General features: G+C 36.4%; 1 protein-coding gene and 1 pseudogene across 6 annotated transcripts; one reads left to right on the plus strand and one right to left on the minus strand.

The window, feature by feature from the left end:
• Positions 1 to 732: 732 nt before the first annotated feature.
• Positions 733 to 114,304, minus strand: SEPTIN7 (septin 7). Of its 6 annotated transcripts, none has more exons than XM_053218228.1 (14): positions 114,040 to 114,084; positions 81,378 to 81,480; positions 50,616 to 50,722; positions 38,383 to 38,483; positions 37,424 to 37,558; positions 31,804 to 31,921; positions 26,362 to 26,454; positions 24,938 to 25,034; positions 23,509 to 23,560; positions 17,771 to 17,896; positions 10,386 to 10,406; positions 7,422 to 7,557; positions 2,877 to 3,016; positions 733 to 1,856 (listed from the first exon to the last, which is right to left on the minus strand). In XM_053218228.1, the coding sequence occupies exons 1-14, from the start codon at positions 114,067 to 114,069 to the stop codon at positions 1,817 to 1,819; spliced, it is 1,299 nt and encodes a 432-aa protein (XP_053074203.1). In that variant the 5' UTR covers positions 114,070 to 114,084; the 3' UTR covers positions 733 to 1,816. The 6 variants fall into 6 exon arrangements, with proteins under 6 accessions (XP_053074203.1, XP_053074207.1, XP_053074204.1 ...); XM_053218232.1 differs by lacking the exon at positions 114,040 to 114,084 and adding an exon at positions 82,778 to 82,796; XM_053218229.1 differs by lacking the exon at positions 114,040 to 114,084 and adding an exon at positions 82,235 to 82,279.
• LOC128314746 (peptidyl-prolyl cis-trans isomerase A-like) lies at positions 51,930 to 52,458 on the plus strand (annotated as a pseudogene).
• Positions 114,305 to 144,179: the final 29,875 nt, after the last annotated feature.

The following is a 144,179-nucleotide window of genomic DNA, read 5'->3' on the forward strand; positions in this document are numbered from 1 at the left end:
AACCTGGAGCCTGTTTCAGATTCTGTACCTCCCTCTCTCTCTGCCCCTCCCCTGTTCGTGCTCGCTTGCTCTCTCTCTCAAAAATAAACATAAAAAAAAAAAAAAAAAGTAACCCTGGGGTGAATTTACATATAAACTGAATATACTATAACATAAATAATCTTCCTAATATATGTTTTACATTTTAGATCTATTTTTTTTTGAAAAGCAATAAGGATCTTTTTAAGCATACGGACTTATTTAAATCCTTCAGCCTGTGAAACCAAAAATATTGGCTCGTAAGAATTAGCAGTTACTTCCTTCTGCTTGGATCATTAATTTTTAAAAGTAACAAACATGGTGCAACTTTTTAAGGTAATGAACTGGGTTGCATTAATTATATTTAATATACCATAAAGCATTATGTTAAAATCTACATCATTGATCTTTAAATTGCACCACCTTGTTTCCAGTTACAAAATTTCAGTTTCCAGGGACTTGAGAGTTCATCTAATGTGAATGAGTTGGGATTTGTTCTCAGAGGTATAAACATTAATGAGAGTAATGAGTAAAGATAACTGTACATCTCATAAATTAGAAAAGCAATACATTAACCATATTCTAAATGAAATAAACATACAATAGAAAAGATGAATTACAATTGTGGAGGAGACAAATTCAAGTTGAAGTTTCTTCCCAAACATATTCTATTCTTGTATATCAACTGTAGAATATTTAAGAGCCCACACTCTCTTACATCACAACATTGTTTATTATGTGAATTTTTTACAATACAAACAAAAAAAATACAGAAATGCAATATATGAATACAGCTAAATGCAGAATGGTGACTTTTTTTTTCTTTTCAGGAGGCCATGATTCCCATTTCTAGTAAAATAAAGAGACTGCACATAGGTAGAAACAGGTTGGTCGTTAGCTTCACAATTTTGCCTAGAAATGATCTATAAATGCAATATTCCCCTGCTACTTACCATAAAGTGTAAAAAGGGAATTAAAGGAAAGTTTCCTTGTTGGTTCCTACCATATGAAAGATGCTATATTCTATTTTAGCAGGGCCAATATATGGAAAATACCTAAATAAAATGTTATTACAAAAATGAAGCAGTAATGAGATTCTGGCTAAAGAGGGTACTAAATGAGGATAACATATATTTAAAGAATCCAAAACAAACAAATAAACAAAAAAAGGTTGTTATAAAAAAGCTCTAGGTGCATTGTAAGCATATAGGATTTTTTTTCCATGTGTATTTTTAAACAATGGAAGTGTCAAAAAATAGGGTCAACTGTGTTAGACTAAATTACATTATTGTATATGCTGCACTGAATGGAACCTCTGTATTATAATTATCATAGAGAAGCATAGTTTGCATCATATTATGGCAATTTATCCTCAATGAAAACCTTCCAGAGTCCTTTTATTTTGGAATATCTTGTAAACAGTCAAACCACCAGAACATGATTGTACAACAGTAAAATGTTTTCTTGCATTAAATTGAAGACATCTGTTTGATAAAAAAAGAAAGAAAGAAAGAAAGAAAGAAAGAAAGAAAGAAAGAAAGAAAGAAAGAAAGAGAACAAGAAAAGAAAATGTAGGAAAGGTACTTAGAGCTGTTAGTTTCTAAGTACACAACACCCTAGACAATTCAAGGCATCTTAATCTCCATCAAGAACAAAAAAATAATAATAATTTTTGTCATGCTGTTAAATCCATCATTAAGGATAAAACTGGTGCAAATTGGTCAAACGGATCCAACAAACACTGATGTCCAAGCTGGCATATTGGCAACTAATACGTAACTGGTGGTCAATAGAGGGTTTAAAAGATCTTCCCTTTCTTCTTGTTCTTTTCCAAGGTTCTAAATGATTCAAGGAAAATAATCAAAATGAGTGGCCATGTTATAAACATTAAAGATAACATAAGATGGTAGCAATGGCTAACCCAATTACAACTGTTAGATGTTCAAACACTACTTTTTTTTAGCTTAAAAAATTATCAGATTTAGAAGTGAATGATGACAATACAAATCTGTAACAGACAATCAAATTTTGACCAAATTTCAGGATAAACACTAAAAATAGGACAGAAATCCAGTTTTAATGTAGGAGAACAATTCTTCCCAAATAAGAGTGCAAACTGAAAAAGATCAACTGACATCAAAGAGGGCACCTTCTCTTCTACTGCTATTTGCATTCTCAATTACATTTGCTTTTACAAATAGATTTTCCTTTTCACTGGGGAAAAAATTAAAAGAAGGAAAGCATTATAGAACAAATGTCTAACCCTGAAAATATTTAGCAGTGAGGGTAAATTGTAGAATTCTTATAGGGATATAACTTTTCAGTTTTAAATGGGACTAACAAGGAAAAGAACAAAACCAAGGTACAAATATTACTAAGTTTTATGTAAATTAAGAACAAGTAATTGATCAGTTGTATTTGGAATTACATATCCAGTATTTTACCTTCAGAACTTAATCCTAAAGAAATAACACAATTAAAACATAGCCCTAAATTGTATAAAAGATTTTTGCAGCAGTGTTTTCTATGCTTGCTGATGATCGAACACAACTATTATGTCCAACAATTGAGGGGAGGAGGTAAGAAATTGATTATGGTGAGTCAAGTGGGGAGAATGTGATGAAGCTACCAAGTTATAATTATGAAGACAGTTAAGTAATGGAAAATGCTTGTAATGAAAAGAAATACTGTTAGAGTAGACAGATTGCATCCATGTAAAAATATTCACCCATGAAAATAATTGTGGTTGTGTGATAATGGGTAATATCTTTTAAAATGTTAATATTGTTAAAATAAACAAGACAATAATTCCTTGAAACATTAATATACACATTTCTTGGGAATCTGATATTAATTACCTGGAAGAGTTCTGTTGTTCTAAAATACGTTGTTGGGCTTCCCAGTTTGCTTTCTCATCTTCAAACTGACGACGTTTTTCCTCTAATTCTTTGTGCTGTGCTTCCAAGTTCTTTTTCATTTGCTCATGGCGCCTTTGGAGCTAAATCAAAGCACGATATATAAAATAAAACTATTTAAGAAATCAGGAACAGAAGTAGGTTTCACCCAGGCATTCTAATGTTAAAATTATGAGCACTGAGTTCTTGTGCTATAAATTCAGAGTACCACCTGGAAAGCACTGTCTAGGTTTTCTTCTCCTATAGGAGGCCAGTGACCCAAGAGAATAATCTTGGGAAATAGGAAAAAAAAGTACAAAAAGTTTACAGTTGTGTTGCACTTTACAATGGACATATCCTATCTTATAACCTCATTTTTCATTATTCATAAGTATGTAGAAGCAAGGCAAATAAGACATCACTGTCCCCATTGTATAAATGAGTAAACAGCTGCAGAGTTTAAGTCCTTGGCCAAAATCATTAGCCAGAAAAATAGAAGAATGAGGATTTGAACTGCCTCCTAATTCTAAGCTCAGAAAGCTGAGACAAGTGGAATGAAAGCAGGTATACATAAAGACTTAAATTTAGAGCTCCAAGATCATAGGAAGCTCCCCCAATTCTTATAAAGCAATGGTTTCTCAAATACTAATTTTCATATAAATCACCAGGAGTGCTCTGTTAAAAAATATTGAACCCTGGACCTCACCAAAACATACTGAATTAGAATCTTTCAGTGTTAAGATTAGAAATCTGCATTTTCAACAAGCCCCAGAGATTCCAATGCAGGTGGTTTTCCTACATTGAAAATCAATGCTTTATAAGAATGCTGACTAAGTAGAAACACTCACGCAAAGTAACTGCAGAAACAGAGAGCTCACCTAATGGATCACTAAACAATGTCAGTTATGCACTAGTCAGTCTATTTCTGAAGAAAATAGTCATTAATAAAAAAAAAATCAGATTAAATCTAAATACACTTAATACCCCAAAAATATTCAAAATCTTCAGATGTCTAGGAATCATGTTCTACTAATGATCATATTACATCAGTGAGTTAACATCTTGAATTTGGATTATAATGAAATTTTGCATATAATTTATTTTCTCAATTATTCTGTAAACCCACAGAGAGGGACTTCAAATTTACTCCTACTGCAAATATTTCATGCAATTCCTAAAAAATAAAACCATCTAAGATAAATTTAAGCCAACATGAGTCAAATATGCTATGATCATCTTCCTGATCATAGCAAACAAGGTACTAAGAAAATATCAGAAAATAGAAATGCAGGAAAATGCCTTTAGTTATAGAAAAAATGCAAGCGAATCAGAAACACACAATTCACAATAGTTACCTCTGAGAAGGAGAAAGGGTGCTACCATAGGCACACAAGGGCCTCAAATGAACTAATGAAGTCTTAAGCTGGGTAGTTAAGTTCACGGGTGTTCATGATTTTTGATGTCTAAATTTCTATTGTATGTAAGTATCTTCTGTGTTAGTTGCATGTAGGTTAAGAAGTACAGGTTACAATCCCTCTCAAGAAACCCTTGGGGTTATATGTCTTCCAAACTTCTGAATACTTCAGACCTTAGAATGGCAACACTACTTAGAAATATATACATACTACATTTGCAAAACACATCCTGGGTTGTCTAGGGTAGCACCTATAATCAAACACATTACTATTTTTATGCAGTAAATTTTATAAATATTCACATCAAGTGGAATAAAACTATTAGTTCTATGTCTGGTTTTGCAGTTTTCAGAGCTTGTCAGGATTTAAGATTTGAAACTATGGATACATGACTGTGGATTTATCTAGTGAATAAGAGCAAAATTAAAGAATTAAGTGAGTTCAAATAATGGCTTACAACTATACATGCAGCACTGGCCAAGTTAATTTATCCTTCCTCTCATGAAAATAAAAGGAAGATGGACAATAGTATCTACTCCATAGGGTTATGGTGTGGATTTAATGACATAACACAAGAAGGGTGCTTAGTAGTGCGCCTGATGCACTGTGCTGCTGGACATTAGCAGCTATGCCTAAACAAACACTTTTAGCACTAATGAACTTGAAAAAAAAAAAAACCTATTAAGGTTAAATAGGTTCCTTCACCCATATATTTATATACTTAACATGGCTTACAGTATTAGGGGAAACTTGGCCAGGTTTCTTTACAGGTTCTTTCATGCTAAGAAAGATTTCAGACTTCAAAGAGCAGTTAAGTTTTTCAAAACTGTTTTCACCATTTACGGAAATCATAAAAACTCTTTAAAGGTTCTTTGGCTACAGTTTCATAATTATTTCTTATAACATTTACTCTTAGGAGGAAGCTCTAAAATATGTCTATAGTAAATGTACATTCAACTACTTTTAGATTTTCAAAGAAATCTTAAGTTTGGAGGTAATGCAGACTCTTGATTATTCCTGTTTTTATTCCCCTTCTGTTATGGACTTTTCCAGATTATTCACTAATTAACGAAAGGGTACAAACTCTTAGATTTAATTTAATCTCCAAAACGTCATCTTAATAACAGGTGCCAGGGCTGCTATTCCTGCAGTCTTCTGAGAACTCAAACAAGAAGGAACTATTCTGTATCTCTGCTGAATTAAGCCTATAACAAATATAACAACAGTCACAGTTGCTTTTTTTTTTTTTAAGTTTGTTTATTTATTTTGAGAGACGGGGGGAGAGAGGGAGAGGGAGAGGGAGAGGGAGAGAGAGAGAGAGAGAGAGAGAGAGAGAATCCCAAGCAGGCTCCATGCTCAGAGCAGAGGTCAACCCGGAGTTTGATCTCATGACACTGAGACCATGACCTGAGACAAAATCAAGAGTTGGATACTTAACCAGGTGCCCCTGTCTTGTTTTGTTTTGTTTTTAAGTAAGAAATTACATGTAAAGCCCAGTAATTTAAGATAACTTTAATGTGGAATAAAAACATTTCTTTAAAATTTTTCAGTATTTTACTCACTCCATGCATTCTATTTAGTGCATTAAAATACTTTGTTAGATATTTAGTCAAAGAGGGTTTCAGTATTTTATGCAGTAATTACAAAGGCAATGAGATCAACCATAAGGATGTAACAGAATAGATCTGAATCCCCTTTGAATTTATTTAGATACAAATATTATTAGTGGAGCCACATATAAACATAGGGATCTCACTGAATTTTAACATTAAAGGTCACTTAAAAAAATATTTCATGTTAATATCTATCACACCAACTACTTACTTGATAGAGTCTCATGTTAGTGCTTTTCCCCTCCATCTTTCACTTCTTGAAGGAAATGTAAGGGAATGTCTTCAAGGTCTTTTTGATTAATAAAAACTAAATGCATGCCTCAACATCTATAGAGGGATTCCAAGGTAAATAAGCTTGTTGGGATGCTTTGTCACTACTCTACCAATTTTGTAACACTAGCAATTACTCTGACACTATATTACAAATAAGCCCATTTCATTGACAGGAATATCACATTCCTTCATTTTCTCTCCTTTGGCTGTTTGTTTTATCCTGGCATGCCCTTAGTTCAGTTACGGTTCTCTCTCTCTTTTTCTCTCTCTCATTCATATGCAAGTAACTCTGGTGGTTGATGATGATGATGATGATGATGAGGATGATGATGATTATTCTAATACTAGTTTTTATTCTTACATCCACCCAAAACTCTGATCTTTACTTTTCTTACACTGAATATAAGGAATAGCTTATAATTCCACTTCTCATAATTTGCTCATTAAAACTCGTAATTCATTATAATTATTCTATTATGTCTTCCTACCAAGTATATGTGTTCAAATACTAACATATCAAAACATACGTTATTATAGACAAAGTACTTGCTTTTATTTCTCCATTTTATTACACTAGGGCAGTGACCCTAAATTTTTTTTAATGTTATTTATTTTTGAGAGGGAGAGTAAGTGACGACAGTGGGGGAGGGGCAGAGAGAGAGAGAGAGAGAGAGAGAGAGAGAGAGAGACACAGAATCTGAAGCAGGCTCCAGGCTCCGAGCTGTCAGCACAGAGCCTGATGTGGGGCTCGAACCCACGAACCTTGAGATCATGACCTGAGCCGAAGTTGGACGCTTAACCGACTGAGCCACCCAGGCGCACCAAGCTTCTTTATATTTTTAATTTAATATTTATTTTCTTTTTGAGAGAGAGAGAGAGAGAGAGAGAGAGAGAGAGAGAGCAAGAGTGAGCAAGCACAAGTGGGGGAGGGGCAGAGAGAGAGGGAGAGACAGAATCCAAAACAGGCTCCAGGCTCCGAGCTGTCAGCACAGAGCCCAACGTGGGGCTCGAACGCACGAATCTTGAGATCATGACCTAGGCCGAAGTTGGATGCTCAACTGACTGAGCCACTCAGGCGCCACATTAGGGCATTATATTAAATTTTTAAAAATATGTGTAGAGAGGTTTTATTATCTAGACTATTGAAGACCTTTGTTATTTTAAAAAGAAATACTGTGTCCGTAACAGGGGACAACGTTAGGCTCTACCTCAGCTTCCGAATCCTTCAGTTTTTGAACTTTTTCTTTGACCTTCATCTCAAACACCTGCTCCATCTCCATCTCCATCTTCTTCATCTTAGCTACATGCTCCCTTCTTTCTTCTTCCATTTGTGCAAGAGGGCTCCTGTTGTGAACATTAAGGATAATCATCAGAAGTCTGAAAATGAGAAGTATGATACAAAACTCTGACACGGTGATGAAAACAAATGAGATGCTGTCATCACTAAATTGTTTTTTGAAAATAAGCTTGAAAATGATTTTTCAATTATTCTGAACACCATCTTAGATGACACAGATCGCAGATTTGAAGTTTTGTGTATAAATGCATTAAAAATTCTTTAGAAGCTTCAAAAGTTGTATTTCTAATCTAGAATTTCCTTCCAGTTTTATATTTAAACTGGAATCTCTAGTGCACAATTATTATGAAAAGAGACATGAATAACAAACTGTTAGCAGGAGGTTTCTCTAAAGCTAGCTAGTGCATACCAATCTAAAGATGACACATAAAATAAACTGTAGAAGGAAAATGGAAAGGAAACATTCCTAAATTATACTCACAGCATGGAAAATAAGAAAATTATTTAATTTTGTACTTTAAACAAAATTTTATTTTTTGTATTTTTTATTTTTTTACATTTTATTTATTTTTGAGAGAGAGAGAGAGAGACAGAGACAGAGCACAAGCAGGAGAGAGGCAGAGAGAGAGGGAGACACAGAATCTGAAGCAGGCTCCAGGCTCTGTGCTGTCAGCACAGAGCCTGACGCGGGGCTTGAACTCAAGAACCATGAGATCATGACCTGAGCCGAAGTCAGACACTTAACTGACTGAGCCATCCAGGCACCCCTCAACAAAATTTTAATGCGAAAAAAGGAACTGAGCTAATGAAGTTAATATACATAGCCTATTTGTAGTTCTAAAAATTTCTAAGTGTTATAATCTCTTCTTCTAAGACAATCACTGACATTATAATTGTAAGTTAATTAACACCAATTCAGACTTATTTTAGTAACTGAATTGACATGCTGGAAATGACTACTAGTCAATACCTAGAACATTTTTCATTTCTAGGCCATTTATGGTAATTTCACTGATTATGAAAATTCATTCTACCTATTTTAGTGTCTAAAGTTTCTGTCTTACTTTAAAAGATGTACTGGTGATAAAAAAACACATACACATGAGAAAGAATCAGAAGCAAATAAATATCCTAGTAATTTTTTTTTGAAATGCCAGAAAACAGACACAAGCATAGTTGAATGGAAGTATTTCAGTCTGCTAACATTAAGGTCCACAGGCTCAATTCTCTACACAATTTTGTTCAAAATTTTCATGTTGGAAAATACTGCAGATGAGCTTTATATAATGGCTAGCATACTTACAGACACAAGGGAACATAAAATTATCAGTAACTTACTATAGTCCCAGGGAGGAAAGAAACATGTACTCTGTGGCTTTGAGGATCTCTGAAAACTATTCAATACACTAGAACAACCTAAAGAGGCAGGCCTTCTTCTGACTTTGTTGATAAAACTTGTTTACTTTGCCTCCACATAAACAGGCTTTGACCACTGAATTGTGTATTTAAATTGGTGAATTTTATGTCAGTAAAACAGTTTAAAAAATTAAATCATGGCTTATAAACAAAAACAAAATCAGGCCTTGGATTTCACCCATAACCTCTAGGGTTAGTCACTTTAATCCTGATGTGAGACACTCTGATTATGGTAGATTTCTCTCCTAATGAGGCTGAGTATTTTTCCAGTACTCCTCTTCCCCCTATCAAGGAGAAGGACAAAAGAGCCTGATGGAATATATTCAACAAGAGCAACAGGTCAGAACACTGGCTATGGATTTTTCTTAGCAAAAAGGGAGGACAAAGCCATGAAGCACTGCTATGATCAAGATGATCTGTTTTTGCAATTAGTGTAATCTAGAATAAAATGCTAACTGAAGGATAGTTCTTCACCAAAAGTAAACTTACAAACCTGCAGTATATTTTAGCAATTAAACAATTAATCAGAAGTTCTGAAAATGAAACTAAACCGAACATTAACTTAGAACAAAAACCTGCATTCAAAAAGTGAGGTCAAGTGAACAAAATTGTTAAAAAATTTTTTAATGTTTATTTTTGAGAGCGATAGAGAGCGTGAGCGCATGAGTAGGGAAAGGGCAGAGAGAGTGGGGACAGAGGATCCAAGGTGGGCTCTGCACTGTCAGCACAGAGACTGATGCAGGGCTCAAACCCATAAGCCTTGAGAGAACATCCTGAGCCGTAATCAGACGCTTAACCGCCCGAGCCTCTGAAATAAATTTTTAAATGTAAATATCATTATTTCATTAAAAGTTAAGGCCCTCCTTGATAATATAGTTCTCATATGTATAGCAGGTGTTTTGGTACAGGGGCTTCCAATCTCTTGAGCAGAGTGGCAATGAATCCCCTGAAATGACACACTAAACGTGTGTCCATGCAAGCATTTTTCCAGTGAGGGGGTCCAAAGCTTTTGTTAGATTTTGAGTCTATAAACCTCACTTATTCCATATCCCAGAACATTTTTAGCCTCTAGAAGAGAAATAATCTAATAACTATTTTTTTAATTGACAGGTTTAACTGAATATGTATGTTTAAGCAACTGAGACTATCCAACAATATTGGCGTAATCTGAAAACATAGTTCAAAACTGTATAGTAAATAAATTAGAAACTCAGACTGATTTTAAAATTAAATATATATTCTTCCTTATAATAAAGTGCTCATTTAATTTTATCCTTGGGAGGAAAAAAGCAATTCATGGTATAATTTGCACATGAAAAGGTTACCAGCTAACCAAAAGTAACCACTGTTATTTTGATTTTTATTTAGATAACTCTAGGGGGAAAGACTATATTTTGAAGTTTTCTTTTAAATTCTAAATTTATTAAAAACCTTTACATCTTAAAAGAAAAAAACTTACATGCCTTCAACTGTGTCATATCTAAAAGAACAAAAAACGGAGACTTAAAACACTTAGAGTAAACCACACTAAAAGCAACAATTAAAGGCAAATTCAGAGACGTCACAATTAAGTATAAAGTATGTGCCCTAAAACAAAAGTTTATGGCAAAATTTGTTAAAGCTAGTTAATTTCTTTCCCAAAATTCTGTTAATTACTATACCAAATCATTATGAAAATAAGCATGCTGTGCAATTATCTTGACAGCCCGCTCAAATTTTTAAACCTATTTAAATATATGTACTTCCAAAAAAGGAAATATTTACAATATTCGTATCTGAGATACTTTAAGTTTTTCAGCCTTGTAAAAATACTTGACTTCTGATCAAATGAACTGATATTCCAGTATTATAAAAAAATGGTTATACATATCTAAAATAAATTTTTTAAGCCTCTCATCAGTAAAAATGATCTTTCAAATCTTAAATTAGCACCACATTTGTAGTCATCTTTATGAAAGTGATATTTAGGAAACTGTAATACAATATTGTGCTTACAATGTAGGAAACACAGGAAGAAGGATCACTTTTTTTCATCACATTATTTTTTTCCAAATAAAACTTTTTAACTAGAGGATCAGAAAAACCATTTAAATTGTATCATAGCCTAACTGCTTTAAAAAAAAATTTTTTTTTTAATGTTTATTTATTTTTGAGAGAGAAAGACACAGGGTGCCAGTGGAGGAGGGGCAGAGAGAGAGGGAGACACAGAATCCGAAGCAGGCTCCAGGCTCTGAGCTGTCAGCACAGAGCCCCACGTGGAGCTCGAATCACAAACCCTGAGATCATAACCTGAGCCAAAGTTGGATGGTTAACTGACTGAGCCACCCAGGCGCCCCAGCCTAACTGCTTTTTAATGGGAAATTGTTCTTTACACACATAGACATGCTAAAGCTTATTCACTTAAACTTGTCAGAGAAATTTAAAGGGACTCAGCCAAAGAAATGAAAGGGCCAGGTAAAAGTTTTTTAAAAAGGGAAAAAAAAAAAAAGTCTATAACATAACCTGAGTATCATGCTAAATCTCCAAAGATATAACACAGCTCCTCCTAGGGATCTCTTTAAAGGTTTATGGTTCCTGAAAGCCACCAGATGATTCACCCCTTCATGTGACCAACGAAAAATGACAGCAAGGACCACACAAGGCTGATCTAATAAGGTTTTACTGTGGTGGTGTTACATGACCCACATTTTGAGTGTAAGAGAAAACAAACACATTTCATTTAAATTATGTGTGGTCTTTCCTGAAGAACACATTAAACAAATACATTCACATACTTTTGCATCAATGGTTAGTAGGCCACTGTGGAAACAGACATGTAGCAATTTTCATACAAAAATTTTCAAAGGAATTCCATTTACATGGATTTCAAAGAGCAATAAAAATTTCCAAAATTTTTGGGAAACAATAGTTACCAACATTTTATTTTGCCAAGTGAGAGCATTATAACCAAATGTAAACAAAACAATATTCTACTACTATTATATTTTCATGAAAGGACGTCTGAACAAAGGGTAAAGGATACAACTGAATAAATTTAAGTCTTTGGAAAAAATTTGGGAAACTTCAGAAAACTGTCTTTATTTCTCTTTCAATGAAAACTCTGTCATGTACTAAGGGCGCTCTAAAAATCAGCCTTTGAAAATATGTATTTTTGGTCCTTTCTAGGAATTTGGTCATCCATAAAGTTTTCCCAAGCTTACAGATGGAGAAGGCTACAGAAAACAGAAAAATACTGTATGGGAAAGAGGAACAGGGTATGCCCAACTTGAAGCAAGGTATCAATCAATGATAGACAACAGTTCATGAGAGCTACCAATCAAATGTGGTTTTAAGTAAAACATACAAAAGAAGATCAAGGAAGGAATAACTTTAAGAAGCACGTTTAGCAAAAACAAAACAAAACAAAACAAATAAAACCTTCCTCTTACTGGGGATCACCTTTCTTTCTTTAAGAGATCTGCCATCTGGATATGGCTAATTCTTCTCTCTTTTCTTTTACAACCCCTTGTTCAATCTTCTTTGATCTGGAACTTGACCTCCTTCTCTGTTCCTTCAAATTGCCTACCACCCTCCACTCTCCAGTCAGGGGTGAACAAGATACACTCGCCCTGAGGATTTAAGAAGTACTTAAAATAAATGACTTGGTATTTTCTTTGCCAGATACAGGCAATACCTGAATAGCTGCTAGGAATAGTTCCACTTTTCCAGACTTTGACCTTGAGACAAAATAGCATTTGATGAGATAAACTCAGCTACTTTTCAGATTTTAACCACATAATCTAAATCTTGGTTTCTTCCCAGTTTTACTGAGACATAATTGACATATAATACTGTATAAATTTAAGATGTACAATGTGATATTTAAATCTTATTTTACATCCTTCCAAAATATAATCATTCTAGGACCACTAACCTAACAAAAAGGCATATTTTCAGCTACACAAACCAAATATTTGACCACTGTTTAGTACACTCTACAGTCCATCCAAAACTGCCTCAGAAAATTAAATATGAGATTATTTTACTACTAAATCTTAGAAAGATAGCTTTTATTCTAAAACTAAAGTGTGATTAGCACTTTGTAGAGTATACATTGCCATAGAAAGGTCAATATAATTATTAAAAAATCTTTGTTTTTGAGAGAGCACACATGCACACATAAATGGGGGAAGAGCAGAGAGGGGGGGGAACAGAAGATCAGAAGCCGGCTCTGCGCTGACAGCACAGAGCCCAATGCAGTGCTCAAACTCACAAACCATGAGATCGTGACCTGAGCCAGACGCTTAACCGACTGAGCCACCCAGGCACCCCTATAACTAAATTTTTAATAGATTTGTACATGTATAAATATTTTATGAGGGCAGTGGAAAATACACAGGTCCATTAGCAATCAGCAGATAAATAAATGACCTTATTATCAATTTTATTTCTTTCTCAAATTGCCTGCAGATGCTATTTACAGACTATGCAAAGTGATAAAATGACAGCTCTCTGTTTTTAAGAACCAAAGAGATTGTCCAGTTCAATGGTCTTTAAACTAGGTTCTCCGTTTATATGAAGTCTTCCAAAGGTTACTTGAGCCTCTGCAGTTTTAAGAGAATCAATTTCCAGATCCTCAACTTCCATAAAGTCTTGCCTAAAGTGATCTGCCTGAAAATTTCCAAATTACAAATTTTCAAGTTACCGATAGCTCACTTTACAGAAGACCTATTCCCTCTTAACCAGCCCTTAAGCTGAAGTACACTGTCCTAGGTATATCTGGAGGTGTAAAACCCTCCAGGTGACAAGAGAAGTCTTCTTCAGTGATTAATCAAAGTACTATAACAAAATTCCATACAGTGTATCTCCCAGTATTAAGCATGCTTCGAACAAGCTAACTGTGATGTTAGCTGTTAGTAATGCAATATTTGGGTCCATGCTGGGATGCTGAGTTCAGATACATAATGGAGGGAGGTGGTTAGAAAAGTGGCAATTTTTGTTTAATTACTCTGACTCTTCCACTCCAAACTCCCCACAACCTCAACCTCTCCCTGCCAGTATTATCAAAGGATGCACTGCTATGGAGGGAAGAGTCCCTTGAAAGCAATACAACTAGAACATCACTAAGAAGCCTAAACTCACATTTGCTTATATCACATTTAAAATTTTTAATGTTTTATTTTATTTTTCAGAGAGAGAGAGAGAGAGAGAGAGAGCGAGCAGGCGAGCAGGGAAGGGGCAGAGAGAGAGAGAGGGAGATACAGAATCCGAAGCAGGCTCCAGGCTCTGAGCTGTCAGCATGGAGCCCAATGTGGGGCTCGAACCCACAAACTGTGAGATCATGAGCTAAGTCCAAGTTGGATGCTTGACTGAGCCACTCAGGCACCCCTACATCACATATTTAAATATTAGCCATTCTTTTCAGTTCCTCATGAATCAGTCCTTAGTTTTTAGCACGTTAATATTAGCTAAAGCACAAGTTGCTGATACTGATTTAAACAACAAAAACATTCAGCTGCAATGATTTCTGAAATTGTTAACATTTTCAAGATAATAGAAGATACAACCAATAGATAAAACATCCAAGTGACTTCTTTCAGATTCAGTATATTACTCAATAAAGTAGTAAAAACCCAATGTAATAAACCATATCAATATCTATTCTAATCATGCCATTCCCCAACTGGTTCAATCTTTAAAGATATTTTTCTACTTACTATTAACATAAAATAGTGTACTAACTCCTCAGGCAATTTGCTTTTTAGCAGTACAGATATTTTTATTACTTTCAGAGACAAAGTTTGGACATGATTCATCTCATTAAGAAACACATTTCCAACAGAATTCTACTTTTTATGTTTTTGCCTCAGTTATATAGTTTAACTCAAGTAATCCACACTAGAATTCTACTTCTGCAAAAGAATTTTTAACAACACTGTAAGGTTCACTATTTTTCTCTGAATTGCCTTACCTGAATCCAACAGCAGAAATATCACAATACCACTATTTTAAAAGCCTTCTATTAGAAATGTGAAAACAATTCCTTATTTCTAGGACATGAACAAATGTTTAAAAGAAAAAAAGTCACACATTAACTGCATACATTTAATGAATAACATGTACTGATAGCACATTCCCCTTTCACATATAAAATTATCGGTGGCTTTAATTACACATCGTTTTCTTTTAAACAATTAAAAAGTCCCTAAGTTAGTAAGATGCATTTAAAACGGATTAGAATTTTATGAACAATATTTACTATGATGGAGCCTTATGTTTTTGTGCTAAATAAAGTTGTCGGATACAAATGTTGCTAAAAACAAGCAGATTAGAAGTCTTTTTCTTACTCACTAAACCTTATCTCAAATAGAATTTTGTATTTTAAATGTAAACAAATTGTTGAAATATTAACCAAATCAATTTTTAAAACAGCAGTAGTAAACTGTTTTACAAAGCATACATGACTAATCACCTGTATCAGAACCATCTAGGTCGCTTATTAAAAATATAAACTCTCTTGGGGCGCCTGGGTGGCTCAGTCGGTTAAGCGGCCGACTTCGGCTCAGGTCATGATCTTGCGGTCCGGTCCGTGAGTTCAAGCCCCGCGTCGGGCTCTGTGCTGACCGCTCAGAGCCTGGAGCCTGTTTCAGATTCTGTGTCTCCCTCTCTCTGACCCTCCCCCATTCATGCTCTGTCTCTCTCTGTCTCAAAAAAAATAAATAAATGTTAAAAAATATATATATATAAACTCTCAAGTCCATCCCACATCTACTGAATCAGAATCTCTTGCCAATTTTTAAACCTAGAAATTTACCTTTTTAACAAGGACATCCTTAAAACCAGAAAACACAGGAATTGATCAGTAAAGTTCCTCAAATATAAGCATGTTAATAGCCTAAAAAGAAATTCTACTTCAAAGGGTCTATGACCCCAACATCATTAGCAAAATATAGAAGGAAATAAACATGAAGTAAGATCTAAGATCAGTTGTAAAAGAGAACTGTTTGTGTCTGCCAGTGACTAATAATGCTTTGTTTGCTTTCTTCTGGAATTTAGGGCCATTGTGGAGACATAACTAAAAAAGAAAAAAGGAGCATTTTCTTTTCCATTTTAAGGAATGCTGACCACTATAAAACATAGTACTATACTGCCACTTTGCTAACTTGCCTTTTTCATTACTGATACAGATGATCCTTCAGGATCATCCTCTAATGGTAGACAATACCTGCTACAAATGTATACACAATGTTAAAATGGTTTTCATAATCCTTACGATGCTCATCAGTCCCAAATAAAGGAAAAATGGGGCACAGATACTGTTAGCAAGAACTCCACCAGCTAACTCCCAGGCCTCCTCACACACCTCTTTTCCCACCCCATCATAAACCACCACAGCTTGAGATACGGACTAGCTCAGCAGGGTGACACCACACACCCGGCAGTCACTCACACTACTCTAATAAGCAAGAGAAGAAATCCAGACTCAAGCTGATTTACTCCCTGGAAATACCGAATAGGAATGGAGAAGGTAACCAAGACTACATTCATCTAAATATCCCTTTTGTTTGGTCCTGTCCCTTGTTTCTACACAATGTTAGTGAAAACTCTGCTACCAAAATGGTTTATTTAAAAAGACAAAGGGTAGAAGCTCTATATTTAGTCTCCATAAAGAGACTATAGAATGTGTATCTTAAAAGTAAAATCAGTTAAGAGATCTTGGTAGTAACTGTTCCCTGCCCTAAAAAAAGCATATTTGCAGATACACGTGCCCCTACGTTTATAGCAGCATTATTTACAATAGCCAAGATATGGAAGCAGCTCAGGTGTGCATCCATAGATGAATGGATAAAGAAGATATGGTGTGTACACACACACACACACACACACACACACAGGAATATTATTCAGCCATTAAAAAAAATAAAGAATGAACTTTTGCCCTTTGCAACAACATGGATGGTGCTAGAGAGTATAATGCTAAGTGAACTAAGTCAGAGAAAGACAAATACCATAGGATTTCACTCACATGTGGAATTTAAGAAACAAAACAAAAAAGGGGCACCTGGTGGCTCAGTTAACCGTCCAACTTCAGCTCAGGTCATGACCTCACAATTCATGAGTTTGAGCCCCACATCAGGTTCTGTGCTGACAGCATGGAACCTGGAGCTTGCTTTGGATTCTATGTCTCTCTCTCTCTCTCTCTGCCCTTCCCCTGCCCCCTGGAAAACAGATAACGTTAAAAAAAAAAAAAAGAAAACCAAACAAATGAGCAAACAGAAAAAGAGAGAGAGATTGAGAGAGGGAGAGACAAACCAAGAAACAAACTCTTAACTGCAGAGAACAAACTGAGGGTTACCAGAGGCGGGGGGGGGGTGAGTGGAGGGATGGGTTAAATAGGTGATGGGGATCAAGGAGAATACTTGTCGTGATGAGCACTGGGTGATGTAGGGAATTGTGAATCACTATATTGTACACCTGACATGAATATAACACTGCATGTTAGCAGACTGGAATTAAGACAAACTCTTAAAAAAAGTATTTGCAGAAGGAGCCATTTGATTTCTAATTGAGGTTCTATTAAACATGTGGTATATGGATTATAAGTACAATGGCAAATGACCAAAAGAGAATGCATGGCTCTTTCACTTAAGGAGCAAGGTAATAAAATACTTCCTGTGAAAATTAAGTAGTAAAATACAAAACTGCCAAAACAAAGTTTAACAACAATAAATTTCTGCTATTGTGCGTAAAGACCATTAATCCCGATTTTCTAATGAGTAGCCAAGAACTTGACGAAAATGAAAACAATATGATTATTTACTTACATAAATGAAACCTTTTCTGGAGGAAACAAGGTACACTTACTTGGTAAGCTGCCCTTTATTCTTGTTATTATCAACTCCATTATAAGTCACAGCTGCCAGTTTTCTGCTTCGGTAGTTCTCATAGTGTACGTTATTAGTGACATCTTTCAAGTCCTGCATGTGTGTTCTGTCATAAATAATCAACATATCAACAGTTTGCTTCTATGAAGAAAGCCTTGATATACATTCAAAATTTTCCAAAACAAAAATTTCTAGACCTAAAATAAGCAAAAAGACTATTCTTAAGGAAGAACATTCACCCATCTTCATTTACACTCAAGGCAGAGCAAGATACAATATGCTAAACCTGAAACCAATGGAAATTTAGGTTCCAAATGAAAGTTTAAGAGTTCTAAATCTCCTCAAAGTATGACATTTCTACAGAAGAATATTTACCCTTATAGTATATGTCTTATTTTATTAGAGGAAGATTAGCTCCTGCCAAAGCTCATAAAACGTAAGAGAAATTGGTTTTCTTTTAGCAATATTATTAAGATTTGAGCTTTTACCGAGGTAATATATATGGATACTTTAGGTCACATATCAAGTTGGATTCAAACCAAGGAAAATAATTTAGAGCATATTCCTATTTCTTCAAACTGTTCAGTGAATGTGATATTTTGGTTAAATGAATTTTGCTCATAGCATTTCTATTATACATAAAATCAATACACATATGAGATGAATTATACAATACAGGAGACAGTTTCATCATTCCTTAATGATTTTAGACACTACAGACACTCTGAGCTGCTCTATGGTTCCCTTTACCTGACCTGGTGTAGCAATACTCTGATTCATCAGAGTCTCCCTTTTCTCATCATCCATTCCTATCTCTGCCATACTCCATCTTTCATGCCCACCACTTTGCCAAATCTCCTTTCCGGGAAACAAACATAAAGGTGCACCGTATTTTTATTCTCCTGCTATCCAGAAAACATGTACTTTCCCTTTATGAACGGAAGGTGATTTTCAATTACCCCGACTCATCTTCTACTAATGGACATTTCCATGCAATCTCTGATAGTTTAATTCATCCTAAGGGGTACTTCTCGGTTTTCCTCAATTCTCATTTTCTTTATGCTCTTTTCCTTGTTGAATTTATCCTCTTCATGGCCACTACCCCTTTCCATGTCAGTCAAGTCAGGTAGCTGTTTATTCCTAGAATATCCAGCAGTTGAGATGGAATAGCTCATGCTAATTTGTCATGGACTCTTCAAACTTAAGAATCCTACTGCTTTGAAAGCTCTTCCCAGCCTTGAAGTTGAGTGACTCTAACCCCTAACAATTTTCTCCTTGGTGGTCAGTCATTTTTTGGTACCAGTATATGTTATGGATAACACCACACAACCTTTTCAACTTTACTATATGCTGCCCTTTGTAAGAAATATTTTTGCCATCACTTCTTGTACTCTTGAGACAAATAGCATATAACAGGCGGTTTTAAAAAATTGGTAACTAAGTATTAAAGCTGAGGTAAGATAAATACTGTTGATTTTCTGGAACAAATTACTGTTACCAGTTTCTCTGAGTAGAGAATAATAAAAACAAATAACTGTACCAATATAAAAATACTTGTTGTATTTTAAATATAGATTACCTCATTATGGAATCACTGAAAAATCACCACAGGACCTGAGGTGGAGCACTTAGTAGTTGAAATACAAGATGTGTAAAATAAAAATAAGGTGAATTTATTAACTGTTTAAGCAAGCTATTTCTGTTAATGTCATCTAACATTTTAGATAATGAAAGATTTTTCCCTTTCCCTAAAATAACCTTCTTTATCATACCTAGTTCAGATTTTTTTTCAGGATATAATGGTCTCTGTTTCCACCTATTTAAATATGCTTCACTTTATTTTTATCTTTTTTGAGAGAGAGAGAGAGAGAGAGAATGAGAATCTTAAGCAGACCCCATGCGCCATCCCATGTCCCTGGGATCATGACTTGAGCTGAAATCGAGAGTTGGACACTCAACTGACTAAGTCACCTAGGTGCTCCCACTTTACTTTTTAAGATTCAACTCATTCCTCCACTCTTCAAATCAATAATTAGCAATAAGTTTTCTCCAGTTTCAGGAACTTAATCATCTTTTCCATTTCTCACTGCTGGTATCATGGCCTTCTTTTCTCTCCTTTTGTTTTCTTTCTCTATTTAATTTCTGCACTGTCCATCACCACACTCTGAAAATATCCATTATCAAGTTTGTCTCCTTTCCATTGCCTTCTTTGGTTTGCCTACAACAACAGCCAGTTCTCTTAATTAGCAAAATGACACTTCTTTGAACTTGGGTCTTTCTTAGAAGCAACCACTATTCCTAACTTTAACCTGCAAGATTGCAATTACTTGGAATTTATAGACCTCTGGAATACTGGTGGTGATGAGATTTCCTTGCTTTAAGTACCCATTAAATATCTACTAGGTGCCTTACAAGACATGAGCTACATTAAATAAAAATCTTTCTCACCTCTACTACAGACCTACAAGAAAAAGTAATAAACCAAAATATTCTTAAGCGTCTCATTTTCAAACTATAATACTCTCCTTTTCAAGGATGTTTTACACATTTAAATGTAAAAACTGCAAATGAAAAATTGTGATAAAAAGTAAAGTAAAGCCATCTAGCATAAGTAAACATTTATGCTTTAGGAAGAAAAACAAATGTGCTGCAGCATATTGAACAAATAAATGAGCTTCTCATTAAGTAAAATCACCTAACCATCTACCTCAAGGAGCTGAAATCAACATCTTCGCCACACTCAATGATAAAAATATTAAACAGGACCACTCCCAATCTTACAAATAAGCATCAGTGAATGACTATATTTATTCTAATCGATGTTAAGACATCTATTTCTATGAATCCTTTTGTATCTGACCCACTCCATGAAATATACACTTACTCTAAATTCTTTTAATCCATCTAAGTAATCATTTTACAACACATACCTGCTTTATATTATGTAACTTCAGAATTTTTTATATTTTCATACTTGTATGACTGTCTTGCAGCTTTCCTATGCTCAATCTTCTTGCAGGAATGGTCCGTTTGTTCTGCAATACTTTTATCCTAGTGAGTCCCACTCACCAGCTGCCAGGCTATGTACCTTCAAATGTTCAAAGTCTGGCTTCCAGCTCAGTAACTAGCCTTCCCCTCTACAGTATTTTAGTTTTGCAGTCAATTATTGATTGCATATTTAAAAATACACAAGATGGGCTCCTGGATGGCTCAGTTGGTTAAGCATCCGACTTCGGCTCAGGTCATGACCTCACAGTTTGTGGGTTCGAATCCCACATCGGGCTCTGTGCTGACAGCTCAGAGCCTGGAGCCTGCTTCAGATTCCGTTCTCCATCTCTCTCTCTGCCTCTCCCCCGCTCATGCTCTGTCTCTCAAAAATAAATAAACATTTAAAAAAAATACACAAGACCGGAGCACCTGAGTGGCTCAGTCGGTTAAGCATCCAACTTCGGCTCTGGTCATGATCTTACGGTTCGTGAGATCAAGCCCGGCCCTGGGCTCTGTGCGGACAGCTCGGAGCCCAGAGCCTGCTTCACATTCTGTGTCTCCCTCTCTTTCTGCCCCTCCCCTGCTCTCCCTCTGTCTCTCTCTCTCTCAAAAATAAATAAATATCAAAAGAATTTTTAAAAATAATAAGATAAATAAAAATAAAAATACACAAGACAAAGTTATAGAATACCACTGTGTCAAGCACGGGGCAAGCTGCAGAGATTTAAAATTGGGGGAAAGAATAAGATCAGAGAGAATGGACTGGCAATTAATATTTATAAAAATTCCTGGGGTGTTTGGAGGCTCAGTTGGTTAAGAGACTGACTCTTGATGATTTTGGCCCAGGTCATGTCACACAGTTCGTGAGATCAAGCCCCACAGCGGGATCCACACTGACAGCATGGAGCCTGCTTAGAATCCTCTCTCCCTCTCTCTCTGCCCCTCCCCTGCTCATGTATGCTTGCATGTGCTCTCTCTCAAAATAAGTAAATAAACTTAAAAAAATTCCCTACATATATACTGTCATAAGCAATTATATTATTAATTCTTTTGAAGTCACACCTTAAGAAAGGAAGAGAAAGGACATAGTTCATGATAGAAACTGAAACGGTATATTCTCAAAAGTGAGACAGATGGGCCCCCTCTCACATGCCTCTGTTCTTCTCCCACTGTGTGAGGCCTGGCAACCCCAACAATTGAATCACCCCTATCCTCCACTTCCTACCTAAAGCACCTGGTCATAAGCTCCTTTAAGAAAGACTAACTACATAGCAATCTCTTTGATCTCCAAATTCACTGTGATATTTAGTATACTTCTGGAGGTAGCAGTTTGACTCACTTAAACTTCCCTCCTGACTTGTAAGAATAACTTTACTGTTCCATGACTTCCAATGACCAACAATATGCAAGTTAATACTTCTAAATAGATAAGGATACTCCTGTGCATTAGGAAACTGCATGATAGTATGAAAATAAATAAACCTCAACTTTAGATGGCCATCCAAAACTGGAGGCTGAAAAGAGTATGTGGTGAGGGCCTGGAGAAGTAAGCACGATGGGGGTGCAGAGAAGTGGGGAAAGGGTGTGAGGTGGCAAGAGGAAAGAATTGATCTCAACATGAAAACACTGAGGTTTCTTTTGATGCCCTTTCTGTCTCTTGCCCACTAATGTCTCTGCTTCTATTCAACTTTTTCTTCATGGTTTCAAGTCCCAGTCTTTTTTTTTTTTTTTTAATTTTTTTTAATGTTTATTTATTTTTGAGACAGAGAGAGACAGAGCATGAATGGGGGAGGGTCAGAGAGAGAGAGACACAGAATCCGAAACAGGCTCCAGGCTCTGAGCAGTCAGCACAGAGCCCGACACGGGGCTCGAACTCACGGACCGCGAGATCGTGACCTGAGCCGAAGTCGGCCTCTTAACCGACTGAGCCACCCAGGCGCCCCATCAAGTCCCAGTCTTCTAATCAGGATTAGTTCAATGTCCTGCTCTCATAGGCTTTCCTTCTCTTTCATCAGCTGCACAAGGTACAATTTAGGAGTAATGTTTTCTCGCCTGGGAGGAAGATCAGTTCTGTTCACTGTGTCCTAGTACCAAAAACACCCCACTCACCAGGCTGGATACCGTTTAACATTCAAAATCTAGTTTTTAACTCAAAGCCTAGCCTTCCCTTCCAGGTATCCCAAGCTTTTCACATAAAAGAGCAAAAGCCTTTTCCTTTCCATCTTCGATCTCAACAAGAAGTATAACAAAAAAAGAGACTCATTTTCCCACATATTGCTAGTGACACAGCTTATTTTGTATTTTTGCCAACAGCTTTAAAACCTGGCAAAATAATCCAAGTTGTCTCCAAGCAGTGCTTACTTGAGTGCTAGAATGAAGATACCAATTTAAGTTAGCTATATTTTAAAAAACCAAAATAAAATAGGGGTGCCTGGGTGGCTCAGTCGGTTAAGCGTCCAACTTCAGCTCAGGTCATGATCTCGCAGTTCACGAGTTTGAACCCCGTGTAGGGCTCTGTGCTGACAGCTCAGACCCTGAAGCCTGCTTCAGATTCTGTATCTCCTTCTCTCTCTACCCTTCCCCCAGTTGCATGCCATCTCTCTCTCCAAAATAAATAAAAAACATTTAAAAAAATAATAAACAAATCAGCTATACCTATAGAAGACAAAAATAAATCTGTATTTTGAGAAAGAAAAGAACTTACATAATTTAATCATTGCTCAAACTTACCTTATCAACATATTTCTTAGAATTGTAAAATCACAATGTTCACCATTTTCAACTATATAAAAAAAAGAAACAACACACTAAGCCCAGTATTTTCAAAGGAAATTTCACAAAATGCTGGAGGTAACAATGAGAGAATATGCAACATTTCATTAATTTTTCATTACTTTTCTTTAGATCAATTTTTCATTCAAGTTTTAACACTATAACATAGTACTTAATTTAAGGGCATGCCAGACAAGTGTAGTCTAATAGTATTTAGTGTAGTTTAATCTTAAATGATAAAATATACAAACCTAGTAAATGAGCTCTACAGAAAAAAAAATTTTGAAATTTTGAAAGGGGACATCATGTATTCATTTGTAAACAGAATATATTTGTTCTATAATAAAATGTGTTTTAAAAGTTTAGTATTAGGGTGAGGGGGAATGACTTTAGTAGCCAAAATAAAAATGTGAGTCAATAACTTTAAGGTTCTTTATTTTAAAGAACTGTATCACTAATAATAACATTCTGGTGGTAAAGGGGGGACTAAAACTAGAGAAATAAATTCTTTAGCACACACTTCTAAGGACTGTATAAGTTCTAAAGCCTCAGCTCAGCAACTGAAAGTTACCTGAGGATGACACAGAGGTGGGAACAAGTATAGCCTCACTGATAGGGAAAGCTGCTAAGGACAATAACTTAGAACAAGAACCAAAAAATTACAGAATTTTTCAAACTAATACTAACAAGTATAAAAATAATCATGACTCAATCTTAGTTCCAAGTTACTATAACACAGAAGACTAGATATTAGGTTAAACCAATATAACAAACACAAATCTGGGGAAACAGGTCTATTGCCAAGAAGACTTCTGAAATTTGATGCTATAAACTAAGATTTTGTTGGTATTTAAAACTCTCTGCAAAATTAGTAGAGTATCTCTTAACAAATAATTTTTTTTTATCCTAAAAATGTGATGCCCAAAAAAAGTTGATTTTTATCCCGAGAAAGAATATTATGAATGTTTTCATTCAGTTTAAAGTGAAAAATTGTTCTCAATCATTCCTGAAGGTCCCAGACCCATCTGAGACTCAGATAAAAGTGAGTCCTTTTCTCTGAAACTGTTTTCAAACAGTAAAGAATTCTTACACTTTAAGTATGTTTTCAAACAAGAAAACAGGAGTAGAGTTAATGATGGGATGGAGGTGGGAGAGTGGGGCACTGATGAGTGACTTGGAGAGTATCACAATTAGGATTTAGCGCATGCTTGCCTGACCTGAGAATGTACAAAGTCTGAGAAACTAGAATGTACTTATGAGCAAATGAGGCTAAATGAAACTGAATTCAGAACTATCTTTGAAAATCTAGAATATATCAATGTGAAATACAAATATTTGATCACACTGTTAAATCTTATAGAAAGTCATTCATTGAAGAAAACCTTACCTTCAGCAACACCCCAAGGATACTGCCTTCCTCTGACCCTTTTGCCATTAACTTCAATGATAGTATTACTACCTACCACAGCAAGAGGTAAACGGTCCTATAAAACAAAGTATTCTTGTTCAAATGTATCTCTGTAGTCCTCACAAATTTAAGAATAAAGAAGTTTATATTATTCAACACATTACCAAAAAAAAAAAATTACCTTGACAGTTTCTGTATTCACTTTTATAAGGCATTCGATTACTATTCAGTAAACTGTCATTACATGGATTCTCACCAATATAAACAATTAATAAAATTATATTTTCTCTGAAAATTTAAAAATCCTAAGGCATATATACTCCACTCATCAAATTATGTTAAAAAGTCATCCCCCAAAGAAGCTGTCCCATATTGAAAAAAATTCAAAGGAAATAAAAAATGTATTAGCAGTTAGAGGGGAAACATGAGGCTTGTAACTAGCATGCTCATCTATCACAAACCAACTCTAACAGCCCTGGAAGCACGGAATATTATACATGTTAAACTCTACCTTTGAAAGTCCAGATCTGGGGTTCTGGATTTGTATTTATCCACACTTAACTCAGAGTACAATCTTTCAAAATTCTTGTACCTTCCAAAAATATTTAACAATATATAAAATATATGACTACTTTATAAAACCTCAGAAACTCTTCATTGGTCAGGTACATGTATTTCATTATTCCAAGGTAATTATTTGCTTATATAATGCCATTAATTAATACATCACTTTTAGGTCTAGACTAGTACTTAGGAAATGACTATAAATTAAAAATACAGGGGCACCTGAGTGGCCCAGTCAGGTAAGCATCTGACTTCAGTTCAGGTCATGATCTCACGATTTGTGAGTTCAAGCCCCACATCGGACTTGGTGCTGATAGCTCAGAGCCTGGAGCCTGCTTCAGATTCTGTGTTTCCCTCTTCTCTCTGCCCCTCCTCTGCTCAAGCTCTTTCCCTCTCAAAAATAAATAAATAGACATTTAAAAATAAATAAATAAATAAAAATACAGAAAATTATGTTGGTATAGGTTTTGGTTGTTTTTTATAAAAGACAAAAAAAACCCCCATATTTTTGTCTGGCTCTTAAACAAAGACTATACAAAAACAGTGCTTAGGAACAAGTCCTCTCCATTCTCATTACATATTTTTTAAGGAGGAAAATTACACAATATAAAACCAGTTAACTGAAAACTGAAGACAGATTATAAAACAGAGATTATGCTATTCATCTCTCTATTCAACAAAGTTAGTTAATTGCAAAGTTGAATTCAAGACTGAATAATCTCCCTATTCATTTTGTAAGCCAGCTACTTAAGAACACTGATTTTTTTTATCTTTTCAGTGAATATTTCAGTGGCTTTAAGGCCTGAAACATTTTAGTATATGTATGTGAATAAACCTACCTTTATCTTTTTAACAAGCTTATTTTCTTCTTCATCATCTGTTTCTGGAAATTCATATATTTTAATTTTATGTTCTTGGATTTCTTTCATTATCTAAAATGAGCAAAAGAACACCACACATAATTAGTACATTAGCTTTATTTGTATTATATTCTTTTAAAATTCCTGATTCTTCAGCTCTAATTCCTTTACTATTTTTCAATGATGCAAAACTATAATCTAAAATCAAAGTACTATACTGATCTTTTTAAAAAAACTATTAAGTTCATATATAAACACCATTCTCCAAAATCCAATTACTTAATAAGCTAATGGTTATAATACCAAAAGAGATCTAAAAATGATTTAAGATTCCAGAAAGGGCTTTCTCTAGTTGATTTCTATATAATGGTTTTACATCATTTACTCACAATGACTGAGATTCTTTCTCTAAATAGAACTCTCACCAACTATTTTATTCAGATGAATCAACATAACTTAAACTCACCTAAAATTTTAGTAAAATTAGTAAGTGAAACTAAGTACAGCACTGGCTCCAGGAGAAAAAATTTGCACACTGATCAGAAAATATCCTCGCGTGTACATTTGTGTACACAAAATCAAGGAGCAACAGATATAAAATGAAGCAAGCACACAATGAGAAAACATGCCCCACAAGCTAAGAAGCCAGCAAGTTAATAAAGAGAATGCAAAGACAACTTATTAACATCAGAAATGACCTACTTCAAACTAAATTATCTTTTCCCACATCACTCCAAATTTTAAACAAATCACAGATAACCAAATAATGTTCAACTACCTACCCTATTCAAACTCATAATAAACTGATGGTCAATATACCTAGAACTAGGTCCTTGCCTTTACTGGTATTTCAGTACTACTATCACTTGTAGGGATGCCCAGCAGCATAAAGGCACTCTAAACAAAATGTGTTACATGGTTACTAAAGTAGGTAGAGGCAAAATGCCACAGAGAAAAACATGAGAATAAATGAAGTGTCAAATACATGGCTAGGAGAAAAAACGAAATTCTAGGGGCCAGTTCTAAGAGCAGTGGTTCTTGGAGTGCCTGGGTGGCTCAGTCAGTTAAGTGACCGACTCTTGATTTCAGCTCAGGTCATTATCTCACAGTTGTAAGATCAAGCTCCACATCGGGCTCTGTGTTAGGTGCAGAGTCTACTTAAGAGTCTCACTCATAGTCTCTTTCTCTCTCCCCCTGTCCCTCCCCTGCTTGCTTGTTCTTTCTCTCTCTCAAAAAAAGCAGTGGTTACATATTAAAGATCCCAAATCTCCACCTTAATTTACAAAAATAATTGGTAAAGATACAGTCCAATAACTCATTCTTTTTTTTACATTTTTTAATGTTTATTAATTTTTGAGAAAGAGAAACAGAGCATGAAAGGGGGATGAGCAGAGAGAGAAGGAGACACAGAATCTGAAGCAGGATCCAGGCTTTGAGCTGTCAGCACAGAGCCCAACTTGGGGCCTGAACCCACAAACCGTGAGATCATGACCTGAGCTGAAGTCCAGACACTTAACTGACTGAGCCACTCAGGTGCCACTCCAATAACTCACTCTAAAAAAGTTCTCCATAAACTCCAAGAGAGTGTGTGGTCCCACAACCATTTTCTGGGATAATCTGACACCAGCCACAGAATGGCAAGACCCTCCCCAAGAGGATCTGTGCAGGTCGATGCCAGGCAAATCTCTAGGATTTGAATTTTGAAACCAAGCCTTGCACCTGAGATAAAACACAGGAGTGCTGTGCTGCCTGGCAGGCAGGTGGCTTAGACTCAAAACAGGATGAAGGCAGGGATCTGACAGAAGCTGGGGAAACAGTAAGGATGACCGTTTGCTCTTCTGTGAGGGCTTCCTAAGGAGTGGCAGGTGTGAGATTCCCAGCCCTAGGGACGGAGAGTGGGGCAACACCATTCTCCACCACACCCCCCCATCAACACTGACCAACTTCATTGAGAAAAACAGCCGCTTACACCAAACCCAGTTCCCCTGTGCCCTGGATGGCAACTCTACCATGGCAAATCCGCCTGAGAGTCAATGCAGCAGGCCGCTCCCCCAAAAGACCAGCACAAAACCCATGCATGCACCAAATCTACTGATCATAGAATACTGCAAAGCTTCAGCTCTAGGGGAAATAGGATATAGTTTCCTTTTTTGGTGGGGGATCTTTTCATAATACAGCCATTACTCTCAGACCAGGAATACAACAGGCTTTCCTAACAACCACACAAAAAGAAACAGTGACCTAGACAAAATGACAAGATGGAGGAACTCACCCCAGAAGAAAGAGGAAAAAGTCCCAGCCAGAGACTCAATCAATAAAGATACAAGTAAGATGACTGAACCAGAATTTAAAACAATAATCATAAGTATACTAGCTGGACTCGAGAAAAGCATAGAAGATACTAGAGAATCCCTTACTACACAGATAAAAGAACTAAAAACTAGTCAGGCTAAAATAAAAAATGCTATAACTGAGATGCAAAACTAAATGCATGCAATTGATGAGGATGGACGAAAAGGGAGAACAAATCCGTGATATGTAAGATAAAATTATAGAAAATAATGAAGCTGAAAAGGGAAAGGTATTAAATCATGAAGGCAGACTTAGGGAACTCAGTGACTCCTTACAGTGCAATATTATTAACATCACAGAAGTCCCAGAAGAAGAGAAAGAAAAGGGGGTATAAGGTTTATTTGAGCAAATTATAGCTGAAAACTTCCCTAATCTGGGAAAGGACAAAGACATCAAAACCCAAGAAACACAGAGAACTCCCATTAAATTCAACAAAAGATGTGTCATAGTCATCAAGATGTGTCATAGTCAAATTAACAAAATACACAAAGAATCCTGAAGGCAGCAAGGGGCAAAAAAAAAGTGCTTATCCTACAAGGGAAGACAGATCAAGTTCACAGCAGATCTGTCCACAGGAACTTGGCAGGCTAGAAGGAAATGGCATGATATATTCAACGTGCTGAATGGGAAAAATATGCAACCAAGAATACTTTATCCAGCAAGGCTGTCATTCATAATAGAAGGAGAGATAAAGAGTTTCCCAGAAAAAACTAAAGCAGTTTATGACCACTAAACCAGCCCTGCAGGAAATATTAAAGGGGACTCTTTGGGGGGGGGCCGGGAGGGGGGAGACCAAAAGCAACAATGGCTAGAAAGGAATAGAGAACATCACCAGAAACACCAACTTTATAGGTAACACAATGGCACTACTTTCAGATCTATCAATAATCACTCTGAATGTAAATGGACCACATGATTCAATCAAAAGACATCCGGTATCAGAATTGATTAAAAAAACAAAAACAAACACAAGACCCATCTATATGCTGCCTACAAGAGACTCCTTCTAGACCTAAAGACACCTGCAGAAGGAAAGTGAAGGGATGAAGAACCATCTATCACGCTGATGCCAAAAGAAAGCCAGAATAGGCATACTTTATAACAGGTAAACTAGATTTTAAACTAAAGACTGTAACAAGAGATGAGGAAGGGCATTATATCATAATTAAGGGGTCTATCCATCAAGAAGATCTAACAATTATAAATATGCATGTCCCCAACTTGGGAGCACCCAAACATATAAATCAATTAATAACAAATGTAAAGGAACTCATTGATAATAACAACAGTAGGGGACTTGACCAGCCCACTTACAACAATGGACAGATCATCTAAGCAGAAAACCAACAAGGAAACAATGGCTTTGAATGACACACTGCAACTGATGGACTTAACAGATATATTCAGAACATTTCATCCTAAAGCAGTAGATTATACATTCTTTTTGAGTACACATGGAACTTTCTCTAGAACCGATCACATACTGAGTCACAAATCAGCCCTCGACAAGTACAAAAAGACTGAGATCATACCATCCGTGGTTTCAGACCACAATGCTATAGAACTTAAAGTTACCCACCGCCAAAAAAAAAAAAAAAAAAAAAAAAAAATTGGAAAGACCACAAATACACAGAGGTTAGAGAACATCCTACTAAAGAACAAATGGGTTAACCAGGAAACTAAAGAAGAAATTAAAAAAAAATACATGGAAGCAAAAGAAAATGAAAACCCAATAGTACAAATCCTTTGGGATGCAGCAAGGGTGGTCCTAAGAGGGAAGTATATTGTAATCCAGGTCTACCTCAAAAAAACAAGAAAAGCCTCAAATACACAACATAATCTTACATCTAAAGGAGCCAGAAATGGAACAGCAAATAAAGTCTAAAGCCAGCAGAAGAAAGGAAATAATAAAGATCAGAGCAGAAATAAATGATAGAAAAACAAACAAACAAACAAACTGAAAACAATAGAACAGATCAATAAAACTAAGAGTTGTTTCTTTGAAAGAATTAGTAAAATTGATAAAACCCTAGCCAGACTTATCAAAAAGAGAAAAAAACCCAAATAAATAAAATCACAAATAAAAGAGGAGAGATCACAACCAACAATTAGTATTTGAACTTAGAAAAAAGCACATTAAAAAATAAAAATGGTAGTGAATAAATGTAAAGTAAATAAACATATACTTCTAGTAGAAATACCAAATATAATAAAAATGAACTAAAACATTCCCAGAGTGTACAGATTTAGCACAACTTCAAAGCAAATCTCAACAGATTTTTGTTTTTGTAGCAGGTTGCAAGGTATTCTAAACTTCATATAGAAAAAAGTGAAAAAACAAAGGGGACTTTAAAGAAAGAGATAATAACTCTATGACCTATTTTTAAGTATTATACAAAGTAGCTGCAGTTTAAAAAATATAGCTTGGCTTAAAATAAAAAATAGGCTACTGGTATAGGAGCAGAGTTCCAGAAATTCACCCTATATTTCATAAAATGTTATAATAAACCAAACACACTAAGGAAAAAGTAAACCCCTGCTTTACACAGTGTTCATCCCTTCTGGAAAATTAAATTAAAAGTTAAAGAAATGATTAAGTGCCACTTAATTCCAAAAAAGCTTTAAAAACAACAACATTGGTAAGGCACTGAAACAAATATACCTATTATGAAAAAAAAAAATCTGTTTTATTGGGGGGAAAGCACCATGACAAAATGGGGGGAAAAAAGAACTATAAAGTAATCATACCCTTTCAAAAAGTAATCCTCTTCCTGGAAATTTAGTCTAAAAAAATAATCCTAAAGGGTGTGGAGCAGAGTGGTGGAGGAGGCTGTAACAGAAACACCTAAAATATTTAAGTCGACAAAGGATAAGGGCACTGTGATAATGGATAATAGCTTTGAGGAGAAAACTAAGGCAAGAAATTTTAAATAGTTACTTTTAATACAGTATAAATATATAATAAAGTAGCAAGACGAATACATTGTAACACATTATACTGAAAATACAAAAACTGCAAATTACATGAATGGTATGAGAAATTCAAGAGTTCAAGCTTCTTTTGCTCACCTGTTTTTTAAACTGTTGGCACTCCTCTGGAGTGAGTGTGTCTGCTTTGGCAATAAGTGGAATGATGTTCACTTTTTCATGCAAACGCTTCATAAACTCAATGTCCAATGGTTTAAGTCTGAAAGACACAATATTTAATATGACTGAATTATCAATTTGTGAGAAGAGATCATTCACATCCCCAGTGCTAAATTAAATACACTGGAACGACTTTACTTATCAGAAACACTCTCTGATGATGTACTGGGCCAGCAACAATTAGGCCAGGTAGAACAGGACCTCACTAAGCACTGAAGTGGTTAAGAAGGCTTTGACTCCTGCCCTTGAATACGATGGTCATAGGGTTTGGGCTCTACAGAGGAATTAGGAAAACCAGAAATGCTCCTAACAGGTTTTCCTAAAATAGCCTCTATACATACTACTCAAAATTTGGGAAATCGGTTTTTTCAATAAAAAGGATTGTCCTTTTTGAGTCCCATATTCCATTGTTGCTTCCAACTTTATTTCTCAGATAAAAGGCTCAAAAGGGAATCATCTTCATCATCCCTTTTTACCCACTGCAATCTGGCTGCTGCCTCCACTTGGCTGTTATACTTCCAAGAAGGTCACGAAATAGGGCACCTGGATGGCTCAGTCAGTTAAGCATCTGACTTCAGCCCAGGTCTGATCTCACCATTCCTGAGTTCGAGTCCCCCAATGGGCTCTGTGCTGACAGCTCAGAGCCTGGAGCCTCCTGCAGATTCTGTGTTTCCTGCTCTGACCCTCCCCTACTCACACTCTGTCTCTCTCTCTCAAAAATGAATAAACATTTAAAAACTAATAAAAAAAAAAGGGGGGGTCATGAAATACTTTCATGCTGCTAATATAATTAGCATCAATAACTCCTAAATATTGTGGTGTTTACTATTATTTTTTAAATTTACCCATTATGCAGCATGTGACATTACCCTCTCACAAGCTACTCCCTAAGGGTACTTTTAAGGATCTTCTCTGTAAGCTAGTCTCTTAAGTGTTGTATTCCTCAGAATACCCTACTAGGTCCTCTTCTCTCTTTACATTCTGTATGCTTATCATCAACCACAGTGACTTCTAACATCTTCTATAGATCTCAAATCTTCACACCCAGCCCCGATCTCACTTGTATGATCCAGTTTGTATTTACCCAGTGGAAATACCACCTGGACACCCCATTGAGGCTCCTCGAAATCAAAAGCTCATCTGAACCCCCCAATTTTCTCTCCTCTTCTGTGCAATTTTTGAGAATGGTACTACAATCCATCCAATTACTCCTGGCTGAAATCCAGGATTCCTCCCTCCTCTAATTCTCACTCCCAAAGATTCCACAAGATCTGCTGAACAAATAAATATATAACTTTGGGTCAGGCCATGAAGACCTTTGGTATGGGCTACTATTAGAATACATCCGGTTTCCCTCCAAACCATGCACACTGCAGTCAGAAAGGTCTTTCTAAACTCCAAATCTGAATGAGTCATTTCTCTGACTGAAAACCTTACTAAAGGCCAGATTCCTTGGCTAGCATGGCCTACAAGGCCTGTGAAGACATAGCCTCTCAGGCTGTTCTCATCGCTTAGCATCTGGTAGCATCTTTTGCCACCTCCTGCTTGTAATTCTCCTTTTTGAACTACCCATGATTTCTTGAAAGAACCATACTTTGATCACTGGTCATTGGCTACTGCCTCTGACTGAAACACTCTCCATTCCCATCCCCTTTCTACTTGGCTTGCCTAATCCCTATTCCTATAGGTCCTTTAGGACTTGGCTTACAATTCTCATTTCCTCTGGGAATTCATCTCCAACCTAACACCTAGTCATCTTCTAAGTGATCACAACACTTAATTTGCCAATTACGTATATTTGTTTTCCCCATCTTCTCATTAGAAGATCCTTAAGAGCAAGACCTTTGTCTCATTCATCTGTATCTCCAACACCCAGTACAGTGTCACTTGAGAAGCTGTCCAAATATCTGTTGACCAAAAAAGTAAGTTCCTGTGATTTTCTTTATGTTTTCAAATAACTCTAAATGAAAACCCAAGAAATTCCTCACATCTAGACTACAGATTAAAAATTAATATTCCATAAAAATAAATGAAGATGATGGGAGTATTCTGCTTAGAAATATCATTCTAAATTGGTATTCCTTAACCTATAAACCATGACAAAAATTGAATAAAGATCTAGTTTCATTATGAATTTTACTAACATTATAAAGAGAAAGTCCTTGTTAGAGTTCTCTTAGAGTACTATAGTTACATGTAGGTCACGTGTGTGTGTGTGTGCGTGTGTTTATAAATATATAAAGTTGGGAGGAACAGGGGCCCAGAGACTAAAGAGGTATTCCTTTTTACTAACAAGTAATAAACGATACTATACCTCTTTGTGGTAGTGACACTGACTGACAGAAAGACAGGGCTATGAAGCAGGAAGGCAGATACGGAGAAGACAACTACCTTCTATTCTAATTCTCCTTATCCTGAATCCTTTGAAATGTGATACTGGCATTCAGAGAATAGGGAACACTACAGAAAAGAGACTGTCGCTGGAATAACACTGTATTATCTATAAATAGCACTCTTATTCACAAAGGCTAACTGAAAGAACCTATTTCAACTCCAAAAAATCTTAAATTTTGCTTCTTTTCATCAGTCATAACACACAACACTAAATATAAAAGCCATGGCCCAATCAATCAATCTCAGATCTATAAATTTTTACGGTTCACTTTCCAGATTCTACTCATAACAAATTTAAATTATCGTGAATACCACCTCATTAAACCAGAAACAAAAGAATTCAGTTACTCTGAAATTTTAATACATCTTAAGAGCGTTTAATACAAAATATTAAAATCAAAATCTAAGTTAACAAGGCTTTACACTTAACAGTAAAACAGCACTTGCTGAATATTTATAATCTCAACTTTTAAAGAGAAAGACACTAAAAAACAACCATGACAAGGAAATTGGTAAAGTTAACTTCTTAAATATAAAACCAGGCCGAAGAACATTTAAATCAGTTTAAAAATTAAACTTTAGAAAAAAAAGGTAAAATCTTTATAAAAGCCCCGATAAAACCCTTCTGCCCTTTTAAATTAGAATACAAATTTCAGAAGCTTACAAAATGTCAACAGCAGAAAACATTTAGTTCACATGTAGATTACATTCTGGTTGAAATTTTTCCTCTGTCCGTTTAGTTTTACTTCAGGTCATCTTTTCCAAGAAATTTAGTTTTTAAATGTTGTTTTTAAACAATGCAAAGTCCTTTATAGAATTTCTAGAAGATAAACCCATATTAGAGGGGGAAAACTATTGAACCTCAAAGCCTATAGCAAAATAAATAAAATGACTACAGGGCAAATGACAAATATTTAATATACACATACATATATTTCTTAGGGAAAAAAAACCTTCCATATAAAACTCACTGAATGAAACTGACTTTTTTAAGTGGCAATCAATATTCAAAAGGGTAAAAATACCATTTTAAAATTCAAGTTCCAAGTCAGTTTTTAAACTTAATAGCAACTACCAGTCGTTTAGTGACGATACTTGGTGGGGTGAGGTGGGGAACACTGAAAATACAATGTTGGACCGATTTATAATTACTCCACAACAGGACCTCTCCAAAAAGAACTACCCAGATAAGACAGAAAGGCCCTGATTCATCTCTCAGACTGCCTACAATTTTAGTCTGTAGTGAGCAGATCAGGAATTCTCTACATAAAATTCAGTTTTATTCTTTAACTTAATACACAGTAGCACCTACCAATGGGCAAAACTTTGTTCCATGTCTAAAAATAGTTAAGATGAGAAACTATTCAAAAGCACATTTTTACACCTAGAAAATAAAAGTTTTGAACTCCCATCCCTTGTGACAAATATGAAATGGCCCAAAGCTACCACACATTGTTTGAATCATTAAAAAAAAAAAAAAAATTTTTTTAATCTCATTTCCCATGCAATTTTAAGAAATGTACTTTCCCCCAGAGATAGAAGGAATGTGGTTTCATGAGAATTACTAAATCTTGGAGAGAGTCCAAAAGATCTAAAATAATAAAACTGGATATAAACTGACAAATTTCTACTGACTAAACTGCAGATTAAAAAAATGACAATAAATAAATAAAAGTTAAGATTTTACTCTGTTGTCTTCTAGGAAAAAGCCCTAGCAAGTTAACTAGAATGAATAAAAAATAAATTAATTAATACATATATCAGGAAGAAGTTAGCAAGTACTCAAGAAAAGCTATACAGGGTGTTAGTTTTTACAAAATTTTTTTGAACGCTCATTTATTTTTGAGAGACAGAGACACACAGTGTGAACAGGGGAGGGGTTAGAGAGAGAGGGAGACACAGAATCTGAAGCAGGCTCCAGACTCTGAGCTATAGCACAGAGCCCAATGGGGGCTTGAACTGACAAACCGCGAGATCATGACCTGAGCCGAAGCTGGATGTTCAACTGACTGAACCACCCAGGTGCCCGTGTGTTATGTTTTTGAGATTTTTTTTTTAAGCCTTTTAAGTTGGTGAATCAATTTTATACAATATGTAAACCTCAAAGAACACTATAGAAGAATATTAGAAATAAAAAAAAGAAACATTTGTCACTATAATCTGACAGTGCAAAAATGGTAAACTACATGATTCAGACTTGTTGCTCAACGTGATAATGGGCATTATTAACCTTTCTAGGAAAAAGATCGAGAAAGAAGCAGAAAAGGGAAGAGAAAGGTACTCTCATGAAGCAACTGGTTTATACGACTGTAACCTGGGTGTTAGATGATGTAATCCTATTTAGTCTGATGCTGTATAATATCCCAGTTCCTTCTGGTAGAGAGATAGTGGCTCTGATCATCAGGTGGCTGAGCTATACAGAGTCATCTATCTAAAGAAAAAGATTGAAGAAGAGTAATTACAAACATCTGCAGTTGACAGTGACATATATATCTACTCAGATGACAGAGGAAGTACAAACAATAAAAAAAGGAATACAAGCTAGCCATATTAACAAAAATAATCAGATCAGATGAATATAAGACACTTACACCTTAACTCCTAATAAGTAGAAGAGTAGCACTGATGATATGAAATTTAAACAATATGATTGTGATAGCTAAGGTGAAACACAAGCCAAAGAAATTTAGCGAAGAAAGAAATGGCACACTAAGAACTTTGGTACTTAACCTTTCTTGTAACCTTTTCTATCAGATTCATAGTAAAAACATCTTTGCATCTTTGAAGTTTCTTAAAATTTGTGTAAGCTAATTTTTATAGCTGTTTCCCCTTATTTGGTAGTTCAATTTGTGGTAGAGTGGTCAAAAGGAAGCTAAATTAGCCACATTGAAACATTAAACCATGATGGAAACACTGCTCCTTATGAACAGGTTAAAAAAAAAAAAAAAAAAAGCCTACACATGAAGGTTACTATTAACTTATCTAGGACTTACAACGTGTTTTTTATAAGCCATTTTTGTATAGAATTTGGGATTTTACAACTGATATATTTAAATGTACTCCACAGAGATATGGATAACTAAAATATATCCCCAAAGTTCAGTCATAATAAACAACAGCAGATTATCAGAAGTATCAAGGTACTGACCCATGTCCTGAAGGAGCAATGAAGTATAAACAACACTGCACCCTGTTATCAGGCATCTGACGTCTGTTCACTCGAGATTCTGCATTTAGGTAGTCCTCAAATTTACTATCAATGTAGTCAATAACAGGCTGCCAGCTATAAAAAGCAGATAAATAAAATAATTAAGTTGCAATTCTACATATGAATGTACAACTGAGGACTGCTACAGTAATCAATATTTTTAAATAGGCAAAACCAATCAAACCAGTTGAAGATATCTCAAATTATTCTACATATACTGATTCAAAAACAAGTAGTTATCACCTTGGATAAATCTTGATTCATTATTTCTGAACTTTCCAAATGGAAAAAAATTAATTATTTAGCATCAAAACACAACCAAATTATGTTATCTGCATTAAGTACAGAGGTTTTTATTTCAAATTAAAAGATTAAGTTATACAAAAACTTCATGATGAACTTATTTGTTTTAAAAGTTAACAGAAATTTACTTCAAAAACAAAGAAAAATATTGTTTATAATATACTATTTCTAAATAGAATGCCATGGATGTTTTCTTAACTTATGACTTATGGAGAAATGGAACATTTAAAATCAGATTTAAATTAGGATGGGCTAGAAAATAATATATACAATAAGTGGATAAAATTATAGAAGAAAATGAAGTTTTAACTTCCTTGTAATGAGAATTCTTGTATCCATGTTGCTTTAGAATTTGTCTTCAAAATAATTCTATGATAGGTATTACCTCCATTTTATAGAAAAGGAAATCAGTTCAAAGAAATTAAGTAACATTGTCAAGTAAGTGGCAAAGTTGGTGTAAGAACTCAAGTCATATCACTAGAAAGTTCAGTGACCTCTGCTAAGATGAGAAGTTTAAAAATCTTAAGCAGAAAAGGTCTAACCACCGATACCCAAAATGCAATCAATATAAAGCAGTGATGATAAACCCTTCTTACCAATTACTATTATCCACTGCATCTCCAAATCCTGGCGTATCAACTATTGTGAGCAGCAACTGAACACCACCTTCTTTGATTAAAACTTTGGACTGTTCCACCTGTAAGAATTATTGGCACAGATATTAATACCATATATTACACCTGTGGTTTCCTACAAGGTAAGAAGCAGGGAGATGAGCATTAATCAAAACCAACTGGGAAATTTTCTGCAAACTAAATCTACCCACATTTTCTTTAAAATCAATTATTGTGGATATGAGAAATCCTGGTTACTTGAAAGAAAGGCACATATGTAAGTAGTGGGTTTATGGCTTATAGTTGACATAAAGTAGGAAAATGGGAACTGATAAAATAGTAATAGTCACTAAAGCCATACAATGCCTATATGATCTAATGTGTGTCTAGCAACACAAATAAACAATATGCTTAAATGATTCAGTAATTCATAGAAATCAAATGCAATTAACCAAACAAGTACATCTAATCTACCATTTACAGTAAATGCTTTTCTGAACTATTTCCATCTAGTTTGGTCCAAACCAATTACTCAAGTGAACTTATTACATTCCCAAACCTTTGTCAGTATGGCCATAATTATTTACACTTGTGTTTATGTTATGGCTAAGATCCAACTCTCTTCTCAAATGTTATATTTCACATTTATACCAAAGTGATCAGCAAAGGTCCAGGCACTGAAAAAAAACAAAAAATCCTACCACCTCTGATTAAAATCTTTGGTTCTCTTTACAATTTGTAAGAATGTTCTATTTGAGAAAGGGTATTAGACTTGAACAATAACAACAATTCCTCCTACAATCTAAGATTTTCTGTAACCCCAAACTCTGCATCAGAACATGTAAGTCATTCATCTTGGGCATATGGTGCTGCTAGATAAAGTAAACATGGATTTAAACAGAAAAGGGGAATAATGACCCCAGAAAAACACAGGCTTTCATCTGATGCATACTTTTATTATTTTTTTAAATTTAATTTTATTTACCTTTTTAGAGAGAGAGCATGCACATACACAAGTGGGGGAGAGGGGGAGCGAAGGGGGGAGAGAGAGAGAGAGTAAGAGAGAGACAGAGAAAGAGAGAATCTTAAGCAGGTTCCAAGCTCAGCACAGAGACCAACATAGAGCTCGATCCCACAGCCCTGAGATGATGAACTGAGCCCAAATCAAGAGTCAGACGCTCAACTGACTGAGCCACCCAGGCACCCCTCAATGTACATTTACATCAATGGCTTACTAGGACTAGAGGCTCTAGGTACGTTGGTAGGCTAATTTAAGAGGGAAGAATTAGATTCAAACTTTAAATATTAATTGCCATAAGACGGTATGAATTAAGTACTTCTAGACTTAAGGAAAAAATGTAATCATCAATATGTGAAAAGCAACTTCAACTATTTATGTCTGCTAACAGAGTATGGAAAGGAAAATTTCTAATTTCTAGGTAGAAAAAGTTGGGTGTACCTTTCAGGCTTACAGAAATGATGTCTTTCCATTCCCTTTTGACATGTTCTTACAGAGGCTGGCTGAGGTATGAAGAGACCAAGGAACTGAGACTAAGACTACTGAGTAGGAAAGTCTGTAGCAGCACTGTCCAATAGAACCTTCTGAGATGATGCAAATGTTCTGTACCCTCACTGTCCAATACATTAGATGCTTGCCCATGTGGCTACTTAGCCCTTGAAACATGACTAGAGCAACTGAGGAGCTGAATGTTTATTTAATTTGAATTAGCTTAAATAGCCACATGTAGCTTAGTGACACTGGATTGGACAGTGCAGGTCGATAGCAATCAAGTTATTTTGTTAAAAAAAAATCATGTAAAAAAAACTGTTAACACTGAAAACACTGCCTGAGATTTGGATATGCATGTCTATGGAGGGACTTCTAATCTTTTAGACAAATAAAAGGCAAAGGTCTTATCTTTTATACCAATGCTCTTTACTAAACTGCTTTAATCCTTGTAGAACTATTGGTGAAAATTTTGAACATCCCAAATGTATTTATTTATCTACCAAATATATACAATTGGAAATCTGTTAATAAGTATTAACAGTATTAATTCTCTCTAGATTAAAAAAGTAAACATCAATAAATAGGGTTCTTAATGCTGTCTGACCATTTTCAGTACCAACAATGGATGTGCATTGCATAGGAGACCACTGTTTCATACCACATAGCTAAGATAATACCAGTAGTCTGATACCAGGTTACTCTTATGAGGAAGGCAAAATGAGGAAATAATCAGACTCATCAGTGTTAGATTATCAAAACTAAAAAAAAAAAAAAAAAAAAAAAAAAAAAAAAAAGAGATGTGTTATGTGGCTTACAAAGTTCATATCTTATAAAAATAAAAAATGGTTGTCCTCTAGTTAAAGGACAATCTAGTTATTTGTCATTATATAAATTTTTTTTTAAAGGACAATCTGGTCAAATGCAACATCTTGATATATCTTGAATTGGCTTCCCTCTCCGTCATAAAAATAGGCTATTCATTAATGGTCACTGAAGCAGAACTACCCAAAGTAATCATACTACCCTTTACTTAATAATTCTTTTAAATGACATAGTACTATATATTAGAAATTGATGCAGGATGTAATTGTTCTACATGAATCATCGCCCCAATTTTACCCCAAACCACTTTTGGTTCCCTTGTTACTAAGCAAAGGCCATTTCTATCTTCAGTAATAGGTTGTATACTAATCACACACCATACCAGCTTATATTTTAAGACCGTTGTTTCCTTTTTATTTTTATAATCAGTTTAACAACTTAATTGTTTATGGACGTAAGAAAAATTAAGATCTGTACTTTAAAGAGTCTGTTTATAAAAGCCACTTTTCTGGCCTATGAAATTCTTTGTATCCATACATGGTCAAATACAAAGAAGGCAACACATGGAAGAGATCCAGAAAACATAACTGTAAACTAGTGCCATTCACAGGATCTGACTGTATCCTATCATCTGGTTTTGCAAGTATCCTCGTGGGATCCATGGAAAACAAATTAGTTCAAGTTCAGGAATTTCAAACTTTTCTTAAGAAATCTATTCCAAATGGCCATTTTCCCATGCACTTTACTTAAGCAGGTCACATAAGCATATTTTATGGCATCACTCAAAAGTTCTCTAACATTAAATGCATAATTTAATGCTGAAGGAATGAATCAAGGGCATTTTCAATTATGTTTCTTTCTGAAAAATAAAACTAAAGCCCACTATATTGTTTATGTATAATTAATTTACTGAGGCCTCTTTTGGACTCCTAACTCCCAGAAATGTAAGGCACTCTTTTTTCTAATATTGTTCAGTTTTCCAATCTGAGGGGAAAAAAACAACAACAACAAACTCAAACCTTCAGTGTTTCCATAGCTTCATTTCTTTCATTTTTAAAAGACTGTTAAATAACTGAAGTTTTCTGACCAATGTTTAAGAGCTATTTGTTAAGGTAAATAAAAAGTGTTACTCAATTAACTGTATTAAATTTCAAGGTGAGGGTTAAAATTTTGTCAGGAGTTACCTCTATACCTAAACTTGCTCAGGAGGTGGCATTACAGCCAAAGCTCTGCAGAGACGTGGAACAAGAGACTTAAACAGCCTGAGATACTCCACTTACTCAAACACAAACACTACCTACTCTATTTAATGGCTGAGAAGATAAGTATCATCTTAGATACTTCATTATGTTCTACAAGGAACTAAGAGGCAATGACCAATAGTAGAATAGTTATGCCTAAAGACTACTTCTCATCAAGACCCAAACCTAGTTTATTAATAAAGTTGATCCAAAGATTCGAATTCTGCCTGCTACACTAAATCACTACACCTCAATCCCCTGCACCTCCTTAAATTGAGATCTTAAATGTCTTGTCCTTTTCATTTTCTATTAGCAACCCCCCTCCTAAACCCTTTATTTCTTTTTCTTTTCCAGCCCAGATATCTTTGTTACACAAAATTTATGAACTTCAATTTGACAGGAATTTCCCTGCTATCCAATGATGCTTTTATGTGCTCACTAGTCCCATGCCTCTTTCATTTCCCAGAATGGCTCTTCTCTAGCTCTACGTTACTATCTCTCCAACCACGCTCAGCAAAGTACCTCATCTCTAGATGAAGACAAGAGCATCCTCAATTTGTTTGATGCAACAGTCTTTCCTTCTGTTCCGATGAACAGATCCCTTTCTTCCTGAGGCTTATTTCTCAATATATACCAGGGATGTGATCACTCCATTTCAGAGTCATGTTGACAACCATTTAGACTATTTCCAGTTTATTTTCAACCTCTCATCTCTTAGGGATTGATTCTCCATTGGATATAAACATTCTCAGGTCTTTTTTGGAAATAAAAACCAAACAACTCTCTCAGTACCCTACACTCAACCTCCAGGTATTCCCTCTTGTCCTTTTCTTCACAGCCATCCCATCTTCACGACCTCATTTACTATCCCTTTTCAATCCACTGCCATCTTGCCCTCCATTCCTACTACTTCACTAAAATCTACCTTGCCAAGGTAACCTCTATAACACATTACAGCAGCAATAGTCTCACTAAATCATGTGACTGTGAGATCGTTAAGAAATTTGATTGTGTCCATCATCACTGTAGCCCCCAAACCTGGAGTAAGATATTCAAATGTCTGTCCCGTGAATACTTTAAAAAACTATCAATACTGGACCAACACCAACAAGAGAGTTTCCTAATTGGGCTTTATATAAATGTCTCAAGGAGTCTATAAAATGTTATCCTAGGGATAGGATAGGATTCATTGCTTTCACCTGTTTTCACCTCTAAAATTTTTGTAGCCATTTAATTTGCAATAGTGATTTTTAGGACTTTCCAAACCAAGAAAAACAAGGGTTTTTTAAGTTTATTTGAGAGACAGTGTATGCACACACACTTGAGTGGGTTGAGGGGAGAGAGACAGAATGAGAATGAATGAATCCCAACCAGGCTCCACACTGTCAGCACAGAGCCCATGGGGCTTGATCTCACAAATCGCAAGATCAGGACCTGAGCTGAAATTAAGAGTCAGATGCTTAACTGACTGAGCCACCCAGGCACCCCAAGAAAAAAGTTTTAATTTTCTTAATGTTTATTTTTGAGAGAGAGAGAGAGAGAGAGAGAGAGAGAGAGAGAGAGAGAGAGATTGATTGCGAGCAGGGGAGGAGCAGAGAAAGAGGGAGACACAGAATCTGAGGCAGTCTCCAGGCTCTGAGCTGTCAGCCCAGAGCCCGATGTGGAGCTCAAACTCACAAACCACAAGATCATGACCTGAGTGGAAGTAGCCACTTAACTGAATGAGCCACCCAGGCACCCCCCGCCCCAAGAAAAAAATTTTAAAGGGGACCAATATAAGGTTGCCAACTAAGAACTTAAAAAAAAAAAAAAAAAAACACTCTCATTTCACAAAAGAAACTAGAACTGATTTAGTCCCAGAATAAAGGGCAGTTTTTCCCTTGGAGATAGCTGGCAACCTTTCAACTGACTTGACATATGATCCAAAAATTTTCAAATATAACAATATTATAAAAGTTACTACTGTACATGCATCACTGTATGTAATATTTTTCTTAAAACTTTGTTAATCTAAGGACCTATATTTGAGATTGGAACATGAAGTGGAACAAGCGTTCAATTTTTTCTATCACTTCATTTTAATCAGTCTATTAACAAAAAAATATATGAATAAAAACAGAAAATATGGTACTATTTCATTCAATGTGAAATATTCTGAAAGAACTAAGGATAAACAGTACCCTCTCTAAAATCTTCCCAGAAATACAGGATGAATTCAGTCTGTTATCAGGCTAGAAAGACTACAGAGCACTCATTCTCAAAGCGTAGTATCCTGACTGGCAGCTGCATAGTCTGGAAAATTAGAAATATGAATTCTCTGAGTCCTGCCTCAAACCCACTAAAGAGCAAACTCTGGGGAGAGGGACTCAGTAAGCTGTTTTAGCAAGTCTTCCAGTGATGGACTCTCAAGTCTGGAAACCACTGGTATAAAGAACTCTGGAACTAGAGTGTTGGCTCACATTTGGAGCTGCAGAGCCAGAGTCCTGAGGCTCACGACAGCACACTGGGAATCAATCCCAAAGGACTTCTATTTAATACTGAAAACTTCATTCAAATCAGAACCTTTGATACAGAGGAAGCTCAGAACCATCTCTCTGTCCAATGTAGACAGCTTCTCCTTCATTCCAAGACTGCAAATGTGAAGGAATTTCTTATTAATGATACAAGTCTCTTATAAGTAAAAAATACTCAGGGAGGAGATTATGAGATCACGGTCTTTATTAAAATTTCACTCCCTATTTGGCTACATCACAGGATTTTTCTTTTTGTCTTTTTTTTTTTTTTGACAGTTGGAAGTGGTCCAGACAGCTTTCAGGTCAGGGAAATTGTAGACATTTGTTTTTTGAAACTCATGATTTTATGTTTCTCCTGGTCTTAAATGTCTGGGCTGAGATGTAATACTTCTGACCAGTCTCCAATGAAAGAATTTATGAGCTTCCAAAGGAGATTATCTGCTACATTTTTGGACTTGGTGAAGAGTCATTCAACTGTAAAAGAAAACTATATTCTATTTTCTAAATCCACTGAATGACTCAGAACATGTTATGTTCTCTCTCCTGGGTAAGTGAAGAAAAGAGTTTAGAGGATCTTGAACTTGTTTCCAGTATATCAAGGAATACTTCCATGGTGCAGTCAGGAAAGGGTACTTCTCTGGGATTCTAGTGAGAATCCATCTAGTTCTCAGATGTTATAGGTCTTACTTTTGGTAAAAAGGAAATTCAATAGTAGTACACAGGACTTTGTTTTAAAAATCTTACTATAGATACTCTCAAGCCTTGATTACTCTTTTGTTTTCAGAGAGAGACAGAGAGAGAGTTGGGAAGATGTTCACAATAGAAGAGAACACTTTCAAAATGTTACCTTAAGAGAAGGTAAAGTGAGTTTAAACAGAATTATTTTGGAGACAGGCAAATGTAAAAAGAATTCTAACAAAGCGCCTCTCGCACTGTCTTTAACAGATGCTGGCCTGAGAGAAATTATCCTGAATGTATGAAATATAAGGGACAATTATCTAGATAAGAAACTCCTCCAAATCAAAGAGAAAAGAGGAAATTTTAAGATGGTCAAAACACTTCAATGAAATCTGAACAGTTAATAAGTACAGAAGACATGTTCAATCTTATATGAAAGCAAATTAACTGAAACAATAAAATACCTTTATATTAATATGCACAGACACACAACAGAAATGAGTCCCTAGGTCCACTAAAACAATGTACAAAAATATTCATATTGGTAAAAACAAAACAAAAAAAAAGAAAGAAAACCCAAATGCTTACCTACAATAGAATATAATCTGAGATATATCGATACAATGGTACATTATACAACAATGAAAACTACAGTACACAACATGGACAAATACCACAGATATAGTCTTCAGTGAAAAAAATCAGACACAAAAGAGTATAGCGTCTAAATGAAATTCAAGAACAGGCAAAATTAATCTATGGAAACAGAAGTCAGAAAGCTATTTATATTTGGGGTTTGGTGTAATACTGAGAGGCACAAGGAAGTCTTCTGGGGTGCTAGAAATGTACTGTAATATCTTAATCTAGGTGGTAATTACCTGGATATATGGATACATATACAAAAGTTCATCAAGCTTTAAGTTAAAATTTATGCCTTTTTGTGTAAAGCCACATATTAATTTAGTAATTTTTTAAAATTCTGCTCAAGAAAAAAATGAAAATAACCAACAAAACTTTAAAAAAAAATTGTCAAATTGGGGCGCCTGGGTGGGTCAGTTGGTTAAGCGTCTGCCTTCGGCTCGGGTCATGATCTCCTGGTTTGTGAGTTCGGGCCAGCGTCGGGCTCTGTGCAGATAGCTCAGAACCTGGAGCCTGTTTTGGATTCTGTGTCTCCCCCTCTCTCTGCCTCTCCTCCGCTCGCACTCTGTCTCTCTCTGTCTCTCTCTCTCAAAGATAAATATTGAAAAAATTTTTTAAAAAACAATAAAATAATTGTCAAATTAAAAACTTCAAAAATTCTCAAATTTAAAATTATTTCACTTTTTCTAAATAGTGATTTATAAAACATCATGAACCAAGAAGAAAAGATTAACAAAACTTCAAAGATCCTGAAGTTCAAAATATCCCAACTAAACACTAAGTCATATACATTTTTTAAATTGTTTGTTCAATCATTCATTAATACTGGATGCAGTTTTCAGATGCAGTTCTAAGAAATGAGTTTACAGTGAATAAGATGAAGTTGCTACCTTCACAGAACTTAATACATTTAGAGCCAAGGTAGGGCCCGGAAGGAGTTTATAGGGTGGCCAGACAAGGCCTCACTGAAAAAGCAGCATTTATGCAGAGAATTGATGAAAGTTAGGGAGCAAGCCATCAGGAAATCTCAGGGAAGAACACTGAAGGCAGAGAAACAAGATGTGGAAGAGCCCTGAGGTAGAAAGTAGGATTGGCCTGTTCAAAGAACAGCAAGGATGTTGGTTTAGTCAGAGCAGAGTAAGCCAAAAGTGGAAAAGTGTGGGAAATAGGTTACAGAGAGGGGTGAGGGCAAATCTTATAAGGTCCTCTAGATACTGTAAGGACTCCAGCCTTGCTCTGAGATGGAAAGCCACCGAAGAGTTTTGAACAGAGGTTCAAAAGGATCTGATTTACATTGTAAGAGAAGATTCTTACTGTTTTGTTAAAAAGATTGGGGCAGTGGCCGACGATCGCAGTCAGAGAAGTGAATTAGGCTGTTATATCTAGGAAGAGAAATGATGGAGCCTGGATAGGAGTGGTACTAGGAAAGTGGTAGGATTGTGGATATATTGTGAAAGCAGAAGTAACAGAATTTATTGATGGACTGCATACGGAAGTAGAGAGTAAAAAGGAGTTAAGGATGGCTCCAAGTTTTTTGGTCTAAGCAACTGGTTTAGGGTAGACCATACCACATAGTCCGTCAGTATTTTTGATAAACTTGCTGATTTGTTTGGCAAATTTATTTTTGGCATAAGAACTTTTAGGGGAGAGATTTTGCTGAACTGACTGAGAACCAATTCTTAATATGAATCTTATTCCCCAGAGCTACTTTTTATCTTTTGGTATTATATTCTTTTCTGAAAGGCATTTTTTAAAAAAATTATAAAAGCATGCTCACTGCATAAAACTGAGAAGATATAATAAAAAGGAAAAAGAAAAAACATTCAGTCTTACAATAAGGAGAATCACTGATGACAGTTTGACAATGAATCCTATTTAATATCCATTTTGCAATACGTGGACCATTACAGAATAAGCACAGTCATAACTACATCACAAGCAATTTCTCACTATTTGAGCAAATAGTTCACTACAGAGTATGACAAGCTAGATTTCTTTCTATGTGTCGAATTTCTGAGATTGTAAATGCTGATACTTTCATCTGTTCAGACACTGGCAAAAATCACTGCATTGTATGAATCAAGCAAGCTAAAATAGTGTTCTTCTCTATTAAACAAAATAAAATAAAACATGGTAAGGCACAAAATTTTCATGAGTTGATTGGCTTCGATCAACCACCCACCAGTAGTTTATTGGAATTTCAAGCCTAAAATTTAAAGGGAAGTCAATACCCTCCAGCGTCCAGACTGCAAATTCAAACCTTACAAGTAACAGCAAACATTATGGTGTACCATTTGAGATTTAAAACGTAAAAAACAAAAATCCCTTCTCTTAAGTATCCCTTACCAGTTAGCATCAGATCAATCAGCCTTATAGCTTATAGAGGCATTTTCTGTTATTTTAACTACTTTCATATATTAATAATTATGATGAAGAGAGGACTTCACTGATCAAATCATTTTTTTGAGAGACAGAACACACATGTGAGCAGGGGAAGGGCAGAGAGAGAGGAACAGAGAGAATCTAAAGCAAGCTCCAGTCTCAGCACAGGGTCTAATGCGGGGCTCGATCCCACAATCCTGGGACCATGACCTGAGCCGAAATCACGAGTTGGATGCTCAACCGACTGAGCCACCCCCAGGTGCCCCTCTGACCAAATAATTTTGTCTAAATTGCCTAATTGGGAAAGCTATTTCCTTATGTAAGATTTTTAGAGAAAAAGGTGAAAAAATAAAAAACAAACAAAAAACCACCTGACAATTTGCTGGATGAAACGTTATTAAAAAGGGAGATGCAGTAAAGGAAAGCTAACTGACCTGTTAAGAACTGGTTAACCTATGAAACCAGCATGTACTAAGTATCAGTAGTATAGGGACAGCATAGCTTGATAGGATACATACTAAACCAGACTGTTTAGATTTGTATCCTAGTTCTGTCACTCTAACTACGTGATCTCGGGGATATGGCCATATCCATACCTAAATTTCCACATTTATATAATGGGGGTAATACTACTACTTACCTCTTAAAGTCATTGTAAGAATTAAATAAGTTAATGTACCTAAACTGCCTGGAATAGAACCTGGAAGATGTTAATGACTTACTAATGTGAACCTGGCATTACACAACACGCCAGAACTACAAAGAGGATTCAGAAAATTTCCTCACCAGCAGGAATTACCAAAAACACTACTGGCAGGTACGTGAGCATTAAGATCCAACATATTTTAGACTAAATATTCTTGAACTTAGGAATCTACACTGAGGGGCTCCTTTAACATTTCTACATACACAGTTTCTTTATCTCGAGTTTAAACACCTAAATTAAAAGTTTCTCTTCTTGCTTAGGGTTGAAATGGCCAACACTGATCATCAAATAAATAAACAATTTAGTGTCAAGTTTTCAGAACACATTTTTGTAAGCAATGTGAAATTTCAAGCTCTAGGAAGGATACAGAAAAAAAATCTTGAAACAGAGAAAAACTGTAAAAAAAAAAAAAAAGAAAAGAAACAGAAGATTCACTTCACAGAATTACTTCTTAGGGATCTAATTACTAAACTGCATCTTATAGTATGATATACATGAGTTTCTATCCAGAAATTCTAGGCTGTCCTTCCACCTTATGCATTAGGCCAATCACTACCAATCCTTCAAATCCAGCCCCAGCCTTAATAAAGCCTGCTCCAGCCAGAATTGTTCACTCCTTTCCTCTTTGCTTATGTGTTATGTATTACTACTGCCATCAATCCACCAACAATTTCTTCACTCAATAGTTTAGAGGAGTGCTGTCCAACAAAAATGTAATGTGAGCCGTGTAAGTAACTTAAAACTTTCAGGAGCCATTTTAAAAATAACAAGTGAAATTAATGTACTTTAATATAACCAAAATATTATCATTGCAAAATGTAAACAATTATTAATGGGATCCTTTATATTCTTTTTTACATACTAAACTGTCAAAACCTGGGATGTATTTTATATTGCATAACATCTCCATTTGGACTATCTACATTTTAAGAGCTCAACAAGCACATGTGGCTACTGGCTACTGTACTGAACAGTACAGATCTGGAGCCTAGATTATTCTATTATATGAAGTGTGGTCTATGGGTCAGCAGTATCAGCATCACCTAAGATTTTGTCAGAAATGCAAAATCTCAGTCCACCTCAAACCTACTAACACAGGGACTAAATTTAACAAGCTCCCCAAGGTGACCTGAATTAAAGGCACATTAAAGACTGTGAAGTACGACATAACAAATTGCTACTGCCATTCATTTATCATGTGGTACTATGCCACTAATACAGAACACAATATTAAATAATAATGGCTTCTCCACAAATCATGTTTTCTCTACACTGTCCAACAGAACATTATGCAATAGTGGAAATACACCTATATTTCCCAAAATGGTAACCACTTGCCACATATGTCTATTGAGTACTTGAAATGTGGCTGGTGTAACTAAGAAACTGAATTTTAAATTTTAATTAATTTTATTCAAACTCAAAATAACTAAATATGGCAAGTAGCTACCATGTTGGACAGCATAACTCTAGGGTGTTATTTACTACATCCCAGTATAATCTCTAGGAGACTCCTAGGGACAAATTTAGAAGGTCTAATCAAGACAATTTCTCTAATTACCTGTGCTTGCTCTCTCTCCTTTTAACCAACCATCATATTTACCACTTTATATCGGCTGAGACAAATATAAAACCTATCTCTAGGGAAGCATAATAAAAGTTATAGCATGTGTTTTGAGTGTGTTACTATTACTCCAGCTTATCATCAATTATAGCATACATACCTGTACAGTCTTTTTTATTCTATGAGATGGACCTGGATACTCTGGAGAATATAAATCTGTGAGGAATAATGAGTTGATTAATGTTGACTTCCCCAGTCCAGATTCACCTAAAAGAAATGGTGGGGAGGAAATATGTTAAATTCAGTCACTTTATCAACCTTAAATATTCAACCAATACTATAATCAAACTTGCTTTAAGCAAGCAGTTCTTGGTGGAACAAAGAAGTAACGTTAGAAAACATACTATAAAGACTCCCAATTAGAATAAGTTCTTTGTCTTCATTTTGTTCTCTATCAAAGTAGACTAAAGTTTCCAACAATTCTTTTTAGATCTGTAATTCTACAATCTGTGTTCTTTAAAAGTAATTTATCTAATACAATATTCTCCACTTTTAACAGTAACATATTCCTAGACACCAAAAGCTAGTCATGAAAGAAACATTCAAGTTGGATTATATATTGCTGCTTCAGTACAATAAAGCATAAAAGAAGTTAGGTGTAAACATTTATTAAGTCAATAATTAATTAATGACCCAAAAATAAATCATACACCTATAAAAAGTAGAAATCTGTTAATGAAAAGAAAACTTAATCACAATGTATCTTAACATAAAGGGACCCACAAAAAGTATTTCCAACTTATTCACTCATATATCAATCAGCCTAAGTGTAAGGGGTACCTTTCCGTAAACCATATTCCAAAAACATCCTAGGTAATGACTTTTTTATAGTACTTCTGATTGAGGTAGGAGGCAGGAATGGAGGAAGGTAGGACACAACTTCCACTAAGATTGACATATGCTCCTTTGTCCATGTCAAGTTTGGTATAACACACCAAATATATAGTTAATTTTTACGAAAATATAAATAACTTCAAGATATACATAATACAAGGTTAAATAAATTAAAAATAATACTATAATTATCCATGAATACAGCACAAGTTAAAGAATCTAGCAGTTAGCTTAATAGGCATCTTTAGCCTAAATAACTGATGTCAAAATATTAACCTTACTATTTCTGTCTAGGTTGATAGTTTTATAATGACTCTCAAGAAAGGTAAGATTCATTCTGGTTGTTGGGGCTTACAACAATGAGGGGATGTCATATGAATGAAGGGATGTCATTTTTTTCTAGATGTAAAAATTACAGAAATTTCTAAGACGAAGGAAAAAAAATTGTAGGTTCTTCATAACCGCTTCTTTCTTAACTCATATACTGAATAAAGGAGTAAAGACTCGAATAAAACCCAAGCACATGAGGAAAATTGGAAATATCTAGGCCTTGTAGACACTGCTGCCCTAGAGCTACCTGAATTGCCCAGCGATGGTCAACTCCACTGTGTTCTCTGACATTGCGATGGACAGCGAACCCTTGGGCTGCCATCTCTTTCGAGCTGCTTGCAGATAAAGTACCAAAGACAGCAGAGAACTTACATGCTTTGAGCACTGGAGAGAAAGGATTTGGTTATAAAGGTCCCTGCTTTCACAGGATTATTCTAGGATGTATGTGCCAGGATGGTGACTTTCTATGCCATAATGGCACTGGTGGCAAGTCCATCCAGGGGGAGAAATTTGATGATGAAAATTTCACCTTGAAGCACATGGGTCCTGGCATCTTATCCATGGCAAGTGCTAGACCCAATGCAAACGCTTCCCAGTTTTTCATCTGCACTGCCAATACTGAGTGGTTGGATGGCAAGCATGCTGGATGGCAAGTGGTTGGATGGCAAGCCTTTGGCAAGGTGAAAGAGGATATGAATGTTGTGGAAGCCATGAAACCCTTTGGGTCCACGAATGACAAGACCAGCAAGATCACCACTGCTGACTATGGACAAATCTAATAAACTTATGTTTTATTAAGAATATATATTCTTAATATATATATACACACACACACACATATATATATACACACACATATATATATATACACACACACACACACATATATGTATATATATATATATATATAAAACACTTCTTATTTAGAAGCATAAATGAGAAATGAGTACTTGTATAAATATTTTGGGATGTTAAATGTAAAAGTACACTATATTAAAAAATTAACACTGTACTGACTAAAACTATGTTTAGACTTTATTTATTTATTTATTTATTTATTTTGTTTGTTTGTTTGTTTGGTGGTAAGGGGTAGAGGAACAAGAGGAAGTAGGACAAAATGAAAGTAAAGATGAAGGGGGCAAAAAGCCTGAAAGGCAACACATCAAAATGTTAATAGTGGTTGCAGTTAAGATTTTTTTCTTAGCTTTCTACATTTCTCTGTGCTTTAAATTTCCTTCACTAACTTTATTTTACTTTTATAATTTAAAAAGCATTCTTGACTGGCATCAGCAAAACGACTAAGAAGTTCCAAACCCTCACAGAAACTGGATTAATTAATCCTACAGGAGCTCTGGAAAAAGTCAAAGATTTACGGCAACCAAGCAAATAAATGCCCAGTCGATACAATGCCATGAATAGTAAAGTTCATGTCATTTTCATTTGTTATTGCTTTTTTATCTATATGGTACGTCTGGGTCTCAAGGAGATAGCACAGTTCGACATCCTTCCCTCAAACCAGAAGGCATAGAACCAACTTTACTTAAAACATTCTAACCTCTCTAGGGTCTGCCAGAGGGTCTGGTCCCTGTCTTATCTAATTGCAATTTTAGGTGGAAGAAGCACTGGACTCCAATGCTGAAAGTTGAAAGGGGACTACAAACCCATGGGTACCTAGAGCAGAAAATTATGGGTGTACAGATAGACTACTTAAGGCCCTGAGGATCTGCTAGAGTGAGACACTTTGGACAATTAAGAAGTTAAAAGCAGCCATGTACACAGAGGGAATTGAGAAACCACAAATAGATCCAGGCCAAACTTTAAGTGAAAGCTGATCTCTAGGCTCAGAACATGCCCAGCTAATCATCAGATGAATGCCCTGACATATAGCCAGTCTGCAAAGACTGGGAAGGTGACTGTTTCTCCAAATGCACATTTTCAACAACAAAAATCACAAGGCATGCAAAGAAGAAGAAAAAACAAAGCCCAGAGAAAGGAACAAAACAAATTCCCAGGAACCATGCCCGAAGCAGCACAAATATTGGCTTTACTTAGATGAGGACTTTAAAAATCAAGAAATTGTAAAAAGGAACCGAACAAAAATTCTGGAGCTGAAAGATACAATAATTGAATTGAGAAATTCACTAATGAGGTTCCATAGCAGAATTAAGCAGGCTGAAGAAAGAATCTGAAAACTTAAAGACAGGACAAATAAAATGACTGAGTCTAAGGAAAAGAAAGAAAAAAGAAGTAAACACAGCTTAAAGGATTCATGGGACACGATCTATGGACCAGTCATGGGAGTTTCAGGAAAAAGAACGAGGGGTGCCAGGGTGGCTCTCTTGGTTAAGCATCTGACTTCAGCTGAGGTCATGATCTCACAGTTCTTGAGTTTGAACCCTGCATCAGGATCTGTCAGTGCAGAGCGTGCTTCGGATCCTCTCTCCCCCACCTCTCTCTCTGACCCTCCCCTGCTTATGCTCTCTCTTTCTCTCAAAAATAAACATTAAAAAAAGAATGAGAAAAGATCAGAGATAATGGAGGGGAAAAAAAAACAAAAATTTTTCCAAATTTGATGAAAGGCATAAAACTACAAATCCAAGAATCTCAACAAACGCATAGCAGGATAAGCACATGATGACCAACGCTGAGACAAACTGATGAAAGCCAAAGACAGAGAATCCTAAAAACAGCAAGAGAGAAGCAACATAACACATAGAAGGAATCCCCAGTAAGATTTTAGCCAATTTCTCAGTAGAAAACTTGAAGGCCTGATGGCAGTGTGATAATACAACTGTCAATTGAGAATTCTGTATCTGGCAAAACTGTGCTTAGAAACTGAAGAGGGGCACACCTGGGTGGCTCAGTTGGTTGAGCAACCAACTTCAGCTTAGGTCATGATCTTGCAGTTTGTGAGTTCAAGCCCCGTGTCAGGCTCTGTGCTGACAGCTCAGAGCCTGGAGCCTGCTTCGGATTCTATGTCTCCCCCTCTCTCTACCCCTCCCCTGCTCACGCTCTGTGTCTCTCTGTCTCTCAATAATAAAGGTTAAAAAAAAATAAATAAAAAAAGAAATTGAAGTAGAAATTAAAATATTCCCAGATAAACAAAAACTAAGGAAATTCATTAATTTCACACTCTACAAGAAATGCAGAAGGGAGTCCTTCAGGTAAAAAGGAAAGGACCCTAGACAGTAACTCAGAGCCAAATGAAGATATAAAAATCTCCAGTAAAGGTAAATGCATGATCAAATATACAAACCAGTATTAATCATAATTTTGGTTTGTAATTCCATTTCATTTTATGTAACATTTAAGAGACAAATGAATAAAAAATAATTGTAAATCTATGGTAATGAGTACACAATGTTTAAAGACATAGTTTGTGACATCAATAATAAAGAGTGGGAGAAGGGCTATCTATGAGTAGTTTAAGTATACAAATAAAATTAAGTTGGTATAAATTCAAATTAAATTATTATAACAGGATGCTATATATAATCTCTATAGCCACAAGGGAAATATCTATAGAATATACAAAAAAAACAAAAAAACAAAAAAAAGGAAATGAGAAAGAATTTATGTGGCACTACAAAAAAATACACTGAACACAAAAGAAGGTAGTAAATGAGGAAATGAATATACAAAAGCTGTAAGACAGAAAAAAAACAATAAAATGACAAAAGTTCAGTTCTTCATTATCAGTAGTTACTTAACAAGTGGATTAAACTCTCCAAAGGCATACTGCCAAAACTGCTTAAAAAACATGATTGAACAATATGCTACCTGTAAGATACACACATGCACAGGTGAAAGTAAAAGTTTAATAAATATATTCTGTGTAAGCAGTAACCAAAAAGTGAGGTGACTATACTCATATCAGACAAAACAGACTTAAGTCAAAAAATGTTACAAAAAGAAAAGATATTATACATTGATAAAAAGGTAAACTCACAAAGTCAACATTAGAATTATAAACATATATACACCAAACACCAAAATATATGAAGCAAACACTGACAAAATTGAAAGGGAAAACAGTTTACAATACTAGTTGGAGACTTCAATACTTCACTTTCAGTAATGGATAGAAGGACCAGACAGGGGTGCCTGGGTGGCTCAGACAGTTAAGGGTCCAACTTTGGCCTAGCTTATGATCTCACAGTTCGTGGGTTCGAGCTCCATGTCAGGCTCTGTGCTGACAGCTCGGAGCCTGGAACCTGCTTTGGATTCTGTGTCTCCCTCTCTCTGTCCTTCCCCTCCTCCTCTGTCTCTCTCTCTCTCTCAAAAATAAACATAAAGGAAAAAAAAAAAAAAGGACCAGACAGAAGATAAACAAATAAACAGAGGATTTGAGCAATGCTGTAAAACAAACGGACCTGAAAAACAGAGAAAACATCACACCCAACATCAGAACACACATTTTCCTCAAGTGCACATGAAACATGCTCCAAGACTGAACATAAAACCAAACAAGTCTTAATACATTTAAAAAGACTACACTCATACAAAGTATCTTTGCCCATCACAATGGAATGAAACTAGAAATCAAAAACGGAAGGAAAATGGAAAAATTAACAAATAGGTGAAAATTAAACAACACTCAAATTAATGGATCATAATAGAAATCACAAGGGAAATTAGAAAATACTATGAAACAAAAGAAAATGAAAACAACATACCAAAACTTAAGATACAGAAAAAATCAGTGCTAAGGAGAATTTATAACTGTAAACACACAAAAATAGATTTGAAATTAACAGTCAAATACATCAAATCAAATAAATAATAGAAATACAGAGAAAACTCAACAAACCCAAAAGTTGGTTCTTGGTAAAGATCAACAAAATTAACAAAGCTTTAGCTGGACTGATTGAAAATAAAGGAAAGACAACGCAAGTTACCAAAATCAGAAAAGGAAGTGTGGTTTACAAAATAAAAAGGATTATAAGAATACTATGGGGTGCCTGGGTGGCTCAGTCGGTTGAGCATCTGATTTCGGCTCAGGTCATGATCTCATGGTTCATAGGTTTGAGCCCCGCATTGGGCTCTGTGCTGACAGCTCAGAGCCTGGAGTCTGCTTAGCATTCTGTGTCTCCCTCTCTCTCTGCCCCTCCTCTGCTCATGCTCTTTCTCTCTCACAAAAATAAACATGTAAAAAAATTAAAAAAAAAAAAAAAAAAGAATACTATGAACAACTGTATGCCAAAAAACTAGATAACCTAGATGAAATACACAGATTAGAAATATACAACCAAGACTAACTCATAAAGAAACAGAAAATCTGAACAGACCTATAACCAGTAAACTGAATCAGTAATCAAAAACCTCCCTCAAAAAGAAAAGCCCTTACACCAAATGGCATCATTAGTGAACCCTACAACACGTTTACATCAGAAGTAACATCAATCATCCTCACACTCTCCCAAAAAACTGAAGAGAGAACATTTACAAACTCATTCTATTTGGCCAGCATTACCCTGATACCAAAGCTGGACAAACACACAAGACATTGGATTTGGCAATGATTTTTTGAACCTTTCCTTGAATCAAGACATGCAACAAAAGAAAAACAAACTGACCATCAAAATTTAAACCTCTGTGCATCAAAGGGAACTATCAGATAAGCCATAGGAGATATTTGCATATCATAAGTGTGATAAGGGATTAATATTCCCAGTACATAAAACTCCCACAATTCAAAAACAAAAAAAAATCCAATTTTAAAATGGGCAACGGTCTTGACTAGACATTTCTCCAAAGACAATATACTAAAGGCCAATAAACACATTAAGAGATGCTCAACATTACTAGTCATCAGGGAAATGGAAATCAAAACCACAATCGTATCATTTCACGTCCATTACAATGGCTATTAACAAAAAACAAAAGAAAAACAAAAACAACACAAAAAAAACAGAAAAAAAGTATTAGTGAGGATGTACAAATTGAAGCCCTAAGGCATTCTGGTGAGAATGCTAAATGGCACAGCCAATGTGGAAAATGGTATGATAATCCATCAAAAATTTAAACATATGATTACCATATGACCCAACAATTCTACTTCTATTATATATCCAGAATAACTGAAAGCAGAGAACTGAACATTTGTACACCAATGTGCACCGTTAATTATTCACAATAATCAAAAAGTGGAAACCCCAATGTCCATCAATGGATAAGTGGATAAACAAAGTATATATATGTATACAATGAAATATTATTTGCCCTTAAAAAGGAATGAAATTCTGATATATACTACAACACGGATAAACATTGAACACATCATAGTAAGAGAAATCGGTGAGACACAAATGGATAACTATTTTATGACTCCACTTACATGAGGTACCTAGAACAGTCAAATTCATAGAGACAGAAAGTAGAATAGTGGTTAGTGGGGACTAGGAAGAATGAAGTTATTATTTAATGCATGTGGAGTTTCAGTTTGGGCTGACGAAAAAGTTCTAGAGATCAACAGTCGTTGGTGATAGCTGCGCAACAGTGTGAAAGAACTTAATGCCACTAACAGTAGCATGGGGTCAATGGCATGAGTTAATAATTGTTGAAGTTCCACTTCCATGTTTCGAGTTTTTAATATTAAGAGTAATACATGCATGTGTACATATATGTATGTGTTAGGTATACACATATGTGTATATATACTTTTTAATCTATTTTATAGTTCAACTATTACATTTTAATATTTATTTTTGATAGAGAGAGTCAAGTGGGGGAAGGGGCAGAGAGAGGGGGAGACACACAATCAAAGCAGGCTCCAGGCCAGAGCCCAACACAGGGCTCAAACTCAAGACCTGCGAGATCATGACCTGAGCCAAAGTCGGATGCTTAACCTACTGAGTCACCCAGGCGCCCCTCAACTATTACATTAAAAAAAAATTTTTTTTAATGTTTTTATTTATTTTTGAGACAGAGAGAGAGAGAGCATGAGCAGGGGAGGGGCAGAGAATGAGGGAGACACAGAATCTGAAGCAGGCTCCAGGCTCTGAGCTGTCAGCACATAGCTTGACGCAGGGCTTGAACTCACGGACAGTAAGATCATGACCTGAGCTGAAGTCGGACGCTTAACCGACTGAGCCACCCAGGCGCACCTCAACTATTACATTTTAAATGCTCCTAATGTTTGTATAAATTCAACAATAAAAAGTAAATGTAGTTTCTCCTTAAATATCTTCCAAATAATTCCTGCAATTCTCAAAATAACCTGTTATCAGTTCAATGTGTATTTTCCATGCTTTCTCTTTCACATGGGTAAACATGAATGTATATATATGAATGGGTTAAATACACAGATAAAAAATGACTCATTACATGCATATTATACTGTAATTTCCTTTAAAAAATTTTTTTTAATGTTTATTTATTTTTGAAGGAAACAGAGACAGACCGAGAGTGGGGGGTGGGGGCTAGACAGAGACAAACACAGAATCTGAAGCAGGCTCCAGGTTCTGAGCTTTCAGAACAGAGCCCGACGCGGGGCTCACTCACGAGCTATGAGATCATGACCCAAGCTGAAGTCTAATGCTTAACTGACTGAGCCACCCAGGCGCCCCTGTAATTTCCTTTTTAAAAATGTCACGTATCATGGCCATCCTTTTCAATCAAAACATGTTGAGCTACTTTAACTTAGTAAGTGTCCAATACTCCACACTATAGCCATAATTTATTCATCCCTTCCTTTTAATGCACATGCAAGATCGTTTTTTTTGTTCCTATAAATAATGCTATAAAAATAAGTATCTATATATATCTTTAAGTACTGTTAACTTGCAAATTATATCTTTGTATACTGCTATTTCTATTTGTCACATAAACTCCCAGAAATTAGATTTTGGATTCAAAGAATATGTACATTTTCAATTCTGATAAACAGGATACTTTCTCCAAAAAGTTGTACCAGTTAAAGCTGAAGAAAACTCCTAAGATTCATGAAGAATTGCATGATACTGTGTATGAGGATCCTTTGAGTGCACTAAATTTAAATTATGAACACAGAGGAAAAAAGTTATAAAGATGATTGAAAAAAAAATTGGGGGACATGTTTTAGAAAAAGAGAAAGAATGCAGGATAAACATAAAGAAGAAAGAGCATTCTCAAATGCAGGGCATCAAAGATTCTGGCAATATTGTTGTGTCCAGTACCTAGAAATGTAAAAATATGAAAGCCTACGAAAGAGTAAGAATAAGTCCTCTGATCCTTAGAAAAAAATGGGGTGGGTTTTTTTTTTAATATATAGTAAATGAGTTAATATATCTCAATTTCCCCCATTCAGTTTACATTATCTTTCCTTAAGGCAGTCTTCTTTATTGTACTTGCCAAACAACTTTTTGAGATAGTTATTTACCATTGAGGAAAACGACCTCAGAGATATTAAGTGACTTGCCTAAGATAATGAAACATTTGGGTATTATGACTTAGACTAAAGTTCACCCAACCTTTCTTCCAAGTTCCCCCACAGTAATAATGCTGGCTTAAGTATCTGGGGAAAGAAATCTATCTATAAACAGATATTCACAGAAAAGTGGTTTTAATTCCAAATATTTTTACCTAGTGATTAAGGTACAGAAGTTCCCCAGGGTTTAAATTAAGATAAACTTCAAAAAACTTTAGAAATATACAGGTTAAAAAAAATCCTAAATTTTCCACTTAATGGATGTGCATGCAACATTTACCCCCGTAGGCAATCTCTTGGCTCAGTATGCTTATCAGCCAAATGAAGAGAACACTACTTATTGAGAATAAGGACTAAAAGAAATACAAATAAGCATCTAGTATACATTTTTTCATACAGTAATACTCAGGTTTTAAATTCAGAAAACTTCCCATCAAAGTCCAAATCGAGGTTTTATCCCTCTTCTTCACAAACATGATTTGTCAATGAAACTAATTCCCTCAGAAATGGCTACTTTAAAATATATGATCACACACCAAAAAAATCAAATTTGAAATTGTTTCATTAATACCAAGTGAAACCAACTTTTAAGTTTCTATAATTGTTAACATTTCTATTTTAGGCTGCTTACTTCCCACGTGGATCTTTATTACCATAATTACCTTGGAAAGGAATTTGATCAATTTCCTCAGCTAAGTTTAAGAAGAAGGTGGGTGTAAATTTCATATTTGGTAATTATATGGTCATAGCTGATTTAATACCCATAAGTTTCTTTCCTCTTTTACCATCACAAGGAAAAAACTTGAATGATACAGTAATTAAATTCGTATCTCTTATTATTTACAGGCTTGCCTTCAACCCTTCAACAAATGCTCACAGGAAGTTATTTCATAGTTGGTAAATAAAATATACAATGAAAATACATAATAAAGTTGAGTATGTATTTGATTCTAGAGAAGTTAGGCTCACGATTTTCCTATTAAAGGGCAAGACTAGTTGCTTTTTGTTTTTTGAGCAATTCTCGTTTTGGGAACAATGATCAAGATTGCTCCCTTAATTCTAAATAGTATGTATCTTACACTACTATAAAACTTCAACATATTGTCTGTTTTTTTTGTACTCAAAAAAATCAGAAAATACCTAACTATACTTTCACTTATGATTTTTCCCTCAGTGAATTTTTTTCTCTATCTTCATTGAAAACTCTCATCACTGACTACATGAAGTAGTCGTAGCTTGTATACCCTAAAACTAAAACTTAGCTTTGGTCAATTATCGGGCAGGAGGTAACTTCCATCCATTCCTAGACAACTCATATTGAAATTAAACCTCAATTCTTATGTCGTATCCCTGAAGGCTGGTTATAATATCAAAAGACAGGTAAACATTTCAGGAAACTTTACCAAGAGTTACAGAGTAAACAATATAGAGTATCACTTGGTCAAGGAAAAGATTTTCAGAATCCAGTTCAACACTGTTCAGATATAACTGGTGTTTCTCTAGCTCTCATCTCCACATTTATGCTTGTAGTTGCTTCTAAGTTGTTTAGACTTGTTTCCAAGCTGTTCTAAAAAAAATTATTTTTAAAAAACTGCTCAATTTCTTCAATTCTGACATACACATTTCCCTCATCGACATTTCTAAAAAGGAACAACTCTCATAGTCAAAATGTTTATTTCCTGTCCTATTTATTTTTTCAGCATCTTTTTTTTTTTAAATCATTTCATTTTTTCCTCATGATAAGTGTACTCTTTAATCCACATCCCTTATTTCCCCCATCCCCTCATCCGCCTCCCCTCTGGTAATCATAAATTTGTTCTTTACAGTTAATAGTCTATTTCTTGATTTATCTTTTTTTTTTTTACCTTTGCTCATTTGTTTTGCTTCTTAAATTCCACGTGAATAAGACCATATGGTATTTGTCTTTATCTGACTTATTTCACTTAGCATTATACGTTCTGGTTTTAGCCATGTTGTTGCAAATGTCAAGGTTTCATTCTTTTTTATGGCTGAATAATATTCCAGAGTGTGTGTGACACACATGGATAAAGAAGTGTGCTGTGTATATGTGTGTATAGATCTGTGTGTATACACACACATACACACATATACATTTACATATACAGATAAAGATGTGTGTGTGTGTGTGTGTGCATACATACACAACACACTTCTTTATCCATTCATCTACAATCCATGGCAATTATAAGTAACGCTGCTGTAAATGTAGGGGTGCACATATCTCTTTGAATTTGTGTTTTCATATTTTTTAGGTAAATACCCAATGTACAATTACTGGACTGTAGGGTAGTCCTATTTTTAACTTTCTGAGGAACCTCCACACTGTCTTCCACAGTGGCATCACCAGTGTGCATTCCCACCAACAGCGCATGAGGATTCCTTTTTCTCCACATCCTCACCAACAGTTGTTGTTTCTTGTGTGTCTGAGTTTAGCCATTCTGACAAGTGTGGTGATATCTCACTGTGGCTTTGATTTGTATTTCCCTGATGATGACGCTGAGCATCTTTTCATGTGTCTACTGGCCATGTGGATGTCCTCTTTGGAGAAATGTCTGTTCATGTCTTCTGCTCATTTTTAATCACATTACTTTTTTGGGTATTGAGTTCTATTAGTTCTTTATATATTTTGGGTACTAACCCTTTACTGAATATGTCATTTGCAAATATCTTCTCCCATGCAGCAGGCTGCCTTTTAATTTTGTTGACTATTTCCTTCACTCTACAGGAACTTTTTATTTGCATATAGTTTATTTTTGTTTTTGTTTCCCTTGCTTCAGGAGACACGTCTAGAAAAATATTGCTACAACCGATGTAAGAGATTACTGCCCACGATCCCTTCAAGGATTTTTATGGTTTCAGGTCTCACGTTTAGGTCTTTAATCCATTTTGAGTATATTTTTGTATATGCTGAAAGAAAGTAGTCCAGTTTCATTCTTTTGCCATCTAGCTGTCCAGTTTTCCCAACATCATTTATTGAAAAGACTTTTTCCCATTGTATACTGATTCCTCCACTGTCAAAGATTAATTAACCAAATAATTGGAGGTTTATTCCTGGATTTTCTGTTCTATTTCACTGATCTATGTGTCTTTTTTATTATAGTACCATCCTGTTTTAATTACTACCACTTTGAAATAGAGCTTGTAATCTGGAATTGTGATACCTCCAGTTTTTTTTCTTTTTCAAGACTGCTTTCGCTATTCAAGGTCTTATGGGGTTTCATACAAATTTTAGGATTTTTTGTTCTAATTCTATAAAAAATGCTGATATTCTGATAAGGACTGCATTAAATCTGTATATTGTTTTGGGCAGTATAGAAATTTTAACAATATTTCTTCTACCAGCTCATGAGCATGGAATATCTTTCAATTTCTTTGCGATGTCTTAAATTTCTTTCATCAGTGTTTGAGTTTCCAGAGTACAGGTTTTTTCACCTCTTTGGTTAAGTTTATTCCTAGAGAGGCGCCTGGGTGGCTCAGTCGGTAAGTGTCCAAATTCAGCTCAGGTCATGATCTCACGGTTCGTGAGTTCAAGTCCCGCAATCGGGCTCTGTGCTGACAGCTCAGAGCCTGGAGCCTGTTTCCAATTCTGTGTCTCCCTCTCTCTCTGCCCCTCTCCTGTTCATGCTCTCTCTCTCTCAAAAATAAACGAACATTAAAAAAAATTTTTTAAAGAATTCGGTATTAGGTAATGTGTTCAACAGAGAATGAGAGAACCAGATGAAGGAGTGTAAAGGTTGGTGGGGTAGCTGAGAGAGGTATGAGAACCTAAAGGGGAATACAGGAGAGAACCCAATACTGTGAAAAAGGAAGACTAAATGTTAGGTATGGAGGCCTTAATCCCTACAACTTCGTAAAGAAAGGAGGCAATGCTCTCACTGGTGATCTAGAAGGGAACCTCAGACATGTGTTGTGTGTTGTGGACCCAGGCTTTCTTTCCCTCATACTAGTATTTTCTACTTTCAAATCTTTCTAAAACAAACATGTATTTTTTCCTCATTGTGAATAACCAAAAAGCATACTGTAAAATAGGTAAAATTACAGAGAAACAAAATTCTAACAAGTTAAATTTGAGTCACCTAAAAATGAGGTATGTTACCATTTTGCTCTCAGATGTTTAAACATCCTCATCATGCACAAGGTCACAATAATTCACAAGTAGGGTCCCATGTAGACAAGAAATCCATAACCATTTGACTAACAATGATTTCTTCCAATAATAATTTTTCTTTTACTTGCCCTGATAGACTTTAAGATCATATTGAAAACTGAAAACAATGTCAAATTCTGAATATATAATATCCTCAGAGAGCAATGTGAAATATTACATACTGCTTTGCATGAAATACAATTCTATAAATATTATTAATCACCTACTATGTACCAGGCACAAGGGATTAAAAGGGCAAAATAAGACAGAACTCCAAATCTCACTGAATTTACAGACTAGCAGGGAAGACAAACAAGTAAGTAAACGCTATGAGCTCTATATTTAGGTACGTTTAGGATGGTAGAAAACACAGAAGAGTGACTTCTAAATCCGATGAGAGTTAAAGAAGGTTTCCAGAAAGAGGTGACAACAAAGCTGGATCTTGAAGGATAAATAAAACCTAGCAAAATAAAGGTACAGAAACAGAAGAAATCATAGAAAACAGAAGTTTGAGTCAATGCACTTTATCTGGGTAAAACACCTGTTTGGGCTTCAGCCCTACAGGCACTAAATCAGTCTCCAGGGCTAAGGCTTGGGAGCCACAAGTGATTCTGCTTTGCTGCCAGTGGTAGAGAACCACTGGCCTGCATACTGAGAGAGGAAGGCTTAAAAAAGGGGGGGGGGGGGGGGGGATTTAGGAGGAGGGAAGGGAAAAGTGAGAAGGAAAACTCTTAAGATAACTTTCAGAATTTTGGACAACTAGCAAAAGCATATTATAGTGGTTATTAGTGCAGCATTTAACTTCAGGCTTTCCGGATGAGAACCTTACCTTTATAGCATGATTACAGTGAGCGAGCAAGATATTTGAATTATTTTCTCTCATCTCAACTTAACATAATACATGAACTGTGAGAAATAAACTAGGTAAGACGTGTGAAACCTAAGCACAGTTGTACCAGTGTACACAGTAAGTACTCAATAAAAAGTACTTTTTCTCTGATATCATTTAATGAGATTAAAAATACAGGAAAATGTGAGAAGAAACAGGATGAATTAAGATAAGGACATTCTGAATTTAAGACCCGTTTCAAATTAAAAGTCAAAGATTTTACAAGAATACAGAATTAGAAGAATTAAAAGTCACTTAACAGCTTCAAATTACATCTTAAGGGTTTTAAAAGCCAACTTTAAAAGATGGGTATAAATCTTTAAAAGGCATGGATGACTTTAGAAAAATAGACCCAAATTTATATACAAGTACTATTTTCCCTAAAGTGAGGAGAATTTGAATTTGAGACAGTTTTGAACATGGCTCCAGAGTCTGAGTCATGTGGTAGGTAGTAGCTTCTTGGAATGTTCTCTATGGGTAGTGCACTCCTCTTGTTCTTCACTTGTTCCTCCTAGCTGACATGTAAAGACGCTCAGAGCTGAATTAACCACCTTAGACTAATGAAGTATCTTGGGAAGAGAGAACATGCCAGCGAAGCAACAAACAAGGAAGTACCTAGGAACTGAGAACTTAAAGCGGAGCTATCACTTCAGTCTATTCAACTCTGGATTTTAAAATAGAGGCAGAAAAAATTTCTATCTTGTTCATACACTGGTATTTTAAAGTTCCATGATTTATAGTCAAATTTAATCCAAATAACAATATTAACAAGATAAGCAAATATAACAACGAAAACCTAAAAGTCTCATTTCAGTAAGACAAAGAATTAAAAACACAAACTAGACAATATTAAAAAATACATTTTATGAATATTAATGCAACAAATAACATGTCACCAAAATATATATTATCATATATTAATCCAAGGAGACAACTGGGAATTCAGTGTTAAGTTTTTGCTGTGTTTCCTTAGATTGTACTAACTGTATCTCTCATTTAAAAACTTCGATTTATTTGAAAGTTTCATATGAAGACAAGAATAAAAACAGCAACAAAACTTTTAAAAAATGCATAAGGCATAACTTAGAAACAACGAGTTAACAGAATTTCCACAGTGAAAGACTAATACACCACTCAGATACCAACAAACCAAGTGGTTTAAAAAATGGAAATGATCTGAATTAATACGCTTGATTCTCAAAAATAAATATAAAATTCCTACCCAGAGAATGAACATATTTCCCAGTTACCAACAGATTACTGACACAATCTGATCACATATTTGGCTACAAAGAAAATCAATCAATACTGAAAAATACAGAAATCTACAACATATTCTCTGACTACAATTCTGTTAATAGATATTAACAACAAAAGAATAACACAATCCGCCTGCCCATATAGATACAACATACTATCTTTCCTCAACTTCTCTTATCTGAAAAACCTCTCAAATACAAACAAAATGAGTACTACATATGAAAACCTAAGAGCTATGACTAAAGTGGTGTTCAGAGAAAAACTTGTGCTTAAATACGCCTGAAGAAAACAGATTAACCTTCAGAGTGGCTCTTGGTGAAACTGTAAACCAGTATAGCTTTTCTGACAAATACATACCATGGAATACAATACCACTTAATTCCAAAGAATGAGGTAGCTCCTTATGTACTGACACAGATGTATGTATTAAGTGATTGGGAAAAAACATTCACAGAACAGCACATATAGTATAGTATGGTATCATTTATATAAAAAAAATCTACATGGGAATCATTGACATACATGAAATTATAGAATAATGCCAGAAGACCTGTAACAACTGAATCATGTCACTAGAAAAGGGAATGGTACCAAAGGAGAAAGAAAAAGGAACTTCACTTTCTTATTAAATGTCTTTAGAATTTACAATTTTTAGAAAATATAGAACTTTTCTTTTTTGAGGAGGAATAGACATGTGATACATATGAGAATGGAGTACAAGGGTAAGGTTGGCAACAAAAGGACTCTACAGGGTCCTAGCATCAAAATAAATAAAAAGGGATGTTGAATGTAGTGAAGCGATGTCTGAGTTTGGACATTAAATTATTAATTCCTACTTACATTTAGTACAGCAATATTTACTTCCATGCCAAGATGTCAGATATCCTATAATCACAAGACAAATTATAACAGCCTTGTCCAAATATTCTCAAGGGTGACTTAGAACTACAATCAATCCTTGGGGCACCTGGCTGACTCAGTTGGTGAAGTGCATGACTCTTGATTTTGGGGTTGTGGGTCCTAGCCCCCCCGCTGGTATAGAGATTATTTAAAAATAAAATCTTAAAAAACAAAAACAAAAAAACTCTAATCAAATCTTGCTCATTGTGCTTTACTAAACGGAAAGCAGTAGTATCACCAATGCAAAATAATAGAGAGCTATAATTCGTCCCATCAACTCACTCTAACATAGAATTAGTGGAAACGACCTCAATCAAATTTATCACTTTATTTAGGAAACATTTAAGAATAACACAATTCAAAATTCTACATCCTATTTTAGGAAAGCAAATTATTCAATAAAATATAAACAGAATGCCTATCTGCAACATTTTATATTTCTTCATATTTTATATTTTTTCTTTAGATGTATAAAATGTGTTAACATTTTTTATTTATTTATAACTAATATCTTAGATCTGTTAAGTGATCCAAATTAACAACTATTTTATATTTGTTTGACTTTGAAATGCACCATATATATGTTCTGGAACAAAGTCATTATCTTTCCCTCATTTTACTGAACTTTAAAAACAAGTAACTGGATTTAAATTTTTTTCTGTCCTTGTTAAAACAAAACACTGCAATACTTACCATTAAAGATACTTACCATTAAATACTTTAAGAAAATTCTAAAATAAGAATAACTAACTAGAGTTCGTAATATTGTACCCATACTTTAACATCAGACACAGGTTAAAGTAACCTCTGTCCTCTTTGAAGTCTAGCCCATGAAAGCCATGCATATTCCATCATCATTCCAGAATATTCCACTTAAAGCCTAAGAATAAGACATTCATGAAATGTCTGTTCACAGGGTTTTGAAGAAAGTCACATCAATAATTATAATAGTTAAGGTCAGGTTCCCTTAGGTCCTTGTGATTATAAAGACCCTCAGAAGTCCTACAATAAAAGAGATGGTTTATCTTTGTTTTACTCAGCAGCTCCTCAACCTTGCAGCCTTAGATTGTTTCCCTCAACCTCCTAAAATATCTATTAACATCTAATACATGAACCATACTTTGAGATATTATACTGTGTAGTTCCTTGGTAAATTATTTTTCCTTAATCATAATATAATAATATAAATAATAGTATCGAGTTAGTTATAGTTAAGTAGAGCATACATAGTTTAAACCTTGAGGATTTTTCAATTGTATATAGCACATAAACATTAAGCAAAGATGCTCCTTAGTTTTATCAGTTAGAGGCTTGGAAAACACACTTCATTACACAAACTGTGTAATGAACACACATAATGTGGTTTTATTATCAACACCAATTTGCTAAATTACGAAGAGTCTCAGAACATTAGAACTGAAATAGTCCTTACAGATACAAATCAAACCATTTTAAACATTAGAAAATTAAGCCAAAGAGAAATTACCTGACTAATGCTAAGAGCGCAGTTAAGTGGCAGAGGAAGAACCAGAACATCTCTGTTGCAATCCCCAGCCCTGGGACTCTGTTCTTCATGTCAATCTGCTTCTAAAAGAACTCTCTGAGATTCTCCATGGGACTCTCCCACTGGGGAGTTGCTTTCAAACTTATTTTACCATAGTTCACAGAAAACAAACAGACAAGCTTCCTCCAAACACACATTTTACATCAAAACCCAGTACACAGATCCACACAAGCATGTTTATCTGTATTTACAAATGTGTGTGCATATAAATTTAAAAGTTTCATGAAACAATATCTGTGTTAAGCAAAACGCACTCTACTTTCAAATCATTCCTATTTTTCATTTTTTAAAAAGGACTCACTAAATTGATGTTATAATCTAATTTGAAAAAACCTGTCAAGGAGGATTCAAAGCTTCATTCAGACTAGAATAATCTCATTCTCAACATCCTATAGCTTATCCATCCCAACAGCTATTTTTTGACGTACTATTACAACTGACAGAAAACACAGATATAAATAATTTCATTTTATGATTATTTATTGAACAACTGCTAAATTTTAGAACTCGGGACATCTTTACCCTCAAAAATTTAATTGTGTTGAGAAATAAGTTATAGCTAAACAAAAAGTACAGCGGGTATACATAAGGAACACTTGGGTATAGCTTGAAGAATCAAGGAAGACTTCACAGAGCAAGCAACATTTCACTGAGACATGCACAGGTATTAACCAAGCAAACCAGTGAACATCTAAATAATGCTTAGATTTGGAGTGGCTTTTTAAAAAGGTGGAATCTCCAACCTCTGGTTTAGCATTTGGACAAAGAGAAAAGAAAGTATAGGAGGATAAATAAGTTTAGGAGTAAGGAGGATAAAATTATTATTAGAGAAATAAAGCACATCTACTAAAAGCAAACACGCAACTGAATACAGTTTTAACCGCAAAGGACACTATTTAAAAAAAAAACAAAAAACCAAAGAGCCTACACAGACTATTTCACAAGTATCAAGGTTTGTTTTTTTTTTTCCCCTTAAAAAACTGAAACTGGAAGTTACAGGCAATAAATTATAGGCAGAGATTTATTAAAGGTGAGGACATGGAATGCCACTGAGCAAACACATAAAGAAAGAGCCTTTATTCCCTCACATTAAAGGATTGGCTAACATTTTGTTAAAATAAAATGGCTATGGCATTATCATTTTTGACTCCCTGCTCTGACAGGCTTCATTAACTGAACAAGTACACTTGCTGTCAGATAAGAGGGATTTATTATTTTGCATCTTGCTGTAATAAACAAACATCTGGATCCTAACTCCTCTGTCACCAGGAGCTTAATGACATAGACCATGTCTTACTCATCTCTAGATTTTCAGGGACTAGCATAGCACCTGGTACTTTGTAGGTGGTAATTAAATTGTACTGAATAAATGAATGGGGAATGCAAAAATCTAAAGTATGGTAGGAGAGGTAAGACATGCAAACAAATAAGCATAATACAAGGTAGAATTTGATCAAGACCATGAATGAGCTATCCAAGAATGATAAAATTTCAGAGAACTGAGAATCTCAGCAGCCTAGAAAAGAGATCACATTTCAATGAGGCTTTGAAAGATGGAGTAACATTTCAACTATCTGTAATATTTGTGAGTATAAGAAGACACTTTTATCATCTTGCAGCAGGGGCACCTGAGTGGCTTAGTCGGTTAGGTGTCCAACTTTGGCTCAGGTCATGATCTCACGGTCCGTGAGTTCGAGCCCCGCGTCGGGCTCTGTGCTGACAGCTCAGAGCCTGGAATCTGTTTCAGATTCTGTGTCTCCCTCTCTCTCTCTGGCCCTCCCCCGTTCATGCTCTGTCTCAAAAATAAATAAATGTTAATAAATAAATAAATAAATATCATCTTGCAGCAACAGTGTGGGAAAGAAAGCAAAGTCCTTTTAAAATAAGATCTGTAACTTCTTTCAGAATGTCTAACTGTGCTGGAATTTAAACAAGGGGCTGTAAACATGTGTAGGGGCTTTTCTATCTTATTCAGTGCTTGCCTACTCTCGATTATCCTGGGGTTTCAAATATTCAAATATAGTATGTGATCTCCATCAATATAATAAAATAATTTTATTAAGGTGTTTTAATAAAATTTATTTACTAGCACAGTACCTGACATTTCAAAAAATCTCAAATGTTATATCATTAAGATATAGGTGTTAATTTCAGCTGCGGTGGAGACGAGCCAGTGTCAAACTGTATGTAGTTCTTAACCAAAAGGTACCAGTGTTATTTAAGGAGCTATTTCAAAACAGATGACTACACTCTACCCCAGAACTAAAGTCCAGAATATCCAGGTAACTATTTCCACATAGATTTTGGAGATGCTTCCCACAATGACTTCAAAGGTAGATGAAATTTAAAAACTCTAGTAGGTAGACGATGATATAGGGCAAAATGCCAGATTCACCAACATTTAAAGATGGTCAATGAAAAGGATGTTAAACAACCAGATAAATCAGGAGGCAGTATCACAAAAAAAAAAAAAAAAAAAAATGAGAAAGAACTGCAAGGAAAAAGTGGTAAACAATACCAAATAAGAGGTTTAAAAAAGAGGACCCACGGACAATGAGAAACACTCTTACTGACCTTTAATAAAAACAATTTTTATTAAAAAAAGAAACCAAATGGAGAGGAGTCAAGTCATAGACAGGAAATTAATAAGTACAGATTTATTCTTACTTTACATCTGGCTGAAAAATAAAGAGAAGATATCACCCCTAAGAAAAGTAAAATTATGTTATGAAGGGAGGGTGCTATTCTTAGTTTTGCTTTTTAATATGCTTATCTCTGAAGATTTGATCTATCAAGAACAGTCTAGACTACACTAGATACTGATTATTTCCAAGATATTCCATTATTATGTGATCTGGGATTTGCTTAAGACTATTTCGTCTCCTCAAAATGAGGCACATGATAATCTTAAAATGCAAGCTAAACAGGTTCCCTAAGACCTAGCTCTACAATTATCCAAACAAGGTTTACTTATTTTAATTATAGTAACTGACCACCAGCTCTAAAAGCTAAGTAATAATTCTGCTATGTAGCTAATAGCAAACATTCCAACAAGCCACTCAATAATTACCTCGTTCACAGAGTCAAAAAACTTACACTTGCTATGTGTCTAAAATAAAGGTGGGAGGCCTTAAGGAGGATGTTTATAATATTTCTTGCTATATTCAGAGATTAAAGTATCCTTTACACAGTCAAATGGTTATCCACCTTTTTTTTTTTAATCTCCATATTACAAAAAAATCTAAATGGCCTACTTGGAATTTTTTTTCATGATTATTTCAAAAATAGATTACCACATATTTTTTGGTTAAAATATATTGTCTTTACTCAGGCTAGGGTCTGTAACCTTTCCCAGATTATACATCAAGCTTCTAGGAGTTCTGCTAAACTGAAAAAGAGCTGAAATTGACAGCGTTTATAAGCTCTCTCTGCTTGTTCCTCCAAATTCACATTATTACCTAAAATTCTAATGATCACTCAATAATACATTCCCTCTTAAAAATCAAGTACTCTTGGGACACCTGAGTGGCTCAGTCAGTTAAGCATTTGACTTCTGGTTTCAGCTCAGGTCATGATCTCATGGTCTGTGAGTTCGAGCTCCACATCAGCCTCTGCACTGACAGTGCAGAGCCCGCTTGACATTCCCTCTCCCCCTCCCTCTCTCTCTCTGTCCCTCCCCTACTCACTCTCTGTCTCTCTCTCAAAAATAAATAAACTAAAAAAAACTGCTATTAGTCCTTTATATCTTGGAGGGAAAATTAGACTTTTTCTCTAATTTCTAGCTGTGCCCAGCATTCACTAAGGAAATAAATGCTTTAATTTAGAAGGAAATCGGGGTAGTTTTGAAATGTGTGAATCAGAGAAAGTAAAGGTTTTGTGGCATTATCAGAGTGGAGTGCTCTATGAAACCAGACGGTAGCTTAAGGCCAAATGCCACACTAGAGGGTAAGTAAAAGAAAAGACATCAGGAAAGGAAATAGGAACTTACCAAAAAAAAAAAAAAAGGAAATTTTCTTGGAGATCTAGTGGACAGAAGAGGTGAAACAAGGAGTTGATTTATTCTTGAGGTGGGATCACGTTCTACAAAGAGGTTCTAAAGGAGTAGCTTTCAAAGACAAAGTGGGAAAGACTTTAATCATTTGAGCTATATGACTGACATATTCTTTCAAGTTCTATAAATCTCATATACCAAAATTTATACCCTCAGCACCAGCGGTGGGTTGTGTGAATTACATTTGTGATTGTGTATAGAAAGCGAATTTTCATTGTACACTAAACATATAAATTAAAACCATAATTGTAACTAGCTAGCTCTTTTACAAAATTGCCAAAATAAATTATACATTTAATAGAGAGTTACTGATTTCAGAACTCTAACCTATCAGGAAAATAAGATGCTATCCCCATTAAACCCAGATCATTACTCCCCTGACTCTACATGGCACTTTAAATGTGTACTACTAAGACATTTATTAAACTATAATTAATAGCGTGCGTTTCCCTGGAAATTCCTTTGAAGGTTGAAGTGGTCATTTTTATTTATTTTTATTTATTTAGATTTTTAAAAATTTTTGTTTGTTTGTTTGAGAGAGTGTGTGTGTGCATGCAGGAAAGGCAGAGAGGGAGAGGGAGAAAGAGAAAGAATCTTAAGCAGGCTTCATGCTCAGTGGGGACTCCAATGCAGGGCTCATTCCCAGAACCCTGGGATCATGACCGGAGCCGAAACCAAGAGTCAGACACAACCACCTGAGCCACGCAGGCACCCCTCATTTTTATGTCATCAGCTTAAACCATAATTTCTAGTAGTTTACTGCTGATCAGTTATGTCAGCTTAATCACCGATCATTCAATTAAAATCTATTCTCAGGACTATGACAAGTTACTACAGAAATCTCACCATTATGTTTTACTGTAATTAGTACCACTTGTAACATAATAAACAATTCATAGTCTCCCATCATAAACACTTTAGTTAAGAATGAACCACAAATCCTACTTCACATTTGATTCTCTGATATGCACTATTTATCATCTGCTTACCTCCACTCACCTCCCTATATTCAAAAGACTATGATCTATTTTCAAAAACTATATTAGGATAGAACATGTATGAGAAGCCAATGACTTTTTTTAAGTCTACTAAATTAAACTGGGATATTACCCAGATTACATTTCTTATATATGTCAATCCAGACGTTGTCCCTGTTACAAAACCAAAAAACTCCCAGTCTATGAAACTGTTTTGTGTTTGTCTGAATTATACTGCTCCACGATTAAGATACTGAAATTAAATCAGATAAAGAATTAAGTATATTAAAAAAACATGAATATACCAACTACTGAAAATATCATGTACCATTTTTCCATGAATTAGCTGTATGATTTAAGACAGTGGTGTGCTTTGTAGCTATAAAGTCCTATTTCTTTAAACTTCTACAGCATGTGGTTTATATATTTCTTATGCCATTTATCACTTAATGATGTAGTTAACTTGTATACTTTTTTCCTCCTCTACTACTCCCTTACAGTGTCTTCAACTACATTTACATTCTTCCCTTAAGTATCCATGGAATGAATAGCCCCACGTTCAATTATACCATACATCTTAAATTCCTGCAAAATATATTCTCCCTTTTTTAAAAGTATATATTTAGAACAAACTTTTAAAAAAACAATTTGCCAATATGTCAAGAGCCACAAAATATTGAAATATTTTGCTACAGTAATCCTACTGCAGGGACTATAAACAAATCAATAAAGTACTGCCCTCTGCTTCCCAACATACATACACAAACCTTGTGTGTTTAAGGATCTTCACTGCCATGTTATTTGTAACAGGATAGGTAGGGATAATAACAAACTTATATCCATTAGTGAAGAAGCAGACTCCAAAAATTATGGTATATTCAGTCATGGATTAGAATATTATGCAGCCATTTAACACGATAGTTAAAATATTGAACAAAATTTCCATTCCATAAATTTTTACTACAGCATTATGAAACTGAACAGAGCAAATCATTCACATATCAAATGAAAAACCAATGGCTCAAATTTGAGATAGGCACAGTTGAAATTATTATGCAACTGTCCAAAGTAAAGTAAAATATTGTAGATAAATATAGCAATATATTATTGAAAATTATCTCATTTGTAAGCATTTTCTTTTTTTTTCAGTATGTCCTAATTTTCATGTATTTCAGGTGCTATTATGAAGTCTCTTTCTCAGAGAGGCAAGTCTTCCCTGATAACTCTAAAAAGATACCACCATGTTTATTTACTTTCTAGAAAACAACACAATCCGTAATTATTTTACATATTATTTACTTATTTGCCTATATCCCTAGATTAACATAAACTCCAGTAACCTTTCTATACAAATAACATAACTACTATAATTTATAACTCTAATAATATGGTATTTATATAGGAAGAACTACAGCATGAACTAAACCAAAGATTGGAAAGAGAACCAACCAAGCACATGTATTTTTAAAAATCAAGCTTATAATAAATGGTCTGGGGAGAACTACTTAACCATTTAGAAAATAAAATAAACATCAAAGTCCTATCTCACATCAAAAAAATAAATAACCCTCATGGATTTAAAATTTCAGAATAAAAACTTAAACCTTTAGTCTATATACTTACATAAAATACAGTGAAATCCCCAGTAACCTCAAATCAATCAACCTCAAATCAAATCAATCAACCTCAAATCAAGAACAAAAGCCGTAAGAAAAAAGATTGCATGGACAATATAAAATCAAACTAATACAAAGCGCAACACAGAAAAATTCTGGCAAAAAATGCCAATACCTAATAACAAAATAATAATAATAATAATAATAATAATAATAATAATACCCTGCAATACCTATATCTTATTAAAGAAGTAAATGAGTACAGCTTTTTAAATTAAACCAGAACATACCATTTACAAAAGAACCCATACCAAAGATAAATATTTTTTAAAAATAAGTTAACCAGCAACAATAAAATACAGGTGAAAATAAGGCACTGACAGTGTTGGCAGGACTCAGAGAAAGGGGCGTTGGCAACACTAGGTGAATGTGCAAAATGGTATACAAACTATTTTAGGGCAATTTGGTATTATGTATCAAAACCCTTAAAAAACTAGCAATTCAAATTTCCAAAGCTTTATTTTAAGGAATTAATTGAAAATGTAAGAACAGAACTATAACCATGTTTACCTGTAACTATCTTAATGTTGAACAAGGCAAATTATAGTATATCTCACCTATACAAGCCATTAAAATCTAGGACTCAACCATAGCTAGGTTATGACATCTAAATTCAAAAGATGATCACAATTCACAGCTAATTTTAAAAGACATTCACATAACATCACATATACTAAACAAGAATACTGTATGTTTCTATGCTTGAGCTATCACTGAGTAACAAATTTTGGTAATATTTTCATTATGCTTTTCTGTATTTTGTAATTTCAATGAATGAAACATATTAACTTTATTACAAAAGCACCTTTTAAAATACGCAGATGAAAAACCTAGAATGAATAAAAAAATTAAAATAGTGGATATGTGAAATTATCTGATTTTTCTCCCTAAAATTCCTCTGCTTTGGTTACATTACTTGAGATAAAATTCACACACCATAAATTTCACCATTTTAAAGTGTACAATTCAGTGGTCCTATATTCACAACGTTGTATAATCGTCGTTACTTACTTTTATTACTAAAAGTAAAATAAAAATAGAGCTCTAGGAAGAAATTTTTGAAATATTACTCAAGGCAGTTTAAGTCTCCAACATATCGTAACTTTAGAATTAAACATAGTACTACCGAATGCCCAATAACCTAGAAACAAAATGAGTCAATACCACCTTTCAGTTTCTGCAAATAACTCTGGATGTTATTACAATTCAAACATCAACAAGAAGAGGGAAAATGACAACTATGACAGACATTGTATATCCTATTACTGACTAAATACCTCCTAAATTTTTGCTAGTAAGTCATACATAAAAAACGCATTATGATATACTTTGAATCCCCAAAACAGCCAAAGCAGCATGTTAGAAGTTCTGTTCCACTGAAAAAAAAAAAAAGAAATAGAAATGCCATTCCTGCTACTAAAGACATTTGGTACAGGTCAAATGCATCACGCAAATCACAAATAAAGAAAACCTCTACCATAAAAATTGTGCAAAGCCCAAGATTATAGAAGTGATAGAACTGTGTATTTTATCTTCTAAGAATTAAAAGTACAAACTTACAGCTTTAAAATAAATAAGTCAAAGGAATATAAAATACAGCATAGGAAATATAGTTAATAATACTGTCATAACTTTGTATGGTAACAGATGGTAAGCGCATTTATCCTGGTAATATATAGAACTGTCAACTGTTGTACACCTGAAACTAGTAACACCGTAGGTCAATTATACTTCAATTTTAAAAAAGAATTCAAAATAATAGATTTAATATCACTTGCTTTCAAAAATAATTTCTGGAAAGACAAAGCAATCTATAGTCTTTCTGAGTACTACCTCCTTGGAGAATTCTAGTAAAATCAGGATTTTACAATTAACATTTTATTTCTCAGCACAGTCAAGTCTAATTAAGAAGCACATGAGAGAGGGGTGCCTGGGTGGCTCATCAGTTAAGGGTCCAACTTCGGCTCAGGCCATGATCTCATGGTTCATGGGTTTGAGCCCCGTTGTCGAGCTCTGTGCTGACAGCTCAGAGCCTGGAAACTGCTTCAGATTCTGTGTCTCCCTCTCTCTCTGCCTCTCCCCATCCCCCGCTTGTAAGCTTTCTCTCAAAAATAAACATTAAAGAAAAATAAATTTCTTAAAAAAAGAAGCACACAGAAGATACTCAAATTCCAAGCCCAAATATGTTTGACACTTTGCTGAATTAGAGACCTAAGTGTCTTCATTATTTGATAGGTCTCACATTGAGTTTTAAACTAAATTTTTAAGTAAAGATTCCAATCTACTTATCCTTGTGGACAGCCACGGTCTTCAAAATCTAGGCTAGTCTACCTTTCCAGCCTAATTTCCGACTATTATAAAGTCACATCTTAGGGGTCAGATCCTAAAGCCAATGTGCAGTACAAATTAATCTTGAAAACCCTCTATATCATCCATTAAGCACAATTACATATAAACTAACAACCTGCTTTTCTTTGTGCACTGAGATACTTATTTCTTTGCAAATATAAAAAGTAACTAGCAAACATACTAAGGCACCATATTGTCACTAGACTAACATACAGCAAGGTAAGATATTCGTACTATGAAAGGATGTGGAAGCTGAAAATGACCGGGGAAATAGAAAATTCACCTCTCCCACTTCATGCCCACCCGAGGCCACACCCTCACCTCATTCCAGTGGAATGGCAGAAAAACACTGCTTACATATATGCATTTAAGTTCTCTAATACTCCTTCATTCCTTCCCTGCTAACCCCTTTATTTCTTTGTCTCTTTCATTTTTTTAGGAAAAACAGAACATCCAAATAAAATCATCTAAGTTTAAGGCATACTGGATGCAGTCTACTGAGCTCTGCGCTATATCCAATACCCCCAAAAGAGCCTCTATGTAGTACTTAAGAACACAGCAGACTGAGAAGTAAGAACCAAAACCAGACAGGGTTTGGTTTTACCATGTGCTTACCAATGTGACCATGGGCAAGTAACCTAATCTCTCCATGCCTCAGTTTCTCTATCTCTAAAATAGGGATAACAATAATACCTACTTCATTCGGTTGTTGTGAAGGACTGTGTGAGTTAGGTACATATTCAGAACACTGCCTGATGCATAATAGGTTATGGAGGTATTGGCTATTATTTTCCCAAATGGACTGTTCACTCAATTCTATTCTTTAAAAACCTGCCCTAATACCTCTTCCTCAAATAAGGCAGTAATAACCTTCAACCAGAGACAAGTTCTCCTATACCCTTACACTTCTATGTTCCTTAATTTTTGTATGACTCCACTGACTCATGTATACTTCCTAGAAATGTTACCTACCTTTTTATGTGTGCTTATGTTGTCACATAAGTTATAAACTCCTTTTAACACATGGGAATACACACTATGCCTCCCTGATAGTCACTTAAATAAGGACTCAATAAATATTGTTTATGAGGCAAGGTTACTGGATAAAGGTTGTCCAACACAAGACAGAGTTTCATAAAGAAATCAACTTTTAAATACAGATTTTCAGTTTGTATTAATGTACAAGTCTTCAGCCAAGAATTGTTATAAAAGCTACAACTACTCTGAGTTTAAGTCTCAAAAATCAGGAGTTAGCTTATAAGGAAGGGTTTGTAGTCTCCAAGTTAAGAATATTAAAGCAAGGTTAGCTTTAGCTTTCTGTGACTTGCAAACAATGCTGTTAGATTTGGCCTAAAGTCAGAAAACCAACCATTTCTTAGACACTTACTTAAAAGGTGTTAGACACTGCAACTATGTACATGAAAAGATTTAGTCCTTCCACTCAACAAGTCTATAGAGGGACAGCTAATTAAACAATAATATTCAAGGTACAGCAGGAAAAACAGAGTAAGGATACTGACACCCATTCTTCTTTAACCTCAGTTAAAGTCTTTTTTGTTAAAAATTTTTTTAACATTTATTGATTTTTTGAGAGACAGAGACAGCACAAGCAGGGAACGGAGGGAGGAAGGGAGGCGGAGAGAGAGAGAGAGAGAGAGAGAGAGAGAGAGAGAGAGAGAGAGAGAGAGAGAATCTGAGGCAGGTTCCAGGCTCTGAGCTGTCGGCACAGAGCCTGACGAAGGGCTCGAACCCATGAACTGTGAGATCATGACCTGAGCCGAAGTCGGATGCTCAACCGACTAAGCCACCCAGTTGCCCCATAATCTCAGTTAAAGTCTTAACAAGGAAGAGAAAAAACAAAAGCTGTAGTTCAATAAAGGACTGACCAGAAAAACTAAGAAATAAGATATATTCAGAGATTGCACAGTTTCTCTAAAAATCATTTCAGCTGCCTTAAATTTTTTTCATCTGGAAAAATGTCAGAGATTTTAAATCAAATATCTGGCCTTGACCCCACATATTATTCCACTAAGTATATATTCAAGAAGTTATTCTTTAAAATTTCAATATCAAATTTTGCTTGAATTGTTATAATTCTCCAAATAGATGTAGGAACTTCTCTTACAAATTAAAAAATGATATTACATTTGTTTATAAATAGTTTGTCATGTAAGATCACAAGCTTTACATATGTAAAGGTAAGATGGAGTACTTCTTCACATGTAACGATCATGTTAACTACTCTACAAAAGAAAAGGTATGTTCTATACATTTTATCCATGTATCTACTACCTCTGCTTCACAGCTGCAATTTGCAAACTGGGTATACTATACTTCTACTCAACCAGAGACAGGCAAGTTAACCAACTCTAGCAAACATCAAGTTTGCAAACTTTGTTACCAAGTTTTCACTATTGAAACTAACACAACACAGGTATTTCCAAACAACCACAAAGTACCATCAGGTAAAATACTCTGATCAACTGAGAAAACATTCTTCTCTTCAGTGAAGGAGGATTTCATGCTAATTCAATTAATCTAATTCAACACCCAAAGAAAAATACCAGGAGTTGAGTGTAATTAGCAAAAATTAATGAACACTACATAAAGACCCAGCATCAATTCAATTTTCTTTGTCAAGGACAGTGACTCCATTACCCTGCCTTTCACCTTCTTAAAACATATAGAGAAATACAACAAAGTTTCATCATCCTTAGGATTTAAGTTCTAAAGTCAGCCTATATGAGGTGAAAATATTATACAGTCCTTTAAGACTACTAATCTTTATATACACCATGTTGCTTCTTCAAATTTAACAATGATGGTACCAACATACTGTCAAATAACCCGACAGCCTCTTAAAATGGACTTCAGGCAGAGTATGGTGTTCATAGGATCAAACACATAAGAAAAATGAGGCTAAATTAAAGAATAGAGACAGCCATATTTCACTCGCTACAGAGTGAAATACTCCTTGAATGAATTTCCAGGGTAATCACTTGCATGACTATGAACCTCTACCTTGTCCCCCAACTTCTTTTTCAAATTCAGAGCACACATGTTTAAGCTAAATGCTCATGTTATATGACTCCACTACAGTATATAAGCCAGAGAATAAAATTATCCTGGAGTAATGAGGAACCACTAGACACTATTTGCTTTTGTAGCATTACCAACTGAAGAGAACTTCTTGACAGTGTTCTATTCCTCCACCACCCCCACCACTTTTCAACTTTTAGTTTCTAAAATTGTGCCACCTTAAAAAAAAGAGGTAAGAAAATATATAAATCCTATTATGCCACAGAGTTAAATTTTAAAATGTATTCACATAATAAAATATACCACGATTCCTGCAGTTACTTAGGCTACTGTCTTCTTAAATTCATTCAGAGTTGATTAATAACTTAAAACTCAGATCAAAATCTAATTTTAGTAAAAAAAAAAAAACATATCTTACCCACAACCATAAGTGTGAATTCAAACCCTCTCTTCACTGATTTTCTGTACACTTGATTTGGGAGATTTGCAAATCCCACATAGCCTTCAAGGTTCTTCTGTTGCTAAGAAAAACAAAAAGGGCCAAGTTATTAACGTATCAGCAAAACTCTTCTGTCACACATTTCAAATTCCCTTCAATAACCTATTTTAGAAAACTACACAAACTATTATTCATGGCAAATCAAACTGATTTTATTATAGTGTTGCCAATAAAATAATTGCAGCAACAGACAAAATGAATTGAGTATGAGTTGATTTGACAGCGGTCAATTATAAAAACCCAAAGAAAATAAAAACCAATGAAAGCTGCCTCAAAGCAAAGATTTCAATTTACAATAAGTCAGTAAGAAGATTCTGACTAATAAACTAAAAACATAACGAAGGGTTTTTCACAATAAAAAAATTTCACATCCCCTTAATACTATATTAAGAACACTTTCAATGATCCCTTTTGCTCATACTAATTACCACAGGTATGAATACCTTGAAATTTGTTTTCTTACTCATGAAACAAAATCAAATGTTGAGTTTAAACAATTTTTTTCATATTCCTAAAGGCTCTAGTGATCAATTCAATCAGTAAACAATATCTTTCAAGCTATTATACCAGGTCCAATTATGCCACTTCAGCATTTCAGATGACCCTGTTGCCTCCCTCACCAGGGACATCTGGATTTATCCAGATTTTAAAGAAAATCAGAATTCGTTTTCTGCATGGTTTTTGATTCTTTGATGACGTCAACAATAGCTCCATGAGTAATTCAAAGAAACCTATTTTTAAATTGGTGTAGTAAATTAATCTGACTTTTAACTTACCCAATGCTGAGAAAAACTGTCCATAGTTCAGACCATCTGAATGAGTAGCCTGTTAATTTTTTACCTAGAGGTAGGTCTTATTCATCATTAAAATACAATGGCAAAATATTCCTAAGAGGTACATATTTCTCTTAAACGTTTTTGACACAATTTCTCATTAAAAAAAAAAAAAAAAAGACTCCTATGAGATCAACGCAGCAATTTAACACAGGTGGATTTAGCAAATAGCTATCTGCATTCCTCACTAGCATCACAGATGTAACAAAATATTCCATCCATCACCTTATACCCTTTTTTCATTCATATAATCTTTAAGCCAAATGTTGAGAAGATAACCAAACCAATTAAACGGAAAGCTAATTTTAAATATACCAATTAGGATACTGTTCAGAGTACAGTATTTTAAAATCAAATATTTGAAAGCCTACTATGTGTATTTAATAATGTATTAAATTTAAGGCTTCATTGACTATTTCATTCAACTGTAAGTTAAATTTAATTTAGACTGAAAACATATCTGTATAAATTATCTCATATACTCACAGCTACTTTGTAAAGAACACATTTCCATCATTCCAGTGTTCCAGATTCCAACAGAACAGATCCACAGAGGAACAGTAAATGAGGAATTCCAAGAATTGTACATGACACATTCAGTCCAAACAGGAATGGCAAATCCATTGGAACATAGCAAAAAATAGAGGGAAAAATAAAAGTTACTTACATGGAACTCAACAAAGTAGAAGTAAATTACAAATAAAGTGAGGACAGACTTTTCTCCACACATGTCAAAGTAATAATTTTTTGTGTGTGTGGGATATAAGGCCCAGTGAGTTTTAATCAATTTTCAGCAGTTCTGACAAAATATGGAACAAAAACCTCTTATCTTTTTATAAAACCCAATTACTATGCTCTACACCTGAAGTTTTAAAAGAAATGGTAGAAAAGCTGTAAAGTATAAAGTTTCAGCAAGGGGTGTGTGTGTGTGTGTGTGTGTGTGTGTGTGTACACACAAAAGGCAAAGACACACACAGACAAAAGGCAAAGAAAAAACACCACAGGGGTGTTAGGGGGTCTTAGGGGGACTAGGCCTAGGACAGTTTTTGGCAGACAGTACAACACTGGGATTGAATCAAGGGGGAAAAGATTTCTAGGCAAAGGGACCCTAAAGTGGAGATGAATTTTGTATTTTTAGGACCAAAAAGAAGGTACATGTATACACACACACACACACCCGGAACCAAGTTTAAATCCCATGAAGAAAAAAAAAATGTAACTTTCATACGATTTTGCTTTGTCAATCACTGAATTAAGACAGCCCAGATCAGATAAATTCAAATGTTTTAGGACAAAATCTTTAATATAGTGCTGTATTTCAAGTTCTATTGATTCAAGTTCAGAACTGGAAGAAATACAGACATGTGGATACAGGAAAGGAAGCTAAAGATAGCAAGCAACAAATGGGAGGATGAAGTTAATGTGAGCTGTGAAAACTGAAAGGCAACTAATGAAGCATAGAAAAGAAAGTAGACTAACCTTAGACAAAATGTCTGGGAAACTGAACCTCTATATTCTATATTAACACAAATCTATGAGTTATATCACAACCTGGAACAGATGATGGTGATTATTCAAATGTCAACTTCACAGAGAGGCGTGCCCTGACCACCCTTATCTAAAATTACAACTCCATTCTCCTCAGTACTTTGTTGCAAGCTTTATGTTTCTCTCCTTAGCACTTTTTTTGCCATCTAATATACATTTTACTCATCCTGTTTACTGCAATCTCCATCCTACCCCACCTCCAACTACAATGTTAGCTCCATCAAGATAAAGATTAAATAAATTACATAAATTATGGCATCAAAAAAGAAGAAGCCATCTGGGAGAGTAGAAGAAGTTTCAGAGAGTATTTTAGGTTGCATATGCATGGGATGCTCCAGACAAAAGGCAAAGAAAAAACACCACAGAGTCCCGTGTGTCTTAGGGGGACTAGGCCTAGGACAGTCTTTGGCTGACAGTACAATACTGGGATTGAACTAAGATAAGGGGGAAAAGAGTTCTAGGTAAAGGGGTAGACCCTAAAGTGGAGATGAATTTGGTACTTTCAGGACCAAAAAGAAGGTACATGAACTACAATGAAGTGAAGTGGTGGATTAGGGGGATAAGTGATAGAAAACGAGGTCAGGAGGCAGGCAGAGCCAGACCATGTGGGACCCAGCCAAAGTAAGAAATTTGGATGTTATTTTAGGCATGATGGGAAGCCACTGGAGGGTTGTACACAGGCAAATGACCTGACCTGATTTGTATTTTAAAGATAGCTCTTACAGCTAAGAGAAGGAGTGGAAATAAGAAAACTAGTAAGGAGCCTACTGCCACCAGTCCAAGAAAGAAAGGGTATACTGAATTTAGACAGTGTGGACACAAGAAGAGGCAAGAAGGATTCAGAATATATTTTGCAGGTAAAACTGCCAGGACATTGCTAATGCACTGGATATGACTGAAGGAAAAGCAGACCAAGATAACTCCTAGGTTTTTGGCTTAAATAACTCAATGGAGTGATATCTCTAAGGGAAAATAGGAACAATAAGGGGAGTGGGAGAGTGGACAATGAAGGATAATATCGTCAAATTCAAAAACAGCTTTGAATATGTTAAGTCTGATGTGTCTACTATATATTCAAGAAGAAATATCCAGGAGGCAGCTAAATACCTAAGTCCAGAAACTGCAAGGTTAGTTGGTGCTGAAAATACAGATTAAGGAATTATAAACTTATAGGCAGTGTTAGGAGAGGACTGGATTCTCAAGGAGAAACTATAGATAAAAAAGGGGTCTAGACAGAGTCCTGGAGCACTCCAACACTGAGATGTCAGGCTGAGAAAGAGTGAGAAAGATCAGTTAGTCAGTGAGAACACCAGCACTGGCTCAAGGTCACTCAACTGTATTAAATGCCATTGAAGAGTCAAATGAAATACTAAAATATAACCATAAAAATAAGGTTACTGGTAACTTTAGTTAGGAGCAATCACAGTAACTTAGTGAGGAAGAAGAGTGAGTAGGTTGAGGGTAAACAATTCTTTGCACAGAACTATAACATTTTAAATAATTATATATTTTATTTTAAAATTAAACACATTACTTATCAGTCCCCCTATAATTCTTTCCCAGAGGGAAAAAACCATGTCATTCTCATCTCTATATTCCTAGCAAAGTGCGGATGGACACATGGGAGACATTTTAAAAAGCTAAATGACTAAAATACATACTTTTAGGAAAATTCCTTCTGAGGAAAAAATTGTGTCCAAAGACAAAAAAAAAAAAAAAAGACTTAGGGAATATACTAATAATATAACATTGGTTGACTAAAACAGATTTTTCACATTTCATAAGAATCTTTCCTTATCCCAAATTCTAAAATCAGCCACAGTCTGTAATTCAGAAACCTTAACCACCCACTGATTCTTTTCCTGGGCAAATAAAATGTTCACAGTACCAGTGTGAAACATAATCTCTGGATAAGAAACATTATTTATAGATGTGATATAACTGTGACACTTGTAAGCATGTGAATATAGATAAAAGCATATTCTCAACCAAGCATCTACCAAAATACCATAAGGTCTTAAAAGTATTACTTGATTTGAAACATCAGTTATATAACAAGAAACAATTATCAAATCATCTTTTCTAAAGGAATATATTTACAAAAATCTTTCAGTTTACTATGCCAAATCTCTACATCAAAATTCATATTTAAGAAAATCAAACCACAATAATTCATTGCTTATTGTTTCACTGCCTGTGGAAAAATCAACTTAAATACAATATCCAGTAATCTCAGTGTTTAATTTAACCTTATTTCTAGAAATCAATTATATTTAAAGAACAAGATGCTTTCAAACAGGTTCCAACTGATAGATTATTGGAACCCTTAAGAATTCTTCACATTCTCTTGCCATTTGTTCCAATTCCAAAGAATAAAGTTACGAAAATCCTGGCACCTGAAATCCATTATCATTTTTAAAGGTCTGAATGTTAATATGGGTTTTAATAAATTTTCCAAAAGAGAAAAGCAGCAATTTATTTTGAAAACTGCCAAATGTATATTTCCATAACAACAATAAAATTGAGCAAGGGGAGTTATAGCAGAAAAGAAGCCTTATAAAAATCAGAATTTGAGGAAAATTAAAACATATCCCTGCTAAGATGTGCTACAAACCTTCAGCTTTCCTCATCTTTACAAAATAAGACATTCAGCCCCAAATTACCTTCGTATCACCAGAATTCTATTTCTCCCTCTAAATAACTGCAATAAAAAAAAAAATCAGACTACAAAGATTCAAAGTTTATATCTTTAACTTTAAATTTCAAAGATAAACATTTGATCTTTCTAAATAACTTCAAGTTCAATTTGTAGCCTTTGGAATTTAAAACAGGTATAATATTGTTTTACACACTGACAAAAAACAAAGTTTCTTTCTTCTAAAGTTTAAGCAATTCTAAATACAAAAAACTACACACTACAAAAGGAAAAGATACTGATAAATAATTTCACTTGTCTACTCCTTAGTATTCCTATCAAAAGCCTTACATTAAACACATAGATATAACTGTCCAGCACTTGCTTAGTCTTACATGACCCAATGGAAAAATTAAGGAACTTCACTATTTAAATGTTTTAAATATTTTAAATATAACTGGTATAAAAATATCTAGATTCCAGATTTAATATAACAAGAACACTAAAATGTTACAAGATTACATGGGCATGTCCTAAATGTTGGCTTTAATGTCCCCTCTCCCCAATTTTTTTAATGTTCATTTATTTTTAAGAGACAGAGAGGGAAAGAATGCAATCAGAGAAGGGGTAGAGACAGAGGGAGACAGAGAATCCAAAGCAAGTTCTCCACCGTCAGCAAAAAAGCCCGACATGGGGCTCAAACCCATGACCATGAGATCATGACCTGAGCCAAAGTCAGATGCTCAACCAACTGAGCAACCCAGGCACCACCCTCCCCATATTTTTTAAAGGTTCATGTCTTAGTTTGCCTGCCCCCAGCTCCTCTCTTTTTACTGAGATGAGCAATTATGTCCCTGATGAAACCAACTTTTATTTTCTCTATTCTGGATTCCTAATTAATCTGCTTAAAATACTTTAATATTCAATTCTATGAACACATGTAAGAATGAGATAACTTAAAATTTAAAACAATTTTTTCTTTACCCTGAACTTGGAATTTACATATCTACTTATAGAATTACTGACCACATTCTCATTCAATCAACAGTCACCTGACCCTCACAGTGTATGTAGTAACAATTAGGTATGTAAAAGTTAATAAAAACAAGGCCCCTGCTTATGAAACTAAGAATTTAAGATCAGGTAAGTTAGAAGGCAATTTTAATAACACAGTGATAAAATACTATGATGTAGGCAAGCATGAAGGATGGCTATGAGAATGAAAAGGTTGGGGGGGGGGTTGCTTGGTCGATTCTGAGGTCACATCCTTCAGATAGATCCTGAAGGACTAGTAGTCCTTAGTATGATGTGAAATGTAGGTAGGGCTGGAATATATGGGTCTCAAAGCAAAGGCCTGAGTAACTGCAAAGGCTCAAAACCAAGAGGAGAGCATGGTTCTCTATGAGAACTACAAACGATTTAACACATCTCATTTTCAAGGTCTGGGAGCTACAGCAGAGGAAAATTGAACAAAAGCCAGATCATGAAGGATTTTGTTAACCATGCTAAGGAACTTAGATTAGACTTCATCTTGAAAGCTTATGGAGAACATTAAAGGACTTGAAGCATAAGAATGCACAATCACATTAATTCACATGAAGAATCACATTCTTATTTTAGAAAATTACCACTAACAAGAATATTGAAGATGAACTGGCAGAGTTCTCAGAATGACTGCAATCCCAAAAGCTGGTGCAGTAGCCCAGGGAAAAAATTAGGACTTAAGCCAAGAAAGAAGCAGAGAAGACAAAGAGAAATAGAAACTACAATTCTAATGTCTATTAAGGTAGCCACTAGCTACAAATGGCTGTCAAAAACTTGAAATTTAGCTAGCCTGAATTGAGATGTGCTTTAAGTGCAAAATACACACCAGGTTTTGAAGACAGTATGAAACAAATAAGGAAAAATATCCTAATTTTTACAGTGACTACATGCTGAAATAAAATTTTAGACAATATTGGGTGATACAATATATATACTAAAGCTAATTGCACCTGTTTCTTTTTACTCTTTAAATGTGGCTACTAGAAAAACTTAAACTATATATATATGGCTTGCATTAATTTCTACTGGATAATGTTGGTTAGATATTAATGAGATGAATTTACTGTAACTAGGGGGATATAAAGATTCAGATTTCTAAGTTTAGTTTTGAACAACTAGATTAATAGTGGTTACCAATCACTAAAAGCAGGAATCATCTGAGTTTAAGGTGCTAACTGGACTTTAGGGATACAAATGTCTAGTATGCAGCTTGCATATATAAAAGTTAGAAGTTCTAGAAATGTCTAGGCTACACAGATATTAACATTTTAAGCCACCAACATTTAGAGGCCCTTGGGTGGCTCAGTCAGTTAAGCGTCCGACTTCAGCTCACATCATGATCTCACAGTTCATGAGTTCAAGCCCCACGTCAGGCTCTGCACTGACAGCTCAGAGCCTGGAGTCTGCTTCACATCTGTGTCTCCCTCTCCCTCTGCCCTTGCTTGCATTTTCTCTCTCTCTCAAAAAAAAAAAAAAAAAAAATTTAAGCCACCAACATTTAAATGGTATGAAGGCCATGGGTATGAATCCAAATACAGTACACAAAGTACGAAGCAGGCCAGAACCAACACTAACATCCCACTTACACAAACCTAGGAAAAGATGAAAGAAAAAAGAATGAGGGAAAAAGTAGTTCAGGGAAGCAGTTCAAGGAGATCAACTGTAGAGGTCTCCTTCAACAAGTGGTCAACCGTACCACAAGACCTGGAGTGGTCAACATAAAGATATGGAAAAATATACTTATCAGAGACCTTTGTCCCAGCAGGGGAAAGATAAGAAAAGAATGCAGATTAGAAGTAAATCAACAGTGAATAAGTATAGGCAAAGAGTATAAACAATTCTTTCTAAATGCGTTATCTATGAAGAACAAGAAGGTAGAACCTGAAGAATAACACAGGGTCAAGGGAGGGTTGTACGGAAAAAAGAGAGAGATAATTGCCCCTGTTTAAATGTTAATAGAAAAGATCCAGTATGGGTGCCTGGGTGGCTCAGTTGGCTGAACATCTGACACTAGCTTGGGTCATGATCTCAAGGTCTATAAGTTCAAATCCCACGTCTGGCTCTGTGCTGACAGCTCAGAGCCCGGAGCCTGTTTCGGATTCTGTGTCTCCCTCTCTCTCTGACCCTCTGCTGCTCATGCTCTCGCACGCGCATGCTCTCTCCTCTCTCAAAAATAAGCATTTAAAAAAAATTTTTTTTTTTAAAGAAAAGATTAAGTAGACAACTGGCTGAAGAAAGGTAAGTGAGGATACAGATAATGTTCTGGAATAAAGGGTGAGATTTTCTCTAAGGTCCAAAGAAAATTATGCTTTAATCCTAACTGAGGAGAGGAGGACCAGGGAATATTAAGAGATAAAGATTTGAATTAGCAACCACAAGAATATCAAGAAAGACTAGGATTCCATAGGAGGCAGCCAAGCAATTCCATACACAGATTAAAGCTAAAGACCACAAATCTGTGTAAATGTATCCGTGAAGCCATAGGATCTTCTTGTCCAGTAGCAATCTGCAGCTTAAGTATAAGCCAATAAACTGTAGGAATCATTGAGAATTGTTATTTTGCAGAAAATATGCAGAAAAGTACAGGGGATCAAGGGAACTGATAAGTATAGCTTAAGTGACAAAAATGAAGAGGGTCAAGGATGGAAGGTAAGAAACAAGTGAGAGAGCTAAAAGAATGTGAAGGTATTGTTAGAATGGGCTATACAATGAAGATTTTAGAGGTGGAACAGAAGTTTGAGATGATGACCACATGGGGCCATTTAAATGATGGCCCAAGCACAATCCCAAAACTGTGAAGCTGAATTATTGAATGAGCTTTACACACGAGCACTAAAATGCCCCAGAACAATGACAGACCTTGGGGAGGAAAGGAAAACTGAATGTTTGCTGCCATCCTCAATGAATAAATAGAAAGTGACAAATTTTAAAAGGGTGAGAACATGCTGCTGTTAAATAGCTTTAAAGGAAAAATGGTCTAGAGTCCAGATCAACACTATCTAATAAAAATATAAAGTAAATCACATATGCAATTGTAAATATTCCACCAAACACATTAAGGAAGTAAGAGTCAAAAAGGTGAGTTTAACTTTAATTACATGTTTTATTTAACCAGTGATATACAACATGACTTTAACACGCAACCAATATAAAAATGATTATGATTCATTTCACATTATCCCTTGTTCTGCATTCTTTTCTTTTGTAGTAATCTTTGCAATACAGCACACTTCATTTAGGATTAGTCACATTTCAAATGCTCAGAATCTATGTGGTTAGTGGCTACCATACTAGATATAGATATAGAACATTTCATAGATATAAAACATTTTCATCATGCCAAAAGACCTACTGGAGAACAAAAATGAAATGAACAATGGTACCCAGTACTGGGTGAGGATGCCGGCAAATAAGCACTCTCCTACGTGACTGGTGGAATATATATTCAAACCATTTCCCTGAAGAGCAATCTGGTCTTGCAAATCAAAAGGTTAAATTTTCATGTTCCCAGACAACACATTCCACTTCCACACTTTATAATTTTGAGAATATATTTAACATTTAGCTAAAAGAACATTCAACAAAATAGTTAATGATAATGAAAAATTGTGAAAACTAAGTTCCAAAAAGAAGTGAAGGAAACAATGTATCATGGTATTCCCATAGGCAAAAACACCATGCATTACAAGTTTCATAAGAATACATGACAATCAACACCATATTGAGTGGAAAAACTATTAAACAGATGACATGGTATTATGTACCTTTAAACATTCCTTTGTGTGCACACTGGAAAACAATTAAAAGGTTACAGACTGCAGTAAGAGTATAGAAACTGGCAAGGTAAAGATCTCAGAAAATTCGCTCCTTTAAAAGCAATGAAAACACGGTCAAAATCAATTTCTTCAGAACTCTGGAAATTAACAAAAGGTGTGCAGCAGTCCAGAGTGCTTATTCAAAAAAAAAAAAAAAAAAAGAGGGCTGAACCTAAATAACTTGCCCATTCTCATCTCCCCTCCCAGCTCCACAGTAGCCTTGAAAACCAACAGCACACAATCATGGCAAAAATCAGCATCCTGACAGAAACTTGAGGAGGCAGAACAGGCTCTTTTAAAGCCCCATTCCCAAAGAACTATCATTATTTGGCCTATCTGATGTTTCCCTGGAAGACTCCACATATAACCACAAAGATAAGCAGAGACTTCAGTGACAACACATGGCAAAAGAAAACAGACTTTATGGAAAGTCATTAAACAAACAACAAATAGCAATAATAAACCCTGGGAGGGATCTGACTAGAATTGCCATGTTGTATTATTTAAAATGTCCAGTTTTCGTCCAACTTCAGCTCAGGTCATGATCTCACGGTCCGTGAGTTCAAGCCCCGCATCAGGCTCTGTACTGACAGCTCAAAGCCTGGAGCCTGCTTCCGATTCTGTGTCTCCCTCTCTCTGGCCCTCCCCGATTCACACTCTGTCTCACTCTCTCTCTCAAAAATAAATAAACATTTAAAAAAATAATAAAATAAAAATAAAATGTCCAGTTTTCAACAAAACACTATGAAACATGTCAAAAAAAAAAAAAAAAAAGAATGTCCCATATACGGGGGGGGGGGGGGGGGAGAGGGGGTTACAATCAATAAAGACTATTTCCTGAGAAAATCCAGACATTAGGCAAAGAGTTTAAATATGCTATTTTACATCTGTTAAAAGAACTAAGGGAAACCATGTCTAAAAAAACTGAAAGAAAGTATGAGAACAATGTGGGAAATATCAGTAAAGAGACATTATTAAAAAGAACTAAACAAAAATTCTCAAGTTGAAAAGTACAACTGAAATGAAACTTCACTAGAGAAGCTCAACAACATATCTGAGCTAGCAGAAGAATCAGCAAATCTGAAGATAGGTCAAATAACATTAACCAAGTCTAAGGAAAAGATACAAATCAGAATGCAGGGAAAAAATGAACAGAACCACAGACTGTGGAACATACTCAAACATACCAACATATACATAATGGGAGTCCCTATAATGACCCAGATTATAATGTTACAAATTCAGATATTAACTATAATCCCAAGGACAATGCTTCTGCCAGACATACACACAATCTCAAAAGAATATAGCAAGAAGTAGGGGGGTGGGGGGAATTAAAATGGTACACTAGAAAATATCTGCTTAACAACAATAACAAAAAAAGAAGTAACTCAGAAATAGAAAAAGAAAAAAATAAAATAAACAGAACCAGAGATTCTGATGAGACATAAGATATACAGAAAACAAATAGCAAAATGACAGATATAAATCTCACCTTTCAGTACCCAGAGTAAATGAAACAGATTAAACACTCAATAAAGAGACAAATATTGGCCGAACACATTTAAAACTGTGATCCAGGGGCACCTGGGTGGCTCAGTTGGTTAGGCGACTGACTTTGGGCTCAGGTCATGATCTCACAGTTCGTGAGTTCGAGCCCTGCATCAGGCTCTGTGCTGACAGCTTGGAGCCTGGAGCCTACTTCAGATTCTGTGTCTCCCCTCTCCCTACCCCTCCCCTGTTCACGCTCTGTGTCTGTCTCTGAATAATAAATAAACGTTAAAAAAATTAAAGAAAAAACCGTGATCCAATTATATGGTGCACAAAAACAAAAAAAAACAACAAAACAACAACAACAAAAAAAAACTTTTTAGAATCACAGACACAACCAGCTTGAAATAAAAAGGATTTAAAAAAAAAAAAACAGAGAGCTGGAGTGGGAACAACACAGACGTTAAGACAAAATTGTTACCACAAAGATACTTTATACTGATTAAAACATCAATTTATCGAGAAGGTATAACAATTATAAACATACGTGCCCCTAAAAACAGAGTCCAAAAATATACAAATCAAAGACTGACAAAACGAAAGGGGCAATTAAGAGAATTCAACAATAGCTCAACTTCAATACCTCATTTTCAAAATATGTAAAATAAGTACACAGAAGATAAACAAGGAAACAGAAGACATAAACATAACAACTAGACTCAACACTGCATCTGACAACAGCAAAATACATTCTACATGCACATGAAATGTTCTCCAGGACAGACCATATATTAGACATTTTGGTCTTAATTTTAAAAGGCTGAAATGAGCTACTGTGTTCTTCATCCACAAAGGAATGAATTTATAAATTAATAACAGGAGAAAATTGAAAAAATGACATCTGTGGAAGTTCAACACTACACTGTGACCAATGGGTCAAAGAAGAAATTTTAAAGGAAACCGGAAAAGTTGAGATAAGTAATAACATAGACACAAACACAGACACACACACACACACACACACACACACACACCCCATACCAAAACTTACTGAATGCACCTAATTCAGAACTTAAAGGAAAAGTCACAGCTGTAGTAAATGCCTATGTTAAAAAGAGAAGATCTCAAATCAATTACCTAACACTCACCTCAAAAAAACTAAAAAAAACCACACTAGATGCAAAGCAAACAAATGAAGACTTGAGCAGAAATAAAAATAAATATAACGAAAATAAAGAAAATCAACCAAACCATAAGTTGGCTCACTGAAAAGATTAAACTTTGACAAACCTTAGCTACACTAATCAAGAAAAAAACTAGAGAACACTCAAATTACTAAAGTCAGAATGAAAGAGGGCAAATCACTACTAACCTTACAGAAAAAAAAAAGATTATAAGGAAACCTATGAACAAGCGCATGCCAACAAACTGGAAAACATAGAGAAATGCAAAAATTCCTAGAAAGACATAAACTACCTAAAGAAGAAATAGAAAAATCTTAAGTCATATAAAAAATAAAGAAATTACGTTAGTAATCCAAAATCTTCCCACAAAGAAATGCCTAAGTCCAAATGGCTCCACTAGTGAATTCTATCAGAGGTTTAAAGACTGCCCAATTGTTTACAAATTAATCCAAGAAACAAAAGAGGAGAGAACATTACCCTGATACCAAATCAGACAAACACCTCAAAAGAAAACAACACCTCAAAAGAAAACAACAGACCAATGCCCTTACATACAAAAAATATCAATAAAATACTGGCAAACCAAATCCAGCAATATAAAAATGATTATACACCATACAAGTGGAACTCATCCACTGGTTGGTTCTACATATTAACCAAAGTAATACACCATATTAACTAAATAAAGCAATAACAATAAAACACATGATCATCTCCAATACACAAAAAAAAACACTTGGCAAAAATTCAACATCCTTTCATGATAAACACACTTAACAAACTAGGCATAAAAGGGAATTTCCTCAAACTCATAAAGCACATCTAAGAAAAACCCACAGTGACATCATACTTAGCGGTGAAGGACTAAATGCTTTCACTCTTCAGGAACAATACAATGATGTCTAGTGCCACTTCTACTCAACACTGTTCTGGAGGTTCAAGCCAAGGCACTTAGCAAGAAAAATAAAAGCCATCCCAATTGCAAAGGAAGAAGTAAAACTATTTCTACTTACAAATGATATGATCTTATAAATAAAATACCTTAGCGAATCCACTAAAACACACACATACACACGTGTGCACACGCACGTGCGCAAATACACTCACAAAGTTGCAGGAAACAAGATGAATATACAAACAACAATTACATTTTCATACACTAGCAAAAACCAACCCAAAATGACACTTAAAAAAAAATCCATTTGTAATACCATCAAAAATAAAAACAGGAATAAATCTAACAAAAGAGCAAATAATACACAATGAAAATTGTAAAACATTGTTCAAAAAAACTAAAGGTCTAAGTAAATGAAAAGTATCCTGCATTCATAGATAAGACAATTTTTTCAGAAGGCAATACTCTACAAATTCAAGGCCAAGACTATCAAAGTCCCAGTTGGTTTCTTCGTAGAAACTGACAAATTAACCCTCTAATTCATGTGGAAATTCAAAAGAGACTGGATAGCCAAACAATCTGGAAACAAAACAAAGCTAGAGGTACCACACTTCCTAGTTCCAAAACTCATTTACATGGTTATAGTCATCAAAACAGCATGGTACAACTATAAGGACAGGCGCACAAATCAATGGACTACAACTGACAGTCCAGAAATACACTCTTACATTTTTGGTCAACTATTCTTCTACAAGTTGCTAAGGCAACTTAATGGAGAAAGAACAGTTTTTTCAACAAAAGATGCTACTAGGACTACTGGATATTCACATACAAAAGAATGAAACTGGATACCCACCTCACACCATATACAAAAGTTAATTCAAAATGGATCAGGGGAGCCTGGGTGGCTCAATCAGTTAAGCATCTGACTCTAGATTTTGGCTCAGATCATGATCTTGCAGTTGATGGGACTGAGCCCTGCATTGGGTTCTGTGCTGACAGTGCAGAGCCTGCTTAGGATTCTCTCTCTCATCTCCCACCCTCCCCCCTCAAAATAAATAAACATTTTTTAAAAACTAAAATGGATCAAAGACCTAAATGTAAGATCAAGATCCATAAACCTCTTAGAAGAAAACAGTCATAAATCTTCATGACCTTGAATTAGGAATGGTTTGTTAATAATAAAAAAAAATAAAAAGACAACCTGATTAAAAATTGGGTAAAGCACTCAAAAAGACATTCTTCCAAAGAAGATATACAAGTTGCCAATAAGCACTCAAAAAAGATGCTTAATATCATGAGCCATTAGAGAAATACAAATTAAAACCACAATGACAGTACCTCACACCCAAGATGGTTAAAATAAAAAAGAGAAACAATATTAGGTGTAGACAGAGACGTGGAGAAATGGAAGCCCGCATACGTTGCTGGCAGGAATGTAAAATGCCACATGCTTTGGCAGAGACTGGCAGTTCCTCAAAAAGTTAAACATACAGTTACCTGATGACCCAGCATTTCCATTCCTAGGTATACATCCAAGAGAAGTGGAAGCGTTAAGTCCACACAACAACTTGTACTTAAATATGCACAGCAGCTTTATTCACAACAGCCAAAAAGTAGAAAGAACCCAAATCCCCATCAATTTTTGAATGGATGAACAAAATGTGGTATTATCTATATAATGAAATATTACTCAAAAATAAAAAGGAACAAAGTACTAATATATGCTACAACATGGATGCATCTTGAAAGCATCATGCTAAGTGAAAGAAGCTAATCGCAAAACACCAAGTACTGTATGATTCCATTTGTATGAAATGCCCACAATAGGCAAATCTATAAAAATGGAAAATAGATCGGTGGTTGCCAAAACCTGGGAAGCGAAGCAAATGCAGTAGTAATTGCTAATAGGTACATGGTTTCTTTTGGGGTTGATGAAAATGTCCTAAAAGTAGATAGCAGGATTCCTGCACAACTCTCTGAATATACCAAAACAACAGAACTGTACAATATAAAGGGGTGAACTTTAGTGGCACATGTGAATTGTATCTTAATAAAGCTGTTAGAGAACCAGGTATGCAGTTTCTACAATATACTACCTTTCATATGTAACATGTTTATCTCTTACATGTATCTCATTCGTGCAAAAAGATAGGAAGAAACTAAACTGGAAACTAATGACATTGGTTACACATACACGTGGATGGGAAAGTGACAGGGGAAATGAGAATAGGGTAAAAGGGATGAGAGGTGAGACATACTCACGAGATACTTCTCGACATACTGTTTATTATAGAATTGACTATTAACACCATAGTAATGTTTCACATATCCCAATAAAAAATAATCCAAATGAGCAAAGATAAGAGAAGAGCACAAAATGGAAACAGTAACAAATGAAACTGTATTTCAAATGAATAACATAACTTCACTGAACATGGTGAGAAAGAAAAGAACACAAGTTAATTTTAGAAAACAATATTCTGACTGTATAGTTTAAGACTAAAGTTAAAAAGAAGCATACACAAAGACTACAGTCAAGTAAGCAAATATATCTATAAAGTAATTATGAAAATACAGTTACAAATACACCAGAATCAAATACATAATAAATTGTGGATGAGAGCCAGGTTTTTCACTGTTGAAGAAAGGAGTTACAAATAAGGAAAAGAAAAAAGCTAGACTGAACCTTGTGTTAATGTACTGGAACTGGTTTATCAATACTAATTCCTCATTTATATATATATACACACACACACACACACACACATATATATTTACACACACATAGGTACATATGAATATGGATGTTTAGGTGTATATAAATATACAATTTCCTAGATCTATCTGCTTGAAACACCTAGAAGCAATGACATCCTAATAGCACTGAAAACTTTCAGTGCTCAGAAGTTGGTTTCTAAACACCATTCTCAAATAAAAAGAAGCTAGACTCCTTGGAGAAGTGATTGATTCAAGGGCTTAGGTAGGAAAATACAAGATCAACCAGAGAGTAAGGAAATGCTCCCCAAAACTGATAAGGCATGCTGAAAGGATGAATAGGAGCCAGACTGAAAGAGTTCCCGATGGTCAAATCCAGGACAATTTGAGCAATAAAACTGATAAAATCAATTTCCTTTGTTCATACCAATATTAATAAATAACTGAATAAATAAGCATGAGACAAAATAGTTGTTTCTTACAAAAGAATTCCAATTAAAAATGTAGTAACATGAAAACAAAATCATAGTAGGGCTAACTGTACAATAATAATTGTGACAAACAAAAATTATTGACAGTGGATAAAAACTATAATGAGAAACAAAGGACTAGTTTAACAAAGGACCAGTATCTAAAATATACAAGTCAATTAAGACAAATAACCCAACTTAAAAATGGACCAAAGCTTTCAACAGACCCCCAAAGATCTATGGTTGGCAAATAAGCACTTAAGACCTGGACAATCATGAGTCATTACAAAAATGCAAATTAAAATCACAATGAGGTATCTCTACAATTCTACTCGAATGGCTAGAATTAATAAAAGTGACCATCCCAAGTGTTGCTGAGTATGTGAAGTAACCAGAGTTCTTATACACTGTTGATGGGCACATAAAATGTTACAACTATATTGGGAAATAGCTTGACAATTTCTTTAAAAGTTAAGCATAGATATATCTATGACTTAACCTATGGACTTACCCAAGAAAAATGTGCCACCATCATTACAGTTTTTTTAAAAGTCTACAAAAAAAAAAAAATGCCAAAAAGAAAATATATCAAATTTTAATATAGGCAGCATTCTGCAAATTAGACTTGGAAGTAATTTGGTACAATCTTCTATCTTCCAAGTTATTATTAAAGAACTTGAAGCATTTCCATTAAAACAAAAAGCAAAAGGATCACATAGAAAGAAAATGAAGTAATGTTAACCACAACTCAGTACGGGTTTTTCTTTTTTATAATGTTTATTTTTGAAGGAGAGAGAAAGACACAGCATGAGCAGGGGAGGGGCAGAGAGAGCTGGAGACACAGAATCCAAAGCAGGCTCCAGGCTCTGAGCTGTCAGCACAGAGCCCGACAAGAAGCTCAAATTCACAAACTGTGAGATCATGACCTGAGCCGAAGTTGGACGCTTAACCAATTGAGCCACCCAGGCGCCCCAGTATGGATTTTTCTTAATAGGTTAAGTCATATGTTCTTTATTTTCCATTTCTGACAAGTTCATTAGACTGCAAAGGAAGAAATCATAGGCGCGAATTCTCACAAGATTTCAATCATGATGTGAACATGAGCAAGACAGAAAAAAAAAGGTTGGAATACTAAAATAAGGTGTATTAATAGCTGACTAGATGTATGTCAACTTCAGCATAATTATACACCACAAGGATCCATCCTTAATTAAACCCAGATAACATTATTCTACACAAAAACATAAAAGATATGCTTGTCAAACCTGGGGATGATAAACGCAGAGAAAGATAAATACTTTATCTGACACACCCAAAATCTAAATGAAATTAATATAGAAATACTGGGATACAAACCATGTCATTTTTCCCCACCCCAAACTAGAATCTGAAGACAAAATTTCAGATTAATTCAGAACTATAAAACATGACCACAAATGTAGTATGAGGTAGAACACATTTCACCTATCAACCAACAATCTCCTCTTAAAAAAAAAAAAGCGTTGAAGAAGCAAGATAAAACAATAGCACAAGAAGCAAAGACAGAAACACCTTAGTTGACATTATGCCCATAGGTCAATAAGAAACTAAAGGCACCCTAAAAAGTAATTTAACTTTAGGCCTCATTAACAGACTTATATAGCATGTAGAAAAAAAGATAGATTTATTCTGATCTATAATTTTAAGATCACATGATACTCAGTTCCTGGTATCAGCAGAGATATGGACAAAATGAAGAAAGTTTAGAAGGGAGTAATAACAATGGTTGGAGAGATACAACCCCCTGTCATACAAACGTTAAAAAAAAAAAAAAAAAATGTGAAGACAAATTCTCTACAAAAGACTCAGAGAAAGTTGTGTCCAGACTGTTAATAATAATATTAAAAAGAGAAAACTAGGGGCGCTTGGGTGGCTCAGTTGGTTGGGTTGTCTGACTTGGGCTCAGTTCATGATCTCACGGTCCATGAGTTCGAGCCCCATGTCAGGCTCTGTGCTGACAGCTCAGAGCCTGGAGCCTGTTTCAGATTCTGTGTCTCCCTCTCTCCTGACCCTCCCCCACTCACACTCTGTCTCTCTCAAAAATAAACATTAAAAAAATTAAAAAAAAAAAAATTAGATTTGTCTTTTTGATCTCAAGGAGTAAATGAGAACTTCTGAATACAAATATCAAAGATAGACTTCAGATATACACAAAAATAGAAGAAAAAATTAATAGTGACAGCTATTCAAAGATGCAATATGCATCCTCAGAAGGTAGTGGATTTTAGGGGCGCTTGGGTGGCTCAGTCGGGTGGGCGTCTAATTTTGGCTGGGGTCATGATCTCTCAGTTTGTGAGTTTGAGCCCTGCTTTGGGCTCTGTGCTGACAGCCTGGAGCCTGCTTCAGATTCTGTGTCTCCCTCTCTCTGCCCCTCTCCCAATCATGCTCTGTCTCTCTCTCTCTCTCTCAAAAATGGATGAACATTTAAAAAAAAATTTTTTTTAAAGAAGGTAGTGGATTTTTAACACAGGCTAGACCAGCTCTATCCATTAGAAATACAACACAAGCCACACATGCAATTTAAAATTTTCTAGTAGCCACATTTAAAAAGCAAAAAGAAACAAGTAACAATAATATTTTTAACTCAATATACTCAAAACATGTTAACCTGCGATCAATATAAAAATTACTGTGACATTTTATATTCTTTTTTTCAAAGTCTTTTCAATATCGTCTGTGTATTGTACCCTCATACCAAATCTCAAGTCAGACTAAGACGCATTTCAAGTGCTCAAGAGCCATTCTGTTCATGGTTACAGTACTGGACAGGGCAGAGTTAGACAGCTACCTGACAGGTATACTGCAGGGGAAAGGAGAGCACTTTCTGCATAATTAAATGACTTTATACATCTTCCAATCCTGAGATCTTATAAAAATATCAAAGGAATAACACAAGAAGGATTAAAAACATACCCAAAATTTTCAAAGGATTAACTTAGTTCCTTTTAATCAGTCACTACTGTGCCTTACACACTTATGACACACATACACACAAACTCTGTACTTTGAACATAACACAGCAGTTTCATCAAAGAATTCAAATTATTTCTAGTATGTATCTCCCAAACTAGCTTCTTAAAGACATCAAAGCCATTTTTTGTCAGAATATCTAATCCCATGACTCATAAAATGTTTAACTGATACTCATCATAGCACTGCTTGCCTAATAAAATGAAATCAACACAAATATTATCTTTTTAAAAAATTTTTCTATCGTTTACCTACATTACAACACCACATAGGAAAATAAAAATTCCATTCCTGTTATGGACTGAATTGTTTTCATGTGTTGAATCCTTATCTACATTTGAAGACAGGGCATTTAAAGAGGTAATCAAGGGGCACATGGGTGGCTCAGCTGGTTAAGCATCTGACTTTGGATCAGGTCATGATGTCACCGTGCATGGATTCAAGCCCCGAGTACGGACAGCTCAGAGCCTGGAGCCTGCTTTGGATTCTCCGTCTCCCTCTCTCTGTCCCTCACCTGCTCATGTTCTGTCTCTCTCTCTCTATCTCAAAAACTAAACATTAAAAAAAAAAAAATTTAATAGAAAATAAAGACGTAATCAAGGTTAAAGAAGATCCTAAGAGTAGGGCCTCAAATCACAAAGGACTGGTGTCCGTATAAAAAGAGGAAGAGACATCTGAGATATCTCTCTCTCCACTTGTGTACAGAGGAAAGGCCATGTGGAGACATACTGGGAAGGCAGCTGACTGCAAGCCAGGAAGAACCCTCAAAAGAAACCAAACCTACTGGCCCCTTGACCTTGGACTTACTTCCAGCCTCCAGAACTGTGAGAAAATAAAAGTCTGTTGTTTAAGCCACCCAATTTGTGGTATTCACCCAATCTGTGGTATGGCAGCCCTAGCAGAGTAATATAGTTCCTAAGAAAATACTTTAAAAAAAAACTGTATTGCAAACCAAGTTATATTAATTACTGTTTCATTCATCAATAAATTATGATAAATGTATCTGTATGTTTATAAATTTACTCTAAAACCAAAGATCTGAAAAGCCTGCTTTATTGAGCTACCAAAGTAACCAAAATAATTTGATACCTCAAAACTCCAAATTCTAATTTTAACCCATAACCAAGGCTTTCAATTTATATTTCATTATAAAAAATATTCTACTCAATATCAGTACTATGCACAATAAAGCTAGAGATAGGTAGGTGGCTCAAAAAGCATGCCATATGGAGCGCCTGGGTGGCTCAGTCGGTTAAGCATCCAACTCTTGGTTTCGGCTCAGGTCACGATTTCACAGTTCATGAGATCAAACCCTGACAGGGCTCCATGCTGATGGCCCAGAGTCTGCTTGGGATTTTCTCTCTCCCTCTCTCTCTGCCCCTCCCCTGCTCACATGCTGTCTCTCTCAAAATAAATAAACTTTAAAAAAAAAAAAAAAAGCATGTCACACATGGCAATACTGCTATACTACCCCACCAATAAACTCTGTAATATTAAAAAGGTACAGTAACTAACCAATAATACATAAAAAATTGACTGTGCTGTTACCAAAAGAGTAGTCTTCTAGGAGTTCAAGGAAAAGGAAAGATCATCAAAGGCTTAGATAATTGGGAAAAATCTGCCTGAATAGGTAGTTTTGAGCTGGGCCTTCCTTAATGGATGGATGGTACTTCAAGGAAGGTAAGAACAGCATAAGCAGGGGCAAAAATACAAAGAATATGACTCAATCTGAGTAGAAGAAAAAAGCCCAACCAAGTAAACCCTAAAATAATTGTCTAAGTTTTTAATGAGGGAGTAATAGTATAAATACAGCTAGAAACCTGAATTCCATTATCTGCTGTAACTTAGAACTACACACTGGTGAGTAAGTTACATAACCTTTCTGAGCCTTAAACCAGGATAATGTCATTATAAAGTTATTGTAACGTATATATGAAATATTTGGCACCTCACACATAACAAGTATAATAAATGATAGTTATTATAGTGGTTGTGCAATAGATGACAGCTATTATTAAAGTCTCTGGACTTTTATGTTGCAAGTAAGTGATTTCCTAAACTTGGCTGTAAACTGAAGCATCTGGGGAGCTTGATAAAAACAGATACCTGGGCCTAAGCCTAAAGTAGGGAATAAGAATCTTGCTGATGATCTGTTAAATGGAATCCACTAATGACCGACTATACTTAGAACACCCATCCTTCAATTAAAAAACAATGGAGGGGCGCCTGGGTGGCTCAGCCAGTCAAGTGTCCAATTCCTGGCTTAGGCTCAGGTCATGATGTCAGGGTTCTGGGATCAAGCCCTGTGTCAGGCTCTGTGCTGACAACATGGAACCTGCTTGGGATTCTTTCTCTCTCTGCCCCTGCCCTGTTTGCATATGCAGGGTCTCTCTCAAAAATAAAAAGAAACTTAAAAAAAAAAAAGAGCAATAGAATCTCCCCCCAGCCCTCCTAAAAACTTTCAACAAGATTCCAATAAAGATGTCTGCGTTAAGCATAAAACTCCTCCCTTATTCCCTTACTCCTGGCCAGCACTAATGTTGACAGTGCATTTATCTCATACAACATGTTGCATTTGTATGCTTGTGGTGTTATTTCTGCATTTCCTCCTGTTGACCAAATATTTAACTTCCAAAATGTTAGGGCCTACAACTTTTCAGCAAGTCTAAAATTATTCCAGGATTTCAAAAAAAAAAAAAAGAAAAGGAAAGAAAAGAAAATTACATCTTTTTAACAGCATAGCACCAAGGTCAAACACAAACTTAAGTATTTTTGATGGATCTGCTTATCAGCTAAGTCATTCCAGTTATTTTTTTAGCACACAAATGAATTAAGCATCTCATAAAGTAACTCCTAATTCTAATTATGACTTTTATATTCTTATACAAATCCTAAGACAAGATCTTAGTTCTATCTAGGATCACTAGTTTCATCTCTTCATGCCAAGTTCTCATGTTTCCAAATTTACACTACAGAAATGTTCACCTCATTCACTTCTCAGGAACGAGAAAACAGACATCAAGCCATCCTGCCTTCTGAGCAATTACAGTCTTTGCAAATTATACAGTGACCATATGAAGAATGTTTGCAGTCCTTTTCTATTTGCACATTATTTTTTACACATCCATGGAAGAATCATTTCTACTCAAATGTATTTCCTTTTCACTCAGCTATCAATCCTATAGAACATAACTAGGAACCAGAAATGGAAATCTAACTCAATACTTGATAGCAGACTTTCAATAAAGAAATAAACCGAGAAATAAAAACTGAGCAACTAAAACACAGATTTGTAACAGCAAACTAGATAGCTACAAACTTCAAGGACAGACTGAGGCGTCTGGGTGGGTCAGTCGGTTAAGCATTCGACTTCAGCTCAGGTCGTGATCTCACAGTTGGTGAGCGGTGCTAGCCACGCATGGAGTTCTGTGCTGACAGCTCGGAGACCGGAGCCTGCTTCAGATTCTGTGTCCCCAACCCCCCCCCCCCGCTCCTCCCCCACTCATGCTCGCGCGCTCTCGCTCTCTCTCTCTCTCAAAAATAAATAAAACATTAAAAATAAAAACAAAAAAGATAAAACAAAAATGATTCACATAATGCATTATTCAATAGCCCCATAAGTCACAGCATAAACCCAAATATTCCTGATGGTGATTTTAACAAGTTCGGTATATTCTACTGAAAGTAGGGAAGCTAATCAGTTTAAATATCTCTCTTTAGTAATATAAGAAATGTAAATGAAAACCAGTTTAAGATGCTAAACTAACAAATACCCTAGAACCCTAGGAAAATAACAAGGGAAGGCAGAAAAAGTTTGTTTAAAGATATTCTTTAAAACACCACTTACAAATCTAAAATATGGAAACTGAAAAATGCCTCAAAATAATGAAATGGCTATGCAAATTAGGATATCAACATTGGAACACTATGTACACATTAAAATAATCTGCATATAGATTAATACACCAAAAACTATATTAAATATTAAGTGAATAATACCATGACTTTGTAATAAAATTTAAGAGTTTACAGAGTAGTACTTTTATATATATTGCCTCATACTATATAATTCACATCAGAGGTTATCAGCTCTGACTATTCATCAAAATTACCTGAAATACTTAAAATGCAAATTTCTGGGGCCCACCTGATACTTAGTGAATTAATAGGCTTCTGAGTGTGCTAAGCACTGGAAAGATTTTCAATGCCTGACCAGGGTTAAGCTAACCACTAATACACCACTAATTACAACCATGAAAAAAAATATGTAATTAAGAAAGAACACAAATTAACTTTCAGTGATTGAAATAATTTAATGACTTTTCCCCCTCCTGGTTAATTTGTTTAAATTAATCATAAAAGCAACTAAGTATATCTGTTACACTTTTTAGAATTAAAAATGGTTTAAAGTGTTGACATTTGAAGATATATTCATTACTAAAATATATTTGCTACATGTAACAAATCAGGTATTAATTACCCTGATTGCTTAAATAATAGTATAAACAGAAAGCACGACAATAGATGTTACCTCCCCTTACAAAAATAATGATCTCATCCAAAGTATTTACAGTAGTCTCTAAAGTTAACAATACATACCAAAATCTTCCTCAAAAACAAAAAAAAAGCACTTCAATTACAATCTCAATGGACAACTTGAACATATAAAGATAAAAAATGTTATTCATGTGAAGAGCTACCAGCATGACCCTCAGTGTGTAACAACTACTGCTATAAAATGTATCAGTTAAAATTTTAAATAGTATCTTAGCACCACTTAAGAAATTGGTAACCTCGGTCTAACTTTGAAGGACACTGAAATTTCACACAAATGATGTTATTCCAATTTCCTTCAACCCTGCTCACCAAACCACAATTACTAAGTCTTAAAAAGACGTATTACCAACAAATTTACTGACCAAACTTACAGTACAGCTTTTGTTCAATATGGTAGATTCAGTTAGTAAATGTAAAAATTCAAAGCACAAATAAATTCACAATAATCTTTTCCATCCTAGAGGTCTCTCCTAGTATTGAGACTGCCAGACATGCAAACTTAAATGTTTTCCAGGCCTCTCACTTTCATGTTTTAAATTATGTATTTCAAGATAGGATACCTACTAATCAACCATTTACTCAAGCTCAGATACTCTGGATTCATTACTCCCCACTTATATCCTCTCACATACCATGCAACCATATCCTACACTTCATGCTCTTTGCCACTACTCTAGTTCTGTCCTTTATCTTTTAGTCCTAGGACCTCCCACAATTTGCTGGCCCCGCCTTGGTGTTCTATCTATCCCTACTGGAATTATCATCATGATGCTCATGGTTACCATTCTTTCCCTTTTAAAATCCTTCAATAAAAAAGATATTTTTAATCTTCAGCACAGAACACCAGATCTCTGCTTATCTCATAAACTACCATGAGTTCTCAGCCTAGAGTAAGTATCCTTCCTCCTCCTCTGCCTAATTACTCCTTTCTACCTTTAAAGATTTACCTTTTCCAATTTAGAAAGGGTATCTTGCTCTGTACTTTCACTGTATACTCTACAAATTTGTAAGTCACAGCATAAATGATTTACTAAGTAAATGCCAGGTAGGGAATACAAAAGTGAACAAAACACAGCCCTTGACTTTAAGAAACTTAAAAATGAAGGCAGAAAAGTATATAGTCAATTGCCATATACTTTGATAAGTTGTTTTTTTTTTTAAGCTAACATCTGCTCAATATGTGAGGCTAAGGACTTGAGACATTATTATCTCATTTAATTCTCATTTAATTATCCAGTAACTTTATGATTCCCACTTTACAAAGAAGGAAACACAAAAATTCTGTTATTTGTCCAAGGTTCAGTTGAGCTTTAGAAATGTGAATCCAGGTCTGACTCCAGAACCTAAGCTCTTAATCGCCATGCCTTCAGTTTCTACTGTCACAGCATTTAACTCAGTATCCCCGGTGCACACCACATAGCACAAGATGTGTTTGTTTGTTGAATGAATTTGAGTGTTGAAGTACTAGGCTCGTAATGACTTAACATCAATACTACCACTTTAGCTGATAATGTCTCATGCCAAAGGGTTCAACAGCTCTGAGATACTAACAAATGTGAAATAATCAATGTCTCAAGTAACTCACGTTATGGTTTATAATAGCAAAATACTGAAAATGAATGTCTTATCAGAAAGGGACATGTTAAACAAATCACAGCCTATCCATATAATGGAATTATATAGCTGTATAAAAGAATAAGAATAATCTTCATACACTGATATGCAATAACCTAAAATACACTAAGTGGGAAAAATTAAAAGGTGAGGAAGAATGTGTGTCTGATGTTACCATGGGTGACGAAGGTAGGAACATGTTTTTTGCTTGTATATGTCACCAACTTTAGCAGAAAAAACGAATAACTTAAATAGGTTGCCTTAGGAGTAGGAAACTGGGTTACTTGGGGATAGGAGTAGAAAGATTTGACTACAGAGCTCTTTTTAACCTTTTGAATTTTTAACCAAGTGATTGTATTACCTATTTCACAAATACAAACTCCTCCAAAGAATGAAAAGCATTTTCAGAAATGAGAACAAAATACTATGTAAAATCTATTAAGGCTATGGGCCATAGCTTTCTTGATTGCTACTATTTTGCAGTGCCTGACACATGTTGGCAGCCAAGTATTTGTTACACCAACGAAGTTCACAAAACTCCCAAACTGCCACTGCAGGAATATTTCAAATATATTTTACAAAGAAAGTAAAACTGGAAAAAAATGGTTTTAATTTTTCCAAAAAACAGTCAGGGCCTTATGCCAGGCCTACGGTTTATGAAACTCCAGAAGACTACCACAATCTATATGCTTTTAAAAGTACTAAGATGATCATTTTACTATTGTTTCATGTTTTCTTCACATTTCAAACCTTTCACAATAAAGAAGTTAGGGGGAGGGGTGCCTGGGTGGCTCAGTCGGTTAAGTGTCCGACTTCGGCTCAGGTCGTGATCTCGCAGTCTGTGAGTTCGAGCCCCACGTCGGGCTCTGTGCTGACAGCTCAGAGCCTAGAGCCTGTTTCAGATTCTGTGTCTCCCTCTCTCTGACCCTCCCCCATTCATGCTCTGTCTCCCTCTGTCTCAAAAATAAATAAAGGTTAAAAAAAAAATTTTTTAAAAAAAGGGGGAAAAGACTTTAAAAAAATACTGAGAAAAAGCACTTTAAATGAATCCACTGCATATGAATTATATCTCATTAAAGCTATTTCCTTAAAAAAAAACTTTTTTTTAATTCACCTATGCATATTAGAAATCAGATCAGTGATTACACCAAGCAGTAGAGAATAACTGCACAAGGGCATAAGAAACTCTGGGGTGGAACACCTGGGTGGCTCGGTCAGTTGGGTGTCCAACTTCAGCTCAGGTCATGATCTCGCAGTTCATGAGTTTGAGCCCCATGTCAAGCTCTGTACTGACAGCACAGAGCTTGAAGCCTGCTTCAGATTCTGTGTCTCCCTCTCTCTCTGCCCCTCCCCGCTCACGCTCTGTCTTTTTTGCTCTCAAAAATAATAAACATTAAAAAAAAGAAAAAGAAAAACTCTGGGGTGATGCAAATGTCCTTCATCTTGACTGGAATAAAAGCCACAAGGTGTATATATTTACCAAAATTCATTGAACACTTAAAATCTGTGCATTTTATTGTATGAAACCTATACCTCAATAAAGTTACTTAGTTCAGAAAACATTTAAAAGGGCAGATTCTTGGGCCCCTCTTAGAGATGTGGATCACTGGGTCTGTGGTGGGAACCAGTCAATCTGCATTTTTTTTATAAATTTATTTTTAATGTTTATTTATTTTTGATACAGAGCGCAAGCAGGGGAGGGGCAGAGGGAGAGGGAGACACAGAATCCGAAGCAGGCTCTGAGCTGTCAGCACAGGGCCCAATGTGGGGCTCGAACTCACAAACTGTGAGATCATGACCTGAGCCGAAGACACCCAACCGACTGAGTCACTCAGGTGTCCGTGCATTTTTAACAAGAGGCTGTGGCTGACCTCACCCTAGTGATTCTGATCCCTAATGTAAGATCCTAAATCCTATGGTGAAAGCTCTACAAGGAATAATTATGGACTAGATGGCTAAGAAAGACTTCTTCCTTCTCCATCTCCTACGATCCCGCAATGGCTTCTCCATCAACCTCGTTCAATGGTTCTCAATCTGGGGTCATTCTCCCCCCCATCCTGTGACATTTGGCAAGGTCTGCAACATTTTTTGGTCACAATTGGGGAAGTGGTATTGGCATCTAGTGGGCAGTGGACAGGGATGCTGGTAAACACTGTACAATGCACAGGACAGTCCCCCAAACAAAGAAGTATAAAACTCTAAATTACAACAGTGCCAATGTGAAATTCTGACCTGGAGCCTTGCCTCTCAAATGAACTCAGTTGTGGCCCCAGAGGTAAACAGAAGAGATTAAACATGTGACCTCTTCAGGAGAGTCAGCAGAGTCCATTTTTACTTCCAGATTGGTGGGTAAGGAGAGAGAAATCCTCTTTACCACTGCATATAAAGCAAACAAAATGCAAATGTCACATGAATAAATTTTTTAAAAATTCCAAACAATGTGAGCAGGAGTAGCTTCAGGCTTTACTCCCCAACCTCAAGGGATGCTTATTTACTCTCCTCAGCCTGCAAGCACTTTTGAAGTTAAGAAACACTTGCCTAGGGGCACGTGGGTGGCTCAGTCAGCTAAGTGTCTGACTTCAGCTCAGGTCATGATCTCACAGTCTGTGAGTCTGAGCCCCACATTGGGCTCTCTGCTGTCAGTGCACAGCCTGCTTTGGATCCTGTCTCCCTCTCTCTCTCTGCCCCTTCCCTGCTTGCACATGCACATTCTATCTCAAAAATAATAAACACGGGGGTGCCTAGGTGGCTCAGTCGGTGGAGCGTCTGACTCGGCTCAGGTCATGATCTCACAGTTCGTGAGTTCAAGCCCTGCGTCAGGCTCTGTGCTGACAGCTCAGAGCCTGGAGCCTGCTTCGGATTCTATGTTTCCCTCTCTCTGCCCCTTTCCCATTCATGCTCTCTCTGTCTCTCAAAAAAGTGAATAAACGTTAAAAAAAAATAAAAAATAAATAAGCATCAAAGAAAAAAAAAGAAACGCTTGCCTAAAATAAGGTACATAAACTTTAGAATGACAAGCAAAACCTCATCTTTGGCTACCTTCACAAAGACTTTTAGGGCTATTTATTATAGCAACCTGGTCCAATCCAGGGCTATTCAAAGTGTGGTCTGTGAACCAGTGAGCCAGTCTGAACTGTTTATCAGTTTACATCAGAGAAGTATAGAAACTGGGAGGACAGAAAGGAAAATTTTTATAGCAGAATAATTTTATGTCTGTTGGGTTGAATAAAAAATTGGGACTTGTACTTCCCCTTTTTATTTCATCTTCATTTTAAAAAATTTTGCTGTACTTTTCACAATGATATCAGTCAATAGGGGACTGGAAATTTTAAAAGGAAAGAAAGAAAAGGTCATTCATCAGTTTGAAAAACACTAATCTAACCATATCTTAACTGATACACCTAGTAAGTGGCAACGCCAGGATTTAAACCCATGTCTGCCTGACACCAAAGCCCATGCACTTAATCATTACACTATATTTCTCTGTTGTTATTACTTTGAACTCAAATCCCTATATGTAGTCCCTACCTCTGGAGAGCTGGACTGCACTAGGCACAAATCAAAAGGACTCTATGTCTGGCCCAAGGCTTTCAACACTGAAAGCAAACCAAACTGCCTCCTTGACTCCTTTCCCCAGGCTCACACTCAAACTTGGCTCTCTTGATTTCTGATAATGCAAATGGACAAAACAATATGTATATTTCTCCCTAAGGCCTAGAGCAGTCACTAAAGGATAATATCTTCTTTTGGGACCCATCCTGGTTTCTATTTGGCTCTGAGAGAGGACATCCTCTCAAGGAGAAGGAGGTCCCAGATCTCTCAAACCACACTCCATGTATAGAGTACAGAATAAATGAATCCAAAATAAGAAAAAGCCACAAGGACTTAATAGCATTTAAAGTCTTCCCTTCTCAGACCAAGACCTCCACACTCTGCCATAATGTTTAAAGACCGACTTGACTCATCCATACTACACATCCTCCATGTGCTTTCCTAATTTTTTCCACAATTTTTTCCAATTAAAAAAAATTTTTTTATGTTTTTATTCATTTTTGAGAGACAGAGACAGGGCGTGAGCAGGGGAGGGGAAGAGAGAGAGAGAGACAGAATCAGAAGCAGGCTCCAGGCTCTGAGCTATCAGCACAGAGCCGGATGCAGGGCTTGAAATCATGAACGGTGACCAGATCATGACCTGAGCCCAAGTCGGATGCTTAACCGACTGAGCCGTACAGGTGCCCCTTGACAATTCTTAATAAAAATGTTATAACCCAACCTAATGTACAATATGTATAAAAAAAAATTAACACCCCCAAAATCCATACTAATTGCAATGTACTATTTTCTCTTTTCTTTTTTAAAAATTATTAGTAGAAATCCACAAAATGGATTTCAAGACCCATTAATAGGCCTCAACCTGCAGTCTGCAAAACACTGCTTTTAGAGACCAACGGTCTCTAACAGTATGCTCTCATCTGGCAAGCCCAACCCATAATCATGCTACCTTAAAATTCTACTCAAAAACACATTTTTTCCTACATCAGTGTCATGGTACAATAAATGTAATATCATTTACAGTCCAAATTTAGTTACAGGGAAAACACACACACACACACAAACACACACACACACACACACACACACACAAAGTTTTGTCTCAAAATTTAGTAAAATACATAAAAAAAAGTTTAAAAACTTTCAAACTCTTGTCAAAAATTGAAAAGAGCTTATTAGCTCAAAATGTAAAACATGGTTTTAGGCTGGTAGTTGTCACAAAATATTTCACTGGCAAATCCCAGAATAGAATATATACTGAATATATATATTATCAAATTACACAAAGTCTGAAACCAACCTGCTCTTCACTATCTTCACTCTGACTGGTCTTGTCATCTGACCACCCCCCATTATTGAGACCTTGGAAACCACAGATCTAACTCTTCCTCCTACCTACCTACGTGTGTGTTGTCATTAACCCATCACAATTGCTCTAACGTCTGTCAGGAGTCCTACCTTGTGTTAGGCTAGCTCAGAAGTTCTGGCATAGACTTACTTATTTCTATGGGAAAAAGCACAAATACAAAAACTTTTGAAACATAATCTATGGATAACCCTACCTTTCATGTAGTTAATGCACTGAATGCCTTATCTCCAAATCAAAACCAGAAACCAAAAATTCTTAACCAAATTACAAAAATATAATGCCCTTTCTGTAAATTAAAATCTACTTGACATAAACATAAAATAAATCTCCATCACCAGTTATGAGCTTCAAGTCTGTAAGCCTCAGAGGGTATGCGATATTTTTAATAACTGTATTAACAGGACCTGGCTCCACCATGTTGTCCCACCACAGAAGGACGCAATGCTATCGTACAAACCATCTATGTAGCTTTCACATTTATTTCATAGCTCCACTCAACCCCATCTCCTCTAGCCCCACTCACTGAACAGTTGGGTGGGATGAAAGATTGTTTCCTGCCCTCCCCCCTGCCCCTTCACTAGCTATTTGGGAGGAACAGGGTTCCAGGCAGCAGTAACTAGCTTAGTAATTGTTTTTATCCTGATAAGGCACCATCCTGCAGTCTATCAAGATCATAAATTTCGTCCATCCCTGTACACTTGATGCCTAAAAAGTTTCCTCCTCAACTTGCTTATATACTTGGTGAGAGGGAGATGAACTCAAGGGTACTCAGAAAGGTATTCTTACCAGAAGAAATCTTAAAGTTTAACTATAACCATAAATTCGCAAAAAGAAGTTATTTCAGTAACCAAGCGAACACCTGGACGTCACAAATTCCTTCCCTACACTACAAAAACAAAACAAAACAAAACAAAAAAACAAAAAAGAAAAACAAAAAACCCAGGTTTGAAACAGGACACTTTCAAAATGTAACTTAGCAAATGGAAACGTATTAGAAAAATCTCAGTTGCTTATTTCCTACTATACACACAGCATGGAATGGAACTCAGGAGTGGAAAATGTGAATGAAATGGCCTTGTTCTTTTTCCAATACGTTGGGGAGGAAAGGAAATGAAAGGGTTTCTGAAGAGAATAACTAAGAACAGTGAAATATTTTCAAAAATTAATTTCCTTAAACATCACCAGTATTTCCAACTCCTCTCCCTTCTCCAGCGACCCTTCCCACCCTTCCCACTCCTCGGGGGGGCGCCCTTCCCTGGCGTTCTTTGCCCCTTTTTCCTAAAAATTAGGTCCAAACCAGACTCCTTAACCTCCGCACTCAAGCCTCGCCCGCCATCCACTGGCCTTCGGGGCCGCGCCTGGGGAAAGGAAACCCCGAGAGACGAGGAGGAGGAGCGAGGAGGCGACGCGGTTGCTGGAGCCTCTGCAGCCGCCGCCGCCTCCACCGCAGCTTCAGCCTGGTGCATCCTTCTTCCTCCCTCCCCGCCGCCGCCCTCCCGGGCCGGCCCACACAGCACCCTCACCGGGGCGCGCACACACGTCCCCACCCTCCTCGCCAGCCCCACTCTCCCACGAGGGGAGATCCGCCGCGGGTGCAGCGGCCGCCGACGGGAGGAAACAGGGCCGCGGGAAGCCGGTGGGCCAGGCGAAGACGACCCTGCTCGGGCCGCTCTGGCGGGGCGAGCGAGGCCGCGGCTCACGTCTCCCGGCTCCCCTGGCCCGCCTGCCGCGGCACAGGAAATACCGCCGCCTCGGCTCTCTTCACATTCAATTCAAACTGTCACCGCCGCTTTCTCCCCTCCCCCCGGGCGCGCCGTCGCCGCGCCCCGGGCCCGCAGTCGGCCCACCCCACCTCCTCCGGCCGCTGCTCCCTGCATCGCCTCAGGGCGTTACCCCAGTTCGGTCTGGCGGCCGCAGAGCCCCCCCCAAGTCTGGAGCCGACGACCTGAGTCGCGGCGGCCCAAAGCTGAGACTCACCCATGGTGCTGCTGTTGACGCTCCTCTCCTCAGCAGCAGCGGATCTCGCACTGACCGACATCCCCTCCCCCCTCCGCGACCAGCCCGGGCGCAGCGCAGCCCGCCGATTCTCTAAAGCCGCCTACGCCGGTTCCGCGGCGTAGCCGCCCGGCGTCGCTGCCCCGCTTACGCAGGCGACAGCGGGCGGACTCCTCCACTGGCTCTCGCCCGAATCCCGCTCCCTCCTCCGCCCCCGCCCCTTCAGACAAGGCTTCCGGGCCTAGCCGACGCCAGTTTCGATCTCGCGAGAGTACTCCCTCACCTCCCCGCCGCCTCGCTCCATTTCGAACATGACTTCATTGGCATCGCTGCTCTTTTGCTGCTCAAGTTTAGCCGCCATGTTTAAATTGGCGGGATTTGGCACCTCCGGGGTCGTGGATAGTCGGGCCTCTGTGCGTGTTCCTGCAACACTGCTTCTGAGGTTAAACTGCGTTACGTTTCTCGGTGAAAAGCCCGGGGACGATGAGAGGGAGTGACCGGTGGGCTGCGAGGGTGGGGTTTTGCCCGATTTAAAGATGGCCTCTGTCAGTGCCGCCCCGCTCAATTTCACGTCAGGTTTTGGAGCTGCGGAAGCCGCCTGGTTGGCCTTAGGGCCTTCTTACGGAGTTGGCGTAAGGCAAAGAGGCACCCTTGGAAGAGGCCAGATTGGGAATCTGCGCTTGGGGCTGGAGCCGCGTCCAAGCCTCCACTCCCAGATAATGACCTGGCGGCATTGTGGGTGCGAGTGGAGAGACACTTCGAGGCAGGTGTCTGTGTCTTCACCCATCCCCGTGTCCTAGCTTCCAGGACTCTCGGGGTGGAAAGCGAGATTAGGTCCTGGTTGCCCCCACATTCCCTTGGCGCTGTCACTTTCTGGTGGCCTGGCACAGCGAAGAGGTCGACTGCTGCAGCTTCCGCTGCGGACTCCCCACAGTTACACTCGTGTTAGCTCACCTTGTTGGTTACCGATTCGCCCCTGGTGGAGCTCCACTCTGATTAAGGAAATGAATGGACACACGGGAAGCTATTAGGCGACAGATGAAGAGTAATTAAGTACTAAAAGTGTGTAGTTTCATACTGTAGCAGTGAATGTCGTTTGGTCACTGGAGCCTGCCGCCAAATGCTTAGTAGTCAAAGTAGTCTCACTTTGCCCAGAACAGCCTATGGTCGTTTGTACCTTTCTTGAAAACTAATGTCTGTCTTCGCTGTAGAGTTCATGAACATTATCTTTCCTGTTAAATTGTATGTTAAGGAATCCTATACATTTAATATAGAATATTACATAATACAGAATACGTATGTAATATATAATTATCCTGAACCCGCGCAAGAATGTTCATAGCATTGCTTTTTTAGTGCAACAATTTAAATGTCGACTTACAGGAGAATGGATGAATAAGTTGCATTATTGGACAAACTGACATACACGGAATATTAAAAAATGGAAATTAATAAACCAATGCTACTGGTGTTCATTTAAAGTTCATTAACATAATGTTGACCCAAAAAAGAAAGTTGCAGAAAGATTTATATGGTACGTCATAAAAGTTTAAAAACAAAAAACTGAGATCAAATTGGGAAAATCATGTAGGGAAATGATAGATGTATTCAGAATAGTGGTTAGTTCCTGAGAAGAAGAGAAGGGAATGTAACAGGGAGGATTCACTCTTATCTATAATGTTTTATTTTCTGCCAAAGGTAATCTGTTCAAAATGTGGCAAAACCTTAAAGCTTAGGTGAAGGATACACGAGTATTAAATTGTAACTGTTTTCTGCACTCTTCTGTATACTTGAAATGTTTCCAAGTATTTTTTTATGAAGGAAATTTTATCCAAAGAAACACCTTATTTTGTGTCTTGATATCTACTGTTTCCTCAGCCTCCACTTGTACTGAATTGCTCATAACGTCTGTTAACAACTCATCTGCCCAACCAATCATTGTGTTAATTTTCTGAAACTTCAAAAGGGCATTTTACTTGGGGAAATTTCATTAAATTTCTACTTTGTAAAGGAACTAAGTATTGCTGGAAGTTTAAACCTGTGGCCTCTGAAGACAGACTGCCTGGCTTCTAATCTCCATGCTACCATTTACTATGGATATACCCAAGGACAGGTTGCTTAACCTTTCTGTAATCTAGTTCCCTCTGCTATAAATGGGAATAATACTTACCTAATGGGGTTTTTGTGAAAGTTAAATATGCCCAGTCCATAGTAAATACTTAGTAAATGTTATTTATTATATACAGCTCATTTTAAAATATAAAATTATCTTGTATAATATTGTTTAATATAATCTAACAGTCTATAACAAAGTCTTTGCTTCCCATCTCTATTGATATATTTATTTGGGGGGGGTGTCTCTTAATGGAAATGAAATTTTGTTATTTTGCTCTCTGAAAGTGGATAAATTCTCTATATAAATAATAAGTAGTTTGCCTGAGGTTTGTTCATGCTCTCCTACAAACTGCACCCCATGCAATAATAGCTTCACTACTTTCCATTGAAAATTATGTGGAAGACTATATAGGCAATGAGATGATGACAACCTATGGAATTTTGTTCATAAGGAATTCTCATAGTGTTATAAATTGTGTGTGTGTGTGTGTGTGTGTGTGTGTATGTATGTGCATGCATGTGCACACATATATATTATGAATCTTATGTTGGGGGTGGAGAGAGTAAGAGAATTATTAAAATAGTTTTATAGTCTCTACTGCACTGTCCACAGTATTACATTTGTTAATAAAATGTAGTCTAGACCTTAACCTGATTCAGAATCATCTTTTAAAAACTGATCCGAAACTCTGGATAGACTGTAGAGATTGTTTTTGCTACATATTTACTTGTTTTCAAATCATCACCCTCATTTATTATCAGCAAAAAATAAAGCCCATCAGAGAGGAAATCCAATGACTTTCTACTCCCGTATTCAGAAGCCTACCTGCATCCACACTCATCCTTTACAAACATCACAAGAGATCAGGTGTCCCCCAAACCTGAAGCACATGTTTCTACACATATCCTCTCTCTTCATGCCTATTCTCTGGATTCTGTCTCCTACCTTCCCAGGAACTTCACTCAATGAATTATTTATTCAATATGCTTCTGAGTTTTGTCCCTACTGCTCCACTGAAATTCTCAACAGGGTCACTAACAACTTCTTTATTCAATTCAGGGGACCCTTTTTTCTGTTTTTTTTTTTCCCACACAATTTTTAAAAATGTTAGTTCCAGTATAATTAACATACAGTGTTATATTAATTTCATGTGTACTATATGGTGATTGATCAGTTCTATACATTACTCAGGGATCATCATAAGTGTGCTCTTAATCCTCTTTATGTATTTCACCCATTCCCCACCCCCTACCCCTCTGGTAAATATCAGTTTGTTAAGAGTCTGTTTTTTGGTTTATCTCTTTTTTCTTCATTTGTTTTGTTTCTTAAATTCCACATATGAGTGAAGTCATGTACTACTTGTCTTTCTCTAACTTCTTATTTCACTTTGTATTATACTCTCTAGATCCCATCCATGTTGTTGCAAATAGCAATATCTCATTCTTAATGGCCGAGTAATATTCCAATGTGTGCATATGCCACATCTTTTTTTTTCTAATGTTTATTTATTTTTGAGAGTCAGAGAGATAGAGTGTGAGTGGGGAGAGGTGGAGAGAGAGGGAGACACAGAATCCGAAGCAGGCTCCAGGCTCTGAGCCGTCAGCACAGAGCCTGATATGGGGCTTGAACTCATGAACCATGAGATCATGACCTGAGCTGGAGTCAGACACTTAACCAACTGAGTCACCCAGGGACCCCTATGCCATATCTTGTTTATCCATTCATCTATTGATGGACATTTGGGCTGCTTCCATAATTTGGCTATTGTAAATAATGGTGCAATAAATATAAATTTGAAAACTGTTTTCAAATTAGTGTTTTCATATTCTTTGGGAAAATACCCAGTAGTGGAATTACTGGATCATATGGTAGTTCTATTTTTTTTAGTTAAAGTCCATTTATTTATTTTTGAGAGAGAGAGAGAGAGCATATGAGTAGGGGAGGGGCAGAAAGAGGAGGGAGAAAGGATCTGAAGTAGGCTCTGTGCTGACAGCAGAGAGCCCAATGCAGGGCTCAAACTCACAAACTGTGAGATCATGACCTGGGCCAAAGTCAGAAGCTTAACTGACTGAGCCAGCTAGGTGCCCCTGTTCTATTTTTAATTTTTCGAGGAACCCCCATACTGTCTACCACAGTGGCTGCACCAGTTTGCATTTCCACCAACAGTATGCTTGAGGGTTCCTTTTTCCAGAGGACTTTTTTCTTATTTTACTTGACATGTCTGCAGCGTTTGATACTAGTAACCATGGCCTGCCACATTTACATCCTTTGATTTGTGAAACCCACTTACCTAGCTTTCCTTCTGGATCTCTGGCTTCTTTATTTTACCTTCTAGGACTTCCATCTTCTGCCTGTCACTTAAATGTCCATGCACCTCAAAGTTGTGCCCTAGTCAGTTTCTTCCTATCCCATTTTATATACTATGATGATGTCATACACTTCCATGTTTTCAATGACCATATATATGCTAATAACTCCTAACTGTAAATGTCTAGTCCAGTTCTCTCTCCTTACTACAAATCTGCATACCTGACTGCCTTCAAAATGCATATCTTAATATTCCAAGGTATCTCAAAACAGTATATCCCAAATTACACTCCTCATTTTCATTATACTTACTTTTGTGTTCCCAATCTCTAAATGATATCATCATCAACTCAGCTGCCTAACCCAGAAATATGGGTATTACACTCAGCCTCTCCCTCTCATTTCCTACAGGCATCAGAGAGTCCTGTCTGTTTTTCCTTCTCATATACCCCCAGTGTCTCCATTTCTCTCTATCTCCGCCAATACTGTTCTGGCTAGGCCAATATTATCTCCTGCCTCAACTCTGTAATAACGTTTCTGCCTGGTGCCTTGTTCTACTCCAACTCATTCTTCATATTGCACCCAAAGTAACCTTTCTAAACTTTATGTCAGTCCCCTGTTTAAAGTCTTCCAACTTGCCCTCAGGGAACTTACATGATGTAGTTCCTCCTTTCTAGCCAGGCTACCATGTCTTGCTCTCTAAACTGTAGCAAGCCTTGCTGTGTTCTCTGAGTGGAACACTTCATTCTTATGTTTACACTTGCGTTCTTTACCTACGTCTCAGCATAGCCATCATTTTCTCTAAAAGTCTTTCTTGATCTCCCAAGATTGGGCAAGACATCCTCTTATCCCCCCATAGTACCTTGTATTTACTCCTAAGGTGGTACAAATAGCAAAGTATTGTAAATACGTGTCTCTTCTATTAGAGTCTACGCTCCTAAAGGGCAGGGATTCTTTCTTGTCTTGTTCATCCGTGTAACCCCAGCACCTAGCACAGGGTATGGTATTCATTCTTTCATTCAGCAAATATTTCTTGAGTCATAACTGGGTACTAGGCGCTATCACCATGGTTGATTTATGGAATGGAGAGCCCTTAAAGAAGTCTCTGAGATGTGAGGGTATCAATGAGGTCAAAATTATTTTAATTATAACACCAAGAACTTTTTTTCTTTATCTTCTTCATTCTCATTCTCTCACAAGCATATAGTGGAGTTTTCCAGGAACTGTATGACGTGTCATAATTGCCACAGATCGAATGCAAAAACATGTAAAGAATCCGGCCATCTAATATTGAGCCAGACATTAAAGAGGTTTGAAAAAATGTAAAACAATGACACTCTCCAAATTAATTTTTTGAAGGATGCAGTTATTTAACATAAAAATATTTATGTTAATATATGTAATGAGTTTGTTGTCATTTTTTAATGAATAAGTTAATAATGTCTTTTTAAACTTTCTCAGTTTTCATTTCTAGTAGAGTAAGTATTAAATGATATATTCCACATAAACAGAAACCTTTTGTGGTCCTCAATAATTTTTTTTAAATTTTTTTTAACGTTTATTTATTTTTGAGACAGAGAGAGACAGAGCATGAGCAGGGAAGGGGCAGAGAGAGAGGGAGACACAGAATGTGAAGCAGGCTCCAGGTTCCGAGCTGTCAGCACAGAGCCCGACGCAGGGCTCGAACTCACGAACTGTGAGATCATGACCTGAGCCGAAGTCGGACGCTTAACCGACTGAGCCACCCAGGCGCCCCTGGTCCTCAATAATTTTTAAGAATGTCATGGGGTCCCGATCCCTAAAGTTTGAGAATTGTGTGATACTAGCTCATATTATATGTGTTCAATGTAGACATGTTAAATAATGAATGTCAGCTTGCCAAAGTTTTGGCACACAGCTGCTTAATGTATCTGAATCAAAGCTTCCCCCAAATGCTCAGAATTAATATCTAAATAGGTGCACACACATGCTTATGCATGCGCATGCACACACACACGCACACACTCACAGGCTTAATATCTGAATATCTATAAATGAAAGTATTTTTAGGTGAGTGTGCTTTGCAAATTATGGATATATCATTGATACCATTGTTTCGATAACTATCTATGATGAATATGGGCCAAGAGCTTTGGTCGTAGAACCAGGACTACTTACAATAATCTGATAGTCGCCTTGAGGATGAGAATTTTTATAGCCTGTCATTTCACATCAATCTAATTTAATCCACGCAACATTTTTGTGAAATAGATACTACCCTCACTTTTTAAATGAGGAAACCAGTGTTTAAAGAAGTGATGTGATCTTACTCAAGGCATCAGAATTTGTGAGAGCCTGAGGCAGGGTTCAAAGGCCTCAGGCTTTTCCGATACACAAGACCTCAGGTGAAGAAATTTATTCCTCTGTTGTCCTGAATCCTATCCTCATTTGCTAGACATTTGGTCCCGTGAAAAGGGTAAGATTTTTTTTTCTTAACCATTTTCAGGTATTTCTACCTTTCACGCAAGGAGAAGAAGTGAATGAGATTGGGTTTATGAGAAAGTTTTTCTTGATCGCCAACTCAGAACGTGACAAGATAAATGAGACAGTGCTTCTCGTTATTGCCAAAACTTAGCAGATGTAGTCAGGTTAGACTGGCAGAGCTGGGGCTGAGGTTTCAGTGGTGCATTTTGTGAAGCAGTTTAGGCAATCTACAACATTCCGCCATTAACAGCAATGTCCAAATATCCAAAAACCCTTGAGTGCTTTTTATTCCTCCGTTGAAGGGCGATAGAAGAGGATCAAGAAACGATTTGGAAAATAAAGAGACTTTGACTAACTAAAACTTTTTTTCTGGTGAAAATTAAAGACACATAACTTATTCACCAAAGCTGAAACAAATTTAGTTTCACGTGAATGAATATGGGAACATATTTTGTTCAAATTGAACTTAGACTATGAAACCTTGTAATTCAAGATATTCCTCAAGAGAAATACTCTGCCATCCACAAAACCTTGTTCAAGTATCATGAAATAGAAACACAGGGAATCGAGGTAAGTATGGTTTAACATTATTGTATTTAATTTGTAAATATTTGAAAACTAAGTTTCTAGTGCATTCTAGTGTTAAAATGCAGATAGCATAGATATTAGAGAAAAATTCTGTTGAGATCAAAGAATCTAACTGAAATAATTGGCAATGTTAATGTTCTGTAAATGAAAGGGAATGGATATTGACGAGCCGTTTTATAGACTTAAGAATCTATGGTACAGGAAGTCAAGTGACACTTGCAAGGCTATACAACTAATGAAAAAAAAAGAAAAAAGAAAACATCAAGCCTCATACTTCCTCTTCCTTTGTAAAGATCAAACTTCACCCCACAGAGGAAGAGAAGCCAAAAGACATAGGAGTAATAAAACAAAAAACAAAAAAACAAAAAAAAAAAGAAAGAAAATGAGAGAACCACACAACTTGAAGTCCAGAGATTTAAAAAAACAACAAAATAACTGTCTAAATAGCAAATAGCTCCCATTCTTAAATTCTTTACCTTAGAAGGAGGAGTTTTTCTCTTTCCCACCAGCCAAGAAAGGATGGAGGAGAAAGCAGCACAGAAATAGGATGTCTGAATCCAGACTGCCCCCGGAGGCCTGATTTATCTCAACTTCTCGGTGGAGGCTCAAGGAATGTTCAAATTGCAGGGCTCTCCTGGAAACTTCATTCCAATGCAGATGAGAGCCCCACTTCCCTCTGGGGAAGTCTGGGGAAGTCCCTGGTAATGGACTGGCAGCACAGCTGTCCCAGTGTCTGCGGGAAGAGAGAAAACTTTGAGGTTTTCTTGCCAATCAGCACCTTGTAGAGCCCTCCGATCTGATTACATGGTAGACATACCATTGAGCACAATACTGGAGAAAAATCCAAAGTACATAAAAGGAAATCTACTATAAGTGGAAAAGGCCATTGTTGCCAGCTCCCTCTGGCATTTCCCACCACTGAGTCATAAACTGACTGATATAGGAAGTAGGGGAACATGGTTCTCTAGGAAGCCAGCTGCCTTCAACACCCAGACTTAATAAACTGACTTTGGCAATGATTGAATGCCTCCTGCTATGTAAGAGGTTAGTGAAAGTGAATTGAATTGAATTGAAGTTTATGTGGATGGAATGTGTTAGGTTAGAAAACAGCCATCATTTTAGCAAGCAGTAGGAAACTACCCTCTCCAAATCACCCTTCCTAGCAGAACTCTGAGTCAGTGACTACTTCCTGAAGGCACACCTCAGAGACCTCATATCCAGGAAAACAGGAAATTCAGAGAGGAAGCAAATGCCTGTGCCAGACTGATGTGCTGACTTTACACGGGGCAATTGCACTAGATCACCATGGAGACTGACTGGTGCAGGACAAACGCTTAGTGACAGTTAAAACAGTATGTCATTACTTCCTTGGTGAGACTCTCAACAATTTAGACTCTTTCCACACTATGCCTCTAATCATATAACCTTGTTTGGATCCGATTTTAGGGAAATACTTAAGCATCTGATAAAAAATAAAAGAGCAAATGACTGTTTGTGATTGTCGCTCATGATTTGATCCATTTCATGGAGGGAATCATGACTGAGATTTGTTGGTGGTTTTTAGTTAATACTCGTTTTACCCTGGTTCGCTTCCAGAAATTTTGCAGTAAATGATAACATCTAGCCAGTCAACCACTATTAACAGATAAACAGATGTTATGAAACCAAAATTATGGTCATCCTCAGCATCCAAACTGGTCGTAATACAGCATTAAACACTAGTGTTGAACTATAAATATTTGCTTCTGCAGTTCTATTCCAAAGGCTACATTTGTGTCCTAATAGAATCTAATACCTTAAGAGTTGGAAGAGACAGTAACTCTAAAAGCTACCTACCAAATTCAAAGACTTGTTCAAATATTATTTTTCCATGTCATATCTAAGGCTACAATACCAACTGTTGAAACTATAAATGTTAGAATTTGAATTAAATGAAACAGATGTATTACAGATGATATATTATAGCCCCATAGTTCACATATGGCATGGGTATAACTTTCCCTTTTACAGTTTGAGATACATACATAAGCCAACCCTTCTGAAATCCTTGTTCATGATAAAAGTGTTCGTTTAATTATTATTTCATCTTGTAAACGTTTATTTCTTTGAGGGAGAGAGAGAGAGTGTGTGTGTGTATGCGTGAGCATGAGCAGGGGAGGGGCAGAGAGAGAGGGAGAGAGAGAATTCCAAGCAGGCTCCCTGCTGTCAGACTGTCAATGCAAAGCCCCACTTGGGGCTCCATCTCACCAACCGTGAGATCATGACCTGAGCTGAAATCAAGAGTCAGCCGCTTAACTGACTGTACCACCCAAGCACCCCTTTTGTTTTTTTTCAATGTTTATTTTAATTGCACATTCTTTCAAATCCTGTTTTTAGTTTGAGTTAAATGGCAGTGGCATTTAAATGCTATCAGTGAACACAAGACAGCTAAAATGGTTTCTTTTGTAAAAGTTAGCTGTTCTTGCAAATCTGTAGGCAAACGTGATTGCGAATTACTTTTGCTATGAAACTGCAGAGCCCGAGGATAGACTAAGTCTTAGCTATCTTTTTATCTTGTGTGACTAGACTCTACCTAGTCACCCAAATATGTTTTGGAAACAACTGCACATACTTTTACGGCTCATATGTAGCTTAGGAAACTGAATACCATAGAATAAAATAGAAAAAGCAGCACCGGGGTGTCTGGTGGCTCAGTCAGTTAAGCGTCTGACTCTTGATCTCGGCTCAGGTCATGATCTCATGGTCTGTGAGTTCCAGCAAGGCATCAGGCTCTGTGCTGACAGAGCAGAGTCTGCTTCGAATTCTCTCTCCCTCTCTCTGCCCCTCCCACCCCCCCCCCGCCCCCGTACTCTTTCTGTCTCAAAAATAAAGAAATGAACTTTAAAAAAAAAAGAAAAGAAAAAGCAGCACTAAAAAAGGGCAAAAATAAAATAGAAAGTGAGTATTGCAATTAGAGATTGTTATATTATCTTCATATTTGCTCCTTAATTTATCCCCAACTTCCACTGTGCACACATATAAACACATTGAGGGGGAAAAAACTTTCTTACACAATTTCCCCCCAGATTTCAAATGGCAGAGATTTCTCTCTCTCTCTCTCTCTCTCTCTCTCTCTCTCTCTCTCTCTCTGTGTGTGTGTGTGTGTGTGTGTGTGTGTGTGTGTGTGTGTGTGTTAGCATCACCATGAGGCTTTTGTGTTTGGTTTGTTTGGTTTGTTTTTGTGGCATCTCCCTGACAGTCAAATGAGAGGCACAGCTGACACTGGCATTGGCAAGGTTGGGCAAAGAAGGCAGGCGGTTCTTACTTCTCTCAGCCCAGCTCCTCCTTGTCCTCCTTCCCTCCTGATCAGTTCCAGAAAAGAGGCAGGCTTGACTCCTAGCTTTCCAAAAACATACTAACCTGTTAGGGAAAAGTACACACAAGCTTCCCAGACCTATGGTGCTTAAGCAACCAATGTGAACACTGAAAAGAAAACAGAGAAGAAGGAAGAGCTCACAAAATAAAGCTCTCTTTTCAATCATGGGCAGACACTCCCCCTCTTCCTTTCCTCTTCTCACCAACAGGCAGCAGCATCCAGCAAAGCGACCTTTCCCTTTACAAGTAGAGGGAACATTGCTGAAGGAAGAAAGAAATATTAGGAGACCTTGAGACCAATTATTCTATCTACTGTGGCTGTGTAATTCGGGGCGGGTCACTCTTTTGCAGGAAATCAAAGGAATGTCAAATATGTGACGATTGCTGAGGATGGCTGCAGAACAGAACTAGAGCCTCCAGGAATTTCAAGTTTCCTTCCTGCCCCTTTCTTGTAGAAGCACACACCCCAGATATAATGAAGAGAGGAAGAGAGAGAGAGAGGGAGAGTGAGAGGGAGATCTTGAGGAAGGAGGGTTGGTCAGGGAGAGGGAATGTGTTTCAAGGGAGGGGTTAACTCTACCGGGCCACTAAGTTGATAGAGAGTGATTTCATTATCTTAATCTAAAGGTTTGTCTAAGGAATCTAAAATAGCCTACAAAGGGTGAGCTGTTGACTCTCATCAATCAGAGGAATAAATGTGAGAGAAATTATGTGGGAAAAATTTTCTTCTCATTGTTTCATAGTTCATATAATAAAAATAGAGGGTAATTCAGTGGGAAAATACCTTAATAAGTACTTCCTGCTCTCTTAATGCCATGCCAGAACGAGGCACATCGAAAAACAAATTATTCACAACCATCCAAAAATCCTTGCAATTCCCCCAAGGTTCATAATAAGTTCCCCTTATTAAATAAACTGCAAGGAGCAAGAAGGGTAAGGACGATGAAGGAAGAGACTGAGAGAGCCTGGGATCGAGAAAGTAGGGAATGGTAGCTAGAACAGCTTGCTCATACCACCTGGACTTCAGCTCAAAGCAGAAGGGCCACCGACGATTTGGGAATAGCCCCTCTGTATCGGTTTGCTAGGACTGCGATAGTAAAATACCACAGCCTGGGTCGCTTACACAACAGAACTCGGTTTTCTCTCCATTCTGTGGTTAGAAGTCTAAGATCAAGGCGTCAGCAGGTTTGGTTTCTCCTGAGATCTCTCTCCTTGGCTTACAGATGACTGCCACGTTCTTTCCTTTGCACCTGCACATCCCTGGTGTCTTTTTGTCTGTCCAATCACCACCCTTTTCTTGTGGCCACACCAGTCAGATTGGATTAAAGCCCGCCTTAATGGCCTCATAAACTCAAGCACCCCCTTTAATGGCCCTGTTTCCAAAAATAGTCCCATTCTGAGGTACTAGGGGTTAGGGCTTCAACATGTGGATTTTGTGGGGACACAATTCAGCCCCTAACACTCTCTCTCTCTCTGCAACGTGGCAGAGTCGAATTAATATGTGTACCCTTTAAGTTGGTTATGCCTCTTCAAGAAGTTTGTCCTAAAAAAATAGTATACATGCCAACACGATATTTACATAAAGATGTTCATGGTTGAAACAGCAAAAAAAGTAAATAACCTAATTTTCCATTACTAAGATATTTGTATTGTAAATTAGAGTCTGACTATACAAATAGGATACTAGGTCTGAAAAGATGTCCAAGATGTTACATCAAAAACTTAAGTAACAGAACCCCTGTGTATAGTATAAATTCACATTTAGAAGTTATGTCATGTGTTTGTATAGGCCTAGAAAAGTGTCTGAAAGGCTATATATTGAACTGTTAACAGTGGTTACCTCTAAGGTTTAAGTTTTGGAGTAGGGCCTTACATTTTTTTTATTTATACATTCATGTAATTTGAATTTTTGCAACAGATGTGTTTGCTTTTGTAATTAAAAATAAAACCACTGATTTTTTCATTATTTTCTGAGGAACATGGGGTAGACAGGTTTAAAGCTTATAAAGTTAGCAAACATTGTAATAAATAATAAAAACTATTTTTATTGAGCATTTATTATTTATGCATTCAGCAAATATTTCTGAGCCCCTGCGTCCTAGGTGCTCTTAGGCACTTTGCATGTATTACACTTAATCCTCACAAAAACTTCTCAAGGCAAGTTTTACTATTTTCATTTTATCAATGCAGAAAACCAGGCTCAAAGATGTCAAGTAATTTGTAGAAGTTGCATACTTGATAAGTAACAAAGCCAGGTCTTTGGTCTACTTTATCATGCTGCCTTGCGAAACTACTTTCTTCAGTTGTATACACAGGATACAGAAAATCACCATCCAGCTTGATGTTATCTCAAAATCACTTTTACAGATCATCACTGTATTCTTTCAGAAAATAAATTACTGTCTCTAAATCTAAGCCTAACTCGGTTATCTATCTATCTATCTATATTTTATAAGCACTATTCACAAATATTCACCAGAACAATTTTGAACTCACAGTTGATTTTGATAAGTAGAGGAAAATTCCATGATGTGAGAGCCCTCATTGTATGATGATTGGGCGGCGGGAATGAGGGTATACCGGGAGAGCAGCTCTTGTTTACTCTATTGTAGGACGGGGCAGTACTCGTGTTTGGAATGCCAATGAAGTAGTGTCTAGGTCTAGAACTTCAGTTATCAAAAGAAAGAGGATCAGGGGTTCCTGGGTGGTTCAGTTGGTTAAGCATCTGACTTCAGCTCAGGTCAGGATCTCACAGTCTGTGAGTTCGAGCCCTGAGATGGGCTCTGTGCTGACAGCTCAGTCTGGAGCCTGCTTCAGATTTTGTGTCTCCCTCTCTCTCTCTGCCCCTCCCCTGCTCATGCTCTGTCTCTGTCTCTCAAAAATAAACATTAAAAAAAATTTTAAAGAAAGAGGATCTGATGGATTATGCCCATTGATTACCACCTCTGTGAGAAACACACACATACGTATTGTGCCCTGTGAAAATGAGGACTTTGTACAGATAGGCTGGTACAGTGGTATGAAGAGTACTTCAAACAGCGGGACTCTTGATGACTCGTCTCTTGAAATTCTATTACTTCTCTTCAGATAGTAATGGGATCAATTTGAACATGCTACGTATAGCCGATCTACAAGTGTGATTTCAGAGAATTCAGCATGTCTTCCAAATCCTTCCTAGCTCCTGCCTCTTTCTGATGCTAACTCCATTCCTCTAAACTCCTGCTCTTTGTTTAAAAGCAGTAGGTCCCCCAAGCACCACGCTTTCATCTATCAGACATGAATTGCCCGGTGTGAATGAACGAAGAGCATAAGGACAATAGGTCCCTCCTTGGGGACTAGGGAAGAAACAGGTAAAATTGGGGAAAGCTGGGGGCACAAAGACAAACCTGTTGATTTCACTTTGTTACCTGAGTCATAATGCTGGGAATAACCAGAACCCTGTCAGTTGGGAATCACTGGAAGTTTTTTTTACCCAATAGTGAGTAGAGTGTGGAAATAGCTGCCTGATGCCTTGTGTGAGCAGAGCCTCTTATACTCACAAGGTCTCCTGAACTATCACCCTCGGGGAGGCTGACAAACCTTTGCCCCCATCCCTGTAGGCTTTCAGTCAGAATAGAGTTAGGCTCAAACACAACTCATCCATGTACTGGCGATCTGACCTTGGGCAAATCAACCTATCACACAGGGCTTTCATGAGGATGACACAAGTATGTAAGTAAACAGCTTCTCACAGTGCCAGCTACACGAAAGGGATCCAATATGCAATTGGTCCTTTCGAGGTGCCTGTTGAAAACTCCGCCAACACCAAAGCCCAGGCTCGAACCTAAGCCAAGTGAGCCAAGTACTCATTGCTTTCCCAAATCCTGCTGAATCTTTTCTCTAGGCTTGAATACTGATTTCACATCCTTTCTGGCAAACACGTATCCTGACTTCCTTACACTCACCAACTACACTCCATGGATGGCAGTGCTAGCTTCCATCAGACTAGAGTCCAGTCTGGTCTCCCTCAGACCTGCCGATTTAGGCCAGTGGTTCTCAATCCTTCCTAAGACCACCCCCGACCTGAACCCCTTTGTGTGCAGAGGTTGAGGATCTGCATTTTTAAAAAGCTCCCCCTCCCTCACTGCGAGGGCCACCTCAGGAGTCTTCACCCATTCATGCTTGCATGTACAAGTGTGCAGAATGTTGTGTAATCAAGACCTTGGCATCTACAATGCGGATAGTGAGGGCTTAGTAAGTGTTTACTGAGCAAATGAAGGCTTTCTGTTGAGTGTTGGTTTTTTTCCTCACAAAGGTATTTAGCCATGGAGTTTTAAAATAATGGTATGTACTTGTTGTTCGATAAAGATGGGCTCCTGAATGATTAAAGCCCGTTCTCTTTTGGGATGGATTATGGGCAGGCAGCTCTTTGGGAGAATGTCTGTGGGTACAGAAATTCCATGGAAGTAAATGAAATGACAGCTCATGAAAAAGTTTTCTGAAGTGTGAAGGACTATGTGAAATAATAACGATGGTATACCATCCAAATCTTAGTTCAGTCTATTCTACTTTGTTCTGGAGAAAAAGGAACTAGGGCAAGCCACTTCTCGAAGGTGACAGGGAGTGTCAGCTAGAAGGAGAAAAGCAAGAAAGGGGTCTCATTACTCCCAGCTATATATGCACAATAAGGAGTCTTATCTCCTCTTCCGCCTCTTGTTTTCCTTTTCCTTTTTTCTTATGAAAAATTTTAAACATATACCAAGAAGACAGAAGCATATAATAAATCCTCCTCTCTTGTCACACAGCTTCAACAAGGCTCAACCTTTTGTCTATATTGGACTAACCTATGTGATACAAAGTCGTGCTTCCAAGTTTACTCTAAAGATTGCTTGAAAAGAATGTGTAAATAAATGCTTTAGGACTAGGTCAACATTCTTTGGGAAGATTTAGAGATAGCCTGTACTCCCGGAGCCCATTTACATATATTTTTCAACATCTGGCTAACAATTCCTCTTTGAGTTAGATGATTACAGCATCCCGAACCCTGCACAATCTCCTGGTGAGTGTGTATAATAGAGTCACTGTACTTGTCTCTAAAAAAACAACTTATTTATTTTTAGAACATTAGAAAATCATGGCTGTGTCCCCATCTGGGGTACAAAGGACCAGTGAGCCCAGTTTGCTGTGGTTCCTGCATTCAATGCCTCTCAATGTGCCACCGCCAAGCAAGTCTAATGACAATCCAGAGGGCAATGCGGTGAGACAGGCTGCAGGTCTGGATTCATTGGCTGTAGAAAGAGTCTCTGAGTGTGAAAGTTTATATTAAAAGGCAAAACGTTAGGGAATGATTAGTAGGTTCACATTGAATATGAGCAATTTCTCGGGAATCACTATTATTTACTTGGTCCAATCATTTATTTAAGAGTATGGGGATGTTACTGGGTTTATGTTTCCTAACATTTTTTTTTCCTTCCAAATAACTATTATGTATTTTTTACTTTTGGTACAAGGTCAGCAGGTGCTAAGTGGTACTCTTTGACAGTGGGAAGTAGAATTTTAATATTAATGAACCATTGTTTGGAAGGAATCCACCATATCATGCTTATCGAATATGGTTTCGTGTTAAGGATCTGACTTGATATCAATTTGCTGAGTGAACAAGGTTGAGTGTCTTCCTTCCAAGTATTTTTCTAGATGTTCAGACATTTTAATACCACATTAATGTGATTTTTACCATGTAAAAAAAATCTCAGCTATAACCACTGTATTCATCTTGGGGATTCCAAATCCATGTTGATAATCTTTCTAACCCTCTAGTTTATTAGTTCCTTACCTTAATCTCTGTGACTCCGTCTCAGTCTGCCTCAGATCCTCCTTCGTGCAGCCACACGTTAGTTTCCACCGTCATCTACAACGTCTCTACATCAGAGACTCTCAAACTTGAACTTTCTTCTGACCACTGCCTGTCTGCCTATCTCCCCAATTGCCTCACTCCTGATCTACTCTGCATACTTTCAGACCCAGCCCTTTGCTCTTTTCCTATCTGCAGCCTTCCTGGTCCCTCAGGACATCCCAGAACATCTCACAAGTCTCAGGAACAGCTCCTCCTACTGTGCCCAAATCTGCCTGACTCTTATCCCACTGACCTTCTGTCACACCTGTCCCGCCAGTCTCCAGCCCTGGTTAAGACAACCACCTATTTCTTCTTTTCCCTTTTCTAAGTGGCTCAGCAGTTCTGGAGAAAGTATTATGACCAGATTGACGGGATGCTCTAAACTGTATTCTTTCCAATTTGGGAATTCACCAACACCGGGAATTCTTTTTCTCACCTCTCATCAATTCACTCCTAAAATACACAGAAATGTTGTTCCGCTCTTCTACACTCCTATTACATTCTACACCCATCTCCACCCTCTTTTGCTACTACTTTACAAGAAGCTAGAGGTCATCTGCTATGAATACTATATAAATTTCATTTTGTCCAAATTATTACCCATCCCCTTTATCTTCTTTCTAGTGTCTGAAGAATTTTCCTGATTTCCTTCTAAGCCAGTGTTTCCATCTATCCTTTTATATCCTCCCTCCCTATGTCCTTCTTGACCTTACTCCCCTTCCCTTTTCTCCCTTTCATTTATTCCTCTTCCATGTTCTGGGTCTCCCTCCCTTGTCATCCCACCCTGTCCCACCCATCCCATCCCATCCTTGAGACATAACACACCTTCTCTCTCCTGGCCTTATTCTCTCCCTTGATTCTAATTTTCTAATTTCTGTTTATTGTATTTCTGTCTCCCTCCTTCTTCATCCACAGACTTTATCCAACCTTGGTTTCTTCTCCTTCTTGATCTTCAGCACCATCAGCCGATGGAAAGTATTCAAAGTTGAAACCTCTTCATAGACCTTCTGCTCAAATTCTGTCTTCAGAGAATTTGACAACTACTAGAACTTTCATTTCCTCCCATGAGACGTCCTTCTGGCTTTCCTCCCTCATGTCCTGCTTCTGTTTAGTTTCCTTCCAGGATTTCTTACCCTCTTCTCTTTACCTTAAAACAAACCCTTGAAATATAAACTTTCTGAAGATTCAGTCTCCGGTACTCTGTTTTAACTCCTGATAGTCCCTTGGTAGTATCATCCTATCTTACAGCTCCAGCTATCTAGCTCTCCCTGTTATGATAATGACTCCCAGCCCAGCACCTTTACCCTCATCTGTCTTCCCCTAATCAGACCCTGTTCCTCACTATACTCTGAACATCCCACACCAATATGCCGTTGGAACATAAACTCTGATCTAAATTAAACTCACCACTTTTCACTCCTGTGCCTTTGATCTTAGCTAACGAATCCAATGGTCTCCTTCCACCATTATCTTTCAAATCAATCTCCCCCTGTTCTTTGCCTTTCTTCAGAACTCATTAACTCTTGCCTGGATCACTACATAGCTTCCTAAATTGTCTTCCTGTTTTCAGTTTGTTTTTCCTCTGTTTAGTGGAAAAATGACAATTCAAATTTGTTACTTCACATGTTTACTTGCACTTTAAAAGACTCTGGCCCATTCTTTGGCTCATTTAATTGTCTTTCCTCACTAATACCTTAAATGTTGGCTTCTCTGGACACTACTGCTAGAGTCATTTTCCAAAGGTTTAGATCTGGGCATGTCACTTTGAGCTCAAAGACTTTCTTTTCCTAAAGTTGCCTTCTATAGTCAAAGCTGTCCATGATTTGGTCCAAACCCATTACTCTAGCCTTATCTCCCACCCAACTCATGCAGCCTGGTCTGTGACAAGTCCTTCCAAATAGGCCCTGTGCTCAGTTGCTTTTTCTTAAACTGTGTATAACCTATCTCAGGTGTCCCTCCTTCCACATAAGCTTTTGCAAGTTAACTGTTTTTCAAAGCTCACTTCAAATCATTCTCTCCCCAAAATGCTCTCTCCCCATCACCAAAGTCAGAACAAGAGCTTCCCCACATTATTAAGTACTTGGTTGATACCTGTAACACAGAATTTGCCACAATCTGTCTTGGCAGCCAATTGTTTGTTGCTCTTCTCCATTAGACCATAGATGTAGAAGAGAGGGAAAGACAACTCATTTTGGTATCCAACCCAGTAACTAAGGAGCACCCCCCATAATAGATGTTTTCTCATTTATTGAATTATTGGATTCTATAACAACTGTTGCCTTAATTGAATTTGTAGAATTAAGAACACAATTCAACTTATTTGGGAAAGCAAGATTTTTATTTTGTTATCCTCAATAACTTCACCTTTATTATGAGATAAACTTTAATTTATACAGAATGTTTCTAGTAGGAATTATTCAAAGGACAAAAATTCATGATATTTATCATATAACAACAAGTCATTGACTAATATAACAAATAATAACACGCTTTAAAAAGGGCACCATGGGAATGCAAGCTGGTGCAGCCACTCTGGAAAACAGTATGGAGGTTCCTCAAAAAACTAAAAATAGAACTACCCTACGACCCAGAAATTGCACTACTAGGCATTTATCCAAGGGATACAGGTGTCCTGTTTCAAAGGGACACATGCACCCTCATGTTTGTAGCAGCACTATCGACAGTAGCCAAAGTATGGAAAGAGCCCAAATGTCCATCGATGAATGAATGGATAAAGAAGATGTGGTATATATGTGTGTGTGTGTATATATATATATATATATATATATATATAGTATATATATTGTATATATACAATATATATGCATGTATATATATTGTATATATACAATATATATACTATATATATACATGTATATTGTGTGTATATATATATATAGTGTGTGTGTGTGTATATATATATATGTATATGTGTATATATATATATATATGTATATATATATTGTATTGGAGTATTACTCGGCAATCAAAAAGAATGAAATCTTGCCATTTGCAACTACGTGGATGGAACTAGAGGGTATTATGCTAAGTGAAATTAGTCAGTCAGAGAAAGACAAAAATCATATGACTTCACTCATATGAGGACTTTAAGAGACAAAACAGATGAACATAAGGGAAGGGAAACAAAAATAATATAAAAACAGGGAGGGGGACAAAACAGAAGAGACCCATAAATATGGTGAACAAACAGGAGGGGTTGTGGGAGGGGGGATGGGCTAAATGGGTAAGGGGCACTAAGGAATCTACTCCTGAAATCATTGTTGTACTATATGCTAACTAATTTGGATGTAAATTTAAAAACAATAAAAAATAAAGCAAGTTAAAAAAAAAGGCACCATAAGGTGGAATAATATGTGCAAGTATCAGGGGAGTTTCTGATTACAATGAAAAGAATATATGCAAAGTGCTTACTCATTATCTGGTACACAGTAGACCCTTGGTAAATGTTGCCTAATATTATTGTACAACAAATAAATTAACTGGAAAAAAATAATTTCCTTTATCTTATGTAGTCCACGTAGTTTTGTGTGACTGCTGATATTAACTTCGAACTGCCTTCAGTTTTAAGCCAAACAGATATGTCTTTTTACAATAATTTCAAAAGCAAGTAGCAAAGAATAAGGCATGTGAGGAGATAGCATGATGTAATTAACCACGTGCACTATTGATGAGGACTTGGCTTTCCTCTGTACCACTCGATATTCAGTGAAATAAATAATGGTGATAATTGTCACATTCCTAACAAAGACATCTGCTAAATCAGGCAACTCAAGCAAAGCTGTTTGCTACTGACAGCTTGCTTCAAATGTGAATGTTGCCATTAAGAAAAAATAGAGTTTCTGTATTTATCACATTACCTAATATGTTGTGTTGGCAATGCTTCATCTGGGGACCAAAAGACTTATGCCTGATAATTAAATTCAAACCTTCAAGCTTCTATATTTGCTTAAGAGACCACTAGAAGATCTTTATTTTTATGTTGTTCAAATGTAAATGCAATATATCTGCATGATAAAAATAAAAAAACTCAACAGTTAAGAATGGTATCAACTGAAGAGTAAAAGTCTACTCTATTCTCCCTCTCCCCCATTTCACCACTAGAGATAATGTTTTGAATGACCTACTATGTAAAAACTGCACTAAATAATACAAAGCAACCAACAAAGCAACCAACTCCACTTTATTTTATATTTGGCCCTGGATTTCAGAAAATCCCAATGTCGAGGTGCCTGGGTGGCTCAGCCGGTTGAATGTCCGGGCTTGGGTTCAGGTCATGATCTCACGGGTTCGTGGGTTTGAGCTCCGCGATGGGCTCTGTGCTGACAGCTCAGAGACTGAACCCGCTTCTGATTCTGTGTCTCCCTCTCTCTGCCCCTCCTCTGCTCACAGTCTGTCTCTCTGTCTCTCTGTCTCTCAAAAATAAATGAATGTTAAAAAAAAAGAAAAAGAAAAAAAGAAAGACAATCCCAATGTTGCATGTTGCCCAAGGACAAAACATTACATCTTTTGATTTTTTTCTTTTATTTGTCAATATCTTCATAACAAAAAATCTCCACTTCAAAATGATATTTTGAAGGACCCAGAAGAATGAAAGCTTTACTCCTTATTCCCTTATCTGTTGATTAATCACTAAGAAATACCTGAAATGGTTTCACCCTTAGAAATACCTGAAAAGGTTTCACCCTTCACCCTTAGGATGAGAAAAGTCCCTGACTCTGGGCCCTAAACTTTTGAGGTTCTTATTCTTGCTTTCCTTTGGCCATGCCACTCCCCATGTGGTGAGGGGTCTGTGTTGCCAAGGGGCCATGCCTACTCACTGCCTAGATGCCTTCTATTAGACCCTATTTTGGGGTAGCCTGGATGGAGGATGTCCAAAGAACATCTGTGGTTCTTCCCCATCTCTATCCTCACAGGGATGTGTAGGCCACAGGTTGGGGCTACATACGGGCTCTCCTCTTCTCTCTGGCTATTTTCTGGTATGGAACTCTGAACAGTCTGAGAAATGTAAATTCAAACCTAATCTTTTAGGTTGTTATGAAGATGTCAAGGCCAGAGGATTTAAATGTTTATTTAACAATTTGTTAGCTTGATTTATAAATTTAACATACTTAGGTATATAGATGTTAACTTCAATATGTACTTTTTTTGCCCTGGATGCCTTCATATGTCAGAAAACAGACTTGATTTGAGGAAAATGTCATTGTGAAGCTCATATAACTAAATGTTTTTCCATTTGGATTGTGTTTCTAACGACCTTTTGAAATAAATGCAAAATGAATCTTACCTTTCAACTCACTATTTTTTAAATGAATAACTTCCAATTTCAAATTATTCTGCTATTGTTGGAATATTCAGTGAAGTAATACCTTATTAGAGGTAGACCAGAACTTCACTTTGCTAATCTCCTTAGAAAATAACAAACTTTCGGGGCCCCTGGGTGGATCAGTCTGTTAAACATCCAACTTCAGCTCAGGTCATGATCTCATGGTTCCTGAGTTCAAGCCCCACATCAGGCTCGGTGCTGACAGCTCGGAGCCTGGAGCTTGTTTCGGATTCTGTGTCTCCCTCTCTCTCTGCCCTTTCCCCACTAGCGCGTGCTCTCTCTCTCTCAAAAATAAACATTTAAAAAATTTAAAAAAATAACAAACTTTCATAGCTCACTCTTCACTTCAAGTAGTTTTTTATGAATCTGCCATTGTGCACTCACCCTTCTTGTTTTCCTATCCATAAATTAACTCTGTTTCCATCAATAATATGAATTTTTCAAAACAGAAACTTTTATTTAGGCCTATTCTCACTTTACAGAAAAAGAAACTGAAGAGACTACAGAAGGGTAACATGATCTCTTAGGCAAAGTCATTCAGGCAGGAGTTTTGGTTCATAGAAGTTTGGCAATCTCAAATCAGTTGGGTTTTCATTTTATATTAATTTTTAAAGTTTATTTATTTATTTTGAGAGAGAGAGAGCACAACTGGGGGAGGAACAGAGACAGGGAGAGAGAGAGAATCCCAAGCAGGCCCTGCACTATCAGCACAGAGCCTGATGTGGGGCTCGAATTCATGAACTCTGAGCTCATGACCTGAGTGAAAGTCAAGAGTTGGACGCTCAACCGACTGAGCCACCCAGGCGCCCCATACTGATTTTTTAAAAAAATGAATCCACAGAAATGCAGGGTATAGAAAGATTCATCATTCGGGAGGGGAGATGGTTTCTTGACAATAATTATAGTTTACCCAGGAGTCCACCTCATTGTTTATTCATACAAGGTCCTATGGGCAGCAGCCGACAAAATTAGTTACATAGGTATTTCAACACATAGTGTATGTGTGTGTGTGTGTGTGTGTGTGTGTGTGTATTTTTTCTTTCCACCTTATTCTCCATCCACTTTGCTCATGACAGATGACCACTGTTATTGGGTACTTGCATGCACATGCTGGGTTTGTTTAGGCAAATACAAGTTCTTATACAACTGATTTTTTTTTTCCATTTAACAGCCTTGGAGATCTTTCCTTATCAGCTCAGAGAGAGTTTCTTTATTCTTTCTTGAATGTTGCATAGAATTACTCCATTGTATGACTATCTTATAATTTATTTTTATTAACAACTTTCATTTCTTAACAACATCCTTATATATTTTTTTAAAAAATTATGAAGATGGTACAGAGAATTCCCAGAAGTCGGTATATTATTAACATTCTACTTCAGTGTGGTACACTTGTTACAGTTATTGAACCAATACTGATACATTATTAATTAAAGTCTATACTTGGTCAGATTTCTTTAGTTTTACTGCTTCTGTTTCAGGAGATCATATTACATTTGGTCATCACGTCTCCTTAAGCCCTCTTGGCTATGACAGTTTCTTAGACTTCCCTCGGTTTTGTTGACCTTGACGGTTTTGAGGAGCATTGGTTAGGTATTTTGCAAAATGTCTTTAACTGAGATTTATGTAATTTATTTTTGTACAAATGTGTTTTGTACCAAAAAATCTTTTTTTTAATGTTTATTTATATTTGAGAGAAAGAAAGAGACAGTGTGCAAGCAGGGGAGGGGCAGAGAGAAGAGGGAGACACAGAATCCAAAGCAGGCTCTGAGCTGTCAGCACAGAGCCTGACATGGGGCTCGAACTTCACAAGTTGTGAGATCATGACCTGAACCAAAGCGTGACAGTTAACTGACTGAGCCACCCAGGCACCCGTGTACCAAAAAGTCTTTTGATGAATACCTGATTCCTCTCTCTCCCCAAACATTTGCCGTGACAAACAATGCTGCGATGAGTAATGGTGTACATCAGCCATTTTACATGGTGTTGGTGCTGGTATAAAAGATAAATTCCTAGAAGTGGCATTGGCAGGTTAAAGAGGAAACGTATTCGTAATCTTGACACTACTGGCAAATTGTCTTCCACGAGGATTTTGTCCGTGTATACTATATATATGAGAGTGCCTATTTCCTGACAGCTTTGCCAACATAGTGTGTTGTAAAACTGAGATTTTGCCTGTCTGAGAGAAGAAATTGGTTCCAGGCCGTTCTAAAGTTGTAATAACGTGTATCATGAATGAGGATGATGAATTGTGTCTGTATTATTGCTTATTATAAATAGGTTCTTTGCTTTCATTGTATTTGCTAAGCATTTTTCTCATGTATATAAAAGCTATTGATCTCCGTAGAATACTTTCATAAGGTAAAGATAAGTTCGGCTCAGTATCTCAGGGATGCTTGGCATTTGCTTCCACGTTAGCTCTATGCATGTATTGAATCCTTTTCTCAAATGCAATAGTTGTCAGCGGGTTGGTTTCTTTTCAGACAGCGTTACGTACTCCTAAGAAACTGCTTCTAGCTATCTCAAGAGTTGTCCAAGGAAGGTTACATTTCTTTGCCATCCTGTAACTTTTTTTTATTGGCAGCGAGGAGCTCTATTGGTCCATCATCTTTTCTGTGGGAAGCAGAGATCATCACCCAGGTATAGAAAACTGACCTCAGCACTACCCCTCCTTTACCAGCAAGCCACAAAAATGCAGCTGTAATGTCTACATTGGAGGCATCCTCCATGTTTTCACATTTATTCTGCAAATGAAGAATGATACATTACAATTTCTGCAGGAAACTAATTCTGAAAGATTTTGATGGAAAGGATTGCTATCTACTTTTCATTTCCATAGAGAACCCTCGTGTGTGTTTGGGAAGATCTTATAAATGATCTCAAGAATAAGCTTTTCAACCACAGGTGATGACAAAATCACGCCTTCAAGGATGGGAGAAAATCACACCGTTCTTTCTTTTCCTCGAACTTCCGTAATTTCTTTAATTTAATCATTCAACAATTTCTTATGGGCCTACCATCTTGTTAGTTAGATCCTGGTAGGGGCTCTGGGAATATAAACATGCCATGACACAGTTCTTGATGTCCTCTATACTTATAATTTAAATGAGGGAGATAGACGTGAAAAAAAATAATTATGAATTTATGTTTTAAGTGTTACAAGAGGTATGCAAAAGGAGCGTTACAGAGATGACAAATAATTCTATAGGAAGCTGGAGATGGGAGTGAGAGGTACGTAAGAGGACATGAAAGATTACGGAAGAGAAAAGAGGACATTTAAGGAGTGAGAAAATTGAGAGAGACTGAGCTGTCTAATTCTACATGAGCCCTGACTCAACTGGTTGTTTTAGAATAGGGCCATATTCCCCAGAGAATGGTACTTTATCTTGGTCATTTGCGTGATGATTTTACATGGCATACAGATACGCCTTGAAATAAAATTGATTTACAAATTATTCTCTGTGAATCCTTTTGATTAAATTAGTGGAAAGGGCTGTTTGTGACCGGTACCTTCCTTCGTGTCTTCTAACACTTGCATTACTTTTAAAATGTAGAGATATTGGGCCTCAGGCTCAGAGCATTCAGGAAGCGACAGAATTTAATAACACGTACTATTTGGATTGTGTTTATTTTGAAAATTACTTTCTATTCCTGGCAAAGGATGCTGGCTTTCCACTTACAGTTGTGATGGAAAGGTGTTAATTTATTCATTCAGTAAATGCTTATTGAGTGCCTTCGGTGTGCCAGGCACTCTTCAATGAACTTGTGGCACATCAGTGGATCAAACAAAAACCCCTGTCCTAAGGACCTTAGAGCATAGCTTGTTATTTTGTTTAATCATCGTTTTTTAAGTTTAAAATAAATGGGGTCAATTTTAAAGAAGTAGCAAGTCAACAACGATATGGGTGGTAGCAGTATTAGCCATGGGGGAAGGTAGCCTGGAGGAGAAGTTAAGGCAGTCTGGGTGAGTGGGGGAGAGGCAGAGAGAGAGGGAGAGAGAGAATCCCAAGCAGGCTCTGTGCTGTCAGTGCAGAGCCCCACACGGGGCTCAGGCTCATGAACCGTGAGATCATGACCTAAACCAAAATCAAGAGCCGGACGCTTAACTGACTGAGCCACCCAGGCACCCCTGTATTTCCACTCTTGTCTCACTATATTGCCTGCCCAGGGACATATGAGTAAAAGCATCGAAAACAACAGAAATGCCTATTAACCAAAGAATGCATAACCTGTGGTATTTTAATGTAAGAAACTACTAAACAGTTGTTAAAAAATTAATGATTACTCTCCATATCAGCATAAACCTCAAAAACTTATAGAGGGGAAAGAAAGCAAACTGCAGAAGAATATGGACAGTATGGTACCATTCATATCAAGTTTAAAAATATGCAATGTCAATTATATCTCAATAAAAAAATGTAAGGCAGCGTTAGATATATTGTTTATGGATATCCATGAGTGTGTGTGTGTGTGTGTGTGTTTGTGTGTGTGTGCGTGTGTGTGTGAGAAGCACAAAAACATGTGTGGGAGTTATAAAATTCAGAATAGGGGTTACCTTTAAAGAGGAAAGGGAATAGGATAGAGAAGGGTAACAGGAATTTTAAGAACCCAAGTTCTTGAGTATTCATTTTATTGTTATCTATACATTCTTGGATGCCTGAAATATTTTATAATTTAAAAAAACACATAAAAATCAGATCAAAGTCACATAAAATTCTCCAGTGACTTCTTGTCATTCTTTAAAAGACATCCAAACGTCTTACCAAGGTATAACAGGTCCTATGTAACCTGGCCCTTACAACCTCTCTAACCTCATCTCTTTCCCTCTCCCTATCAATCACCATGTTCTGACCTCGTTGGCTTTTTTTCTGTTCCTTGAAGGAGTCAAGCTTGTCCCAACCTCAGGACCTTTGCACCAGCTCTCACCTCTGCCCTTAGAACATTCTCCTGTATATCCACACATGTGGCTTCTCATTATTTGGGTCTCAGCTCAAGCAAACTTTTCCTTGACCATCTTATTTAAAGTGGCTCCCACCCCACCTATTCTGTTTTTCTCTGCTAATCACCCTTTCGTTCCTTTAATAGCATTAATTACCCTTGAAATTCTCCGATTTATGTATTTACTGACTTACATTTTCTACTAGAACATTAGCCCCCTGTCTTTCCCACTGCTGTACCCCCTGGCAATTACAACAGTACCTCATACATAAGAGGCACTCAATAAATATTTGTTGAGTGAGTGAACTTATTCCGAGTAACAAGAAACATCTCTCTTGCTTTCTGTTTGTAAAGGAATAGAGCCTAGAAACTAAACTACTTTTTTGATTTCTTTTCCAGATGTTACGAGTTTTCCTTACAATGATCTGTGTCAAGGGGTAATAAATCCAATTTGTGTTTTGATGATAGGCACTGATGTCAGCTCCTTTGCATCGTCCCTGATGCGGACTGTAAAATTAGGAGACGTGATTAGTCCGTCTGGACTTTTACGTACTGTCATGTATCCAGTGCTCAGCCAGGTCACACCGTCTGATCCTTTCTCTAAAACACTAATCTGGAAACACATGAATCATCAGTTCCCTCCTAGAACATAAAAGTAATCTCAGGGGCATTTTGCCACATTTCTATTTGACCTAAGTCGAATTATGAATAATTATTAATATTCTAGAATGCTCTCAAAATGTACCATCCTTAGTGAATTCAACTTTGACCTTTTATAGATAACAGAGATTCTTTTATCAGGAAGGTCCTTTGATCAGCACAGACTTCTCCGAGGAAAGGCTCTACCCTGCAGACGCTGTCCTGAGATCATACAGGTTTGAAATGCGTAGCTCACTTAATTTTCCTCTGGAAGTTGCTTCAAAATTTCATTTTTCTAATAAAGGTAGTTTTTCTCATTTAAATCCACGCCGCACATTTCTTGACTTCAGCACTTAATTCAATAGGAATTTAAAAAAAAAAAAAAAATCTTCCAAGGTTGAGAAGTTTGATCTCTGGGTTGAAGGTAAACATATACGGTTTTTCTTCTTTCTGCCAAGGCCTAGCTCTCCAGCTAAGAGACAGAGCATATGTCTTACATTAGAGAATCTTATCAGGCTCAGAAGATGTACTCCCATTTCCTGTTCATACCACGCTTATGTGCTGTGGAGCTAAATTATAATCATCGCTGCTGTGCTATTTTTAAAATGCAGTTACAGTTTGAGTTCCTGGCTCCCTTTTAGAACCATGACCATACTGCCATTTTCTTCTCACAGGCGCTATTTTACAGTATTTATGTGGCTGAAATAAGAAACATCTTTATGCTCACATCCTTCTGGAAACCAATAAGCCTTGCTACCTTGCTGGGAAATTTTCTTGGTAAACGAGATGTACAAGAAGTTTCTTTGAAAGCTGAATAAAGTGATTTGACGTCTAAGTTGTTTGTGTTCATTAGTTTAGCAGCAAGACGGGGGAGGGGGTGGGGTGGACTTAATCTTTCAAGCTAGTGAAAAAAGAAACTTGTTTTCAAATTGAGCAACCCTGATATATCCTCTAAACCCAGTAAAGAGAGATTTGGCGTTTATCTGTTACCTGTTTAATCCGGAAAAAAAAGTAGCTTGGAAAGTGCAGCGTGCTTATTTTTTGTCAGTGGGAGTTGGTGCTGATTGGGTTTTTTGTTTGCTTGCTCGAAATATCTGACTTGGCTGCTCACAAAGACGACATTAGCTAGAAAATTCTGTGCTGTGCAGCTTCAACCATAACGGGTTACTGGTTCTCATATGCGCAAGTTTAGGGAGAAGTCATGTTCAGAAGGGTCCGCCTCCGGGTGTCATAATTCAATTTAGAGACAGAGTGCTCAAAGGAGAGAGGAGATCCAAGTCAGACCTAGAAAAGAGGCTTGTATTTCAGTTATTAATATTTCCATTTGACAGCAATTTTTATCGCTGAGAATATAAATGGGCACAGATAAAAGGGTAGGGTCAGCGAGCCACAGAATAAATCTCTTTCAACTGTTGCCGGGAGACGCTCTTCATGTGTTACAATTCTAAGTTGCTCTTCAGAGCCCTAATTTTGGCATCAAGTAGTTGGATCATTTGGGTTCAAACATCTGTTGTTTCTGGATGGCTTTAAAATTCCATTGCAAGCTCAAAAATGCTCAAATTGCAAAGTATGTCCTTATGAGAAGCATCTCCTTGTTGTATGTTTGCCCTTCTCCCTCACGAATCTTCCACAAACACTTCCTTTGGGCCTACAATTTCTGCTCTGTTTCTCTACATGTAGTAGTAACATAAAGTGTTTCTTTGAAGATTCAGTTTGGGGCATGGAATGCCTTTCCCTGTTAAGTTTATTCTTTATGTGCTTGGAATGTGCTGGAATGTATGTAAATACTTTTCAAAGTCCGAACTCGCTTTTTTCCCCCCCTCCTGGACTTGCCATTGCCTGACTGCTTCATTCCAATTTCTGTTAGAATTTTACAAGTTCCAGCAAGATTTTCTTTTTTCTTTTTTGGAGAAAGATAATTGCAATCAGATAACCCTGAAAGGGCAAATGTAGTATAAACAAACTTTTTTTTTTTTTCTGAGAAATAGTTGCATTACAGCTTCTTTACCATTCCATGCAGCACCCCAACAACGAGATATAACTGCAGGCAGAAAATGAATTCTAGAAGAGATGTCCTCATATTGAAAAAACAGGGTCCTTAATGAACATGCAGTGAAGAGGGTCACATTATTGTGATTTTCCCATCATACTTCTGAACTGTGTACCTCTGCAGTCTTCCAAAACTTCTAAACGTGTTTTAGAGTCAAAATGGGTGGACATTAGGAGAAGTAGAATTTCAGTGGGGGAGACCACTCCATTGGCAACTTGACTGGGGTTTGGAATCATTTTAAAACTTTCGGAGTTTAGACAAGCTTTCAAAAATGAGTCTGGCATTGATTTCTCCACGTACAACCATGCATCTAAAGAAAAC

The sequence above is a fragment of the Acinonyx jubatus genome, chromosome A2 (assembly GCF_027475565.1).
Source record: "Acinonyx jubatus isolate Ajub_Pintada_27869175 chromosome A2, VMU_Ajub_asm_v1.0, whole genome shotgun sequence".
Classification (NCBI taxonomy): Eukaryota; Metazoa; Chordata; class Mammalia; order Carnivora; family Felidae; genus Acinonyx; species Acinonyx jubatus.

Excerpts from the sequence above, each read along its gene's own strand:
- SEPTIN7 (XM_053218228.1), bottom strand. The coding sequence starts at position 114,069 with ATGCAGGGAGCAGCGGCCGGAGGAGGTGGG. Across the intron at positions 23,561-24,937 it reads TCCTTGGGGTGTTGCTGAAG|TTGAAAATGGTGAACATTGT; the intron begins GTAAGGTTTTCT and ends TTTTTTATATAG. Across the intron at positions 3,017-7,421 it reads TGAAGGATTCGGAAGCTGAG|CTCCAAAGGCGCCATGAGCA; the intron begins GTAGAGCCTAAC and ends GCTTTGATTTAG.